This window comes from Hemitrygon akajei, unplaced genomic scaffold, assembly GCF_048418815.1.
Source record: "Hemitrygon akajei unplaced genomic scaffold, sHemAka1.3 Scf000207, whole genome shotgun sequence".
NCBI classification, from domain to species: domain Eukaryota; kingdom Metazoa; phylum Chordata; class Chondrichthyes; order Myliobatiformes; family Dasyatidae; genus Hemitrygon; species Hemitrygon akajei.
In genome coordinates this window covers 265216-409394 of record NW_027332092.1, presented here as the reverse complement: position 1 = coordinate 409394, position 144179 = coordinate 265216, and the positions used below count along the sequence as shown (strand labels likewise).

Here is a 144179-nt window from a genome sequence, read left to right as displayed (position 1 = left end):
GATACCACAGGAGGAAGGGGGACGTGGAAGAGCGATCCCACAGGAGTAAGGGGGATGGGGAAGAGATATCTCACAGGAGGAAGGGGGATTGGGGAAGAGAGATACCACAGGAAGAAGCGGGATGGGGAAGAGAGATCAAACAGGAGGAAGCGGGATGGTGAAGAGAGATACCACAGGAGGAAGGGGGATGGGAAAGATAGATCCCACAGGAGGAAGGGGGATGGGGAAGAGAGATCCCACTGGAGGAAGGGGGATGGGGAAGAAAGATCCCACAGGAGGAAGGGGGAATGGGGAAGAGAGATCCCACAGGAGGATGGGGGATGTGGAAGAGAGATCCCACAGGAGGATGGGGGATGTGGAAGAGAGATCCCACAGGAGGAAGCGGGATGGGGAAGAGACATCCCACAGGAAGAAGCGGGATGGGGAAGAGAGATCAAACAGGAGGAAGCGGGATGGGGAAGAGAGATACCACAGGAGGAAGGGGGACGTGGAAGAGCGATCCCACAGGAGGAAGTGGGATGGGGAAGAGAGATCTCACAGGAGGAAGGGGATGGGGAAGAGAGATCCCGCAGGAGGAAGGGGGGGCGGGAAGGGAGATCCCACAGGAGGAAGAGGGATAGTGAAGAGAGATCCCACAGGAGGAAGAGGGATGGTGAAGAGAAATCCCACAGGAGGAAGGGGGTTTGGGAAGAGTGATACCACAGGAAGAAGAGGGATGGTGAAGAGAGATCCAACAGGAGGAAGAGGGATAGGAAAGACAGATCCCACAGGAGGAAGGTGGATGGGAAAGAGTGATCCCACAGGAGGAAGAAGGATGGTGAAGAGAGATCCCACAGGAGGAAGTGGGATGGGGAAGTGAGATCCAAATGGAGGAATGGGGATGGGGAAGAGAGATCCCCCAGGAGGAAGGGGGATGGGGAAGAGAGATCCCACAGGAGGAAGGGGGATGGGGAAGAGAGTTACCACAGGAGGAAGGGGGATGTGGTAGAGCGATGCCACAGTAGAAAGGGGGATCGGGAAGAGAGATCCCACAGGAGGAAGGGGGATGGGGAAGAGAGATCACACAGGAGGAACGGGGATGGAGAATAGAGATCCCACAGGAGGAAGAGGTATGGGAAAGAGAGATCCCAGAGGAAGAAGGGGGAAGAGAGATCCCACAGGAGGAAGGGTGATGGGGAAGAGAGATCCCACAGGAGGAAGTGGGATGGGGAAGTGAGATCCAAATGGAGGAATGGGGATGGGGAAGAGAGATCCCCCAGGAGGAAGGGGGATGGGGAAGAGAGATCCCACAGGAGGAAGGGGGATGGGGAAGAGAGTTATCACAGGAGGAAGGGGGATGTGGTAGAGCGATGCCACAGTAGAAAGGGGGATCGGGAAGAGAGATCCCACAGGAGGAAGGGGGATGGGGAAGAGAGATCACACAGGAAGAAGCGGGATGGGGAAGAGAGATCAAACAGGAGGAAGCGGGATGGGGAAGAGAGATACCACAGGAGGAACGGGGATGGAGAATAGAGATCCCACAGGAGGAAGAGGTATGGGAAAGAGAGATCCCAGAGGAAGAAGGGGGAAGAGAGATCCCACAGGAGGAAGGGTGATGGGGAAGAGAGATCCCACAGGAGGATGGGGGATGTGGAAGAGAGATCCCACAGGAGGAAGGGGTATGGGGAAGAGCGATCTCACGGGAGGATTGGGGATGTGGAAGAGAGATCCCACAGGGGGAAGGGGGATGTGGAAGAGCAATGCCACAGGAGAAAGGGGGATGGGGAAGAGAGATCCCACAGGAGAATGGGGGTTGGGGAAGAGAGATCCCACAGGAGGAATGGGGATGGGGAAGAGAGATCACACAGGAGGAAGGGGATGCGGAAGAGAGATCCCACAAGAAAAGGGGGATTGGGAAGAGAGATCCCACAGGAGGAAGGGGGATGGGGAAGAGAGTTACCACAGGAGGAAGGGGGATGTGGTAGAGCGATGCCACAGTAGAAAGGGGGATCGGGAAGAGAGATCCCACAGGAGGAAGAGGGATGGGGAAGAGAGATCCCACAGGAGGAAGTGGGATGGAGAATAGAGATCCCACAGGAGGAAGAGGGATGTGAAAGAGAGATCCCACAGGAAGAAGGGGGATGGGGAAGAGAGATCCCACAGGAGAAAGGGGGATGGGGAAGAGAGATCCCACAGGAGAATGGGGGTTGAGGAAGAGAGATCCCACAGGAGGAAGAGGGATGGTGAATAGAGATCCCACAGGAGGAAGGGGGCGGGGAAGAGAGATCCAACAGGAGGAAGCGGGATGGGGAAGAGACATCCCACAGGAAGAAGCGGGATGGGGAAGAGAGATCAAACAGGAGGAAGCGGGATGGGGAAGAGAGATACCACAGGAGGAAGGGGGACGTGGAAGAGCGATCCCACAGGAGGAAGGGGGATGGGGAAGAGAGATCTCACAGGAGGAAGGGGATGGGGAAGAGAGATCCCGCAGGAGGAAGGGGGGGGCGGGAAGGGAGATCCCACAGGAGGAAGAGGGATAGTGAAGAGAGATCCCACAGGAGGAAGAGGGATGGTGAAGAGAAATCCCACAGGAGGAAGGGGGCGGGGAAGAGAGATCCCACAGGAGGTAGGGGGTTTGGGAAGAGTGATACCACAGGAAGAAGAGGGATGGTGAAGAGAGATCCAACAGGAGGAAGAGGGATAGGAAAGACAGATCCCACAGGAGGAAGGTGGATGGGAAAGAGTGATCCCACAGGAGGAAGAAGGATGGTGAAGAGAGATCCCACAGGAGGAAGTGGGATGGGGAAGTGAGATCCAAATGGAGGAATGGGGATGGGGAAGAGAGATCCCCCAGGAGGAAGGGGGATGGGGAAGAGAGATCCCACAGGAGGAAGGGGGATGGGGAAGAGAGTTACCACAGGAGGAAGGGGGATGTGGTAGAGCGATGCCACAGTAGAAAGGGGGATCGGGAAGAGAGATCCCACAGGAGGAAGGGGGATGGGGAAGAGAGATCACACAGGAGGAACGGGGATGGAGAATAGAGATCCCACAGGAGGAAGAGGTATGGGAAAGAGAGATCCCAGAGGAAGAAGGGGGAAGAGAGATCCCACAGGAGGAAGGGTGATGGGGAAGAGAGATCCCACAGGAGGATGGGGGATGTGGAAGAGAGATCCCACAGGAGGAAGGGGTATGGGGAAGAGCGATCTCACGGGAGGATTGGGGATGTGGAAGAGAGATCCCACAGGGGGAAGGGGGATGTGGAAGAGCAATGCCACAGGAGAAAGGGGGATGGGGAAGAGAGATCCCACAGGAGAATGGGGGTTGGGGAAGAGAGATCCCACAAGAGGAATGGGGATGGGGAAGAGAGATCTCACAGGAGGAAGGGGATGCGGAAGAGAGATCCCACAAGAAAAGGGGGATTGGGAAGAGAGATCCCACAGGAGGAAGGGGGATGGGGAAGAGAGTTACCACAGGAGGAAGGGGGATGTGGTAGAGCGATGCCACAGTAGAAAGGGGGATCGGGAAGAGAGATCCCACAGGAGGAAGAGGGATGGGGAAGAGAGATCCCACAGGAGGAAGGGGGATGGAGAATAGAGATCCCACAGGAGGAAGAGGGATGTGAAAGAGAGATCCCACAGGAAGAAGGGGGATGGGGAAGAGAGATCCCACAGGAGAAAGGGGGATGGGGAAGAGAGATCCCACAGGAGAATGGGGGTTGGGGAAGAGAGATCCCACAGGAGGAAGAGGGATGGTGAATAGAGATCCCACAGGAGGAAGGGGGCGGGGAAGAGAGATCCAACAGGAGGAAGCGGGATGGGGAAGAGACATCCCACAGGAAGAAGCGGGATGGGGAAGAGAGATCAAACAGGAGGAAGCGGGATGGGGAAGAGAGATACCACAGGAGGAAGGGGGACGTGGAAGAGCGATCCCACAGGAGTAAGGGGGATGGGGAAGAGATATCTCACAGGAGGAAGGGGGATTGGGGAAGAGAGATACCACAGGAAGAAGCGGGATGGGGAAGAGAGATCAAACAGGAGGAAGCGGGATGGTGAAGAGAGATACCACAGGAGGAAGGGGGATGGGAAAGATAGATCCCACAGGAGGAAGGGGGATGGGGAAGAGAGATCCCACTGGAGGAAGGGGGATGGGGAAGAAAGATCCCACAGGAGGAAGGGGGAATGGGGAAGAGAGATCCCACAGGAGGATGGGGGATGTGGAAGAGAGATCCCACAGGAGGAAGCGGGATGGGGAAGAGACATCCCACAGGAAGAAGCGGGATGGGGAAGAGAGATCAAACAGGAGGAAGCGGGATGGGGAAGAGAGATACCACAGGAGGAAGGGGGACGTGGAAGAGCGATCCCACAGGAGGAAGGGGGATGGGGAAGAGAGATCTCACAGGAGGAAGGGGATGGGGAAGAGAGATCCCGCAGGAGGAAGGGGGGGCGGGAAGGGAGATCCCACAGGAGGAAGAGGGATAGTGAAGAGAGATCCCACAGGAGGAAGAGGGATGGTGAAGAGAAATCCCACAGGAGGAAGGGGGGCGGGGAAGAGAGATCCCACAGGAGGTAGGGGGTTTGGGAAGAGTGATACCACAGGAAGAAGAGGGATGGTGAAGAGAGATCCAACAGGAGGAAGAGGGATAGGAAAGACAGATCCCACAGGAGGAAGGTGGATGGGAAAGAGTGATCCCACAGGAGGAAGAAGGATGGTGAAGAGAGATCCCACAGGAGGAAGTGGGATGGGGAAGTGAGATCCAAATGGAGGAATGGGGATGGGGAAGAGAGATCCCCCAGGAGGAAGGGGGATGGGGAAGAGAGATCCCACAGGAGGAAGGGGGATGGGGAAGAGAGTTACCACAGGAGGAAGGGGGATGTGGTAGAGCGATGCCACAGTAGAAAGGGGGATCGGGAAGAGAGATCCCACAGGAGGAAGGGGGATGGGGAAGAGAGATCACACAGGAGGAACGGGGATGGAGAATAGAGATCCCACAGGAGGAAGAGGTATGGGAAAGAGAGATCCCAGAGGAAGAAGGGGGAAGAGAGATCCCACAGGAGGAAGGGTGATGGGGAAGAGAGATCCCACAGGAGGATGGGGGATGTGGAAGAGAGATCCCACAGGAGGAAGGGGTATGGGGAAGAGCGATCTCACGGGAGGATTGGGGATGTGGAAGAGAGATCCCACAGGGGGAAGGGGGATGTGGAAGAGCAATGCCACAGGAGAAAGGGGGATGGGGAAGAGAGATCCCACAGGAGAATGGGGGTTGGGGAAGAGAGATCCCACAGGAGGAATGGGGATGGGGAAGAGAGATCTCACAGGAGGAAGGGGATGCGGAAGAGAGATCCCACAAGAAAAGGGGGATTGGGAAGAGAGATCCCACAGGAGGAAGGGGGATGGGGAAGAGAGTTACCACAGGAGGAAGGGGGATGTGGTAGAGCGATGCCACAGTAGAAAGGGGGATCGGGAAGAGAGATCCCACAGGAGGAAGAGGGATGGGGAAGAGAGATCCCACAGGAGGAAGGGGGATGGAGAATAGAGATCCCACAGGAGGAAGAGGGATGTGAAAGAGAGATCCCACAGGAAGAAGGGGGATGGGGAAGAGAGATCCCACAGGAGAAAGGGGGATGGGGAAGAGAGATCCCACAGGAGAATGGGGGTTGGGGAAGAGAGATCCCACAGGAGGAAGAGGGATGGTGAATAGAGATCCCACAGGAGGAAGGGGGCGGGGAAGAGAGATCCAACAGGAGGAAGCGGGATGGGGAAGAGACATCCCACAGGAAGAAGCGGGATGGGGAAGAGAGATCAAACAGGAGGAAGCGGGATGGGGAAGAGAGATACCACAGGAGGAAGGGGGACGTGGAAGAGCGATCCCACAGGAGTAAGGGGGATGGGGAAGAGATATCTCACAGGAGGAAGGGGGATTGGGGAAGAGAGATACCACAGGAAGAAGCGGGATGGGGAAGAGAGATCAAACAGGAGGAAGCGGGATGGTGAAGAGAGATACCACAGGAGGAAGGGGGATGGGAAAGATAGATCCCACAGGAGGAAGGGGGATGGGGAAGAGAGATCCCACTGGAGGAAGGGGGATGGGGAAGAAAGATCCCACAGGAGGAAGGGGGAATGGGGAAGAGAGATCCCACAGGAGGATGGGGGATGTGGAAGAGAGATCCCACAGGAGGAAGCGGGATGGGGAAGAGACATCCCACAGGAAGAAGCGGGATGGGGAAGAGAGATCAAACAGGAGGAAGCGGGATGGGGAAGAGAGATACCACAGGAGGAAGGGGGACGTGGAAGAGCGATCCCACAGGAGGAAGGGGGATGGGGAAGAGAGATCTCACAGGAGGAAGGGGATGGGGAAGAGAGATCCCGCAGGAGGAAGGGGGGGCGGGAAGGGAGATCCCACAGGAGGAAGAGGGATAGTGAAGAGAGATCCCACAGGAGGAAGAGGGATGGTGAAGAGAAATCCCACAGGAGGAAGGGGGGCGGGGAAGAGAGATCCCACAGGAGGTAGGGGGTTTGGGAAGAGTGATACCACAGGAAGAAGAGGGATGGTGAAGAGAGATCCAACAGGAGGAAGAGGGATAGGAAAGACAGATCCCACAGGAGGAAGGTGGATGGGAAAGAGTGATCCCACAGGAGGAAGAAGGATGGTGAAGAGAGATCCCACAGGAGGAAGTGGGATGGGGAAGTGAGATCCAAATGGAGGAATGGGGATGGGGAAGAGAGATCCCCCAGGAGGAAGGGGGATGGGGAAGAGAGATCCCACAGGAGGAAGGGGGATGGGGAAGAGAGTTACCACAGGAGGAAGGGGGATGTGGTAGAGCGATGCCACAGTAGAAAGGGGGATCGGGAAGAGAGATCCCACAGGAGGAAGGGGGATGGGGAAGAGAGATCACACAGGAGGAACGGGGATGGAGAATAGAGATCCCACAGGAGGAAGAGGTATGGGAAAGAGAGATCCCAGAGGAAGAAGGGGGAAGAGAGATCCCACAGGAGGAAGGGTGATGGGGAAGAGAGATCCCACAGGAGGAAGTGGGATGGGGAAGTGAGATCCAAATGGAGGAATGGGGATGGGGAAGAGAGATCCCCCAGGAGGAAGGGGGATGGGGAAGAGAGATCCCACAGGAGGAAGGGGGATGGGGAAGAGAGTTATCACAGGAGGAAGGGGGATGTGGTAGAGCGATGCCACAGTAGAAAGGGGGATCGGGAAGAGAGATCCCACAGGAGGAAGGGGGATGGGGAAGAGAGATCACACAGGAAGAAGCGGGATGGGGAAGAGAGATCAAACAGGAGGAAGCGGGATGGGGAAGAGAGATACCACAGGAGGAACGGGGATGGAGAATAGAGATCCCACAGGAGGAAGAGGTATGGGAAAGAGAGATCCCAGAGGAAGAAGGGGGAAGAGAGATCCCACAGGAGGAAGGGTGATGGGGAAGAGAGATCCCACAGGAGGATGGGGGATGTGGAAGAGAGATCCCACAGGAGGAAGGGGTATGGGGAAGAGCGATCTCACGGGAGGATTGGGGATGTGGAAGAGAGATCCCACAGGGGGAAGGGGGATGTGGAAGAGCAATGCCACAGGAGAAAGGGGGATGGGGAAGAGAGATCCCACAGGAGAATGGGGGTTGGGGAAGAGAGATCCCACAGGAGGAATGGGGATGGGGAAGAGAGATCACACAGGAGGAAGGGGATGCGGAAGAGAGATCCCACAAGAAAAGGGGGATTGGGAAGAGAGATCCCACAGGAGGAAGGGGGATGGGGAAGAGAGTTACCACAGGAGGAAGGGGGATGTGGTAGAGCGATGCCACAGTAGAAAGGGGGATCGGGAAGAGAGATCCCACAGGAGGAAGAGGGATGGGGAAGAGAGATCCCACAGGAGGAAGGGGGATGGAGAATAGAGATCCCACAGGAGGAAGAGGGATGTGAAAGAGAGATCCCACAGGAAGAAGGGGGATGGGGAAGAGAGATCCCACAGGAGAAAGGGGGATGGGGAAGAGAGATCCCACAGGAGAATGGGGGTTGAGGAAGAGAGATCCCACAGGAGGAAGAGGGATGGTGAATAGAGATCCCACAGGAGGAAGGGGGCGGGGAAGAGAGATCCAACAGGAGGAAGCGGGATGGGGAAGAGACATCCCACAGGAAGAAGCGGGATGGGGAAGAGAGATCAAACAGGAGGAAGCGGGATGGGGAAGAGAGATACCACAGGAGGAAGGGGGACGTGGAAGAGCGATCCCACAGGAGGAAGGGGGATGGGGAAGAGAGATCTCACAGGAGGAAGGGGATGGGGAAGAGAGATCCCGCAGGAGGAAGGGGGGGGCGGGAAGGGAGATCCCACAGGAGGAAGAGGGATAGTGAAGAGAGATCCCACAGGAGGAAGAGGGATGGTGAAGAGAAATCCCACAGGAGGAAGGGGGGCGGGGAAGAGAGATCCCACAGGAGGTAGGGGGTTTGGGAAGAGTGATACCACAGGAAGAAGAGGGATGGTGAAGAGAGATCCAACAGGAGGAAGAGGGATAGGAAAGACAGATCCCACAGGAGGAAGGTGGATGGGAAAGAGTGATCCCACAGGAGGAAGAAGGATGGTGAAGAGAGATCCCACAGGAGGAAGTGGGATGGGGAAGTGAGATCCAAATGGAGGAATGGGGATGGGGAAGAGAGATCCCCCAGGAGGAAGGGGGATGGGGAAGAGAGATCCCACAGGAGGAAGGGGGATGGGGAAGAGAGTTACCACAGGAGGAAGGGGGATGTGGTAGAGCGATGCCACAGTAGAAAGGGGGATCGGGAAGAGAGATCCCACAGGAGGAAGGGGGATGGGGAAGAGAGATCACACAGGAGGAACGGGGATGGAGAATAGAGATCCCACAGGAGGAAGAGGTATGGGAAAGAGAGATCCCAGAGGAAGAAGGGGGAAGAGAGATCCCACAGGAGGAAGGGTGATGGGGAAGAGAGATCCCACAGGAGGATGGGGGATGTGGAAGAGAGATCCCACAGGAGGAAGGGGTATGGGGAAGAGCGATCTCACGGGAGGATTGGGGATGTGGAAGAGAGATCCCACAGGGGGAAGGGGGATGTGGAAGAGCAATGCCACAGGAGAAAGGGGGATGGGGAAGAGAGATCCCACAGGAGAATGGGGGTTGGGGAAGAGAGATCCCACAGGAGGAATGGGGATGGGGAAGAGAGATCTCACAGGAGGAAGGGGATGCGGAAGAGAGATCCCACAAGAAAAGGGGGATTGGGAAGAGAGATCCCACAGGAGGAAGGGGGATGGGGAAGAGAGTTACCACAGGAGGAAGGGGGATGTGGTAGAGCGATGCCACAGTAGAAAGGGGGATCGGGAAGAGAGATCCCACAGGAGGAAGAGGGATGGGGAAGAGAGATCCCACAGGAGGAAGGGGGATGGAGAATAGAGATCCCACAGGAGGAAGAGGGATGTGAAAGAGAGATCCCACAGGAAGAAGGGGGATGGGGAAGAGAGATCCCACAGGAGAAAGGGGGATGGGGAAGAGAGATCCCACAGGAGAATGGGGGTTGGGGAAGAGAGATCCCACAGGAGGAAGAGGGATGGTGAATAGAGATCCCACAGGAGGAAGGGGGCGGGGAAGAGAGATCCAACAGGAAGAAGCGGGATGGGGAAGAGACATCCCACAGGAAGAAGCGGGATGGGGAAGAGAGATCAAACAGGAGGAAGCGGGATGGGGAAGAGAGATACCACAGGAGGAAGGGGGACGTGGAAGAGCGATCCCACAGGAGTAAGGGGGATGGGGAAGAGATATCTCACAGGAGGAAGGGGGATTGGGGAAGAGAGATACCACAGGAAGAAGCGGGATGGGGAAGAGAGATCAAACAGGAGGAAGCGGGATGGTGAAGAGAGATACCACAGGAGGAAGGGGGATGGGAAAGATAGATCCCACAGGAGGAAGGGGGATGGGGAAGAGAGATCCCACTGGAGGAAGGGGGATGGGGAAGAAAGATCCCACAGGAGGAAGGGGGAATGGGGAAGAGAGATCCCACAGGAGGATGGGGGATGTGGAAGAGAGATCCCACAGGAGGAAGCGGGATGGGGAAGAGACATCCCACAGGAAGAAGCGGGATGGGGAAGAGAGATCAAACAGGAGGAAGCGGGATGGGGAAGAGAGATACCACAGGAGGAAGGGGGACGTGGAAGAGCGATCCCACAGGAGGAAGGGGGATGGGGAAGAGAGATCTCACAGGAGGAAGGGGATGGGGAAGAGAGATCCCGCAGGAGGAAGGGGGGCGGGAAGGGAGATCCCACAGGAGGAAGAGGGATAGTGAAGAGAGATCCCACAGGAGGAAGAGGGATGGTGAAGAGAAATCCCACAGGAGGAAGGGGGGCGGGGAAGAGAGATCCCACAGGAGGTAGGGGGTTTGGGAAGAGTGATACCACAGGAAGAAGAGGGATGGTGAAGAGAGATCCAACAGGAGGAAGAGGGATAGGAAAGACAGATCCCACAGGAGGAAGGTGGATGGGAAAGAGTGATCCCACAGGAGGAAGAAGGATGGTGAAGAGAGATCCCACAGGAGGAAGTGGGATGGGGAAGTGAGATCCAAATGGAGGAATGGGGATGGGGAAGAGAGATCCCCCAGGAGGAAGGGGGATGGGGAAGAGAGATCCCACAGGAGGAAGGGGGATGGGGAAGAGAGTTACCACAGGAGGAAGGGGGATGTGGTAGAGCGATGCCACAGTAGAAAGGGGGATCGGGAAGAGAGATCCCACAGGAGGAAGGGGGATGGGGAAGAGAGATCACACAGGAGGAACGGGGATGGAGAATAGAGATCCCACAGGAGGAAGAGGTATGGGAAAGAGAGATCCCAGAGGAAGAAGGGGGAAGAGAGATCCCACAGGAGGAAGGGTGATGGGGAAGAGAGATCCCACAGGAGGATGGGGGATGTGGAAGAGAGATCCCACAGGAGGAAGGGGTATGGGGAAGAGCGATCTCACGGGAGGATTGGGGATGTGGAAGAGAGATCCCACAGGGGGAAGGGGGATGTGGAAGAGCAATGCCACAGGAGAAAGGGGGATGGGGAAGAGAGATCCCACAGGAGAATGGGGGTTGGGGAAGAGAGATCCCACAGGAGGAATGGGGATGGGGAAGAGAGATCTCACAGGAGGAAGGGGATGCGGAAGAGAGATCCCACAAGAAAAGGGGGATTGGGAAGAGAGATCCCACAGGAGGAAGGGGGATGGGGAAGAGAGTTACCACAGGAGGAAGGGGGATGTGGTAGAGCGATGCCACAGTAGAAAGGGGGATCGGGAAGAGAGATCCCACAGGAGGAAGAGGGATGGGGAAGAGAGATCCCACAGGAGGAAGGGGGATGGAGAATAGAGATCCCACAGGAGGAAGAGGGATGTGAAAGAGAGATCCCACAGGAAGAAGGGGGATGGGGAAGAGAGATCCCACAGGAGAAAGGGGGATGGGGAAGAGAGATCCCACAGGAGAATGGGGGTTGGGGAAGAGAGATCCCACAGGAGGAAGAGGGATGGTGAATAGAGATCCCACAGGAGGAAGGGGGCGGGGAAGAGAGATCCAACAGGAGGAAGCGGGATGGGGAAGAGACATCCCACAGGAAGAAGCGGGATGGGGAAGAGAGATCAAACAGGAGGAAGCGGGATGGGGAAGAGAGATACCACAGGAGGAAGGGGGACGTGGAAGAGCGATCCCACAGGAGGAAGGGGGATGGGGAAGAGAGATCTCACAGGAGGAAGGGGATGGGGAAGAGAGATCCCGCAGGAGGAAGGGGGGGGCGGGAAGGGAGATCCCACAGGAGGAAGAGGGATAGTGAAGAGAGATCCCACAGGAGGAAGAGGGATGGTGAAGAGAAATCCCACAGGAGGAAGGGGGGCGGGGAAGAGAGATCCCACAGGAGGTAGGGGGTTTGGGAAGAGTGATACCACAGGAAGAAGAGGGATGGTGAAGAGAGATCCAACAGGAGGAAGAGGGATAGGAAAGACAGATCCCACAGGAGGAAGGTGGATGGGAAAGAGTGATCCCACAGGAGGAAGAAGGATGGTGAAGAGAGATCCCACAGGAGGAAGTGGGATGGGGAAGTGAGATCCAAATGGAGGAATGGGGATGGGGAAGAGAGATCCCCCAGGAGGAAGGGGGATGGGGAAGAGAGATCCCACAGGAGGAAGGGGGATGGGGAAGAGAGTTACCACAGGAGGAAGGGGGATGTGGTAGAGCGATGCCACAGTAGAAAGGGGGATCGGGAAGAGAGATCCCACAGGAGGAAGGGGGATGGGGAAGAGAGATCACACAGGAGGAACGGGGATGGAGAATAGAGATCCCACAGGAGGAAGAGGTATGGGAAAGAGAGATCCCAGAGGAAGAAGGGGGAAGAGAGATCCCACAGGAGGAAGGGTGATGGGGAAGAGAGATCCCACAGGAGGATGGGGGATGTGGAAGAGAGATCCCACAGGAGGAAGGGGTATGGGGAAGAGCGATCTCACGGGAGGATTGGGGATGTGGAAGAGAGATCCCACAGGGGGAAGGGGGATGTGGAAGAGCAATGCCACAGGAGAAAGGGGGATGGGGAAGAGAGATCCCACAGGAGAATGGGGGTTGGGGAAGAGAGATCCCACAGGAGGAATGGGGATGGGGAAGAGAGATCTCACAGGAGGAAGGGGATGCGGAAGAGAGATCCCACAAGAAAAGGGGGATTGGGAAGAGAGATCCCACAGGAGGAAGGGGGATGGGGAAGAGAGTTACCACAGGAGGAAGGGGGATGTGGTAGAGCGATGCCACAGTAGAAAGGGGGATCGGGAAGAGAGATCCCACAGGAGGAAGAGGGATGGGGAAGAGAGATCCCACAGGAGGAAGGGGGATGGAGAATAGAGATCCCACAGGAGGAAGAGGGATGTGAAAGAGAGATCCCACAGGAAGAAGGGGGATGGGGAAGAGAGATCCCACAGGAGAAAGGGGGATGGGGAAGAGAGATCCCACAGGAGAATGGGGGTTGGGGAAGAGAGATCCCACAGGAGGAAGAGGGATGGTGAATAGAGATCCCACAGGAGGAAGGGGGCGGGGAAGAGAGATCCAACAGGAGGAAGCGGGATGGGGAAGAGACATCCCACAGGAAGAAGCGGGATGGGGAAGAGAGATCCCCCAGGAGGAAGGGGGATGGGGAAGAGAGATCCCACAGGAGGAAGGGGGATGGGGAAGAGAGTTACCACAGGAGGAAGGGGGATGTGGTAGAGCGATGCCACAGTAGAAAGGGGGATCGGGAAGAGAGATCCCACAGGAGGAAGGGGGATGGGGAAGAGAGATCACACAGGAGGAACGGGGATGGAGAATAGAGATCCCACAGGAGGAAGTATGGGAAAGAGAGATCCCAGAGGAAGAAGGGGGAAGAGAGATCCCACAGGAGGAAGGGTGATGGGGAAGAGAGATCCCACAGGAGGATGGGGGATGTGGAAGAGAGATCCCACAGGAGGAAGGGGTATGGGGAAGAGCGATCTCACGGGAGGATTGGGGATGTGGAAGAGAGATCCCACAGGGGGAAGGGGGATGTGGAAGAGCAATGCCACAGGAGAAAGGGGGATGGGGAAGAGAGATCCCACAGGAGAATGGGGGTTGGGGAAGAGAGATCCCACAGGAGGAATGGGGATGGGGAAGAGAGATCTCACAGGAGGAAGGGGATGCGGAAGAGAGATCCCACAAGAAAAGGGGGATTGGGAAGAGAGATCCCACAGGAGGAAGGGGGATGGGGAAGAGAGTTACCACAGGAGGAAGGGGGATGTGGTAGAGCGATGCCACAGTAGAAAGGGGGATCGGGAAGAGAGATCCCACAGGAGGAAGAGGGATGGGGAAGAGAGATCCCACAGGAGGAAGGGGGATGGAGAATAGAGATCCCACAGGAGGAAGAGGGATGTGAAAGAGAGATCCCACAGGAAGAAGGGGGATGGGGAAGAGAGATCCCACAGGAGAAAGGGGGATGGGGAAGAGAGATCCCACAGGAGAATGGGGGTTGGGGAAGAGAGATCCCACAGGAGGAAGAGGGATGGTGAATAGAGATCCCACAGGAGGAAGGGGGCGGGGAAGAGAGATCCAACAGGAGGAAGCGGGATGGGGAAGAGACATCCCACAGGAAGAAGCGGGATGGGGAAGAGAGATCAAACAGGAGGAAGCGGGATGGGGAAGAGAGATACCACAGGAGGAAGGGGGACGTGGAAGAGCGATCGCACAGGAGTAAGGGGGATGGGGAAGAGATATCTCACAGGAGGAAGGGGGATTGGGGAAGAGAGATACCACAGGAAGAAGCGGGATGGGGAAGAGAGATCAAACAGGAGGAAGCGGGATGGTGAAGAGAGATACCACAGGAGGAAGGGGGATGGGAAAGATAGATCCCACAGGAGGAAGGGGGATGGGGAAGAGAGATCCCACTGGAGGAAGGGGGATGGGGAAGAAAGATCCCACAGGAGGAAGGGGGAATGGGGAAGAGAGATCCCACAGGAGGATGGGGGATGTGGAAGAGAGATCCCACAGGAGGAAGCGGGATGGGGAAGAGAGATACCACAGGAGGAAGGGGGACGTGGAAGAGCGATCCCACAGGAGCAAGGGGGATGGGGAAGAGAGATACCACAGGAGGAAGGGGGACGTGGAAGAGCGATCCCACAGGAGGAAGGGGGATGGGGAAGAGAGATCTCACAGGAGGAAGGGGATGGGGAAGAGAGATCCCGCAGGAGGAAGGGGGGGGCGGGAAGGGAGATCCCACAGGAGGAAGAGGGATAGTGAAGAGAGATCCCACAGGAGGAAGAGGGATGGTGAAGAGAAATCCCACAGGAGGAAGGAGGGCGGGGAAGAGAGATCCCACAGGAGGTAGGGGGTTTGGGAAGAGTGATACCACAGGAAGAAGAGGGATGGTGAAGAGAGATCCAACAGGAGGAAGAGGGATAGGAAAGACAGATCCCACAGGAGGAAGGTGGATGGGAAAGAGTGATCCCACAGGAGGAAGAAGGATGGTGAAGAGAGATCCCACAGGAGGAAGTGGGATGGGGAAGTGAGATCCAAATGGAGGAATGGGGATGGGGAAGAGAGATCCCCCAGGAGGAAGGGGGATGGGGAAGAGAGATCCCACAGGAGGAAGGGGGATGGGGAAGAGAGTTACCACAGGAGGAAGGGGGATGTGGTAGAGCGATGCCACAGTAGAAAGGGGGATCGGGAAGAGAGATCCCACAGGAGGAAGGGGGATGGGGAAGACAGATCACACAGGAGGAACGGGGATGGAGAATAGAGATCCCACAGGAGGAAGAGGTATGGGAAAGAGAGATCCCAGAGGAAGAAGGGGGAAGAGAGATCCCACAGGAGGAAGGGTGATGGGGAAGAGAGATCCCACAGGAGGATGGGGGATGTGGAAGAGAGATCCCACAGGAGGAAGGGGTATGGAGAAGAGCGATCTCACGGGAGGATTGGGGATGTGGAAGAGAGATCCCACAGGGGGAAGGGGGATGTGGAAGAGCAATGCCACAGGAGAAAGGGGGATGGGGAAGAGAGATCCCACAGGAGAATGGGGGTTGGGGAAGAGAGATCCCACAGGAGGAATGGGGATGGGGAAGAGAGATCTCACAGGAGGAAGGGGATGCGGAAGAGAGATCCCACAAGAAAAGGGGGATTGGGAAGAGAGATCCCACAGGAGGAAGGGGGATGGGGAAGAGAGTTACCACAGGAGGAAGGGGGATGTGGTAGAGCGATGCCACAGTAGAAAGGGGGATCGGGAAGAGAGATCCCACAGGAGGAAGAGGGATGGGGAAGAGAGATCCCACAGGAGGAAGGGGGATGGAGAATAGAGATCCCACAGGAGGAAGAGGGATGTGAAAGAGAGATCCCACAGGAAGAAGGGGGATGGGGAAGAGAGATCCCACAGGAGGAAGGGGGATGGGGAAGAGCGATCCCACAGGAGGATGGGGGATGGGGAAGAGAGATCCCACAGGAGGATGGGGGATGGGGAAGAGAGATCCCACAGGAGGATGGGGGTTGGGGAAGAGAGATCCCACAGGAGGAATAGGGATGGGGCAGGGAGATCTCACAGGAGGAAGGGGGATGGGGAAGAGAGATCCCACCTGAGGAAGTTGGATGTGGAAGAGCGATGCCACAGGAGAAAGGGGGATGGGGAAGAGAGATCCCACAGGAGGATGGGGGTTGGGGAAGAGAGATCCCACAGGAGGAAGGGGGATGGGGCAGAGAGATCTCACAGGAGGAAGGGGGATGGGGAAGAGAGATCCCACAGGAGGAAGGGGGATGGGGAAGGGAGATCCCACAGGAGGAAGGGGGATGGGGAAGGGAGTTCCCACGGGAGGAAGGGGGATGTGGAAGAGAGATCCCACAGGGGGATGGGGGATGGGGAAGAGAGATCCCACAGGAGGAAGGGGGATGGGGAAAAGAGATCCCACAGGAGGAAGGGGGATGGGGAAGAGAGATCCCACGGGGGGATGGGGGATGGGGAAGAGAGATCCCACAGGAGTAAGTGGGATGGGGAAAAGAGATCCCACAGGAGGAAGGGGGATGGGGAAGAGAGATCCCACAGGAGGAAGGGGGATGGGGAAGAGAGATCCCGCAGGAGGAAGGGGGAATGGGGAAGAGAGATCCCACAGGAGGATGGGGGATGTGGAAGAGAGATCCCACAGGCGGAAGCGTGATGGGGAAGAGAGATACCACAGGAGGAAGGGGGACGTGGAAGAGCGATCCCACAGGAGCAAGGGGGATGGGGAAGAGATATCTCACAGGAGGAAGGGGGTTGGGGAAGAGAGATCTCACAGGAGTAAGGGGATGGGGAAGAGAGATCCCGCAGGAGGAAGGGGGTTGGGGGCAGGAAGAGAGATCCCACAGGAGGAAGAGGGATGGTGAAGAGAGATCCCACAGGAGGAAGGGGGCGGGGAAGAGAGATCCAACAGGAGGAAGCGGGATGGGGAAGAGAGATCCCACAGGAAGAAGCGGGATGGGGAAGAGAGATCAAACAGGAGGAAGCGGGATGGGGAAGAGAGATACCACAGGAGGAAGGGGGAATGGGGAAGAGAGATCCCACAGGAGGATGGGGGATGTGGAAGAGAGATCCCACAGGAGGAAGCGGGATGGGGAAGAGAGATACCACAGGAGGAACGGGGACGTGGAAGCGCGATCCCACAGGAGCAAGGGGGATGGGGAAGAGATATCTCACAGGAGGAAGGGGGATGGGGAAGAGAGATCTCACAGGAGGAAGGGGATGGGGAAGAGAGATCTCACAGGAAAGGGGGGGGGGGCGGGAAGTGAGATCCCACAGGAGGGAGAGCGATAGTGAAGAGAGATCCCACAGGAGGAAGAGGGATGGTGAAGAGAGATCCCACAGGAGGAAGAGGGATGGGAAGAGAGATCCCACAGGAGGAAGGGGGGCGGGGAAGAGAGATCCCACAGGAGGAAGGGGATGGGGAAGAGAGATCTCACAGGAGGAAGGGGATGGGGAAGAGAGATCCCGCAGGAGGAAGGGGGGGCGGGAAGTGAGATCCCACAGGAGGAAGAGGGATGGTGAAGAGAGATCCCACAGGAGGAAGAGGGATGGGAAGAGAGATCCCACAGGAGGAAGGGGGGCGGGGAAGAGAGATCCCACAGGAGGAAGAGGGATAGTGAAGAGAGATCCCACAGGAGGAAGAGGGATGGTGAAGAGAGATCCCACAGGAGGAAGGGGGGTGGGGAAGAGAGATCCCATAGGAGGTTGGGGGTTTGGGAAGAGTGATACCACAGGAAGAAGAGGGATGGTGAAGAGTGATCCCACAGGAGGAAGAGGGATAGGAAAGACAGATCCCACAGGAGGAAGTTGGATAGGAAAGAGTGATCCCACAGGAGGAAGAAGGATGGTGAAGAGAGATCCCACAGGAGGAAGTGGGATGGGGAAGTGAGATCCAAATGGAGGAATGGGGATGGGGAAGAGAGATTCCCCAGGAGGAAGGGGGATTGGGAAGAGAGATCCCACAGTAGGAAGGGGGATGGGGAAGTGAGATCCAAATGGAGGAAGGGGGATGGGGCAGAGAGATCCCCCAGGAGGAAGGGGGATTGGGAAGAGAGATCCCACAGGAGGAAGGGGGATGGGGAAGAGAGTTACCACAGGAGGAAGGGGGATGTGGTAGAGCGATGCCACAGTAGAAAGGGGGATCGGGAAGAGAGATCCTACAGGAGGAAGGGGGATGGAGAAGAGAGATCCCTCAGGACGAAGGGGGATGGGGAAGAGAGATCCCACCGGAGGAAGCGGTGTGGGGAAGAGAGATCCCACAGGAGGAAGGGGGATGGGGAAGAGAGATCCCACAGGAGGAAGAGGGATCGGGAAGAGAGATCCCACAGGAGAAAGTGGGTTGGGGAAGAGAGATCCCACAGGAGGAAGGGGTATGGGGAAGAGAGATCCCACGTGAGGAAGTTGCATGTGGAAGAGCGATGCCACAGGAGAAAGGGGGATGGGGAAGAGAGATCCCACAGGAGGATGGGGGTTGGGGAAGAGAGATCCCACAGGAGGAAGGGGGATGGGGCAGAGAGATCTCACAGGAGGAAGAGGGATGGTGAAGAGAGATCCCACAGGAGGAAGGGGGCGTGGAAGAGAGATCCAACAGGAGGAAGCGGGATGGGGAAGAGAGATCCCACAGGAAGAAGCGGGATGGGGAAGAGAGATCAAACAGGAGGAAGCGGGATGGGGAAGAGAGATACCACAGGAGGAAGGGGGACGTGGAAGAGCGATACCACAGGAGTAAGGGGGATGGGGAAGAGATATCTCACAGGAGGAAGGGGGATTGGGGAAGAGAGATACCACAGGAAGAAGCGGGATGTGGAAGAGAGATCCCACAGGAGGAAGCGGGATGTGGAAGAGAGATCCCACAGGAGGAAGCGGGATGGGGAAGAGAGATACCACAGGAGGAAGGGGGACGTGGAAGAGCGATCCCACAGGAGCAAGGGGGATGGGGAAGAGAGATCTCACAGGAGGAAGGGGGGTGGGGAAGAGAGATCCCACAGGAGGAAGGGGGATGGGGAAGGGAGATCCCACAGGAGGAAGGGGGATGGGGAAGGGAGATCCCACAGGAGGATGGGGGTTGGGGAAGAGAGATCCCACAGGAGGAAGGGGGATAGTGAAGAGAGATCCCACAGGAGGAAGAGGGATGGTGAAGAGAGATCCCACAGGAGGAAGAGGGATGGTGAACAGAGATCCCACAGGAGGATGGGGGTTGGGGAAGAGAGATCCCACAGGAGGAAGGGGGATGGGGCAGAGAGATCTCACAGGAGGAAGGGGGATGGGGAAGAGAGATCCCACAGGAGGAAGGGGGATGGGGAAGGGAGATCCCACAGGAGGAAGGGGGATGGGGAAGGGAGATCCCACGGGAGGAAGGGGGATGTGGAAGAGAGATCCCACAGGGGGATGGGGGATGGGGAAGAGAGATCCCACAGGAGGAAGGGGGATGGGGAAAAGAGATCCCACAGGAGGAAGGGGGATGGGGAAGAGAGATCCCACGGGGGGATGGGGGATGGGGAAGAGAGATCCCACAGGAGTAAGGGGGATGGGGAAAAGAGATCCCACAGGAGGAAGGGGGATGGGGAAGAGAGATACCACAGGAGGAAGGGGGATGGGGAAGAGAGATCCCGCAGGAGGAAGGGGGAATGGGGAAGAGAGATCCCACAGGAGGATGGGGGATGTGGAAGAGAGATCCCACAGGAGGAAGCGGGATGGGGAAGAGAGATACCACAGGAGGAAGGGGGACGTGGAAGAGCGATCCCACAGGAGCAAGGGGGATGGGGAAGAGATATCTCACAGGAGGAAGGGGGTTGGGGAAGAGAGATCTCACAGGAGTAAGGGGATGGGGAAGAGAGATCCCGCAGGAGGAAGGGGGTTGGGGGCAGGAAGAGAGATCCCACAGGAGGAAGAGGGATGGTGAAGAGAGATCCCACAGGAGGAAGGGGGCGGGGAAGAGAGATCCAACAGGAGGAAGCGGGATGGGGAAGAGAGATCCCACAGGAAGAAGCGGGATGGGGAAGAGAGATCAAACAGGAGGAAGCGGGATGGGGAAGAGAGATACCACAGGAGGAAGGGGGAATGGGGAAGAGAGATCCCACAGGAGGATGGGGGATGTGGAAGAGAGATCCCACAGGAGGAAGCGGGATGGGGAAGAGAGATACCACAGGAGGAAGGGGGACGTGGAAGCGCGATCCCACAGGAGCAAGGGGGATGGGGAAGAGATATCTCACAGGAGGAAGGGGGATGGGGAAGAGAGATCTCACAGGAGGAAGGGGATGGGGAAGAGAGATCTCACAGGAGGAAGGGGGGGGGCGGGAAGTGAGATCCCACAGGAGGGAGAGGGATAGTGAAGAGAGATCCCACAGGAGGAAGAGGGATGGGGAAGAGAGATCCCACAGGAGGAAGGGGGGCGGGGAAGAGAGATCCCACAGGAGGAAGGGGGGCGGGGAAGAGAGATCCCACAGGAGGAAGGGGATGGGGAAGAGAGATCCCGCAGGAGGAAGGGGGGGGGCGGGAAGTGAGATCCCACAGGAGGAAGAGGGATGGGAAGAGAGATCCCACAGGAGGAAGGGGGGCGGGGAAGCGAGATACCACAGGAGGAAGGGGGACGTGGAAGAGCGATCCCACAGGAGCAAGGGGGATGGGGAAGAGATATCTCACAGGAGGAAGGGTGTTGGGGAAGAGAGATCTCACAGGAGTAAGGGGATGGGGGAGAGAGATCCCGCAGGAGGAAGGGGGGTGGGGGCAGGAAGAGAGATCCCACAGGAGGAAGAGGGATGCAGCCTTTTGTTGGAGTCAAGAGAGACAGATGTTTTAAACTTGCCTGCTTTCCTTTTTATGTCAATCCTTCGAGAGTTCTGTTTTTGTAGTCGGTCCTTTAGCTAAGCCGTTCCGTGGAAAACTCGTCATCCGAGCAAGGATGGACACACACACGAGTCACCACCGGCAGTTGCTATTAAACGCTGCCACGGGATTTCTATCATTTCTCCTGGTGCGTCTAAAGGGGTTGTTCCCCAGACCCTCTTTTATCCTTACTCACGGGTTCTCAGATGTCAATCAGGTTGGGATGATGCAATCCCTCAGCCAGCCGCCTCGGCTCATTCCCTGAGGGCTTCAAATAAATAGTACAGTACTCAATACACAATTCCGTCTCCAAGAGACAATGGCCATTTCCCGTGGCTTTGTATCGCTGAGGGGCCAGGACATTCCTTTCTTTCTTTTCAAATCTTTTTATTAATTTTTTAAGAAAAACATAAGAAAAATATAAGTACAAAACATTTGAGAGTACATAATAGATTAATTAACAATCAAATATGTATTAATCAATACATAAAGTCTCCCAAACTCATAGTATAATGTAAAGGAATTAAGAAAAAAAAAGAAACCCCCCCCCAAAAAAAAACAACTAAAAAAAAACTAAAAAAAAACTAACCAACATGGGCAATTGCATAATGTTAAATACATACAGTAGTGCCAATGACTCCCAACCTCCATCCACACAATTCAGGATAGTAACAATAAGGTTCAGGATCAGACCATTTAATTCATATGAAAATGTTGAATAAATGGTCTCCAAGTTTCCTCAAATTTAACTGAAGAATCAAAAACCACACTTCTAATTTTTTCTAAACTCAAACAGGAAATAGTTTGAGAAAATGTTGGAGGGTTAATTTCTTTCCAATTCAGTAAAATAGATCTTCTAGCCATTAGTGTAACAAATGCAATCATTCGTTGGGATGAAGCGGATAAACGCTTCTTATCTATCATTGGTAGACCAAAAATTGCGGTAAAAGGATGTGGTTGGAGATTAATATTTAAGACTCTTGAAATAATATTAAAAATATCCTTCCAATAGTTTTGTAAACAAGGACAAGACCAAAACATATGGGTCAATGAAGCAACATCAGATTGACATCTATCACAGGTTGGATTAACATAAGAATAAAATCGAGCAAGTTTATCTTTAGACATGTGAGCTCTATGTACAACCTTAAATTGTATTAGAGCATGTTTAACACAGATAGAGGATGAGTTTACCAATGATAAAAATTTTTCCCATTGCTCAGTAGCTATAGGGCAATGCAATTCTTCCTGCCATTCCTTCTTAATTTTTTCTGATATATCTGGTTGTACATTCATAATCATATTATAAATGATAGCTACTAAGCCCTTTTGACAAGGATTAAGAGCTAAAATTCTTTCTGTAATGTCCAATGGACATTCTTTCGAAAAAGACTTTAGCTCATTATATAAAAAATTTCTAACTTGTAAATATCTAAAAAAATGGGTTTTAGATAAATTATACTTATTAGATAACTGTTCAAAGGACATAATGTTATCATCCAAAAACAGATCACGAAAACATGTTATACCTTTTGTTTTCCATAAAAGAAAAGCTTGATCTATAGATGATGGTCGGAAAAAGTAGTTAGATATTATAGGACTTGACAGCATAAACTTATTCAAACCAAAAAATTTACGAAATTGAAACCAGATTCGTAATGTATACTTGACTATAGGATTAGTTATCTGTTTATTCGTTTTGAATAATGAAAAAGGAAGTGAAGATCCTAAGATTGAGATCAATGAGAAATCTTGCACAGATTTGCATTCCAAATTTACCCATTGTGGGCCAGCAACTGTAGTCGATTCTTGTGTCCAAAATATCAAATACCGTATATTAACTGCCCAATAGTAAAATCTTAAATTTGGTAGAGTCAAGCCGCCCTCCTTCTTAGGCTTCTGTAAATATTTTTTACCTAGCCTAGAATTTTTATTCTGCCACAAATACGAAGATATTTTAGAGTCAACTATATCAAAAAAAGATTTAGGAATAAAAATTGGTAATGCTTGAAATAGATATAGAAATTTAGGTAGTATCATCATCTTAATGGCATTAATTCTACCTACCAAAGACAAAGATAGTGGGGACCACCTATTAGCAAGTTGCTTAATTTGATCTATTAAAGGCAAAAAATTAGCTTTAAATAAATCTTTATGTTTTTTAGTAATTTTAATACCTAAATAAGTAAAATAGTCTGTAACAATTCTATATGGTACCTGATTACAAATTGAAGTATGCATATTTAATGGAAAAAGTTCACTCTTATTAAAATTCAATTTATATCCAGAAAAATTACTAAATTGAGCAAGCAAAGAAGAAATAGCAGGAATAGATCTTTCAGGGTCAGATATATATAATAACAAATCATCCGCATATAATGATACCTTATACATCGTCTCCCCACGGGTAATACCTAAAATATTGGGTGATTCACGAATAGCTATAGCCAAGGGTTCTAAAGCAATGTCAAATAATAAAGGGCTTAAAGGACAACCTTGCCTTGTGCCTCGAAATAACTGAAAAAAAGGGGATCTTTGATTATTGGTGAAGACCGAAGCTAAAGGTTTCTGATATATTAATTTAATCCATGATATAAATTTTGAACTAAAATTAAAATGTTGCAAAGTATTAAATAAATATGACCATTCGACTCTATCAAATGCTTTTTCGGCATCTAAAGTAATGTCACATTCTGGGATTTTAGATGTAGAGGTATAAACAATATTAATTAATTTTCTAATGTTAAAAGATGAATAGCAATTTTTAATAAATCCAGTCTGATCCTCAGAAATAATCCGAGGCAATATATTTTCTAATCTAATAGCCAAAATTTTACTAAAAATCTTAAAATCCGTATTCAGCAAAGATATAGGCCGATAGGATGCACATTCAGTGGGGTCTTTATCTTTTTTAAGAATTAAGGAAATAGAAGCTTCATAAAAAGATTGTGGTAGTTTACCTATACTTAATGCATCTTTAAAAATTTTACAAAGCCAAGGAGAAAGTATAAAAGAAAAGGATTTAAAAAATTCTGCAGAAAAAGCATCTGGACCCAAAGCTTTACCCGAGTTCATTGAGAAAATAGCCTTTTCTATTTCAGACTCCGTAATAGGTGTGTCCAAAAATACACTATCCTCAACAGTTACTTTTGGAATATTCAATTTCCTTAAGAATTCATTCATTATAGAAGAGTCCTTAGTACATTCTGATTGATATAAAGAATTATAAAAATCTTGGAAGGCTTTATTTATCTCTTTATGATCAATCGTCAAAGTACCATCTTGTTTGCGAATCTTAGTAATTTGTCACTTATCCGAAACAATTTTCAATTGGTTAGCTAGTAGTTTACCAGACTTATCTCCATATGTATAGAATTGAGCTTTCGATTTAATTAACTGACTTTCAATCGAGGAGGTTAATAATAAACTATGCTCCATTTGAAGTTCCACCCTTTCTTTATAAAGTTCTTTACTAGGGGTCAATGAGTAGATCTTGTCAATTGCCTTAATTTTATCAAGTAATGTTAATATTTTAGAATTAGTTCGTTTCCTAACTCCGGCAGAATATGAAATAATCTGTCCACGAATATATGCCTTAAAAGTATCCCACAAAATTCCACTAGAGATCTCTGCTGTAGAATTTATTGAGAAAAACAAATCAATTTGCTGTTTAATAAAGTTAACAAAGTTAGAGTCCTGCAGTAAAACAGGATTAAACCTCCAACCTTTAGTACTAATATATGAATCCGTCACTTTAATAGATAACTTCAAAGGTGCATGATCAGATATAGCAAGAGTCATATTTGCAATCCATAACATCTATAAGTAAATGCTGATCAATGAAAAAGTAATCAATTCTTGAGTAATTATGATGCACATGGGAAAAGTATGAGAACTCTTTGTCATTAGGGTGTAGAAAACGCCAAATTTCACAAATAGCTGAATCAATCATAAAAGAATTAATAAGAGAAGCCGATTTGTTCGGAAAAGTTTGAGTGGGCTTGGATCTATCCATCAAAGGGTTTAGACAACAATTAAAATCCCCGCCCATTATCAATCTATATTGATTCAGATTAGGAAAGGATGTAAATAAGCATTTAAAAAATTCAGGGCAGTCAGTATTTGGAGCATAAACATTAACTAAAACAACTTTTTGATTAAAAAGTAAACCAGTAATAAGCAAAAATCTACCTTGCGGATCTGAAATTGTTTCATGATGTATAAAAGCAGTTGATGAGTCTATAAAAATAGAAACACCTCTCACTTTGGCTTGCGAATTTGAGTGATACTGTTGACCTTCCAAAACCTAAACAACCGCTGACTATCCACCTTCCTTACATGAGTCTCTTGTACAAAAATAACATTAGCATTCATTCTATGGAATACTTTGAATACTTTTTTCCGTTTGATCAGATGATTTAAACCATTAGTATTCCAAGAAACAAAGTTAATAGTCTTATCCATATTGACAATATATATTACAGTTAACATATAGGTTTGAAAGAAAAGTGAACTCATGAACCCGGAAGAAGGAAGTAAGTTCAAAGGGAAACCGGAAGTCACAGCACTGCAGCCATTTTTGTAGTTTCATATAAGCCCATGAAATAAAACTAAGCAAAAAGCAAGCGAAAAAAAGAAGAAAAGAAAAATCCCCCTCCCACCACCCTCAAAACCCCAGGAAAAAAGCCAAAAAGAGGCAAGCGAGCGATCTAATACTAAAATTACCCCCTTGTCTCAAGACGGCAACTCGAACGTAACAAAGTTAAAAAAAAATACAAACAACCCACATTATAAAAAAGGGTTGATATAACAAAAGTTAAAATATAAAATTAGTGTTATAAATGTATATAAACAAAAGGGTTTAAAAAAATTAAAACAATAAATGAAAGTTTAAAACTTTCAAACACATCAAAACAGTTATGACGCTGCAAACACTGGAGTCTGTCGGGAAGAAGAAACGCCATTTTATTTTTTCCCAATCTTAATATTCAAATGTTAAAAGTGTAAAAAAGAGCGTATATTGATTTAAAAAAAAAGAAAAACAAAAAAGAAGAAAAAAACCCTAATAGGTCATTTTCAACGCTAATAGATTAATAATATAAAAAAATATAAAGTCAGAATAAGCCCAGCAAAAAAAAAAGAGCTTTAACCGTATGTAAGAAATACATGTAAACCGTATCAAAAAAAAACCCAAACGTCAATCTATAACAGATCCAAATCTATAGGCTAAATTACATTGGTCAGCCCGATAAAATGTCATTGTTCCAGGAAACCTTGAGCATCCGCTGGCGATTTAAACAGCCAAATAGTTCCATCTTGGAGGGTGACTCTCAGGTGTGCTGGAAATAGCAACGCTTGCTTGTAGCCTTTCTGGTGAAAATTTGACATAACCGATCTAAAAGCCAGCCTAGCCCGTAATACCTCCGGGCTATAGTCCTCCAGAATGTGAAAATTGAAGTTTTGATAGGTTATCATACCTTTTTTATGAGCCGCACGAATCAGACGTTCTTTGATATGAGGATAATGGATTCTGAGGATTACGTGTTGTGGTTTCAGACTTGAATCTGCCTGAAATCGTGATACCCGGTGTGCCCGATCGATTATCGGGGGTTATCCAGGACCTCTGCGCCCAGGACATCCACTAGAAATTTAGAGAAGGAAACGGTCAGATCACCGCTTTCAAATTTTTCCGGGATCCCAATTAACCGAAGATTTTGTCTTCGAGAGCGATTTTCCAAATCAGTAATTTTAACTTTGTAACGATCCATCTGTTGGAACGTCGAAGTTTGCTCTTCTTGTATTTTTTCGATTATACGATCCTTCTTACGAGCGGCTTCTTCAAGAACCAAAATGCTTGCTTGTTGTTTTTGTGATTCCAGTGAAAGGGTCAGGAACTTTTCTTCGAGTGATTTCAAACGTTCGTCATACTGTGAAAATCTTGCGAATAATTTTTTCTCCAGATCTTCAAATTTAGCTTCTATAAACTTCACAACTACTTCTAAAGTTATCGGTTCTTTCGTCTGTTTCGGTTCTTTTGCTTTAGACATTTCAGCAAGTTGAGAATAATTCAAATAGTTTAAAAAGAAAAATTCTATATGTTTAGACCCCTTTAGAATAAGTTTAAGGGGTGTTTGTAGGTTAAAAAACGTAAAAGGTTTGGAGCAAAGCCTAGATGCGGTTTACTCCATGAGCGCCATCTTGAGACCCAGGACATTCCAAACCCCATGTGGATTCTGCGTGTCTTTCTCTCATTTCCTGCGTCTCCTGACCTGAATTAATAGCGATCTTGCGATTCTCAAAAAGGTGGGGGCTACTTTGTACCCTTCTGCCCCTCAGAGTTGGGTCACAGGCGTAACAAAATATAACTCCCAAACTATTGAGCTCGGGGGAAACAAGGCTTAGAGTCTTGAGATGGTAAAGTATGGAAGTTCAGTTCATCCACGGAATAGGTGATGAGAGAGAGATATTTGTAATCCAGGGTAAATGTCGAGAGAAGGCAATTACGTCGATTTCCAAAGGTTCCATTGTGGTGAAACGAGAGAACAGTTGCTGTAGATTTTATGCTTCATCGTTTCAAATCCACATACGAATTATCACCGAAAGTGACTTGTCACAAGGGGTATCGCCTTCAAGTGAATTATCACACCACACCCAGCCAAGCGTTAACACATAAGTAGTCTTCACAGGATACCCCAAATCCTATCCACACCTATGGATCAAATGAGGTGATAACCACACATTCGATGTATGGTGAATCAACACTTAACCCACCCTTGTGGGCATAGGAAAGCTCTAAACAGTGACCCTTGGCCACTAGTTCCCTGGTTTCGATCCTTCCATTTTTCCTCCGTCTTCTCAGCCTGACTCTGAGTGTGAGTCCTCGGTTAAAACTAAACAAGCTGTGAGCGATGTAAACAAGCTGCAAGCCCGACTGATTTGCCTTCTTAATCACTCGCTCTCTTAAAATGAATGTCCTCAGCAAGCAAAAGTAAGGAATTAATAAGAATGTGAACTGACTGGTGTGCCAGTAGTTGGGATGACTGAATGAATCCTTTCCAACATTCTGAGCAGGTGAATAGTTCAGAATGTGTGAACTGACTGGTGTTTCAGTAGGCTGGATGACAGAGTGAATCCCTTCCCACAGACTGAGCAGGTGAATGGTTTCTCCCCAGTGTGAACTCGCTGATGTACCTTCAGTTTAGATGGCCGAGTGAATGCCTTTCCACAGACTGAGCAGGTGAACGGTTTCTCCCCAGTGTGAACTGACTGATGACTCAGCAGGTTGGATGACGAAGTGAGTCCCTTCCCACAGACTGAGCAGGTGAACGGCTTCTCCCCAGTGTGAACTCGCTGGTGACTCCGTAGGTTGGATGACCGACTGAATCCCTTCCCACAGTCTAAGCAGGTGAATGGCTTCTCCCCAGTGTGAACTCGCTGATGACTCCGTAGGTCGGATGACCGACTGAATCCCTTCCCACAGTCTGAGCAGGTGAATGGCTTCTCCCCAGTGTGAACTCGCTGGTGTGTCAGTAGTTGGGATGACACAGTGAATCCCTTCCCACATTCTGAGCAGGTGAACGGCTTCTCCCCAGTGTGAACTGACTGGTGACTCTGTAGGCTGGATGACCGACTGAATCCCTTCCCACAGTCTGAGCAGGTGAATGGCTTCTCTCCAGTGTGAAGTTGCTGATGACTCTGTAGGTGGGATGAGCAAGTGAATCCCTTCCCACAGACTGAGCAGATGAATGGCTTCTCCCCAGTGTGAACTTTCTGGTGTCTCTGTAGGTCGGATGAATCAGTGAATCCCTTCCCACATTCTGAGCAGGTGAATGGCTTCTCCCCAGTGTGAACTCGCTGATGTCTCAGTAGGTGGGATGACACAGTGAATGCCTTCCCACATTCTGAGCAGGTGAATGGCTTCTCCCCAGTGTGAACTCGCTGATGACTATGCAGGTTGGATAGCCGAGTGAATCCCTTCCAACAGACTGAACAGATGAATGGCTTCTCCCCAGTGTGAACTCGCTGATGACTATGCAGGTTGGATAGCCAAGTGAATCCCTTCCCACATTCTGAGCAGGTGAATGGCTTCTCCCCAGTGTGAACTCGCTGGTGTGTCAGTAGTTCAGATGACCGAGTGAATGCCCTCCCACATTCTGAGCAGGTGAAGGGCTTCTCCCCAGTGTGAACTCGCTGGTGTATCAGTAGTTCAGATGACCGAGTGAATGCCCTCCCACATTCTGAGCAGGTGAATGGCTTCTCCCCAGTGTGAACTTGCTGATGACGCTGTAGGTGGGATGACTGAGTGAATCCCTGCCCACATTCTGAGCAGGTGAATGGCTTCTCCCCAGTGTGAACTCGCTGATGACTCTGTAGGCTGGATGACCGAGTGAATCTCATCCCACAGACTGAGCAGGTGAACGGCCTCTCTCCAGTGTGAACTCGCTGATGTACCTTCAGTTGAGATGACCGAGTGAATCCCTTCCCACAGTCCGAGCAGGTGAATGGGCGCACCCCGGTCTGAACTCGCTGGTGTGCCATGAGGTCAGATGTCCGAGTGAATCCTTTCCCAGAAATTCAGCAGATGACCAGCTTCTGACTGATGTGTCCACAGGTGGGATGACAGACTAAGTGCTTTCTTACACACAGAACAGGTGAATGACCTTGCCCAGTGTGAACTTGCTGATGTACCTTCAGTTGAGATGACTGACTGAATCCATTCCCAATGTCTGAGCAGAAGAATGGGCTCTCCCCTGTGTAAAATGACGGGCATGCCAGTTGGTCAAATGACTGAGTGAATCCTGCCCCGTAGTCTCATCAGGTAGGATGGTCGATTGAATCCCTTGCTTCACTTCTTAAATATCTAGACAGAGACAGGAAAACTGGTGTGCCATGTTTGAGCTTCCGGGAGACAAATTCCTTCTCGTTTTTAACCTGTAAAAAGATTTACAAAATCCATCACTGGGTGTAGGACAACACTTCGGATGAGATTACTTGAGTTGCCAAGGTTTGATACAGCATCACACTGTTACAGTGAGGTTCCACCCAAGTTGCACAGAGAAATCATCTTCTAACTGGGCACAGTGCTGGTATCTGAAATAACCATCAATTCCCTGATGCTCTTCTTGTTTCTATAGGAATGGGGCATTTCTGTGGTCTCCAGTTTGTGCCTTGGCTCAGTTTGGCTCCCTCCATTTGTATTATTCCCTGTTCCTGCTGAGCTGCATGGGTGCCTGGCCACACAGTAACTGAAAAATTCTCACACAAATAGTCTTTTTTGACGTGCAGCTGGGATTTTCTTATATGTATTATTAACTTAAAGTGCCACAGTTTTAATGCCTTATAAAAATTTCTTGCTGAGATGAATGGTTGGACCGCACAGCTGTTAAAGGCTCTTGCAGAAAAGTACCAACAAAGAAACAGGCCCTTTGGGCTATCTAGCTTGTGCTAAACTATTTAAACTCCCCACTCCCACACCCCTACCATTCAGGTACCTACACAAAACTCCTTAAATGTTGAAATCCAGCTCGCATTCACCATTTGTGTTGGCTGCTCATTCCACACCCAGATGACCATCTGTGTGAAGAAGTTTCCCCTCATGTTCCCCTTAACATTTCAACTTTCACCCTTAACCCATGGCCTCTGGTTGTAGTTCCACACCATCTCCGTGGTAAAAGCCAGCTTGCATTTTATCTATGCCCCTCTATCACAATCAAATCTCCCCTCAATCTTCTACATTCCAAGGAATAAAGTCCTAACCTGTTCAATCTTTCCTCGTAACCCAAGTCCTCCAGACCTGGCAAAATCCTTGTAAATTTTCTCTGAACTCTCGGAACCTCTTTTACAACTTTCATCTATCTACTGTTGTCAGTGCTTTGGTTCATGAAGGCCAATGGGATGAAATCTTTCTTTCCGTCTCTATCTAACTGTGATACCACTTTCAGTGAATTACGGACATGTATTCCCAGGTCCCTTTCCTCTAAAACACTCCTCAGTGCCCAACCAGTCACTGTGTAAGACCTACACTGGTAGGTCCTACCAAAGTGCAACACCTCACACTTGTCTGCATTAAATTTCATTTTCCATTTCTCAAACCATTTTTCCAGCTGGTCCAGATCGCACTGTAAGTCATGATAGTCTTCCTCGCTGTCCACTACACCCCAATCTTGGTGTCATCCACAGATTTACTGATCCAGTTAACCACACTATCATCCAGATTACTGATATAGATGACAAACAACAACAGGTCAAGCACTGATCCCTATGGCACACAACATCTGACTTCCAATATAACTCGGAGTCCTGCCATGTGCAGAAGTTCGCTGATGACACGGCCATAGTGGGGTGTGTCAGGAATGGACAGGAGGAGGAGTATAGGAAACTGATACAGGACTTTGTGATATGGTGCAACTCAAACTACCTGCGTCTCAATGTCACCAAGACCAAGGAGATGGTGGTGGACTTTAGGAGATCTAGGCCTCATATGGAGCCAGTGATCATTAATGGAGAATGTGTGGAGCAGGTTAAGACCTACAAGTATCTGGGAGTACAGTTGGACGAGAAGCTAGACTGGACTGCCAACACAGATGCCTTGTGCAGGAAGGCACAGAGTCGACTGTACTTCCTTAGAAGGTTGGCGTCATTCAATGTCTGCAGTGAGATGCTGATGATGTTCTATAGGTCAGTTGTTGAGAGCGCCCTCTTCTTTGTGGTGGCGTGTTGGGGAGGAAGCATTAAGAAGAAGGACGCCTCACGTCTTAATAAGCTGATAAGGAAGGCGGGCTCTGTCGTGGGCAAAGTACTGGAGAGTTTAACATCGGTAGCTGAGCGAAGGGCGCTGAGTAGGCTACGGTCAATTATGGAAAACCCTGAACATCCTCTACATAGCACCATCCAGAGACAGAGAAGCAGTTTCAGCAACAGGTTACTGTCGATGCAATGCTCCTCAGACAGGATGAAGAGGTCAATACTCCCCAATGCCATTAGGCTTTACAATTCAACTGCCAGGACTTAAGAACTTTTTTTTAAAGCTATTATTAATGCTTTTTGAGTTAGTGATTTAGATGCATATCATATTATTACTGAGTTAAGTATTGTATGTACAACAAGTGTATGGGACATTGGAAAAAATGTTGAATTTCCCCATGGGGATGAATAAAGTATCTATCTATCTATCTATCTATCTATCTAGTCACAGGCCTCCAGTCAGAGAGGCAACCATATGCTACCACACTCTGGCTTCTCCCAAAGACAGTGTCTCGTCCAATTTACTATCTCATCTTGAATGCTGAGTGACTGAACCTTCTTGACCAACCTCCCATATGAGACTTTGTCAAGTGCCTTGCCGAAGTCCATGTAGACAACATCCACTGCCTTGCCTTCATCCACTTTCCTGATAACTTCCTCGAGAGACTCTATAAGATTGGTGAGCAATGAACTACCAAGCACAAAGCCATGTTGTCTATCCTTAATCAATTCACATCTATCCAAATACTTATATATCCGGTTCCTGCACATAAGTTCCAATAACTTTCTCCCTACTGATGTCAAGCACACCAATGTACAATTTCATAGTTTATTTTTAGAGCCTTTCTTGAACAGCGGAACAACATTGGTTGTCCTCCAATCCTCCAGTACCTCACCTGTCACTAAGGGTGATTTAAATATCTGTGCTTGGGCCCCGACAACTTCTGCACTTGTCTTCCAAAGGGTCCGAGGGAACAATTTGTCAGGCCCTGGGGATTTATCCATGGCAATTTGCCTTCAGACGGCAAACACCTCCACCTCTGTAATCTGTACAGTGTCCATGAAGTTGATGCTGCTTTGCCTCACTTCTATAGACTCTGTGTCCACCTCCTGAGTAAATACGAATGCAGAAAAAATCTCCCCCATCTATTTTGTCTCCTCATATGGATTACCATTCTGATTTTGTAAAGGATTAATTTTCATCCTTGCAATCTTTTTGCTCTTAACATATCTGCAGAATCCATGAGGATTCTCCTTCACCTTGTCTGCTGGGGCAACCTCATGCCTTCTTTCATCAGTGTTCACTTGAATTTCCTGTATCTCATAAGTAGCCCATTTGTTCCTATCTGCCTGTATGCACCTCCTTTTTATTGATCTGGGAGATGAAAACCAAAGGGGTGATAGAGCTGCATGGTGGGGGGTAGGGGTAAGGGGGGTTAAACTAATGTCTCAGGGGGAATGGATGCCTGAATAACAGAACAGATAGTGGAGGTGTTGTGGAGACAGGTGTTGTTCAGACCTCAGACAAGGTCAGGAATGAAAAACGTTGAGCATGGTGCAGTGAATATGCTGAACCCTGTATATCTCAATGCAAGGAGCATGATAGGAAAGGTGGATGTGTTCAGGGAATGGATCAACGCCTGGAATTAAGATACTAGGATCTGGCAACTGTGGACTGGGACAGGCTGCTTTATGGCAAAGGTGTGCTTGGTAAGTGGGAGGCCTTCAAAGCGAAATTTTGAAAGTACAAAGCGGGTATGTGCTTGTCAGAATTAAAGGTAAAGATAGAAACTGCAGGGAACCTCAGATTTCAAGAGATATTGAGACCCTGGTGAAGCACAAAATGGAGTTTCTTAACAGGGATAGGCAGGCAGGTTCTTATGAAGTATAAAAAATACAAGAGAACACATAAGAGATAAATCAGGATGGCTAAAAGCAGGCATGAGGTTGCCATTGCAGAAAAGATTAATCATCAGGGATTCCAGAGATAGATTAAGAGCAAAAGGATTTTAAGGCACAAAGTTGGTTCTCTGTAAGACCAGAATGGCAATCCATGTGTGGAACCAAAGCAGATGGGGGAGATCTTAAATATGTTTTCATCTCTATTTACTCAGGAGATGGACAAAGGTTCTATTGGAGTGTGAAAAAGCCACATTAAAATCGTGGACCCTGTACAGATTAAAGAAGAGATGTTATTTCACTGTTCAACATAGAACATTGAGCATAGAAATCTACATCATATTCCAGGCCATTCAGCCTATAATGTTGTGCCAACCACGTAACTTACTCTAGAAACTGCCTAGAATTTCCCTAGCACAGAGCCCTCTATTTCTCTAAGCTCCATGTGCCTATGTAAGAGGCTGTTAAAAAATCCTATTGTATCTGCCTCAACCACCACTGCTGGCAGTGGACTGCACACACACACTATTTTCTAGGTAAAAAACTTACCCTTGCCATCCCCTCGGTAACTATTTCCAAGCACCTTAAAACTATGCCCCCTCGTGTTAGCCATTTCAACCCTGGGGGTAAAACCTCTGGCTATCCACACGATCACTTTATAGCCCTAAAAAAGGGTCTAAACATCAGAAAGTAAATTATACATTGCTTTCAGGAGCTGCTAGAATTATGAGGGTATAGATAGGGTAAATGCAAGCAGCTTTTTCCACTGAGGTTGGGTAGGATGACAACCAGAGGTCATGGGTAAGTGGGGAAGGTGAAAATTTAACGGGAACATTTGGGAAAGCTTTTTAATGAAATGGTCGTGAGAGTGTGGAATGAGATGCCAGCAAAAGTGGTGAATATAAGCCCAGTTTCAACAATAAGAGAAGTTTGATAGATACCTGAATGGTAGGGGCATGAAGGGTGATTGACCAAGTGCAAGTAGTTGCATTAGACAGCTTAAATGTGTTCTCAGCATTGACTAGGTGGGCCAAATAGCCTGTTTCTGTACTGAACTTCTCCATGTTTCTATGACAGAGAAGCTGGCCAAACTTGTAAGGGGAAAGGTAGGAGTGACAACGGAGCAGCAATGGCTGGAGTTTCTGGGAGCAATTCGGGAGCTGAGTGATCGACACATCCCAAAGAAGCGGAAGCATTGGAAAGGCAGAATGACACAACCATGGCTGAAATGAGAAGCCAAAACCAACATAAAAACCAAAGAGAGAGCAAACAAAAGAGCAAAAACTATTGGGAAGCTTTTAGAAACCAACAGAAGATGACAAAAAAAAAGTCAGATGAGCTTGCATGGATTTATGATTTGTAGTCATTAATGAGTCTTGGTAGCACCCAACTGTCTGAGGCATCCAGAAGAATAAAATATCCGGGGCCTCAATATCTCTTGAAAACCAAGGTTCCCTGCACCATTTACCTTTCAACTTTTATTTTGACAGGCACATACAAACTCAATACCCTCAAAATTTCACTTCTGAAGGCCTCCCACTTACCAAGTACTCCTTTGCCAGAAAACAGCCTGTCGCAAACCATACTTATCAGATCCTTTCTGATACCATCAAAATTGACCTTTCTCCAATTTAGAATCTCAACCCATGGTCCAGACCTCTCTTTTTCCATATTTACTTTTGAATCTCATGACATTATGATCACTAATTTCAGTCATCAGCCCTGGATCATTTCCTAACAGCTTATTGCACACTTCTATGTCGGGATTCCTACGTACTGATTAAGGGCACATTTGACAAACTTTACCCCATTTAGTCCTTTTACATTATGGGAGTCCTAGTCAATATATGGAAAGTTAAAATCACTTACTGCATCAAGCTTTGTTTCTTGGCATGGTCTGCGATCTCTCTACAAATTTGTTCCTCTAAATCCCTCAGACTATTGGGTGCAACCAAGTCCCAATCATGGCTACAATATCGTAATTCCCTGCCCTGAGCTCATCTGGCTTTCCTACGATGCTTCTTGCATTGTGATATACACAGCTCAGCACATTCATCGCACCATGCTGACTCCATCTGAGGTCTGAACAACTTCAGACCAAGCCTGTAAAGATGGGAATCTGCCTCCCCAGTTTAACTCCCTACTGCTCCAATACTTACCAACTAAATTAGCCAACATGATTAAAACAAATAATATGGATTGGCCTAACAATGACCAAAATCGAATGTGACAAGCTTTGACATATTGTTGGGACCTGACTTTCAAATCCCAATCAACCCTGAAGGGAACTAATATTAAAGATGAAGATGTTCAGTGGGAAGAAGGATGCGAGAGGGCGATATCTGGGGATCAGAAATGGGAACAAAAACCTACCAAGGGACAGGTGGGGACAACAACCCGTTTTCAAATTAACAAGCAAGGATGCTTCCTGCCGTGAGTACCACCCCTCAGGAAGAGCCCGACGGAACATTGCAAGTTGCTGGAATTCCAATTCCGTTTGTGATTGATATGCCGGCAACCACAACCACTCTCAATCAGGAAATTATATCGGAAAATGGATTCCAGCTATCAAACACTACAATCACTCTGTCTGGGTTCGAAGGCACGGAACGCACGTATTCACATACACAGCCACTACAGGTGCAATTCCAGGGGGATTGAGAAAAGCCAGTATTATGCACCCCTCTAGGGACAAAGTTCCCAGTCACATTATAGAGGTTAAAGGAAGAGAGAACAGTGCATTACTGGCCGAAGTTCCGGATTTCCTCTGGCGACAGACAGGACAGGTGGTTCCCCATACCACCGTGAGGGTTTGCCTTGGGTTCAAGCCAAAGAGCCTGGGGTTCCTTGCCTACACCCTGATGAAACAAGCCTCCAGCACCAAGGGAGGCTGGCCAGACTTGGCCGCATGCCAACTCTGATACTGGAAGGACTCAGGTGAAGACAGGACATCTGGTAAGACACTCTTTTAATATTGACCGAACCCAAGAGGCTGTACCCCATCTCTGGGCAATTTCAGGCCATGAAATTGGCCTTGCTTGTTAATTTCTAAAACTGCTCCCCGCCTGGATCACCATGAAAGAAGGACAGACATTCCCATCCACTCTGCAATATCCCCTCAAGCCCGAGGCAATGTTTTATGAGAATGGAAGCCCTTTTGTGGATCCAGCAGGGAAACAATATTCTGGCGATGCGATAGTAACGGACAGTGAAGTAATTGAGCAGGCCTCTTTTGAAGCAGCTGTCTCGTCCAGAAGGCTGAGCTGTTTGCTCTGACTTGTGCCTGTATCCTAGCAACAGACTAAAATGCGGACGTTTACACAGACTCCCGTTATGCATTTGGAGTTGTACATGACTACCGGGCTCTCTGGGAACATGGGGATTCCTGACTTGCTCTGGCCACCCCATTAGTAATGCCTCCTTTGTAAACAACTTACTCACCGCTCAACAGCTACCTCGAGTTTTGGCTATTATTAAATGTGCGGCCCACACCCGCATGGCCAACCAGGTCACTAAACTCAATGCTTCAGCAGATTAGACAGCGAAAAGTGCTGCACAATCCTCGATAGTTGTAGTCTCCTCGGGTTCCCATCAAGCAATCCTCCATGACTCAAGCAGAACGAGTTTGCCAGACATGTGGGAGGTACGTACTTTTCAGGGGGACGCCTCTGAGGAGGAGTGCAAGCTGTAGTTCCAGGTGGGGTGCCAGAAAGACCCCGACCTAGGTTTTTGGATCACCCCAGCGGGACAGGTTTGTGTTCCTACACAGTTTTTACCTATATTGGTCAATTATGCACACACCTGGAAAAGGAGGGAATGGTTGTTAACCTGCACCCTGCACACCGGGTACGACTCCCTTGACCATTTTCGTGTCTACAAGTTGATGTTACTGAATTGCATAGAGTACATTGCTATAGATACTGCTTAGTTATTATAGATGCATTTAATAGATGGATTGAAGCTATTCCAACTACCAATAATACTGTTATGACTGTTGTGAAGGTATTATTACGGGATATAATTCCCAGGTACAGCCTGCCAGAGATGCTGAGCTCTGACAATGGCCCACACTTTGTGGCAAAAGCAAGCGAAGGGGTGTGTAACAAACTAGCTATCAAGCAACAATTCCATTGTGTACACCACCCACGGGCCGCTGGCTTAGTGGAAAGAGTCAATGGCACTCTGAAGAGTAAATTGGCCAAACTAACAGCGGAGACTGGACTCACTCGGTTGAAGGTCGTATTGCTAGCCTATTCTACATGAGGGTCACCCCACAGGGGAAAAGAGGGCTGTCACCAGCTGAAATCATGTATGGATGGCACATGAGGACACCCTGGGGACTTGTGTACCATTGCTCCCAGAAAGTCTACCAGCAAAATTGGATTTGCATACCCTAGGGGAAGTGATGGGGAAATATATATGCCAGCCAACCAAAATTCTCCAAGCATTACATTCACAGGTACGACAGGCTTACAAGGAAGAGAACCACCCCACAGAGAGGAGTGACTATCCCACCCTAGAACCTGGGAATTTTGTCCTGACCAAGAACTGGGATTGAGGGAAACTCAGACCTTGGTGGAGAGGACCATATTAGGTGTTAATGACCACTCCCACGGCTCTGAGACTGAAGGGGCAATCTCGGTGGATACATCGAACAGACTACAAACGTGTTACTGAAGTAACTGAGTAGAAGGACTCTCTCAAACGAAAGGAAAAAGTATTGGTTGATAGTGGTGTGACAAACCTCTAGGTTTCTTGCCATGGACTGTCATTTTAAGAGAGAGTGCCTGAGTGACGTCAGCCGCTGGCTTTCTCGGCTCCTGTTTGATTCTTACTGAGAGAGAGGGAGGGGTGGAACTATTTGCTTACACTTGCTCACAGCTTGTGTTTACATAGCTCACAGTTTGCTTTATTTAAGCAAGGACAGTCAGAGACAGACAGTCAGATGGAGAGAAAGAAAGAAGATGGAATGTTCGAAACAAAGGACCTAGTGGCCGAAGTTCGGTGTTTGAACTCTCCTGTGCCCACAAGGGTGGGTTGATTATTGATCCAGCAAATACCTGGAAAATACCTGAGGAGGAAGGTAAAGTTGCGCGAGCGCGGGCTTTAAAAAGCGACCCACTTTCAGAAGCGGGCAGCGGAGTGCGCAGGAGCAGAGTGCTGGGCTTTGGCTCAGCGGGCTTCGGCACAAGAGGACTTTGGCAAGAAGCCTGCTCTTCATTTATTCTGACTAATCTGGGATCAGGTAATGGGGGAGACGGTTCGAGCAGTGGTGTGCTCCGTATGCAGTATGTGGGAGGTCAGGGTCAACACAGTTGTCCCTGATGACCACACCTGCAATAGGTACATCCAGCTGCAGCTCCTATCAGATCGAGTTAGGGAATTGGAGCAGGAGCTGGATGAACTACGGATCATTCGGGAGGCAGAGGCAGAGATAGATAAGAGTTATCGGGAGGCAGTCACACCAAAAGGACAGGAGGTAGGCAAATGGGTGACAGTCAAGAGAGGCAGGGGGAGCAGACAGAGAGTGAAGAGCACCCCAGTGGCCATTCCCATCAGAAATAAGTATACCGTTTTGGATACTGTTGGTGGGGATGTCCTACCAGGAACAAGCTGCAGTGGTCCTGTCTCTGGCACTGAGGTTGGACCCGCGACTAGGAAGGGGAGGAGGGAAGAGAAGAGAGCAGTAATGATAGGGGATTCTATAGTCAGGGGGGTGGACAGGAGATTTTGTGGGGAAGATCGGGAGTCTCGGATGGTATGTTGCTTCCCTGGTGCCGGTGCCCGAGACATCTCAGATCGGGTACAGGTTATTCAGTGGATTTCTGTTACTTGGGCCTTTGTTTCTGTCAGGGCCCCTGCAGTATTGTGGCCAGCTCCTCAAGTGCTGTAGCCAAATTGATTATCTCTGGTGGATTCCTGGCTACTCCATAGGAGAGAAATGCTGTACACGGTTGCTTTCAAAAATTACTGCTTTGTTGATCATGTAATGATCAAAAGGAGGGAGTGGTAAAGTATGTAAAAGGGTTAACACTTCCTTAAACAATAGCCGCCTGTTCTTCTGAAAGAAATTGCTGATGATCAGCCAATGTACTAAGCCATGCTGAGGCATATTTCTTCTTGAGGGTAGCTAGCTAGGGTTTCTGGATGTTTATCTGAATTGTGCTCTCATGCGTAGAGATAGGACAGCTTCAGTCTGTTCTTTGTGTGTAAGCCATTATGACTATTTTGTAATTTATCTTAAGGGGCTGTAATATAGCAAATAACTTTGGCTCCAGCCTGCCTTGTGTGGTGGGTATCTGGACAGATATATCTGTGGTGTAAGGGGAATTGTTAATCAGTTAGTGGATTGGGCGGGAACAGTCATAGACTGTTCCTGTTTGAGCGACTAACTGAGTAAGCCCCGGGCGCTTGGAATAAAGAGTTTGTATTTATATGGTCTCTGAGTGACTTTTTCCAGATTCGACTTCCACAGAATGGGAGAGGTTTTAAAGGGCTGGGCTGCTGGAAGCACATTACCAGACCTGGAGTGATTGCAACTGGATCTGACAGAGGCATAACTGGTTCCTCTGGGCACATTCAGTCTCACTCCAACTATTTCCTACCTTCCTTTTACAGGTATGTAATGTCTAAAGGACCAGTGTTTCAGTAAATGAGACTCACCAAACTTTCTCCTGACTGAATCACTGGATTCTCTGAGTCAGATGGGTTCTCTCCAGTTGATGCTCTCAATCCTCGGGCAGGTTCACTTGTTGATGTTCCACTGTCTTCAGTTGTGGTTTGCTTCCAGTTGGGTTTTTCTTCCAATAAATCTCTCACCGCAGGTCGAACTTTAACATGAAAGATAATGAAGCACATTGACAATAGAAAGGAGAACCAAACATTTCTGCTTAATGTTACTAAGAGCAAAACTCACTGAAATTTAAATGTTAGAGGCAGATATAATGATCTCAGTGAACAATCTTTTATTGTCCCTCACACATCACAAAACGATATGGGATACGAAGGAGCCATCATTCAGTATGGTAAGACATAAGACACAGGAACAGAATTAGGTGATTCGATCAATCTGGTCTGCCCCACCACTCAACCATGGCTGATTTTTTATTCCAACACCATATTCCTGCCTTCCTCCAGTAACCCTGAAGCGATTTAGCAATCATCAATATATTAATCTGCCATAAACATACTCAAATGGCAGCCTCAACCACCCTCTGCGGCAACAAATTCCACAGATCAGACATCCTTTGGCTGAAGAAATTTTCTCACCTCAATTTTAAAGGGAAGCATCTTTATTCTGAGACAGTGCTGTCAGATCACAGACTCTCTGTCTAATGGAAACATCCTCTCCATGTCCACTGTATCCAGGCTTTTCAGCATTCGGTAGGTTTACTTAACCATACATCCCTCCACCACCCCCCACTCTGAACTCCATTGAGCACAGGTCCAGAACCATCAAATACTTTTCATACATAAAGCCGATCATTCCTGAGATTATTCTTGTAAACATTGTTAGCAACACACCACGTGATCGTGCGTCACAAAGCAGATCTGCGGCGCACAGCCTCACGTGACCTGTTGGTGGGACGTCCGTTTCAATTCTGAGGAAATAGGCAGCCTGGGCTCCTGGTTTGGATCGCTCAATGCATATTCAGTGAAGTCAACACATTTCTGACGAGCCCAGATAACTGGGTACTAAATGAGTAACTGGCCCTCAGTTCGGGGCTCAAGGCCAATATCGGATCTCCCCACCCAGGCTCGGTCTCAATACTCACCGATGGGAAAATGATATCTTCGGCCCGCAGACAGTGATCCCGAATCCGCGGAACGGCGCCAGCCTGGAGACTGTGAGCATGCGCAAAATGATTGGTGCATCATCCGGAGGGCGGGGCCTCGGCAGCGACGCAGAGATGCTGCCCATCTGTGGTTAAATGGGAGGGGAAAATGAGATCACGTGACTCCTCCTTCCCGCCCCCGGGCAGTGACTCCAGCTAGCCATTACTCTGTGGAAAGAAGCAAACTTGCCACTCACATCTCCTCTCACCCTAAATGTATTAGCCATTTCACCCCCAGGAAAAATATATCGTCTGTCCACAATTTATTCCTCTCGTAATCTTATAAATGTCCATCCAGTCTCACCCCAGTCTGCGCCGCTCTGGAGTAAACAACACAAGTTTGTTCATTCTCTCGTTACAGCTCATGCCCTCTAATCCAGGCAATATCCTGGTAAACCTCTTCTGCGCCTCCTCCAAAGCCCCGACATCCTTGTAAGAATGGGGGCGAATAGAACTGTATGAAATACTTCAGATGTGGTCTAACTAGTTTTATAAAACTGTGTTACGAACTGTAACGTTTTAGAAACGAACCAGCAGCAATAGAGTTCATACTGGAGTCTGGTTTTGATGTTAAAACCACTCTCTTTATTAGTATCTACTTACAGTAACTTAACGAAATAAAGGAAAGGTAACAGTGTTATGTGTAAATATAACTCCCAAACTATCGAGCCTGAGGGAACAAAGCTTAGAGTCTTGAGATGGTAAAGTAGGAAAGTTCAGTAATCCCCGGAATAAATGATGGGAGAGAGATATTTGTAATCCAGGGTGAAACGTAGAGAAAAGGCCGTTACTTCGAAATAACCGTCGTCGAAATTTTTATCCGTTGAACCTGTACACATCTGACTTCCAATATAACTCAGAGTCCTGCCATGTGCAGAAGTTCGCTGATGACACGGCCATAGTGGGGTGTGTCAGGAATGGACAGGAGGAGGAGTATAGGAAACTGATACAGGACTTTGTGATATGGTGCAACTCAAACTACCTGCGTCTCAATGTCACCAAGACCAAGGAGATGGTGGTGGACTTTAGGAGATCTAGGCCTCATATGGAGCCAGTGATCATTAATGGAGAATGTGTGGAGCAGGTTAAGACCTACAAGTATCTGGGAGTACAGTTGGACGAGAAGCTAGACTGGACTGCCAACACAGATGCCTTGTGCAGGAAGGCACAGAGTCGACTGTACTTCCTTAGAAGGTTGGCGTCATTCAATGTCTGCAGTGAGATGCTGAAGATGTTCTATAGGTCAGTTGTTGAGAGCGCCCTCTTCTTTGTGGTGGCGTGTTGGGGAGGAAGCATTAAGAAGAAGGACGCCTCACGTCTTAATAAGCTGATAAGGAAGGCGGGCTCTGTCGTGGGCAAAGTACTGGAGAGTTTAACATCGGTAGCTGAGCGAAGGGCGCTGAGTAGGCTACGGTCAATTATGGAAAACCCTGAACATCCTCTACATAGCACCATCCAGAGACAGAGAAGCAGTTTCAGCGACAGGTTACTGTCGATGCAATGCTCCTCAGACAGGATGAAGAGGTCAATACTCCCCAATGCCATTAGGCTTTACAATTCAACTGCCAGGACTTAAGAAATTTTTTTTAAAGCTATTATTAAAGCCTTTGAGTTAGTGATTTAGATGCATATCATATTATTACTGAGTTAAGTATTGTATGTAATGAGTTTTTGCTACAACAAGTGTATGGGACATTGGAAAAATGTTGAATTTCCCCATGGGGATGAATAAAGTATCTATCTATCTATATACGAGTTATCAGCGAAAGTGACCTGTCACAGGAATACCGTCTACCAGGGATTACCACACAACATACCCAGGCAAGGGTTAACACAAGTGACAACCATACACATTCGTTGTGGTTCTGTGCACCGATGATCAACCCACTCTTGTGGGCCGAGGAGAGTTCCAAGCCTCAGCTGCGACTAACTGAAGCTATCAGCTTTTCTCTCTCTCTCTCTCTCTCTCTCTCTCTCTCTCTCTCTCTCTCTCTCTCTCTCTCTCTCTCTCTCTCTCTCTCTCTCTCTCTCTCATGGTTAATCCACAGTTCGCGCTGTCAGCCTGTGACTGACGTCATAGTCCCGCCTCCTCCCGCCGGCGCTCTTAAAGAAACAGTCACAGTACGACCGCAGGCTCGTAACAGCTGCAACACAACTTCCCGACTTTTGAACTCAATGCTTCAACTAATAAAGACAACCATGCCATTTGCCTTCTTAACCACCCGATCAATCTGTACAGTCTCTTTCAGGGAGCGATGAACTTTGAGTCTGAGATCCCTCTGATCATCAACACTGTTCAGGGTTTTGCTTTTAACAGTGTACTGTCTCGTACATTCGACCTACCGAGCTGCCAAGATGATCATCACTGATCAAATCTCACTGAGATTTCTCAGATCCTGTTGAATTTATTGCCAAGTGCACAAGTACGGGAAGGTACAGGTACAGAGAAACACTGACTTGTGGCAGCATCACAGGCAAGTACATTTAGATAACACGCGGATCTCCAATTATATGATTCTCTGTCAGTAACAATCTATAATCTATAAACATGCCATTAACCGTATATAAAATACAGCACATTCTGTCATGATCTACATTAAAATGTGCAATAACAGACTTGGAAATGTTGAATTTGGTCCCTGTTTCCATTCCTCCTGTAATCCACAACCAGCTCCTTTGTTTTTGTCACAATGAGGGAGACGTTGTTTTCTTGACAACTGTGTCGGGGTGATGACTGCTTCTCTGTCGGCTGCCTCGTTATTATTTGAGATTAGGCCAGTCAGTGCAGTGTCGTCAGCAAATTTAATTAGCAGATTGGAGCTGTGGGTGGCGACACAAGTCATGGATATACAGAGAGTAAAGGAGGGGGCAAGGAGACGCCCCTGTAGGGTATGTGTGCTGGGGGTCAGAGAAACAGAGGTGAGGGAGCCCACTCGCGCGGTCTGACAGGAAGTCCAGGATCCAGCTACACAAGACACGGTGAAGGCCGAGGTCTCTGAGCTTCTTGTCGATACTTCACGCCTTCGTATGGCTACTGCTCTGCCCATGACTGCAAGGAACTGCAGAGAACTTTGGAGAGCGGAGAACATCAGAGAAACAAGCCTCCCCTCCATGGACTCTTCCTACACTTCCCCTGCCTCGGAAAAGCAGGCCATGTACTCAGATACTCACAACCTGGATATTCTTGCTGCAAACCCGCTCCACCATCGGGGAAGAGATACAAAAGCCTTAAAGCGCGAACCACCAGGCTCAAGGTCGGCTTCCTGTCTGCGGTTATAAGCCAAATGAATGATAAAATGGACTCGACCTCACAATGTAACTCGACGTGACCCTGCACCATATGTCTATCTACACTGCACTTTCTCTGCAGCCATAATGCTTTGTTACAGTTATTGTCGTGTCGTATATCAGCTCAATGTACTGTCGTAATGTATTGATCTGTGTGGCTGGTACGTCAGGCAAGCTATTCACTGTAGCTCAGTACGTGATAAGAATAAACAATATCCCCATTTTAATTGTGTGGAAATATTAGACAGACTGAGCTTCTGCTTTGGAAACTCAGAAGGACACTTAACTGACCGTTGTAATTTCTGAGGAATGCAAATAATTAGAAAAGGCTTCAATCTCGCATTACCATCCGCGGTAACTGGGATCAGGTGACCGGTGGTGGTTCTCCCATATCAATATCAGGATCAGGTTTAATAGCACCGGCATATGTCATGAAATCTGTTGTCTCTGCGGCAACAGGAGAACCTAATTCATAACAATAGATTTTAACAACTATGAAATACAATAATATACATATTAAATCGTTAAAATATATAAGTAGTGCAAAAATAAACATAAAAACTGAACTAAACTCTTTTAATTGTGTGCAAATTCTGGAGCAAAGCTTAACTGAACTGTCCACATTGATGAGAAGCTCAGAAAAATAGTAAAGGCTAAATTCTCATATGAATGGGTCAGGCATCCAGAAATATTGGCTGCACTTTGGCAGGGAGAAACAGTGGAATAGACCATAAGACCATAAAATATTGGAGCAGTAGTTTGCCATTCGGCCCAACAATTCTGCTCCGCCATTCAATCATGGGCTGATCCAATTCTTCCAGTCAACCCCACTCCCCTGCCATCACCCCATACCCTTTGATGCGCTGGCTAAACAATAACCTATTTATCTCTACCTTAAATACACCCAATGACTTGGCTCCACAGCCACTCATGGCAACAAATTCCACAGATTTACCACCCTCTGACTGAAGTAATTTATCCGCATCTCTAATCCAAATGGACGTCCTTCAATTCTGAAGACATGCCCTCTTGTCCTAGTATCCCCTACCATTGGAAATTTACTTTGCCATATCTAATCTGTAAAGGCCTTTTAACATTCAGAATGTTTCTATGAGGTCCCTATTATTCTCCTGAACTCCAGGGCACACAGCCCATGAGCTGTCAGACCCTCCTCATATGGTAAACCTTTCATTGCTAGAATAATGCTAGTGAATCTTCTCTGAACCCTCTCCAATGACAGTATATCATTTCTGAAATAAGGATCAAAAAACTGCGCACAATAGTCTGTGTGATCTCACGAGTGCCTGACAGAGTCGCACCATTGCATCCCTGCTCTTAATTCAACCCATAGAGACTCTACAGCTGATAATACAGAATCTGAGGCCACAAAACCAGGCACGCCCAGGATCCTCTTCAGTTTGCGTATAAGGAGAAGGTGGGAGTGGAGGATGCTATCACGTATTTGCTGCACAAATCACTCTCTCACCTAGAGGGGGTCAGTTGTGCTGTGAGGATTACATTCCTTGACTTCTCTAGTGCCTTTAACACCATCCAGCCCAAGATCTTAAGGCACAAACTAACGGAGATGGGAGTAGACTCTCACATGGTGGATTGGATTGTGGACTACTTGACAGATAGACCTCAGTATGTGCGGTTGGGAGACTGTAGGTCTGACACGGTGCTCAGCAGCACAGGGGCGCCGCAGGGAACCGTACTCTCTCCGGTCCTGTTCACCCTGTACACATCAGACTTCCAATATAACTCGGAGTCCTGCCATGTGCAGAAGTTCGCTGATGACACGGCCATAGTGGGGTGTGTCAGGAATGGACAGGAGGAGGAGTATAGGAAACTGATACAGGACTTTGTGATATGGTGCAACTCAAACTACCTGCGTCTCAATATCACCAAGACCAAGGAGATGGTGGTGAACTTTAGGAGATCTAGGCCTCATATGGAGCCAGTGATCATTAATGGAGAATGCGTGGAGCAGGTTAAGACCTACAAGTATCTGGGAGTACAGTTAAACGAAAAGCTAGACTGGACTGCCAACACAGATGCCTTGTGCAGGAAGGCACAGAGTCGACTGTACTTCCTAAGAAGGTTGGCGTCATTCAATGTCTGTAGTGAGATGCTGAAGATGTTCTATAGTCAGTTGTGGAGAGCGCCCTCTTCTTTGTGGTGGCGTGTTGGGGAGGAAGCATTAAGAAGAGGGACGCCTCACGTCTTAATAAGCTGGTAAGGAAGGCGGGCTCTGTCGTGGGCAAAGTACTGGAGAGTTTAGCATCGGTAGCTGAGCGAAGGGCGCTGAGTAGGCTACGGTCAATTATGGATAACTCTGAACATCCTCTACATGGCACCATCCAGAGACAGAGAAGCAGTTTCAGCGACAGGTTACTATCGATGCAATGCTCCTCAGACAGGATGAAGAGGTCAATACTCCCCAATGCCATTAGGCTTTACAATTCTACCGCCAGGACTTAAGAACTTTTTAAAAGCTATTATTAATGCTTTTTGAGATAGTGATTTAGATGCATATCATATTTTTACTGAGTTAAGTATTGTATGTAATTAGTTTTGCTACAACAAGTGTATGGGACATTGGAAAAAAGTTGAATTTCCCCATGGGGATGAATAAAGTATCTATCTATCTATCTATCTATCTATCTATCTATTTATCTATCTATCTATCAATCATATGTCATCTCCTTCCAATGATTTAATATTGTACACAGCGCCACACCACTTCCTGTGCCTACTCACCTCTCTTTCAGATACACCGTACATCGTTGGACTTTCAGCTCCCAATGGCAACCACTCTTTAGGACTAGATAAAGAGTTTGTGGAGGGCTATAGTATCTGGTTATCACAATGCCATAAATACAATATAAATGTACAAGCGGTAGGCTTGTTCCACGGCTTGAGATTCTAAATTGGAGAATGGCGCTTTATTCACAAAATCCTCATAGCCCACAGTGACTGTGCACTGATCCCAGCAATGGAACCCGCCACTGCATCCCCACAGTGCACTACGTACTGATTGCAAAGCTACGAAATTGCATGTGAATAGCCTCCCCTACCCCAACTCCCACTCTTTCTGCGTCACCAGCAGACTGGGACATCTCACATCTCGCTGCCTCCGCCAGGACATTAAACTGTGAACAACTGTGGTCAGGGACTGATCTCTGGGGAACTCCAAACGCTACCTCCTCCCAGTCTGAAAATGAACCACTCATCCAGACACACACTACCGGCAGTTTATCGATCTCCAACGAAAAAGCCTAATCACCTACTCTTGAGGTTCAATACCATTGCTGACTCTGACTTTACCACTGACAGATACCAGGAGGGACATAATAATCTGAAAGTCTCTAGTCACAGCCGTGTAAATAAAATGTGATCTCAGTAGGTGTGTGGTGCATGCTCAGAATGCGATGGAGATAGACAAACTGAGCCAGGTCACAGACTGACGAAGGGGAGCAATGATCCATTTTGATACAGAGGGAAGCAGACAGTTTAATATTGTGCCTGATGTCGGAACTGTGGCCAGTTAGAAGATAAAGTCTTGTTCCTCCAAACTGTTTTGAGCTGTGACAGTGTTTTTTTTTATCAGAAGGCACCATGGGGCCTAAAATTACCTCAGTTGAAATGTTGCCCTTCACCCACTGACATGCTTTTGTAAACTTTTAGCAGTGTAGAAAAGTCAAAGGATTTGTGATTGGGAACACAACAGGAATTAATTCTTACTCTGAATAATTTCTCCTTTGGCTCCTCCCACTTCCTCCAAACCAAAGGCGTAGCCATGGGCACCGGCATGGGTCCCAGTTTTGCCTACCTTTTTGTTGGCTTTGTGGAACAGTTCATTTTCCAAGCCTATATGGGCATCCGTCCCCTTGTTTTCCTTCGCTTCATAGACGACTGCATTGGCACTGCCTCCTGCACGCATGCTGAGCCCGTTGACTTCATTAACATTGCCTCCAATTTTCACCCTGCCCTCAAATTTACCTGGTCCATTTCTGACACCTCCCTCCCCTTTCTTGATCTTTTTGTCTCCATCTCTAGAGACGGCCTATCTACTGATATCTACTATAAGCCTACAGACTCTCACAGCTACCTGGACTGTATCTTCCCATCTTCCCACCCTGTCTCTTACAAAAATGTATCTTACAAAAAAGTCTATCCCCTTCTAACAATTCCTCCGTCTCCGCCGCATCTGCTCTCAGGATGAGGCTTTTCGTTCCAGGACGAAGGAGATGTCTTCCTTTTTTGAACAAAGGGGCTTCCCTTCCTCCACCATAAACTTGGGAAACAATGCTTAAAGTCTTAAACTGGTAAAGTAGAAAAGTTCAGTAATCCACGGAATAAGCGAGTGAGAGGAGAGATTTGTAAATCCACACGAACATGTAGAGAGAAGGCAGTTACGCAGAATTCCACACACATTCCACGCTGGGTCAACGAAATAACTGTCGCCGAAGATCTCATCCGTTGATTCGTTCCGAAATCCACTTCGAAATATCACCAGGTGACAGTGACAGGAATATCGTCTTCAAGTGGTTACCACAGAACACCCCGATTCCAGGTAATGGCCAACAGAAGTGATACCACGGGATACTCCAACAAATCCACACGTATGAATTATACGAAGTGACAGTCACACATCCGTTGTACACTGCGTGCCGATGATCAACCCGACCTTCTGGGCATGGAAGAGTTCCAACCCATAGCAGTGACAAGCTGAAGTTCCAACAGTCTCACTCTCTCTCTCTCTCTCTCTCTCTCTCTCTCTCCCCCCTCTCTCCCCTCCCCCTCCGTCCCTCGCAGCTTGTCTCTGACGTCATAGTCCCGCCTCTCACAGTGAACGAACCTCAAACAACACACACAAAATGCTGGTGGAACACAGCAGGCCAGGCAGCATCTATAGGGTGAAGCACTGTCGACGTTTCGGGCCGAGACCCTTCGTCAGGACTCTGATCAGCCTCTGTCTTTAAACGAGCCAGCGGTCTTGTAACACAATGCACCTCTAAAGTCTGCCAGAAGACCAGCTTCGATGGAGCAGAGTCAGAAACCAAAGAGTTGCCAGACTGAGTCAGGGCTTTGGGGCTCCAGAGAGAGATGGGGTCTGGAGTTTACGAGGAGGAGGAGGAATCAGACCAGCAGGATGTGGCTAAAAATGAAAGATTAGAAACATTTGGAAACTGGTTGACCGAAAAAACGTGGTTAATTTCTGCAAAATACTGGTGGAAATCAACAGATCAGGCAGCAAATGTGGAGAGGAATAAATGGACAACGTTTAGGCCGACTCACTTCAGCATGCCGAGTCTGTGTCCTCCTCTGCTTAGTTGCTGCCTGAACTGCAGAGCTCCTCCAGCATTGTGTGTGTGTGTGTCTCTGTATTTCCAGCAACTGCAGAATGTCTTGTCTGCATTTCTGCATTTGTAAGAGGATTTTACTTTGCCATTAGATACACGTTGATATTGATTATCTTCTTATGGGAGCCGCTTTCTGCATTAAAACAGCTGCTGAGTTTTCTATACACACAGAAAAAAACTGAGGTATGGACATTGAACCAGTACATGCAGAAACTGTTAACTGCAGCGTGATAACCCGTGAAGCACCGATCAAATGCGCAGGCGTCAGGGCTGCAGCGGTCTCCGGATATCACGCATGCGCGCAGTGCACAAAAAGCCTCGGAAAATGTCGGAAGCAGGTAAGAGCGATTCTTCGTGATATAATCTTAAACTCCGACCTCGGGACAATTGCTCTGAGTTCCGAACATTACACCCCGCAATCCCGGGACAGTCCTGCCCTCTTCCATCTCTCCAGCCCCACGACCCGTACACCAGCCCCGGGGAACTTCCGTCTGATGAGGGAGTGGGAGCCGATGGATCTCTCAGACAGAGCTGAGCTCCAGCTATCTGAATGCAAGGATTGGGAACTCGGAGAAAGGGAACAAAATCGTTTCCATCACCAGCTGAGAAAATCACCTTTGTTCTACCTGCAATTACAAACACTTATCCACTTGGCGCGTGGCCAAGTGATCTGAAGGTCACTAGTTCGAGCCTCAGCTGAGGCAACGCGTTGTGTCCTTGAGCAATGCACTTAACAACACATTGCTCTGCGACGACACCGGTGCCAAGCTATATGGGTCCTAATGCCCTTGCCTTGGACAACATCGGGGGCGTGGAGAGGGGAGACTTGCAGCATGGGCAGCTGCTGGTCTCCCATACAACCCTGCCCAGGCCTGCACCCTGGAAACCTTCCAAGGCAGAAATCCATGGTCTCATGAGACTAGCGGATGCCTATATAATCAAAAACAAGAGAAAATCTGCAGATGCTGGAAATCACAAAATGCCAGAGGAACTCAGCATTAGTACTCTTTTACATAGATTTAGCCTGGCCTGCTGAGTTCCTCCAGCATTTTGTGTGTGTTGCTTGTTCTATTTCCTCTTGCTCTGGACTTTTCTACCTGTGAGAACATGTTTTGTCCCATTTCCTCTTGGTACATAATGATATCAAACACCTTTGCCCTGGGCATCATGTAGCTTTCACATCACAAATGTGCCAGACTCCAGTGAGACAGACTATTGCCCTTCCCTTCACATTCATTGGCATTGCCATCAATGAATTCACCACCATCTATCACCTGGGGGAAGGTTCAGAGGGAATATTTATGTACAATACAAAAACTGGTGTTACCTGCATGTATTGTAGTGATGCAAAAGTTGCTGGAAAATTTTGCATGTGGGAAGAAGTGGAGTGATATTTGGAAATTTGACTGTTTAAAGCGTTGCTTTGCAAGCAAATCCCATATGGATGGTGTCCAAATGCTCTGACGAGAAAATCCTTAATTATCCACTATAGGCCTGCTACATAGGTTGTGTGAGAGTGCAGATGAACTCGATCAAACCCACAGGAGATAGAAGTTCTTATTGACATTGTTAAAATGAATATCTCTCTATATAAAATTCAGTGTGCACATGCTGCTGTCACTGGGTCAAAATTGCACAGCATAAGATTTTTGCACACATTGGTCTTCACAAATCAGAAGGGACTGGTGGGAAGGTGAAGTGACCTCCAGTGTCCCTGACACCCTCACCTACGAGATGTGCACCCAGCTGCAGCTTGTAAACCTGCACTTTAAGGAGTTGGAACTGGAAATGGATGAATTCCAGATCATCTGGGATTCAGAGGGGGTGATAGGTATGACATGAAGAGAGGTGTTACACCCAGGTTGCAGGACACAGGAAACTGGGTGAAAGTCAGGAAGGGGAACGATGTTAAATAGCCATCGTAGAGTACTTTTGTGGCCATCCCCCACAACAATAGATGGACCACTTTAGAAAGTGTTGGAGGGAATTAGCTGGCAGTGGAATGTCAAAGTGATGATACACGATTTGTTAGTGAGGGGAACACAGAACTAGAAGGGGACTAATAGCCTAGGGGTGAGGCTTGCTACTGCTAGTGGGGTGTGGGGGGGGGGGGGGGGTTAGGGGTTAAACTAAAGTTTAAAGGGGTATGGGCCAGAATGCCAGAACAGATACTGGAGAGGGTGAATTGAATTGATTTTCTTACTTATATCCTTCATATACATGAGGAGTACAAATCTTTATGTTGCATCTCCATCTAAATGTGCAATGTCCAATTTATAGTAATTTACAATGAATTGTATGTACAACAGCACAGTCAATATTACACAGAAATACAATTCTTTCATCATTGAATTAAAGTCTGGTAGACTGGTGGAAGAAGCTGTCCCAGAGAGTTTGTTTTGACACCGGACAGATGTTGTTCAGACCTCAGACAAAGTCATCAATCAAGAGGTTGAGCATGGTGTGAAGACTGACCTGAGCTGTGTATCTCACAATGCAAGAATTATCATAGGAAAGCCTGATGAGCTCAGGACAGGGAATTATGGTATTGTAGCCATTACTGGGACTTGGTTGCACCCAACAGTCTGAGGGATTGAGAGGAACAAATTTGTAGTGAAATCACCGACTATGCCAAGAAACAAAGGTTGATTCAGTAAGTCATTTTAACTTTCCAAATATTGACTGAGACTTCCATAATGTAAAAGGACTAAATGGGGTAGAGTTTATCAAATATGCCCTTAATCAGCACATAGAATTCCAGACATAGAAGTATGCAAAAAGCTATTAGGAAATGATCCAGGGCTAGTGACAGAAATTAGTGTATGAGAACACTTTGTCTCTGGTGATCATAAGGCCATGAGGTTAAAAGTAAATATGGAAAAAGAGAGGTCTGGATCATGGGTTGAGATTCTAAGTTGGAGAAAGGTCAATTTTGATGGTATCAGAAAGGATCTGACAAGTGTGGTTTGGGACAGGCTGTTTTCTGGCAAAGGAGTACTTGGTAAGTGGCAGTTGTTCAGGTGAAGTTTTGGGAATGTAGAGTGTGTATGTGCTTGTTGAAATAAATGTTGAAGTGTAATTGGTACAGGCAACATTGGTTTCCAAGAGATATTGTGTTCCTCTAAATGCCTCAGACTGTTGGGTGCTACCAAGACTCATTGATGACTATAATATCATAATTTCATGCCCTGAGTTCATTTGACTTATTTTTTAGTCGTCTTCTATTGGTTTCTAAAAGCTTCCCAATAGTTTTTACTCTTTTGTTTGCCCTCTCGTTGGCTTTTATGTTGGCTTTGGCTTCTTATTTTAGCCACTGTTGTGTCATCCTGCATTTCCAATGCTTCCACTTCTTTGAGATGTATCGATCACTCAGTTCCTGCATTGCTCCCAGAAACTCCAGCCGTTGCTGATCCATTGTCAGTCCTAACTTTTCTCTTCCAAACAAGTTTGGCCAGCTTCTCTGTCATAGAATCATGGAGAAGTTCAGTTTGGAAACAGGCTATTTGGCCCATTGTGCCAATGCTGAAAAAAGATTTAAGCTGCCTGATGCAACTACCTGCACCGGGACCATCACCCTCCATACCCCTACCATCCAGGCTCCCATCCAAACTTCTTTTAAATGGTGAAACTGAGCTCATTTTCACCACATGCTGGCATCTCATACCACTCTCTCATGACCATTTCAGTAAAGATCTTTTCCAAAGGTTTCCATTAAATTTTCACCTTCCCTCTTACCCATGATCCTCTGGTTCTCATCCCACCCAACCTCAGTGGAAAACCTGTTTGCATTTACCCTCATACCCTCATAATTTTGTATACTTCCAACAAAACCTCAAAACAATGTATAATTTCCTTGTTTATGTTTAGAGTTTTTTTAGGTGTATAAGCTGTTGAGGGGCATTGATCATGTGGATAGCCAGAGTATTATTCCCAGAGTGTTTCAGTTACTGTGGGGCCAGGCACCCATGCAGCTCAGTGGGAACAGGGAATACCAATGGACAGAGACAAACTGAGCCAGGTCACATACTGGAGATGGCAGAAATGCCCCATTCTTACAGAGACAGGAAGAGCATCAGAGATACCAGCATTGTGCCAAGTTAGAAGATGACTTCTCACTCCAACCTGGGTTGAAACTCACTGTAACAGTGTGATGCCAGATCACACCTTAGCAAATCAAGTGATTTTATCTGAAATGTTGTCCTACACCCATTGATGGATTTTATAAATCTTTTTACAGGTTAAAAATGAAAAGGAATGCAGGAATCTGCAGGAATCTTGAACACGACACACCAGTTTTGATGCCTCTGTCCAGATATTTAAGAAGTGGAGCAAGGGATTCAATCGATCATCCTTCCTACTCAGAATATGTGGAGCGATATACTCCATCATCTGACCGACTGACATACCAGTCATTTTACACAGGGGGAACCCGTTCATCTGCTCAGACAGTGTGGAGGGATACACTTGGTCATCTCAATTTAAGGTACATCAGCGAATTCACACTGGGCAAAGCTATTCAGCTATTCTGTGTGTGAGAAGGGACTCAGTCGGTCATCCCACCTGTGGACACACCAGTCAGTTCACACTGCACACAGGCTGGTCATCTGCTGAATTTGTGGGGAAGGATTGACTCAGTCATCTGACTAATGGCTCACCAGCGAGTTCACACTGGAGAGAGGCCGTACACCTGCTCAGAATGTGGGAAGGGATTCATTCGGTCATCTAAACTGAAGGTACATCAGCGAGTTCACACTGGCGAGAGGCCGTTCACCTGCTCGGACTGTGGGAAGGGATTCAATGAATCATCTCAACTGAAGGTGCATCAGAGAGTTCACACTGGGGAGCGGCCATTCACCTGCTCAGTCTGTTGGAAGGGATTCACTTGTTCATCTAAACTGATGGTACATCAGCGAGTTCACACTGGGGAGAGGCCGTTCACCTGCTTGGACTGTGGGAAGACATTCACTTGCTCATCCCAACTGAAGGTACACCAGCGAGTTCACACTGGGGAGTGGCCGTTCACCTGCTCAGACTGTGGGAAGGGATTCACTCAGTCATCTAAACTGAAGGTACATCAGCGAGTTCACACTGGGGAGAGGCCATTCACCTGCTCGGACTGTGGGAAGGGATACACTTGCTCATCCCAACTGAAGGTACATCAGAGAGCTCACACTGGAGAAAGGCCGTTCACCTGCTCCGTCTGTGGGAAAGGATTCACTCGGTCATCCGAACTACTGGTACACCAGCGAGTTCACACTGGGGAGAGGCCATTCACCTGCTCAGATTGTGGGAAGGGATTCACTCGGTCATCCGAACTTCTGGTACATCAACGAGTTCACACCGGGGAGTGGCCTTTCACCTGCTTGGACTGTGGGAAAGGATTCACTTGCTCATCCCAACTGAAGGTACATCAACGAGTTCACACCGGGGAGAGACCATTCACCTGCTTGGACTGTGGGAAAGGATTCACTTGCTCATCCCAACTGAAGGTACATCAGAGAGTTCACACTGGGGAGCAGCCGTTCAATTGCTCAGTCTGTGGGAAAGGATTCACTTGCTCATTTAAACTGATGGTACATCAGCGAGTTCACACTGGAGAGAGGCCATTCACCTGCTCAGACTGTGGGAAGGGATTCACTTGCTCATCCCAATTGAAGGTACATCAGAGAGTTCACACTGGGGAGAGGCCGTTCACCTGCTCAGACTGTGGGAAGGGATTCACTTTGTCATCGCAGCTACTGAGGCACCAGTCAGTTCACACTGGGGAGAGGCCTTTCACCTGCTCAAACTGTGGGAAGGGATTCACTCAGTCATACACACTAAAGGCACACCAGTCAGTTCACACTGGGGAGAGGCCATTCACCTGCTTGGACTGTGGGAAGGGATTCACTTGCTCATCTAAACTGAAGTTACATCAGCGAGTTCACACTGGAGAAAGGCCATTCACCTGCTCAGACTGTGGAAAGGGATTCACTTGTTCATCTAAGCTGAAGGTACATCAGCGAGTTCATACTGGGGAGAGGCCATTCATATGCTGAGACTGTGGGAAAGGATTCAGTCGGTCATCTTAACTACGGAGACACCAGCAATTTCACACTGGGTAGATGCCGATCACCAGCTCAGACTTTCAGAAGAGATTCTTTCAATCAAATCAACCAAATGTGCATCATTGAGTTCACACTGGTGAGAGGCCGTTCACCTGCTGTGAATGTGGGAAGCAATTTACTCAGTTATTAAACCTCATGTAACTCTTGCTTTGGCTAGCAGATTTATATACGGGGTGATAGACCCCTTGCCCAGCCAAATATAAGGAATCTTGTTTGGGTGGGTGCTATGTGATGACCCCTGTTACAAATCAGTACCCCGAAATAACAAATGGTACACAATAGTGATTAAACAATTGAGCTTTATAATTCTTACTTTGACTATATAGTTAGTGAAATAAATCAAAAGACCACGAAAATCTCTCTTTCAGACTCACAAGAAAGAACATTGCTGTCATTGGATAGCCTTGCACTCCAAACCCTTTTATCTCTAGTTGTAACCTAAACAATGCTGCTACATAGAAACCTTTACCTCAGCAGTGAAAAATTACATAGAGGCCATTACATTAGCAGTAATGTAACTGTAGCAGTAGTGAAACCTTACAGCATGTTACACTTGTGACACACTACCGGGTTCACACTGGGAAGAAAGTTTCAATGAGCTGCATGCTGGATATTTGTCCGTCACCGTTGCTGAATGCAATTTCAAGAGTGACTGTTGGTGCTGAACTCTGCAATTATTGCTGCTGCTCACCACACCCAGTTCTGCACCCTGGTCACTGGGCATGGGAGGAGTTTCTTCTGCTGCACATTCACTTTTAATGGGACTGGAATTTAATGTTCTGGATCTGAGACAAATAAATCAGTTTATTTTAAACTCTGTCTCCAGTACTTGGTGAATTTATAACACACCTAGTGTGAGTCAACTCCGTCCGGCTGGACACTGCCAGGGATTCTGTTCCACGACAGTCCTTTTAAATCCTCCCCTGATGTTCCCCTCTCGCTCTCCCTGTTGTGATGGGTTCCAAACAGTCACCACTCTGTGGGTGAAGAGGTTTCCCTTGAATTTTCTGCAGACTGAAGAAGTCGAGCTGACTGCAGTTCTGTCTGACATGTCCCTTGGCCCTCTAATTTCTGGACTGAGGAAGAATGCCATTCGTAGTTAATCTCCTTATTCAGGGCTCATTTCCACATTATGTGCAATTTTCCCTGCTTCTTAAGATAACACCACTGTCCATGGGAAACGAAGCAGGGTCAGAAGCCAGAGGCAGGTCTGCGCAGGGCAGAGTTTGGGGCTCTGGATGATGGTTGGTGTAAGAATGTATGATCAGGAGAAGGGATTCAGCAGGACATGGCAACAAATGACACAGTAGCAACATTTGGAAGCTGATTGGCAGAGAAAATCTTTTGGTTGTCTGATAATACAAACAATAGCTGTGGTGAGGTGCTTCACTGGTCAAGGAACATTTGTGTGTTGGGAATGGTTTTATCTATTGAGCGAGTTGTTCCTGCTTATTTATCCTGTAATATTATATCCAGATAATTATTATGAATTGTCCTATCTGACATAATGTATTGATTATCATATAATGTTAGATTTTAACTCTAAAACTGGATCAGGCTTGAATTTATGGTGCCTTGATGAAGTGATGGAGGTCATTGATGAGTTTGTATTTTAAAGCAAGATGTTGGTGAATGATATTTAGAACATTGTACCTGCACAAGTGATCAGATTGAGTTCAACTACTGCAGAATCCTGGAATGTGTTGGATTGTGTCTGGTTTCTCTTGGCATTTTCTGCACTTACTGCTTTGTTTTTTATTTGTATTTCATGTATTTTTGATTTTTTTTTTCATTTTGTTGACGACCTTGTCCTGTATTTCTGCAAGGAACCCCTCTGTTTGTGGGAAGAAGTCTCGAACTCTCAGTGGAGTGCTCGATGCTTCTTTGTCAACATCTGATCTGCTCAGATTGTTGGGATGTCTCCCATGGAGGGTCATACTCATTCCAATGGTTAATGCTTTCTTCCATAGTGGTAATTCATTTTTCTGAGTTGGTCTTTCATTTAAGTTTTCTGGTCTGTATTGCTTATCACGATTGCATATACACACATGGAGGGCTGAATCCTGTTCATTTTTGATGAAAATATATACTTAGTTTTATCTGACTGTTGTGTGATTTTTTATCATGTGTGTTATATCTCTTCCTCGTTCTGTCCAAGCTGGTGTTAATCTAAGTGGGTTTGGGTGTAAATAGTCTTTTCTAAAGTTTTCTAAAGTTCTTATTTATCTTTGTAAATTCTACTGATTGAAATGGGACCAAGATATTTTTATTAAAAAATAATTCAATGTCAGTGTTGATGGAAGTGTTTATTGCCTTTGTTGTGTTTGTTAACTATTGAGCTCTGACAGGTTTTTTTAAAGCCTTGAACTAAATTTTTCAAAGGTTTTCCTATTTTGCACTACTTCCTATTTTCTTTGCTTCTTGATATTCCAGATACGTGGGTATCAAGAGTCCTGATAAGGGGTCTTGGCCCAAAAATTTGATTCCCATCATTAGATGCTGCCTGACATGCTGAGCCCCTCCAGCACATTGTGTGTATTACTCTAGATTTCTAGCATCTTCAGGTCCTCTTGTTTCCCAGATACTTACATGTTTCTTGAAAGAACAAGCCAGGAACAAGCTGGCCATGGGGTTGTGTGGCCCTGTTGTTAAAATATTCAATAAAATCATTAGAAAGAGATGGCATAGTGTTGGGAGTTGTAGAATCTGTGGGTAGAATTAAGAAACTGCAAATGTAAAAAAAAAATCCCTGATGGGAATTGTATAGAGACCTCCAAACAGTAGTAAGTATGTGGTCCACAAATCAGAATGGGAGATAGAAAATGCGTGTCAAAAGGGCAATGTTATGGGGGATTGTCATGTAGGTGATTCGGAAAATTAGGATGGTGTTGGTCTCAAGAGGAAGTACTCCTAGAATGCCTATGAGATGCTTTTTGGAGCAGCTCGTGTTTGAGGCCACTTGGGGATCAGCTATTCTGGATTGGGTGTTGTAATGAACTGGAATTAATTAGGTTACTCAGGTTCAAAGAACCCTCAGGGGCAAGGGATCTTAATGTGATCAAATTTCCCCGACATTAGAGAAGGAGAAGCTAAAGTCAGATGTGGAATACAGAGAATTAGAGAGGCATGAGAGAAAAATTGGTCAAAATTGATTTGAAAAGAACACAGGCAAGGTTGAAAACAGAGCAGCAATGGCTGGAATTTCTGGAAGCAATTCGGAAGGCAAGGATATACACATCACAAAGAGGAAGTAGTATTCTAAAGGTAAGGTGACAAAACTGTGGCTGATAAGAGAAACCAAAGACAACATAAAAACCAAGGAGATGGCTTAGAGCAAAAATTACTAGGAAGCTACATGATTGGGAAGCTTTTAAGAACAAACAGAATGCAACTAAAATAATTAAGAAGGAAAAGATGGAATACATCGATGAGCTAGGCAGCAATATTAAAGGGGATAACAATTTTTTCTTCAGGTAATAGTGTAAACGAGAGGCTGAAGTGGATATCAAACCTCTGAAAAATGATGCTGGAGAGGTAGTAATGGGGTGGGGGTGGAAGGTGATGGCAGATGAACTGAATAAGAATTGTGCATCACTCTTATCTGTCGAAGACACTTGCAGGAATATGGAAGTCCCAAATGTTAGTGGTCAGAATGTTTAAAGTTATGTTACCTGGGAGATGGTTCTTGGGAAACAGATGGTCTGAAGGTAAATAGGTCACCTGGACCAGGTGGTACTCCAACCAGAGATGGCTGAAGAGATATGAATGCATTAGCAATGATCTTTCGAGAATCGTTAAGGAAATTTTCAGAAGTTTTCTGATGACTCTGCCATAGCTGGATGCATCAGCACCGCAGATGAGGCTGAGTACAGGGCTACGGTGGGAAACTTTGTCACATGGTGTGAACAGAATCATGTACAGCTTAAAGTGAAAAAGACTAAGGAGCTGGTGGTGGACCTGAGGAGAGCTAAGGCACCGGTGACCCCTGTTTCCATTCAAGGGGTCAGTGTGGACATGGTGGAGGATTACAAATACCTGGGGATATGAATTGAAAATAAACTGGACTGGTCAAAGAACACTGAGGCTGTCTACAAGAAGGGTCAGAGCCGTCTCTATATCATGAGGAGACTGAGGTCCTTTAACATCTGCCGAACGATGCCGAGGATGTTCTACGAGTCTGTAGTGGCCAGTGCTATCCTGTTTGCTGTTGTGTGCTGGGGCAGCAGGCTGAGGGTAGCAGACACCAACAAAATTAACAAACTCATTCGTAAAGCCAGTTATGTTGTGGGGATGGAACTGGACTCTCTGATAGTGCTGTCTGAAAAGAGGATGCTGTCCAAGTTGCATGCCATCTTGGACAATGTCTCCCATCCACTCCATAATGTACTGATTAGGCACAGGAGTACATTCAGCCAGAGACTCATTCCACCGAGATGCAACACTGAGTTTCATAGGAAGTCATTCCTACCTGTGCCTATCAAACTTTACAACACCTCCCTCGGAGTGTCAGACACCCTGAGCCAATAGGCTGGTGTTGGACTAATTTCCACTTGGCATAATTTACTTATTATTATTTAAATATTTATGATTTTATATTGCTATATTTCTACACTATTCTTGGTTGGTGCGACTGTAACAAAACCAAATTTCCCTCAGGATCAATAAAGTATGTCTGTCTGTTTGTCATTATATCCCAAGAAGTTTCTTCCTTCACTACTCCCCCTCTCTCAGTTTTTGCCCATTCTTCAAATTTGTCTGTCCTGCTGCAGTCGCATTGCTTCCCCAGCACTAATAGCGCCTCCATCTATCTTTGAATCATCCGCATACCTTGACACAAAGCCAGCAATTCCATTATCCAAATCATTGACAAATAATTTGAAAAGCAGCGGACAGACTACTGCCCCATGAAGACCACTAGTCACTGCTAGCCAACCAGAAAAGTCTCCTTTAATTCCCATTCGCTCCCTCTTGGCTGTTAGCCATTCCTCCCATCCATGCCAGTATATCTACTGATTTTTATCCTGTTAAACAGTCTCATGTGTGACACCTTATCAGATGCCTTCTGAAAACCCAAGTAAATGATATCCACTGCCTCTCGGTTGTCCATCATGCTTATGACTTCCTCGAAGAACTCTAACAGATTTGTCAGGCAAGATTTCCCTGTACAGAAGCTATGCTGGCTTTGACTTATTTTATCATTAGTCTCCTAGTACCCCAAAACCTCATCTCTAATAATAGACTCAAACACTTCCCCAGCATGAGGTGAGGCTAACTGGACTATGATTTGCTTTCCTTTGCCTTCCTCCCTTCTCAAATAGTCGATTGTCATTTGCAATCTTCCTGTCCTCCGGGACCATGCCAGAAGCAAGTGATTCATGAACTCATCATCTGAAAATCCAAGCAAAATACATCCACTGCTTCTGCTTTATCTATCTTGCCTGTTGCTTCCTCAAAGTATTGCAAGTGATTTGTCAGACACAATTTCCTTTAAAGGTATCCTGCTGACTTTGGCCTACTTCATTATGCGTCCCCAATTACAGTACCCAAAAACACACACCCTTAATACACTCCAACATATTCCTGACCACTGAGGTCAGACTAACTGTCCTATAATTTTCTTCTGCCCTCTCTCACTTCTTAAAGAGTGGAGTGTGGTTTGCAACTTTCCAGTTTGCCAGAACCGTTCCAAAATCTAGTGATTCGTGATAGATCATTACTCATTACTTTAAGAGAAAACTTAGGGGGAGCTTCTTCATTCAGAGTCGTTGGAGAGTGTGCAACGAGCTGCCAGAGCAAGTGGCAGGGACGATTTCAACCTTTAAGAGAAGTTTGCCTATGTCCATGGATGAGAAGTATATGGAGGGCTATGGTCCAGGTGGAAGTTGTTTGAATTCGGCAGATTAATGCTTTAGCACAGACAAGATTTTTCTGTGCTGTAGTATTCTATGACTATAATGCCTTCATAATCTCTTCAGCTACCTCTTTCCGCACCCTGGTGTGTTCACTTTCAGGCTTTTCAGCTTCCAAAACACGTTCTCTCCTTTGTAAAAACAGTGGGTGGCTTCAATCTGCAGGAGAATTGGGAAAGTCAGATTGGTGTGAGATCACAACAGAGGGAATGTATTGAATGCTTACGAAATGGATTTTTAGAGCAACTGATTGTTGAGCCTACTCGTGGAACTGCTATCTTAGATTGGGTGTTGTGCAATATCTCAGCTCTTATTAGGGAGGTTAATGTAAAGGAACCATCAGAAGGCAGTGACCATACTGATTGAATTCCTACTGCAATCTGGGAGGGAGAAGCATAGGTGATGCACCATCAATAACTCACGCTGAGACTTAGGAAACGAGATATCGCCTTTATTGACTGGAAGAATAAACAACACTACATCCTGGGGAAAATGAGGGAGAGCAGCAGCCCACCGTCGCCTTTATACAGCGGTCTATGGGAGGAGCCACAGGAGCAGTCAGACAGGTATATCTAGTTCACCACAATAGGTCACATGCATAGTATCACAATGGAATGAAGGGAATTACAGAGGCATGAGAGAGGTGATTCCCCAGGTGGATTTGAGAAGGATACTGGTGGGGATGACGTCAAAGCAGAAGTGGCTGACGTTTCTGGGAATAGTTCATAATGTATAGAATAGGTCATAATGTCCCACAGTAGTAGTTCACAAATGGCGGGGCAAGGCTACCGTGGCTGACAAAGGAAGTTATGGACTTCAGGTAGCAATAGTGAGTAGGAAGTTAGATAATTGGGTAGCTTTGAAAATCCAACAACAGGCAACTGCAAAAAGCTATATGAAGGGGAAAGGTGAAATATCAGAGCAAACTAGACAATAATATGCACCATTATAACAATGCGAAAGGGAGGCGATAGTTTATTTCGGACCTCTGGAAAATGATGCTCATGAGGTAGAAATGGGGAAGAGATGGTAGATGAACTTGATAGGTACTTTGCATCTGTCTTCTCTGTGGAAGACACAGCAGTGTGCCAGAGATCCGTGAGAGTCAGGGAGCAGGAGTGAATGTCATTGTTATTACAAAGGAAAACGTGCGAGGCAAACTCAGGTTCTTTAAGTGGATAAGTCACCTGAACTAGATGGAGCATATCCCAGAGTCCTATGTAACGTTTTAGAAACAAACCAGCAGCAATACAGTTCACACCGGAGTCCGGTTTTGATGTTAAAACCATTATCTTTATTAGTAACTACTTATAATATTTTAAGTTAAACAAATTAAACAAACGTTAACAGTGTTACGCGTATAAACATGGGTAAATATAACTCCTAAACTATCGAGCCTGGGGGATCAAGGCTTAGAGTCTGGAGATGGTAACGTAGGAAAGTTCAGTAATCGGAGGAATAAATGATCAGAGAGAGATACTTGTAGTCCAGGGTAATTGTAGAGAGAAGGCAATTATGTCGAATTCCACAGGTAAACGCAAACCGTCGTCCAAGATCTTGTCCGTTGAATCGATTCAAAATCCAGTTCGATATATCAGACGAATGTCGTCTTCAAGTGAGTACCACATAACATATCCAGGTAAGGGTTAACTTCAAGTGGTCCCACATTACATTCCTAAATCTACTCCTTTGGATTATACGAAGTGACAGACACACATTCTGGAGCAAACCTTGCCCAGAATAAAAGTCTTAGACTACGAGAGTGGCTGTTCTGTCTCCCTCGTTCCGACTGTGTGTGTGTGTGTGTGTGTGTGTGTGTGTGTGTGTGTGTGTGTGTGTGTGTGTGTGTGTGTGTGTGTGTGTGTGTGTGTGTGTGTGTGTGTGTGTGTGTGTGTGTGTGTGTGTGTGATATCTATCTATATATATCGCTCTCTCTAAATCTCTATCTCGCTCTCTCTCCGAGCTGAGAAAGCTGCCGGCTGACGTCACTGTTAGTCCCGCCTCACTCAGGAACTTTCTTAAAGTGACAGTCCACAGCAAACGAAACCGAGGGATTCGTATCACCTGAGAGAGGCTGCTGAAGAGATAACAGATGCAATGGTCACGACCTGTCAAAAATCACTTGACAAGGGGTCCCTTGCAGAAATACACATCAATGTGGTCAACAAAAGGAAAGAAAAATCGAAAGTACATGAAATACAAACAATAAGGCACCAATTTCTACACTATTCTTGGTTGGTGTGACTGTAACGAAACCCGATTTCCCTCGGGATCAATAAAATATGTCTGTCTGTCTGTCTGTGTAGAAAATGCCAAGAGAAATCAGACACAATCCAACACATTTCAGGACCCTACAGCAGTTTAACTCAATCTGATTACTTACAAAGGTACAATCAGTGGCAAATATGATTCACCAAAACCTTGCTTCAAAATACAAACGCATGAATGCCCTCCATCACTTCATCGAGGCACCGTAAGTTCAAGCCTGATCCACCTTTAGAGTCAAAATCTTACAAATTATATGATAATCAATACATAATATCAGATAGGACAATCTATAATAACCATCCGTATATAATATTACAGGATAAACAAGCAGGAACAACTCCCTCAATAGACAAAACCATTCCCAACACACACACGTTCCTCGGCCAGTGCAGCACCTCACAACAGGAATTGTTTGTGTCATCAGTCAGATAACTGAATTATCTTCTCTGTCATCTTCCAAATGTTACTAATCTGTCATTCGTTGCCACACCCTGTTGCTGATTCCCTTCTCCTCATCATACGTTCTTACCCCGACCATCGTTCAGAACCTCAAACAATGCCCTGTGTGGACCCGCCTCTGGTTTCTGACCCTGCTCCGTTGAACATCAAACTAATGGTTTCCCATTCTGCTTTCAGTGTTTAGAGGACAGTGGTGTTTTCTAACAACCCTTTAGAAGCAGAGAAAATGACCCATAATGTGGAAATGAGCCCTGAATAGGGAGGTTAACAACCAATGCCATTCTTCCTCAGCCCAGAGATCTGAGGGGCGAAGAACATCTCAGACAGAACTGCAGTCAGCTCGACTTCTTCAGTCTGCAGAAAATTCAAGGGAAACCTCTTCACCCACAGAGTGAGTGGAGAGTGAGGGAGATGAGAATGGAGTGAATGGAGAGTGAGAGATGAACAACAGGGGAGGATTTAAAAGGACTGTTGCAAACAGTATCACTGGCAGGGTCCAGCCGGCATGAGTTAACTCTCTACTGTACACTAGGTGTGTTATAAATTCACTAAATACCAGAGAGTTTAAAATAGAACTGATTTATTTGTCACAGATCCAGTCCCATTAAAGGTGAATATGCAGCAGAAGGAACTCCTACCATGCCCAGTGACCAGGGTGCAGAACTGGGTGTGGTGAGCAGCAGCAATAATTGCAGAGTTCAGCACTGACAGTCACTCTCGAAATTGCATTCAGCAACGGTGATGGACAAATATCCAGCATGCAGCTTATTGAAACTTTCTACCCAGTGTGAACCCGGTAGTGTGTCACAAGTGTAACATGCTGCAATGTTTCACTGCTAATGTAATGGCCTCTCTGTAATGTTTCACTGCTGAGGTAATGGTTTCTCTGTAGCAGAGATAACAGGGTTTTGGAGTGCGGTGCTATCCAATGAGAGAAATGTTCTTTCATTGAGTCTGGAATAGAGATTTTCACAGTCACTTGCCGGGACAGATGAGAAAACACAAATGGAGAAAATGGGCCCTTATTTTTTCTTTACTAACCCTATAGTGAAAGTAAGAATTATAGAGCCCAGTCCTTTAATAACATATTGTGTATTGTTTGTTATTTCGGGGTACTGATCTGTAACAGGGGACACATCACGCAGCATCCACCCAAACAAGATTTCTTAAGTCTGGCCATGCTGGGGGTGGGGGCGAACACCCCCTATATTAAGCTGCTAGGCGAAGTGAGAGTTACATATGGTTACATGACTGAGTGAATCCCTTTCCACATTCACAGCAGGAGAAAGGACTCTACCCAGTGTGAACTCGCTGGTGTCTCTGTAGTTGAGATGACGAAGCGAATCCCTTCCCACAGTCTAAGCAGGTGTACGGTCTCTCCCCAGTGTGAACTGACCGGTGCGCTTGCAGGTGGGATGACTGAGTGAATCCTTTCCCACACTCTGAGCAGGTGAATGGCTTCTCCCCAGTGTGAACTCGATGATGTTCCTTCAGTTGAGATGACGAAGTGAATCCCTTCCCACAGTCCGTGCAGGTGAATGGTCTCTCCCCAGTGTGAACTCGTTGGTGTTCTATTAGGGTGGATGACTGAATGAATCCCTTCCCACAGTCAGAGCAGGTGAACGGCCTCTCTCCAGTGTGAACTCGCTGATGTACCTTCAGTTTATATGACCGAGTGAATCCCTTCCCACACACTGAGCAGGTGAATGGCCTCTCCCCTGTGTGAACTGACTTGTGTGCTTGTAGGTTGGATGACTGACTGAATCCTTTCCCACACTCTGAGCAGGTGAATGGCCTCTCCCCAGTGTGAACTCGCTGATGTACCTTCAGTTGAGATGATGAAGTGAATCCCTTCCCACAGTCCGAGCAGGTGAACAGCCACTCCCTGTTGTGAACTCGCTGGTGAGCAATTAAGGTGGATGACTGTGTGAATCCCTTCCCACACTCTGAGCAAGTGAATGGCCTTTCTCCAGTGTGAACTCTCTGATGTACCTTCACTTGAGATGACCGAGCGAATCCCTTCCCACAGTCTGAGCAGGTGAATGGCCTCTCTCCAGTGTGAACTCTCTGATGTATCTTCAGTTTAGATGACTGAGTGAATCCCTTCCCACAATCTGAGCAGGTAAACGGTCTCTCTCTCGTGTGAACAGACTGGTGTACCTTCAGATTAGTTGAGCAAGTGAATCCCATCCCACAGTTTGAGCAGGTGAACGGCCTCTCTCCAGTGTGAAGTCTCTGATGTACCTTCAGTTTAGATGACAGAGTGAATCCCTTCCCGCAGTCTGAGCAGGTGAATGGTCTCTCCCCAGTGTGGACTCGTTGATGCACCTTCAGTTGAGATGAGCAACTGAATTTCTTCCCACAGTCTGAGCAGGTGAACGGCCTCTCTCCAGTGTGAACTCTCTGATGTACCTTCAGTTGAGATGAGCAAGTGAATCCCTTCCCACAGTCTGAGCAGGTAAACGGCCTCTCTCCAGTGTGAACTCGCTGATGTACCTTAAGTTTAGATGCTTTAGTGAATCCCTTCCCACAGTCTGAGCAGGTGAATGGCCGCTCCCTGGTGTGAATTCGCTGGTGAGCCATTAGGTCAGATGACCAAGTGAATTCTTCCCTATAACTTCAGCAGATGACCAGCCTCTGCCCAGTGTGAACTGACTGGTGCGTCCACAGGTGGGAAAACTGTCTGAATCCCTTCTCACACACAGAACAGGTGAATGGACTTGTCCGAGTGTGAACTTGCTGATGCACCTTCAGTTGTGATGACCAAGTGACTCCATTCCCACAGTCTGAGCTGATGAATGAGTTCCCCCCGTGTAAGATGATGGGCATGACAGTCAGTCAGATGATTGAGCAAATCCCTCCCCACAGTCTGAGCAGGAAAGATGATCGAGTGAATCCCTTGCTCCACTTCTTAAATATCTGTACAGAGACAACAAAACTGGTGTGTTGTGTTCGAGATTCCCGTAGACAAGTTCCTTGTCATTTTTAACCTGTAAAAAAATTTACAAATCCATCAATGGGTGAAGGGCATCATTGTAGTGAGAACACTTGGGTTATCAAGGTGTCATCTGGCATTAAACTGTTACAATGAAGTTCAACCCAAGCTGGAGACAGAAATCATCTTCTAACTGGGCACAGAGCTGGTATCTGGAATGACCCTCAAATTCCCTGATCCTCTTCCTTCCTCTATAAGAACGGGGCATTTCTGCCATTTACAATCTGTGACCTGGTTCAGTTTGACTGTCTCCATTCCCTGTTCCCACTGAGTTGCATGGATTCCTGGCCCCACAGTCACTGAAACACTCTCACACAAATAGCCGGTACTCAGTGCATTCCACACACCCACCACTCTCTGTGTAAAAAGCTTACCTCTGACATCCCCTCGGAATCTATTTCAAAACACCTTAAAACTATGGTCCCTCGCATTAGCCATTTCAGCCTTGGGAATAAAACTCTGGATATCCACATCATCAATGCCCTTCATCATCTTATACATTTAAAAAAAAAGGATCTGAATATAATCTAATTATAAGGAAAGTATACATTGTTTTGAGGATTTGTTGGAAGTATACAAAATTACGAGGGTATAGTTAGGGTAAATGCAAGCAGCTTTTTCCACTGAGGTTGGGTGCGATGACAACCAGAGGATCATGGGTAAGTGGGAAAGGTGAAAATTTAACAGAAACATGTGGAAAAACTCTTTACTGAAATGGTTGTGAGACTGTGGAATGAGATGTCAGCACAAGAGGTGAATATGAGCTCGGTTTCACCATTTAAAAGAAGTTTGGAGGGAAGCCTAGATGGTAGGGTTATGGAGGGTGTTGGTCCCAGTGCAGGTAGTTGCATTAGACAGCTTAAATGTTTTTTCAGCATTGACTAGATGGGACAAATAGCCTGTTTCCATACTAAACTTCTCCATGTTTCTATGCTATCGTAGGGACAGAAATGTGGGTAGAGGGGGTGGGGTGGCCCTGTTGGTGAGGAATGTGATTCAGTCCTTTTCAAGGGGGGACATAGGGTCAGGAGAAGTAGAGTCTGTGTTGATAGAACTGAGGAACAGTAAGGGCAAAAGGACCCAAACGGGTGTTGTCTACAGGCCACCAAACAGTAGCATGCATATTGGGTGCAAGTTGAATAGGGAGTTAACATTGGCATGTGGCAAAGGTAACGTTGCAGTAGTTATGGAGGATTTCAACATGCAGGTGAACTGGGAGAATCAGGTTGGTGCTGGACCTCAGGATAGGGAGTTTGTAGAGTGCCTACTGGATGCATTCTTGGAACAACTTGTACGAGAGCTGACCAAGGACAATACTATTCTGGATTTAGTGTTATGTAATGAACAAGATTTGATAAGCAAAGGAGTAAACACAGTAAAGGAGCCATTAGGAGGTAGTGATCACAATATGATAAGCTTTTATCTGTAATTTGAGAACGATAAGGGCAGCTCGGAGGTGTCAGTGTTGCAGATGAACAGGGGAAACGATGGAGCCATGAGGGAGGAGCTGGCCAAAGTTGACTGGACGGATAGCCTAGCAGAAGAGACAGTGGAACAGCAATGGCAGGTATTCTTGGGAATAATGCACAAGGTGAAAAATCAGTTCATCCCCCAGAGAAGGAAGGATTCAAAGGGGGGAAAGGGGCCTCAGTGGTTGACAAAGGAAGTCAGAGACTGCATAGCATTAAAAAAAAGGAAATATGACGGAGCTAAGGTGAGTGGGAGGACAGATGATTGGGAAGTTTTTAAGGAACAAAAGAACTTAACTAAAAAGACAATACGGGGAGAAAAAATGAGGTACGAACGCAAGCTAGCCAGGAATATAAAGGAAGATAGCAAAAGCTTTTTTAAGTATGTGAAGAGAAAGAAGATAGTTAAGAACAATGTTGGGCCCTTGAAGAATGAATTGGGTGAAATTGTTATGGGAAACAGAGAAATGGCACAAGAATTTAATGAGTACTTTAGATCTGTTTTCACTAAGGAAGACACAAGCAATCTCCCAGATGTATGGATGGGCCAAGGACATAGGGTAACAGAGGAAATGAAACAGATTGACATTCGGAAGGAAACGGTGATGAGAAGACTGATGGGACTGAAGGCTGACAAATCCCCAGGTCCAGATGGTCTGCACCCTAGGGTACTAAAGGAGGTGGCCCTGGAAATTGCGGATGCATTGGTAATCATTTTCCAATGTTCCTTAGATTCAGGATCAGTTCCTGAAGATTGGAGAATGGCTAATGTTATCCCACTTTTTAAGAAAGGAGGGAGGGAGAAAACAGAGAACTATCGACCTGTCAGCCTGACATCGGTGGTGGGAAAGATGCTAGAGTCCAATATTAAGGATGAAATAGTGGCATATCTAGATAGCAGTGATAGAATTGGGCCGAGCCAGCATGGATTTACTAAGGGTAAATCATGCTTGACTAATCTGTTGGAGTTTTTCGAGGATGTAACCAGGAAGTTACACGGGGGAGATCCAGTGGATGTAGTGTACCTCGATTTGCAGAAGGCATTTGATAAGGTCCCACATAGAAGATTAGTGGGTAAAATCAAAGCTCAGGGCATCGGGGGGAAGGCATTGACATGGATAGAAAACTGGTTGGCAGATAGAAAGCAAAGGGTAGCGGTGAATGGGTGTTTCTCGGAATGGCAGGTGGTGACTAGTGGGGTGCCACAGGGCTCGGTATTGGGACCTCAGCTGTTTACCATTTACGTTAACAATTTGGATGAAGGCATAGAGAATAAGATCAGCAAATTTGCTGATGATACTGAGCTGGGTGGCAGTGTGACATGTGATGAGGATGTTAGGAGAATTCAGGGTGACTTGGATAGGCTGGGTGAGTGGGCAGATACTTGGCAGATGGTGTTTAATGTGAATAAGTGTGAGGTTATCCACTTTGGGAGTAAGAACAGGAAGGCAGATTATTATCTGAATGGTATAGAGTTGGGTAAGGAAGTAATACAAAGAGATCTCGGAGTCCTTCTTCATCAGTCACTGAAGGTGAATGAGCAAGTGCAGCAGGCAGTGAAGAAGGCTAATGGAATGTTGGCCTTTATTACAAAGGGAATTGAGTACAAGAGCAAGGAAATCCTCTTGCATTTGTACAGAGCCCTGGTGAGTCCACACCTGGAGTATTGTGTACAGTTTTGGTCTCCAGGGTTAAGGAAGGACATCCTGGCTGTAGAGGAAGTGCAGCGTAGATTCACGAGGTTAATTACTGGGATGTCTGGACTGTCTTACACAGAGAGGTTAGAGAGACTGGGCTTGTACATGCTGGAATTAAGGAGATTGAGAGGGGATCTGATCGAAACATATAAGATTATTAAGGGATTGGACAAGATAGAGGCAGGAAATATGTTCCAGATGCTGGGAGAGTCCAGTACCAGAGGGCACGGTTTGAGAATAAGGGGTAGGTCATTTAGGACAGAGTAAAGGAAAAACTTCTCCCAGAGAGTTGTGGGGGTCTGGAATGCACTGCCTCGGAAGGTAGTGGAAGCCAATTCTATGGATGCTTTCAAGAAGGAGCTAGATAGGTATCTTATGGATAGGGGTATCAAGGGATATGGGGACAAGGCAGGAACCTGGTATTGATAGGAATTGATCAGCCATGATCTCAAAATGGCGGTGCAGGCTCGAAGGGCCGAAAGGTCTACTTCTGCACCTATTGTCTATTGTGTATTGTCAGAGAAGCTGGCCAAACTTGTTTGGAAGGGAAAGGTAGGAGTGACAACAGAGCCGCAAAGACTGGAGTTTCTGGGAGCAATTCGGGAGCTGAGTGATCCATACATCCCAATGAAATGGAAGCATTAGACAGGTAGGAGGACAAAACCGTAGCTAAACTGAGAAGCCAAAGCCAACATAAAAGCTAAAGAGAGGGCAAAATATAGAAGAAAATCTATTTGGAAGTTTTTAGAAACCAATAGAAGATGACTAATAAAAAAAAAGCCAGATGAGCTCAGGGCATGGGATTATGATATGGTTGTCATTAATGAGTCTTGGTAGCACCCAAAAGTCTGTGGCTTTTAGAGGACCAGAATATCCAGGGCCTCAGTATCTCCTGAAAACCAAGGTTCTCTGAACCAGTTACCTTTCAACTTCTATTTTGGCAGTCACATACAAACTCTACACCCTCAAAATTTCACTTCTGAAGGCCTCCCACTTACCAAGTACTCCTTTGCCAGAAAACATTCTGTCCCAAACCACACTTGTCAAATCCCTTCTGATACAATCAAAATTGACCTTTTTCCAATTCAGAATCTCAACCCGTGGTCCAGACCTCTCTTTTTCCACCTTTACTTTGAATTTCATGGATTATGATCACTAATTTCGGTCACCCTGGATCACTTCTTAACGGTTTATTGCACACTTCTACACCGGGAATTCTACGTACTGATTAAGGACACATTTGACAAACTCTATCCCATCTGGTCCTTTTACAGTATGGGAGTCCCAGTCAATATATGTAAAGTTAAAATCACTTACTGCATCAAGCTTTGTTTCTTGGCATGGTCTGTCATCTCTCTACAAGTTTGTTCCTCTAAATCTCTCAGACTGTTGGGTGTAAGCAAGTCCCAGTAATGGCTACAATATCATAATTCCCTGCCCTGAGCTCATCTGGCTTTCCTACGATGCTTCTTGCATTGTGATATACACAGCTCAGCACATTCATCGCACCATGCTCAGCCACTTGATTGCTGACTCTGGCTGAAGTCTGAACAACATCTGACTGGTGTCAAGAAAATAACATCTCCCTTATTGTCAGAAAGACAAAGGAGCTGATTGTGGATGCCAGGAGGATTGGAGACAGGCTAACCCATATTGATATCAAGATATCAATGGATCTGGGGTTGAGAGGGTGAACAGCTTTAAGTTCCTTGGCAGAAACATTACCAAAAGTATCACATGGTCTGTAAATACCGCTGTGATGTGAAAAAAAGCACAACAGCAATTCTTTCACCTGAGACGGTCGAAGAATTTTGGGATGCAGCCCCAAATCCTCAGAACATTCTGCAGGGACACAATTGAGAGTATCCTGACTGACCGCATCAATGCCTGGTATGGGAACTGTACTTCCCTTAATCGCAGGAACCTGCAGAGAGTGGTGCGGATAGCACAGCCCATCTGTAGATGTGAACTTCCCACTATTCAGGATATTTACAGAGACTGCTGTATAAAATGGGACTAAAGGATATTGGGGAGTCAACTAACTACAACGTCAAATTGTTCCTGCTGTTACCATCCAGGCAACGGTAACACAGCAAAAGGACCAACAGGCTCCGTGACTTCATCTTCTACCAGGCCATCAGACTGATTAATTGATTTCGATGTTACATTGACAGTTCTAAGTACAAGCTATTTATTATAAATTACACATTGCGCATTTAGACAGACGTAACATAAAGATTTCTACTCCTCATCTAATGAAAGATGTATGTAATAAAGGGAATTCAATTCAAATCACCCTCTCCACTATCTGTTCTGTCATTTGGTTCCCATTCCCCCTACAACTTATTTTAACCCCATCACAACCCCCCCCCCCCACACACACACTAGCCTAGCAAGCCTTACCACAAGGATATTAGTCCCCTCTTGTACCGTTCCCCTAACTAACAAATCCCCTATCAGCCCTTTGACTTTCCTCTGCCAGGTAGTACAGACCAACCGTTTCTGAAGTGGTCCACCTGCTGTTGTGTTTGATTTCCACAAGAGTACTCTGCAATAGCTATTTCACCTCTATTCCCTTCCTGACTCTCACTTACTTTCCTGTGTGCTGCACCTTGGGTGTAACTCACCTCTGTTCATGTCATATCTATCATCCCCTCCAAATCCTGGATGATCTGGAATTCATCCATTTGAAGTTTCAACTCCTTGAAGTGCAGGGTTACAAGCTGCAGCTGGATGCACATCTTGTAGGTGAGGGCATCAGGGACACTGGAGGTCTCCCCACCTTCCCACCAATGTCCCCTCTAATTTGTAATGACCAGTGTGCACATAAATCATGTAATGTCCATATTTTACCCAGTGACAACATGTGCACAGTGAATTTTCTATAGAGAGGAATTCATTTTAACAGCTAGCAAATCACTGTTTATAGGAACTTTGATCTCCTTTTGGTTCAGTCCAGTTCATCTGCACTCTCACACAACCTATGTACCAGGCTTATAACGGGTAATGAAGGATTTTCTCACCAGAGCTTTTGCACATTGTCCGTATGTGATTTGCTTGCTAAATTACACTTTAAAGAGTCAGATTTCCCAATATCACTCTGCTTATTCCTACCTGCAAATTCTCCAGCAAATTTTCTACACACAGGTAACACCACTTTCAATATGGTACATAAATATTTCCCCTGAACTCCCCCCCAATGACTGACGGTGGTTAACTCCTGATGGTAATGCCAATGAATATGATAAGGGAAGGGCAGTAGTCTGTCTCACTAGAGTCTGGCACATCTGTGATGTGAAAGCTACTTGATGCCCAGGAACAAGGTGTTTGATATCATTATGTACCCAGAGAGAATGGATCAAAACATGTCCTTACTGGCAGAAAAGTCCAGAACAAGTGGAGGTAGAACAAGCAACACACACAAAATGCTGGAGGAACTCAGCAGGCCAGGCAGCATCTATGGAAATTAGTACTAATGCTGAGTTCCTCCAGCATTTTGTGTGCGCTTCTTGCATTTCCAGCATCTGCAGATTTTCTCTTGTTTGTGATTGGAGGTAGAACAAAGGTGATTTTCTCAACAGCTGATGGAAACGATTTTGTTCCCTTTCTCCGAGTTCCCAATCCTCGCATTTAGATAGCTGGAGCTCAGGTCTGTCTGAGAGATCCATTCCCTCAGCAGCCGGAAGCCCCCCCCCCCCACCCCCCGGGGCTCGTGTACGGAACACGGGGCTGTGAGAGAGAGAAGAGAGCAGGACAATCCCGTGATTGTGGGTCATGATGTGCTGAGTTCACAGAAATAGCCCCTCAGTCGGTAGTGCAAATGCCAACCCGGCGAAACACTTACCTTTTCATCGATCCTCCCAAGGCCTTTTGTGTACTGCGCGCATGCGCGATATTCAGGACATCCGCAACCCTGACGCCTGCGCATTCGGTCGGTGCATCAGCGACAGTGAGAATTGTTCAGCAGAGCTTTCAGGGTAATCACGGTGCCATTAAAAGTCTCTGCAAGCACCGGTTCCATATCCAGATCTCAGTTTTGTTTTTGTGTAGAAAACTCAGCAGTTCTTTTAACGCAGGAAGCAGCTTCTAAGAAACAATGCTCTTAAAATCAGCAAACGTTCCGCGTTTCTAATGCCAAAGTAGAACCTTGTTACAAATGCAGATATTAAACACAAGAGGTTATGCTGTTGCTAGAAATATAGACACATACACACAAAACTGCAGTTCAGGTGGCAACTAAGCAGAGGAGTGCATAGTCTAGGCATGCTGAACGGGCTCGGACTAAACGTTGTCTATTTGTTCCTCTCCTCATTTGCTGCCTGATCTGCTGATTTCTACCAGTATTTTGCAGAAATTAACCACTTTTTTTCGATCAAACAGTTTCCAAATGTTGCTGATCATTCATTTGTAGCCAGATTCTACTGGTCTGATTCCTCTTCCTCCTCCTCGTAAACTCCAGACCCCATCCCTTTCAGGAGCCCCAAAGCCCTGACTCAGGCGGGCAACTCTTTGGTTTCTGACTCTGCTCCATCGAAGATTCACTCGCTAGTCTGCTGTCAGACTTTAGAGGTGCATTGCAGCAACTCAGCTGTCTGTGGCACAGTCCTTTGAAATGAGTGAAAATGACTCAAAAAGTTGAAAAGAGCAGGGAAGAAGGAGTTTAACCACCTCAGTTCGGAGCCCTGGAGAATTTCGAAACCATAGTGTGTTTATTGTCTTATTCATCCTGAAGAAAATCATGCGGGAAATTCATGCAGGTGTATAAGACGAGGAGAAGCAATGGTTGTGAGAATATCCAGAGGCTTTTCCCAAAGACTGAAACGGTGGACACGAAGGGGCAAAAGTTTAATCTGCTTGGGAGTAGATACGGAGGAGATGTCAGGACTACGTTTATTGAACAATGTGTGTGGAATGCACTGCCAGCGACGGTGGTAGAGGCGGATACAATAGGTTCTTTTAAGAGACTCTTAGATAGGTACATGGAACTTAGGAAAATAGAGGGCAATTGAACGATCGAGGGAAATAATAGAGGAAAAAATAGTGGGAAATTGGCAGAGTATTGTGTGCAGTTTTGGGATCCTTATTTTAGAAATGATATACTGATATTGGAGAGGGTTTAGAGAAGATTCAGAGAATGATTCCAGGAATGAAAGGTTTACCGTATGAAGATCTTCTGACATCTCTTGGGCTGTATTCCATGGAGTTCAGGAGAATGAGGGACATCGCATATTGAATGTTAAAAGGCCAGAACAGATTAGATATGGCAAAGTTAATTTCCCATGGTAGGGGATTCTAGGACAAGATGGCACGACCTCGGACTTGAAGAACGTCCATTTAGAACTCAGATGTGGGGAAATCACTGTAATCAGAGGGTGGTAAATCTGTGTAATTTGTTGCTACGAGCATCCGTGGAGGCCAAGTTATTTGGTGTATTTAAGACCGAGATAGATAGGTTCTTGATTAGGCAGGTCATCAACGGGTATGGGGTGAAAGCAGGGGAGTTCAGATGTCTGGAATAATTAGATCAGCCCATGATTCATTGGCGGAGCAGACCCGTTGGGACGAATAGCTTACTTCTGCTCGTATATCTGATGGTTTTATGGATTCACTTCTCCGTGCGTCTCCATCCATCTGAAATTTTCAAAAAATATTTTCATTTCTGCTGCCACTACAGTCGCTGGCGCATTGGCATCAGCGCTGGACTTCGAGGCGAGAGGTCCTGAGTTCGAATCCAGCCTGATGCTGGATTCCGGATGCGACATACCTGAAAAAAATGTTCATCTCAATATGCTAAACACGTGGATTTCAGCAGATGCTGTAAACCCAAAGCAACACACACAAATACTGAAGGAACTCAGCAGGTCGGGTAGCATTTATGAAGACAGTGGAGCAATAGTGACAGAGTTCCTCTTGTCCTACCCTACCACACATTGACTCTCTGCAATCAACATATTCTGCTCATGCAAGCGGGCAGTTCGCTCCACTTTGTCCATGGAGTTTCACAGCATCGATGTGTGTAGTGAGGTCGACGATGTCCATGCCGGCGTTCCTGCCCACGCCGATCTCTTTGATTCTGTTACAGCAAAACAATTTACCTGCGATGGGGACATCTCTCTCTCTCTCTATCTGCGCTTCTGTCCATCTATTTTTCTATCTACCATCTATTTTTCTGTTCATTTCTCCCTCACAAAAATACACACACAGACACACACACAATGGAATTTCATTTTTTCGGTCTTTTTCAATTTTATGTATTCTGCACTTATCTTTTCACTGTTCACTACACTTAAGGTATTCGGGAGTATTTATTAAAATTCACGAACAAGCGCCAAATGGATTTTAGTGAGAATTTTAACAACGTTCCTGAAATTAGGCCGGGTCAGGGTGGCAGGAAGCATAGATCCAGGGGAACTTGGCTTTGTGGATACCGAAATGACTTGGCCACAGGAGGCAGAGGTTGGTGGCAGAGTGAGCGTATTCTCTCTGGAAGTCGGTACACAGGAGTGTTCTGAACCGATCTTTTCCAACAACCCTGTTCGTTGTGATGTTTACTTCTCTCAGAAGGTGATGCGAACGTGGATGCGGGTTCAATTGCAGCATTGAAGAGAAGTTTGTGGGGTACGTGGATGAGGGAGGTATTGACATCTAGAGTCTGGGTGCACGTGGATGGATCCAGGCAGAAAATGGCACAGGCTAGATGGGCCAAAAAACCTGTTTCTGTGCTGTAAGAGAGTGAATTACATTGTACGTCCGACACAAGTCCATTTCCTAGGAGACTTAAATCATTCCAACGAAATGTTCTAAAAAACTGCAAATTCAAGTAACACTTAACAGACAAAGAATATCTGTTGTGGGGAACAAAGTTAGTGTTTCAGCTCCAACACCCTGTGTCGGAATGGCTTCAAACAATTTCTGATGTGGTTTCACGTCTCCAGCATCTTGAGTGTTTCTTTAACTTCCAGCTGCTCACAGACAGACGACAGTGAATGGGAATTTCCAAACACGGTGAGGATACTGAACCCGAGGTAGATAACCAACGATGCAAACACTGATCAGCTTAATCCAGGTACTCACTGCCTCTGTGTATTGAGATTACCCCGCAGGTCTATTCGATCTGTCTGCTCTTTTCTATCTGTGGCCATTCAGCCCCTCTAACCATCAACAAGATGATGGCTGCTCTCCCATCTCAGCCACATGTTTCTGCCCGATCCTCATTTCCTCGATCCCTTCGGTCTCCACACATCTGCCGGCCTCTGTTTTATGTGAGGACGATCACTGAGTCTTCACCGCCCTCTGTGGTGGGGACTTACAGACCCCACCACTCCAGGGATCAGTCTGGTGAATCTTCATTGCACTCTCGATAACAAATACTCTCTAACCTCTTTGTAAGTCCTCTATGGCATATATGTCAAACTCAAGGCCCGCGGTGGAATTATCTTTGGCCCGCGAGATAATATCTAATTACTATTAAAGCTGGTCCCAGTAATCGAAGCGCCTATGGCGTATGATATGGCTAATGCTGAGTTTATTCAGGTACCAGGTTTTCAGGGTTTTTAGTGTTTATTCGGCAGTCTTGCTTGGCAGTCTTCTTCATAAGAAACGGAATTTGTAAAGTGTAACACTTTGTAGTTATAGCAGAGACTGAGACACATGAGAGCAGGCTGAAAAAACGGAGGCAACGAAAGCTGCGTTCGCACGCGTCCGACTGATCCGGCCCGCATGAAGCTGCATTTTGCTCAATCCGGCCCGGGACCTAAAATGAGTTTGACACCCCTGCTCTATGGAATTGATTTACATCTTCTGCAGCCCCGTGTTGCCTCAAACACTCACCTCCCACCCCTGTCACTATTTCCACCTTCCCACCTCCCCCCTCACCCGGATCCACCTCTCACTCCCCAGTTCTTGCCCCATCCCCACCCCTCACCTCTTTTCTCTGACTATTTCCCGTCCACTCTCAGTCCAGAGGGAGGGTCCCGGCCCGAAATGTTGTCGGTCCGTTTCCCTCCACAGATGCTGCCCGACCCACTGAGTTCCTCCGGCAGTTTGTTCTTTGGTCTGTATAACCCGTGTTAGTATGGGGAGCGGGATTTTACACCATATTCCAGGGACAGTCTTAACAAATCTCAAATAATTGTCACTTTGCCGGACCATTGGCCCCGCTTGCAGGGCAACAGTCTGCCGGTGTTTGCCCCCTAATGTGATGAATCCCTCTGCTCGACACCACCGTGGTCTCAGACATTTCCACAGATGAGCCCCTCCTGTCCCCACCGGGACAAACATCCTGTCCGACCCGTCTCTCACCATCTTCATCCTTTCAGTAAAATACCCCTCCCCAAACCTCACCACGGGGTACCGGCATCAAAACGACGGGCCGAACGGTCTCCTCCTACCTCTCAGCGATACATCAGTCTTCGGCCGCAAGAGACGCTTCACAAACGCCCCAGCTTCCCTCGGAGGGAAATGGAAATAAATCAGAAAGCGGCCATTTACTTTGAGGTTTTCACAGCTCTGATGAGGCGGTCGGCGCTTCAGCGGGAGACGAACGAAGCGGTGGTAACGCCCACTCCGCTTGTCCGCCTCCGAGACTTGGTTTAACCAGTGATTGACATCGCCTCGCACCAATAGGAATAGCGCAGCTCCCGAATCCTCCGTTGACAGCGGTGGGGGAGGGGATGGTCACGTGGTTAGTATCCCAGCCTTTAAACCGATAAAGCTCGAGCTCTCTAGCTCGTGGGTGACGTAAGACACTGCTCACGCGAGGGCAGTTCCAGGTGTGTGGAGCCCATGTGTGACGTCAGGCGCGTGGGGGGGTCTGACGTCACCTGTGGGAGAGCGCTCACATATAAAAACACTTTAATTGACGTTTCTGATGATTTCAGTGGGCCAACAACTTTAATCACGGGTTTCATCACTGAATCCAGTGTTGTGAGATGTAAAGTCCCCTGTTATGTGTCCGGCTGTGCCGTGTTGATGGTGGAGTGGGCAGCGTGGTGTTTGTCTCGATTTGCGTCTGTCTCCTGGTAAACTTAACACCCTGACAATGTGAACCATAGTTACCCCTTCCTCACCCGCCCCGTTTTTATTCCGATACGTTTCCCCTTCCTTCTCAGTCCTGAAGAAGGGTCTCAACGGGAAACGTCAACTGTTGACTCTTTACGATAGATTCTGCCCGGCCTGCTGTGTTCCGCCAGCATTTTGTTTGTGTTGCTCTGCACTTCCAGCATCTGCAGACTTCGTCGTGTTTGTGATTTACCTCTCCGTTGTCCCTCCGGCCTCCGGTACTGTAGGAGGTCTGTAGGGATCTCCGGTTCCGTGACCCGGGTCAAATACAGTTGTAAACAGGGGAGGATCTGCTCCGTTGTATTGGACGCTCGGGTATCCTTTCAGGAAGCAACAATACTCTCTTCAAATTAATTACTGTCTAATCTTGATGTTAACATTGTGTTTGTTACAAAGCCCCAGAGTCTGGGAACAGCTGTTACCGTCATGGGCTGCGAGTCAGAATGGGAAGGGGGGAGGGGTGTCAGTGACCTTGCATCAGAGAAAGACACGGGTTTGTACAGCCTCTTGTGAGATGTAAATGTCCCTGCAGTGGATTCGGATCTGCTGGCATATCTGGGGCTGAGGAAAGAGTGTTTTAACCAGCGAGCCATCGTCTGGGGCGGAGGGGGTACAGGAGCTGCCTGATAGATGGTTTTAATTGCTTTTTTTATATATATAATCTCACAGACGGTGACTGAGGAGGAAGCTTGTTGAGGGAGGATACCCGGAGGTGAGCATGTCATGCACAGTATCACGAGAGTGACAGTGATGTGATTTCCTGTGTCACGGGTACAGACTGTCGTCTCAAGTGAGGAGTTTGTGTGGAGATGCAGCTTCCCTGGAGGTGGAGGAAAGAGGACACACCAACAGGAGGACCAGCTGTGGGAAGACATGGTTTGTCAGGTCTGACGACGGGCTGAAAGTACCATCACCTTCAGAGTGAATCAGAAAACCATTCTGAGGGCATTTGAAATGTCAGAAGCAGGGGAGATGTGATCGCATGTGCAGAGGGCAGGAGTTGTGTCTCCATCAGACCCTCAGTGAGATGGTTCAAGTTACAATGTGCAGGGATGAAAGCACAGTGTTTGGGGCCGGATTTAGTCACTGATTCTGACACAGTGAGAGGGTTAGTTTTGTTGTAAGGAAGCAACATTAATGGAAGAAGACACAGGAACTTCATCAATTGCCAGTTGTTTAGTAGAAGTGACCAATTTGTATGTTATCTTAACGGAAACAGATATTCGCAGTGGAGACAAAGGGATGCCGGTTGGGGAAGGGTGTGCAGTTTTGAAATCAATGCCTTGAGGTGCCACCATAGTTAATTTAGCATGTCCGGAGTGGTGGATCACACAGCACGGAAACAGGCCTTTGGCCGGCCATACCTGTTGTGACCATCCACTCACTGTCTACACTGGTCCCATTTATCAGCACTGGGTTCATAGCCGACTGCATCTTGGCAGTTTCAATGCTCATCCACTTTGTAAATGTTGTGAAGGGACCTGCCTCCACCACCACATCAGGCAGTGTGTTGCAGATTTCAACTATCTTCTGAGTGAAAAATCTCTTCCTCAGATCCCCTAAACCCCTTTGCCCTCTGCTTCAATCTCTGCCTTCTACTTGTAATATTTGACACTGTTCCACACTGGGAGATCCCACACTCCGCCATGTCCTGATAAACTGTGAGACCACACACACACCGAAGGTTCCTGAGACACAGTGAGACCCACATTCCCCTGGTAGTGTCTTGACACACCGAGAGACCCCACGGATCCCTGGAAGGGGACTAACGCACTATGAGACTTCAGACACCCCTGGAAGGATCCTGATATACTGTGAGACCACAAACACCCTGGGAGGGTCCTGACACACTGAAACACCACAAACCCCAGGCACCGTCCTGAAAAACTGTGACACCATACAAACCTGTTTCAGTACTCACTACGGAAAAGGACCTTGGCGACTGGAGGGATGACTTACAGCGGACTGAAAAGCTTGAGCATATAGACGTTAAGAAAGAGGATGTGCTGGAGCTTTTCAAAAGCATCAAGTTAATTAAGTCACTGGAACCAGACAAGATACACCCCAGGTTACTGTGGGAAGCGAGGGAGGAGATTGTTGCGCCTCTGGCAATGATCTCTGCATCATCAATGGGGATGGGAGAGGTTCCAGAGGATTGCAGGTTTGCAGATGTTGTTTCCTTATTCCAAAAAAGGGAGCTAAGATAGCACAGGAAATTATAGACCAGTGAGTCTTACTTCAGTGGTTGGTAAGTTGATGGAGAATATCCTGTGAGGCAGGATTTATGACCGTTTCAGGGGGTAGAATATGATAATGAATAGTCACAATGGCTTTGTCAAAGGCAGGTCGTGCCTTACGAGCCTGATTGTATGTTTTGAGGATGTGAATAAACACACCGATGAAGGTAGAGCCATAGCTGTAGTGTATATGGATTTTAGAAAATCGTTTGATAAGGAACCCCATGCAAGACTTATTGAGAAAGTGAGGAGGCATGGGATCCAAGGGGACATTGCTTTGTGGATCGGGATTTGGCTTGCAAAGTGTGGTTGTAGACGGGTCATATTCTGAATGGAGGTTGGTGACCAGTAGTGTACCTCAGGGATCTGTTCTGGGATCCCTTCTCTTCATGATTTTTATGAAAGACCTGGATGAGGAAGGGGAGGTATGGGTTAGTAAGTTTGCTGATGACACAAAGGTTGGAGGTGTTGTGGATAGTGTGGAGGGCTGTCAGAGGTTACATCAGGACATCAATAGGATGCAAAACTGGGCTGAGAGATGGCAGATGGAGTTCAACGAAGATAAGTGTGAGGTGGTTGACTTTCGCAGGTCAAATATGATGGCAGAATATAGGATTAATAGTAACACTTTTGGCAGCGTGGAGGATCAGAGGGATCTTGGGGACGAGTGCATTGGACACTCAAAGCTTCTATGCAAGTTGGATGTGTGGTTAAGAATACATACCGTGCATTGGCCTTCATCAACTGTGGGACTGGGTTCAAGAGCCAAGAGATAATATTACAGCTATAAAGGACCCTGCTCAGACCCTACTTGGAGTATTCTGCTCAGTTCTGGTCACCTCACTGCAGGAAGGATGTGGAAACTATAGAAAGGGTGCAGAGGAGATTTACAAGGATGTTGCCACATGACCTCGTGGCTCCTGAACTCAATCCCCTACCTAATGCAGCTGACACCCAATTCGTCTTCTTAAACTGCCTGTCAAAGCGTGAAGAAACTTTGCAGAATCTGTGGATGTGGACCCTAACATCCCTCTGTTCCACGAGACTGCTAACAATCATGTCAAAACGTGGAGGGGCAAGGCTGCTGGAGGAGGACCCAAATGCAGGACACAAACACGTTTCGTAAGGTTAACTAAATAGAGTTTATTACTATTTACAAGGAGAGCCGTGACGCAAGGATAGAACTGAGAGAAATCAAGGAGAGCAAAGAGGAAGCGGGAATAGGCGTTATGGCCGAGGACTCAGGCCTGGGACTAGGCTGGGACTCAGCGTCTGGGGTTAGGACTAGGAGCTCGGGGGTAAGAGCCAGGACTTGATTCTTGGAGCGTCAGAGCCAGGACTTGATACTTGGAACGCCAGAGCCAGGACTTGATCCTTGGAGCGCCAGAGCCAGGACTTGATACGTGAAACGCCAGAGCCAGGACTTGATCCTTGGAACGCCAGAGCCAGGACTTGATCCTTGGAACACCAGAGCCAGGACTTGATCCTTGGAACGACAGAGTCAGGACTTGATACTTGAAACGCCAGAGCCGGGACTTGATCCTTGGAACGCCAGAGCCAGGACTTGATCCTTGGAACGCCAGAGCCAGGACTTGATCCTTGGAACGCCAGAGCCAGGACTTGATACTTGAAACGCCAGAGCCAGGACTTGATCCTTGGAACGCCAGAGTCAGGACTTGATACTTGGAACGCCAGAGCCAGGACTTGATACTTGAAACGCCAGAGCCAGGACTTGATCCTTGGAACGCCAGAGTCAGGACTTGATCCTTGGAACGACAGAGCCAGGACTTGATCCTTGGAACGCCAGAGCCAGGACTTGATACTTGGAACGCCAGAGCCTTGGTCGAGGGAGAGACAGGAACGCAGAACACTGAGCCTGAGTCGAGGGAGGATAGGAACATGGAACACCGAGCCGGGAAACCTCCTTGGGTACAGGACGTAGGGCCGGGAGTCATCACACAGAATGCGGACACGATGAGACAGTTCCCAACGCTAAGTAGCGGCAAAATGGCCGGACCTGCCTATCGAAGACGCGGACACGGACGTACAGTTGCAAACAGGGCGAGACTCAGACACAGGCAAGGCGAGGCAAGGCAAGGCAAAGCTCCAGGCAGAGGCAGGGCGAGGCAAGGATCCTGCTAGATGACTTTTGCTGTCGGTGACTTCGGTGAAACCTATCAAATGTTTTATTAAAATCCATTTTCCCATATCAGCGTCTCTACCTTTATCAATGTGCTTTGTCATACCCTCACAAAATACAACACGGCTTCTGAGACAAGAGCTGCTCCTCTGAAAGCAGTAATGACTATTTCAATTCCCGTCTCCAATTTCTCTTAAATTATCTCTCTAACAATCTTTTCCAATAGTTTGCACACAAACGTAAGACTCACTAGACTATAATTTTCAGAGTTATCTCCACTTCTCTTTTTAAACAAAGGAATAATATTTTGCACATTCCAAAGCTCTGACACGACTTCTCTGGCCTGTGATAAAGCCAAGGGTGCAGCAGTCTCCAAGGTATCAAATCCGTCATCCATATCATTCAGATATAACATGAAAAGATCCGGTCTCAATACCGACCCCCTACGGAACACTATTAGTCACCGACAGCAGTACAGAATTGCCACATTACTCTGACTCTTTCTCCCCTGTCAGTCAGAAAATCATCGATCCATACAAGTATCTTTCCTGTAATTCCGTGAGCTGTGATCTTGTTAAGCAGCCTCACGTGCAGCACCTTAGAAACATAGAAAACCTGCAACAAAATACAGGCACTTCTGCCCACAAAGCTGTGCAGAAAATGCCCTTACCCTAGAACTACCTAGGCTTACCAAGAATCCTCTAAATTTCTAATCTCCATATACCTATCCAGGAGACTCTTAAAAGACCCTATCATTTCTGCCTCGACCACCGTCGCTGGCTGCCTAATCCATGCACTCACTACTCTCTGCATAAAAAACTGACCCCTGATATCTCCTCTGTACCTACTTCCAAGCACCTTAAAACTGTGCCCTCTCGTGTTAACCATTTCAGCCCTGGGAAAAAGCCTCTGACTCACCACAAGATCGATGCCTCTCATCATGATATACACCTCTATCAGGTCACCTCTCATCCTCCGTCACTCCAAGGAGAAAAGGCCGAGTTCACTGAACCTTCTCTCATAAGGCATGCTGCCCAATCCAGGAAACATTCTTCTATATCCCATCTGCACCCGTTCTATGGTTTCCACATCCTATGCTCTCGGATCTCAAAATCCCTCCAATCATCCACACTGCCAAGAGTCATACCATCAATGCTATATTCTGCCATCATATTTGACCTACTAAAATGAACCACCTCACACTTGTCTGGGTTGAACTCCATCTGCCAATTCTCAGCCCAGTTTTGCATTCTATCAATATCCTGCTGTAACCTCTGACAGCCCTCCACACTATCCACAACGCACCCAACATTTGTGTCATCAGCAAACTTAGTAATCCCTCCGCTTCCTCATCCAGGTCATTTACAAAAATCACGAAGAGTAGGAGACCCAGAACAGATCACTGAGGCACACCACTGGTCACTGACCTCCATTCAGAATATGACCCGTCTACAACCACTCATTGCCTTCTGTGGCAAGCCAGTTCTGGATTCACAAAGCAATGTCCTCTTGGATTCCATGCCTCCTTACTTTCTCAATCAGCCTTGCATGGCGTACCTTGTTAAAATCATCTGAAAATCAAAGCAAACAACATCCATTGCCTCTGCTTTATCTATCCTGTCTGTTATTTCCTCAAAATATTCCAAGGTATTTATGAGGCACTATTTCCTGTAAAGGAATCCTGCTAACTTTGTCCTACTTCATCATGCCTCCCCAATTACAGTACCCAAAAAACTCACCCTTAATACACTCGAACATCTTCCTGACCACTGAGGTCAGACTAACTGTCCTGTAATTTCACTGGACAACAATCTTTTTCAAAAGTGTTGCTTCTTCAATTTTTTTTTTGTTTATGTTAGACTGCTTGAAGATTAACACAAATAGAATTTCAGACTACATGTATCACGTAGGAATTTGGAAAAACGACAAATTAACTTTTATTGAATATAATGTGTTTAATTGCATAATGGTGCTAATGCTTTGCAATAGCTCAACTAAGTTAAAAATATTTTGTTAATGATTTTCCTTTGTACTCCGTATCTGAGGTTGCTCGCTTAAGTGCCCAACAATAAATTGCAGCATTGCTGGATTCAGTTGCCCTTGTATATTTTCTCCTTGACCACAACATCTTAGTGAAACCTTTCACCATGCTCGTCACTAACAGCACCAAGATTTCCAGGGAAGAAGTCTAAATATGAATGCAGAAAATGAATCTTTAGTGACACCTTCTCTCCTTGGTAGAAGCATTTATCCTCAATTCTGCCCCAGATACTTCTGAATGTTTGGCATTTATGTAATAAATGTAATGACACAATTGTAGTGGGTGACCTCAATCTGCAGGAGAATTGGGAAAGTCAGATGTGTGTCCGATCACAAGAGAGTGAATGCTTACGAAACAGATTTTTTAGAGCAGCTGATGGTTGAGCCTAATCGGGGAACTGCTATCTCAGTTCTGGTGTTGTGTAACAACGCAGATCTTATTAGGGAGGTTAATGTAAAGGAACCAATAGAAGGTAGGGAGCATAAAATGATTGAATTCCTACTGCAATTTGTGAGGGAGAACCATAGGTCACATGCGTAGTATCGCAATGGAATAAAGGGAATTACAGAGGCATGGGAGAGGTGATTCCCCAGGTGAGAATTCCCCATTTCTGAGAATAGTTCATAATGTACAGGATAGTTATGTCCCGCAGAAGCAGTTCTGAAACAGCGGGGCTAGGCTACCGTGGCTGACAAAGGAAGTTATGGACTGCATAAAAGCCAAGAAAAGTGCATATAAGAAAGCAAAAGTGAGAAGGAAGTTAGATAATTGGGTATCCTTTAAAATTCAACACCAGGCAATTAAAACAAATTATAGTCCAGTTAGCCTAACCTCAATGGCTGGGAAAGCGTTTGAGTCTATTATAACAGATGAGGTTTTGAGGTACCAGGAGACTAATGAGAAAAAAAGTCAATGCCAGCATAGCTTCTGTACAGGGCAATCTTGCCTGTTAGAGTTCTTCGAGGAAGTCATAAGCAGGATGGAGAAACGAGCGGCAGTGGATATAATTTAATTAAACTTTCAGAAGGCTTCTGAGAAGGTGTCACACATGAGAATGCTTAACAGGATGAAAATCAGAAGAAATACTGGCATGGATAGAGGAATGGCTAACAGCCAAGAGGCAGCAAGTGGGAATAAAAGGAGCCTTTTCTGTTTGGCTAGCAGTGACTTGTGGTCTACAAGGGTCAGTATTCCGTCCGGTACTATTCACATTGCTTGTCAATGAGTTGGATAATGGAACTGATGGCTTTGTGGCAAGGTTTACGGATGATTCAAAGATAGGTGGAGGTGTTGGTCCGGCTGAGGAAGCAATACGATTGCAGCAGGACACAGACAAATTTGAAGACCGGGCAAAAAAGTGGCAGATAGAATACAATATTAGGAAATGTATGATAATGCATTTTGGTAAAAGGAACAATAGTGAACTATTATCTGATTGGGGAGAAGTTTCAAACATGTACAATACAAAAACTGGTGTTACCTGCATGTATTGTAGTGATGCAAAAGTTGCTGGAAATTTTGCATGTGGGAAGAAGTGGAGTGATATTTGGAAATTTGACTGTTTAAAGCGTTGCTTTGCAAGCAAATCCCATATGGATGGTGTCCAAATGCTCTGACGAGAAAATCCTTAATTATCCACTATAGGCCTGCTACATAGGTTGTGTGAGAGTGCAGATGAACTCGATCAAACCCAGAGGAGATAGAAGTTCTTATTGACATTGTTAAAATGAATACCTCTCTATATAAAATTCAGTGTGCATATGCTGCTGTCACTGGGTCAAAATTGCACAGCATAAGATTTTTGCACACACTGGTCTTCACAAATCAGAAGGGACTGGTGGGAAGGTGAAGTGACCTCCAGTGTCCCTGACACCCTCACCTACAAGATGTGCACCCAGCTGCAGCTTGTAAACCTGCACTTTAAGGAGTTGGAACTGGAAATGGATGAATTTCAGATCATCCGGGATTCAGAGGGCGTGATAGGTATGACATGAAGAGAGGTGTTACACCCAGGTTGCAGGACACAGGAAACTGGGTGAAAGTCAGGAAGGGGAACGATGTTAAATAGCCATTGTAGAGTACTTTTGTGGCCATCCCCCACAACAATAGATGGACCACTTTAGAAAGTGTTGGAAGGAATTAGCTGGCAGTGGAATGTCAAAGTGGTGATACACGATTTGTTACTGAGGGGAACAGAACTAGAAGGGGACTAATAGCCTAGGGGTGAGGCTTGCTACTGCTAGTGGGGGGGGGGGTTAGAGGTTAAACTAAAGTTTCAAGGGGTATGGGCCAGAATGCCAGAACAGATACTGGAGAGGGTGAATTGAATTGATTTTCTTACTTATATCCTTCACATACATGAGGAGTACAAATCTTTATGTTGCATCTACATCTAAATGTGCAATGTGCAATTTATAGTAATTTACAATAAATTGTATGTACAACAACACAGTCAATATTACACAGAAATACAATTCTTTCAGTATTGAATTAAAGTCTGGTAGACTGGTGGAAGAAGCTGTCCCAGAGAGTTTGTTTTGACACCGGACAGATGTTGTTCAGACCTCAGACAAAGTCATCAATCAAGAGGTTGAGCATGGTGTGAAGACTGTCCTGAGCTGTGTATATCACAATGCAAGACTTATCATAGGAAAGCCTGATGAGCTCAGGGCAGGGAATTATGATATTGTAGCCATTACTGGGACTTGGTTGCACCCAACAGTCTGAGGGATTGAGAGGAACAAATTTGTAGAGAAATCACCGACTATGCCAAGAAACAAAGGTTGATTCAGTAAGTGATTTTAACTTTCCAAATATTGACTGGGAGTCCCATAATGTAAAAGGACTAAATGGGGTAGAGTTTATCAAATATGCCCTTAATCAGCACATATAGAATTCCAGACATAGAAGTATGCAAAAAGGTATTAGGAAATGATCCAGGACTAGTGACAGAAATTAGTGTATGAGAACACTTTGTATCTAGTGATCATAAGGCCATGAGGTTAAAAGTAAATATGGAAAAAGAGAGGTCTGGATCATGGGTTGAGATTCTAAGTTGGAGAAAGGTCAATTTTGATGGTATCAGAAAGGATCTGACAAGTGTGGCTTGGGACAGGCTGTTTTCTGGCAAAGGAGTACTTGGTAAGTGGCAGTTGTTCAGGTGAAGTTTTGGGAATGTAGAGTGTGTATGTGCTTGTTGAAATAAATGTTGAAGTATAACTGGTGCAGGCAACATTGGTTTCCAAGAGATATTGTGTTCCTCTAAATGCCTCAGACTGTTGGGTGCTACCAAGACTCATTGATGACTATAATATCATAATTCCATGCCCTGAGTTCATTTGACTTATTTTTTAGTCGTCTTCTATTGGTTTCTAAAAGCTTCCCAATAGTTTTTACTCTTTTGTTTGCCCTCTCGTTGGCTTTTATGTTGGCTTTGGCTTCTTATTTTAGCCACTGTTGTGTCATCCTGCATTTCCAATGCTTCCACTTCTTTGGGATGTATCGATCACTCAGTTCCTGCATTGCTCCCAGAAACTCCAGCCATTGCTGATCCAATGTCAGTCCTAACTTTTCCCTTCCAAACAAGTTTGGCCAGCTTCTCTGTCATAGAATCATGGAGAAGTTCGGTTTGAAAACAGGCTATTTGGCCCATTGTGCCAATGCTGAAAAAGCTGCCTTATGCAACTACCTGCACCGGGACCATCATGCTCCATACCCCTACCATCCAGGCTCCCATCCAAACCTCTTTTAAATGGTGAAATTAAGCTCATTTTCACCACTTGTGCTGGCATCTCATACCACTCTCTCATGACCATTTCAGTAAAGAGCTTTTCCAAATGTTTCCATTAAATTTTCACCTTCCCTCTTACCCATGATCCTCTGTTTCTCATCCCACCCAACCTCAGTGGAAAACCTGCTTGCATTTACCCTCATACCCTCTTAATTTTGTATACTTCCAACAAATCCTCACAACAATGTATAATTTCCTTGTTTATGTTTAGAGTTTTTTTAGGTGTATAAGCTGTTGAGGGGCATTGATCATGTGGATAGCCAGAGTATTATTCCCAGAGTGTTTCAGTTACTGTGGGGCCAGGCACCCATGCAGCTCAGTGGGAACAGCGAATACCAATGGACAGAGACAAACTGAGCCAGGTCACATATTGGAGATGGCAGAAATGCCCCATTCTTACACAGACAGGAAGAGCATCAGAGATACCAGCACTGTGCCAAGTTAGAAGATGACTTCTCACTCCAACTTGGGTTGAAACTCACTGTAACAGTGTGATGCCAGATCACACCTTAGCAAATCAAGTGATTTTATCTGAAATGTTGTCCTACACCCATTGATGGATTTTATAAATCTTTTTACAGGTTAAAAATGAAAAGGAATTTGTCTGCAGGAATCTTGAACACAACACACCAGTTTTGCTGTCTCTGTCCAGATATTTAAGAAGTGGAGCAAGGGATTCAATCGATCATCCTTCCTGCTCAGACTATGTGGAGCGATATACTCCATCATCTGACCGACTGACATACCAGTCATTTTACACAGGGGGAACCCGTTCATCTGCTCAGACAGTGTGGAGGGATTCACTTGGTCATCTCAACTGAAGGTACATCAGCGAGTTCACACTGGGCAAAGCTATTCAGCTATTCTGTGTGTGAGAAAGGATTCAGTCGGTCATCCCACCTGTGGACACACCAGTCAGTTTACACTGCACAGAGGCTGGTCACCTGCTGAATTTGTGGGGAAGGATTCACTCAGTCATCTGACTAATGGCTCACCAGCGAGTTCACACAGCGGAGCGGCCGTTCACCTGCTCAGACTGTGGGAAGGGATTCATTCGGTCATCTAAACTGAAGGTACATCAGCGAGTTCACACTGGAGAGAGACCATTCTCCTGCTCGGACTGTGGGAAGGGATTCAATGAATCATCTCAACTGAAGGTGCATCAGAGAGTTCACACTGGGGAGCGGCCATTCACCTGCTCAGTCTGTGGGAAGGGATTCACTTGTTCATCTAAACTGAAGGTACATCAGCGAGTTCACACTGGGGAGAGGCCATTCACCTGCTTGGACTGTGGGAAGACATTCACTTGCTCATCCCAACTGAAGGTACACCAGCGGGTTCACACTGGGGAGTGGCCGTTCACCTGCTCAGACTGTGGGAAGGGATTCACTCAGTCATCTAAACTGAAGGTACATCAGCGAGTTCACACTGGGGAGAGGCCATTCACCTGCTCGGACTGTGGGAAGGGATACACTTGCTCATCCCAACTGAAGGTACATCAGAGAGCTCACACTGGAGAAAGGCCGTTCACCTGCTCCGTCTGTGGGAAAGGATTCACTCGGTCATCCGAACTACTGGTACACCAGCGAGTTCACACTGGGGAGAGGCCATTCACCTGCTCAGATTGTGGGAAGGGATTCACTCGGTCATCCGAACTACTGGTACATCAACGAGTTCACACCGGGGAGTGGCCTTTCACCTGCTTGGACTGTGGGAAAGGATTCACTTGCTCATCCCAACTGAAGGTACATCAACGAGTTCACACCGGGGAGAGACCATTCACCTGCTTGGACTGTGGGAAAGGATTCACTTGCTCATCCCAACTGAAGGTACATCAGAGAGTTCACACTGGGGAGCAGCCGTTCAATTGCTCGGACTGTGGGAAAGGATTCACTTGCTCATTTAAACTGATGGTACATCAGCGAGTTCACACTGGAGAGAGGCCATTCACCTGCTCAGACTGTGGGAAGGGATTCACTTGCTCATCCCAATTGAAGGTACATCAGAGAGTTCACACTGGGGAGAGGCCGTTCACCTGCTCAGACTGTGGGAAGGGATTCACTTTGTCATCGCAGCTACTGAGGCACCAGTCAGTTCACACTGGGGAGAGGCCTTTCACCTGCTCAAACTGTGGGAAGGGATTCACTCAGTCATACACACTAAAGGCACACCAGTCAGTTCACACTGGGGAGAGGCCGTTCACCTGCTTGGACTGTGGGAAGGGATTCACTTGCTCATCTAAACTGAAGTTACATCAGCGAGTTCACACTGGAGAAAGGCCATTCACCTGCTCAGACTGTGGAAAGGGATTCACTTGTTCATCTAAGCTGAAGGTACATCAGCGAGTTCACACTGGGGAGAGGCCATTCATATGCTGAGACTGTGGGAAAGGATTCAGTCGGTCATCTTAACCACGGAGACACCAGCAATTTCACACTGGGTAGATGCCGATCACCAGCTCAGACTTTCAGAAGAGATTCTTTCAATCAAATCAACCAAATGTGCATCATTGAGTTCACACTGGTGAGAGGCCGTTCACCTGCTGTGAATGTGGGAAGCAATTTACTCAGTCATTAAACCGCATGTAACTCTCGCTTTGGCTAGCAGATTTATATAGGGGGTGATAGACCCCTGGCCCAGCCAAATGTAAGGAATCTCGTTTGGGTGGGTGCTATGTGATGACCCCTGTTACAAATCAGTATCCCGAAATAACAAATGGTACACAATATGCGATTAAACAATTGAGCTTTATAATTCTTACTTTGACTATATAGTTAGTGAAATAAACCAAAAGAAAAGAGAAAGGGCTCACTCTCACCATTCGAGTTTTCTCATCTCTCCCCATCAAAAGACCACTAAAATCTCTCTTTCAGACTCACAAGAAAGAACATTGCTGTCATTGGATAGCCTTGCACTCCAAACCCTTTTATCGCCCGTTGTAACCTAAACAATGCTGCTACATATAAACCTTTACCTCAGCAGTGAAAAATTACATAGAGGCCATTACATTAGCAGTGAAACCTTACAGCATGTTACACTTATGACACACTACCGAGTTCACACTGGGGAGAAAGTTTCAATAAGCTTCATGCTGGATATTTGTCCATCACCGTTGCTGAATGCAATTTCGAGAGTGACTGTCGGTGCTGAACTCTGCAATTATTGCTGCTGCTCACCACACCCAGTTCTGCACCCTGGTCACTGGGCATGGGAGGAGTTTCTTCTGCTGCACATTCACTTTTAATGGGACTGGAGTTTAATGTTCTGGATCTGAGACAAATAAATCAGTTTATTTTAAACTCTGTCTCCAGTACTTAGTGAATTTATAACACACCTAGTGTGAGTCAACTCCGGCCGGCTGGACAATGCCAGGGATTCTGTTCCACGACAGTCCTTTTAAATCCTCCCCTGTTGTTCCCCTCTCACTCTCCCTGTTGTGATGGGTTCCAAACAGTCACCACTCTGTAGGTGAAGAGGTTTCCCTTGAATTTTCTGCAGACTGAAGAAGTCGAGCTGACTGCAGTTCTGTCTGACATGTCCCTTGGCCCTCTAATTTCTGGACTGAGGAAGAATGCCATTTGTAGTTAATCTCCTTATTCAGGGCTCATTTCCACATTATGTGCAATTTTCCCTGCTTCTTAAGATAACACCACTGTCCTCCAAAGACTGAAAGCAGAAAGGGAAACGAAGCAGGGTCAGAAGCCAGAGGCGGGTCTGCACAGGGCAGAGTTTGGGGCTCTGGATGATGGTTGGTGTAAGAATGTATGATCAGGAGAAGGGATTCAGCAGGACATGGCAACAAATGACACAGTAGCAACATTTGGAAGTTGATTGGCAGAGAAAATCTTTTGGTTGTCTGATAATACAAACAATAGCTGTGGTGAGGTGCTTCACTGGTCAAGGAACATTTGTGTGTTGGGAATGGTTTTATCTATTGAGCGAGTTGTTCCTGCTTATTTATCCTGTAATATTATATCCGGATAATTATTATGAATTGTCCTATCTGACATAATGTATTGATTATCATATAATTTGTTAGATTTTAACTCTAAAACTGGATCAGGCTTGAATTTATGGTGCCTTGATGAAGTGATGGAGGTCATTCATGAGTTTGTATTTTAAAGCAAGATGTTGGTGAATGATATTTAGAACTTCATTGTACCTGCACAAGTGATCAGATTGAGTTCAACTACTGCAGAATCCTGGAATGTGTTGGATTGTGTCTGGTTTCTCTTGGCATTTTCTGCACTTACTGCTTTGTTTTTTATTTGTATTTCATATATTTTTGATTTTTTTTTTCATTTTGTTAACCACCTTGTCCTGTATTTCTGCAAGGAACCCCTCTGTTTGTGGGAAGAAGTCTCGAACTCTCAGTGGAGTGCTCGATGCTTCTTTGTCAACATCTCATCTGCTCAGATTGTTGGGATGTCTCCCATGGAGGGTCATACTCATTCCACTGGTTAATGCTTTCTTCCATAGTGGTAATTCATTTTTCTGAGTTGGTCTTTCATTTAAGTTTTCTGGTCTGTATTGCTTATCACGATTGCATATACACACATGGAGTGCTGAATCCTGTTCATTTTTGATGAAAATATATACTTAGTTTTATCTGACTGTTGTGTGATTTTTTATCATGTGTGTTATATCTCTTCCTCGTTCTGTCCAAGCTGGTGTTAATCTAAGTGGGTTTGGGTGTAAATAGTCTTTTCTAAAGTTTTCTAAAGTTCTTATTTATCTTTGTAAATTCTACTGATTGAAATGGGACCAAGATATCTTTGTAAAAAATAATTCAATGTCAGTGTTGATGGAAGTGTTTATTGCCTTTGTTGTGTTTGTTAACTATTGAGCTCTGCCAGGTTTTTTTAAAGCCTTGAACTAAATTTTTCGAAGGTTTTCCTATTTTGCACTACTTCCTATTTTCTTTGCTTCTTGATATTCCAGATACGTGGGTATCAAGAGTCCCGATAAAGGGTCTTGGCCCAAAAATTTGATTCCCATCCTTAGATGCTGCCTGACATGCTGAGCCCCTCCAGCACTTTGTGTGTAGTTCTCTAGATTTCTAGCATCTGCAGGTCCTCTTGTTTCCCAGATACTTACATGTTTCTTGAAAGAACAAGCCAGGAACAAGCTGGCCATGGGGTTGTGTGGCCCTGTTGTTAAAATATTCAATAAAATCATTAGAAAGAGATGGCATAGTGTTGGGAGTTGTAGAATCTGTGGGTAGAATTAAGAAACAGCAAATGTAAAAAAAAAATCCCTGATGGGAATTGTATAGAGACCTCCAAACAGTAGTAAGTATGTGGTCCACAAATCAGAATGGGAGATAGAAAATGCGTGTCAAAAGGGCAATGTTATGGGGGATTGTCATGTAGGTGATTCGGAAAATTAGGATGGTGTTGGTCTCAAGAGGAAGTACTCCTAGAATGCCTACGAGATGCTTTTTGGAGCAGCCCATGGTTGAACCCACTTGGGGATCAGCTATTCTGGATTGGGTGTTGTAATGAACTGGAATTAATTAGGTCACTCAGGTTCAAAGAACCCTCAGGGGCAAGGGATCTTAATGTGATCAAATTTCCCCGACATTAGAGAAGGAGAAGCTAAAGTCAGATGTGGAATACAGAGAATTAGAGAGGCATGAGAGAAAAATTGGTCAAAATTGATTTGAAAAGAACACAGGCAGGGTTGAAAACAGAGCAGCAGTGGCTGGAATTTCTGGAAGCAATTCGGAAGGCACTGGATATACACATCACAAAGAGGAAGTAGTATTCTAAAGGTAAGGTGACAAAACTGTGGCTGATAAGAGAAACCAAAGACAACATAAAAACCAAAGAGATGGCTTAGAGCAAAAATTACTAGGAAGCTAGATGATTGGGAAGCTTTTAAGAACAAACAGAATGCAACTAAAATAATTAAGAAGGAAAAGATGGAATACATCGATGAGCTAGGCAGCAATATTAAAGGGGATAACAATTTTTTCTTCAGGTAATAGTGTAAACGAGAGGCTCAAGTGGATATCAAACCTGAAAAATGATGCTGGAGAGGTAGTAATGGGGTGGGGGTGGAAGGTGATGGCAGATGAACTGAATAAGTATTGTGCATCACTCTTATCTGTCGAAGACACTTGCAGGAATATGGAAGTCCCAAATGTTAGTGGTCAGAATGTTTAAAGTTATGTTACCTGGGAGATGGTTCTTGGGAAACAGATGGTCTGAAGGTAAATAGGTCACCTGGACCAGGTGGTACTCCAACCAGAGATGGCTGAAGAGATATGAATGCATTAGCAATGATCTTTCGAGAATCGTTAAGGAAATTTTCAGAAGTTTTCTGATGACTCTGCCATAGTTGGATGCATCAGCACCGCAGATGAGGCTGAGTACAGGGCTACGGTGGGAAACTTTGTCACATGGTGTGAACAGAATCATCTACAGCTTAAAGTGAAAAAGACTAAGGAGCTGGTGGTGGACCTGAGGAGGGCTAAGGCACCGGTGACCCTTGTTTCCATTCAAGGGGTCAGTGTGGACATGGTGGAGGGTTACAAATACCTGGGGATATGAATTGAAAATAAACTGGACTGGTCAAAGAACACTGAGGCTGTCTACAAGAAGGGTCAGAGCCGTCTCTATATCATGAGGAGACTGAGGTCCTTTAACATCTGCCGGACAATGCAGAGGATGTTCTACGAGTCTGTAGTGGCCAGTGCTATCCTGTTTGCTGTTGTGTGCTGGGGCAGCAGGCTGAGGGTAGCAGACACCAACAAAATTAACAAACTCATTCGTAAAGCCAGTTATGTTGTGGGGATGGAACTGGACTCTCTGATAGTGGAGTCTGAAAGGAGGATGCTGTCCAAGTTGCATGCCATCTTGGACAATGTCTCCCATCCACTCCATAATGTACTGGTTAAGCACAGGAGTACATTTAGCCAGAGACTCATTCCACCGAGATGCAACACTGAGTGTCATAGGAAGTCATTCCTACCTGTGCCTATCAAACTTTACAACACCTCCCTCGGAGTGTCAGACACCCTGAGCCAATAGGCTGGTGTTGGACTAATTTCCACTTGGCATAATTTACTTATTATTATTTAAATATTTATGATTTTATATTGCTATATTTCTACACTATTCTTGGTTGGTGCGACTGTAACAAAACCAAATTTCCCTCAGGATCAATAAAGTATGTCTGTCTGTCTGTCTGTCATTGTATCCCAAGAAGTTTCTTCCTTCACTACTCCCCCTCTCTCAGTTTTTGCCCATTCTTCAAATTTGTCTGTCCTGCTGCAGTCGCATTGCTTCCCCAGCACTAATAGCGCCTCCATCTATCTTTGAATCATCCGCATACCTTGACACAAAGCCAGCAATTCCATTATCCAAATCATTGACAAATAATTTGAAAAGCAGCGGACAGACTACTGCCCCATGAAGACCACTAGTCACTGCTAGCCAACCAGAAAAGGCTCCTTTAATTCCCACTCGCTCCCTCTTGGCTGTTAGCCATTCCTCCCATCCATGCCAGTATATCTACTGATTTTTATCCTGTTAAACAGTCTCATGTGTGACACCTTATCAGATGCCTTCTGAAAACCCAAGTAAATTATATCCACTGCCTCTCGGTTGTCCATCCTGTTTATGACTTCCTCGAAGAACTCTAACAGATTTGTCAGGCAAGATTTCCCTGTACAGAAGCTATGCTGGCTTTGACTTATTTTATCATTAGTCTCCGAGTACCCCAAAACCTCATCTCTAATAATAGACTCAAACACTTCCCCAGCATGAGGTGAGGCTAACTGGACTATAATTTGCTTTCCTTTGCCTTCCTCCCTTCTCAAATAGTCGATTGTCATTTGCAATCTTCCTGTCCTCTGGGACCATGCCAGAAGCAAGTGATTCATGAACTCATCATCCGAAAATCCAAGCAAAATACATCCACTGCTTCTGCTTTATCTATCTTGCCTGTTGCTTCCTCAAAGTATTGCAAGTGATTTGTCAGATACAATTTCCTTTAAAGGTATCCTGCTGACTTTGGCCTACTTCATCATGCGTCCCCAATTACAGTACCCAAAAACACACACCCTTAATACACTCCAACATATTCCTGACCACTGAGGTCAGACTAACTGTCCTATAATTTTCTTCTGCCCTCTCTCACTTCTTAAAGTGTGGAGTGTGGTTTGCAACTTTCCAGTTTGCCAGAACCGTTCCAAAATCTAGTGATTCGTGATAGATCATTACTCATTACTTTAAGAGAAAACTTAGGGGGATCTTCTTCATTCAGAGTCGGGGAGAGTGTGCAACGAGCTGCCAGAGCAAGTGGCAGGGACGATTTCAACCTTTAAGAGAAGTTTGCCTATGTCCATGGATGAGAAGTATATGGAGGGCTATGGTCCAGTTGGAAGTTGTTGGAACTCGGCAGATTAATGCTTTAGCATGGACAAGATTTTTCTGTGCTGTAGTATTCTATGACTCTAATGCCTTCACAATCTCTTCAGCTTCCTCTTTCCGCACCCTGGTGTGTTCACTTTCAGGCTTTTCAGCTTCCAAAACACGTTCTCTCCTTTGTAAAAGCAGTGGGTGGCTTCCATCTGCAGGAGAATTGGGAATGTCAGATTGGTGTGAGATCACAAGAGAGGGAATGTATTGAATGCTTACGAAATGGATTTTTAGAGCAACTGATTGTTGAGCCTACTCGGGGAACTGCTATCTTAGATTTGGTGTTGTGCAATAACTCAGTTCTTATTAGGGAGGTTAATGTAAAGGAACCATCAGAAGGCAGTGACCATAATGATTGAATTCCTACTGCAATCTGTGAGGGAGAAGCATAGGTCACATGCATAGTATCACAATGGAATGAAGGGAAATACAGAGGCATGGGAGAGGTGATTCCCCAGGTGGATTTGAGAAGGATACTGGTGGGGATGACGTCAAAGCAGAAGTGGCTGACGTTTCTGGGAATAGTTCATAATGTACAGAATAGGTCATAATGTCCCACAGTAGTAGTTCACAAATGGCGGGGCTAGGCTACCGTGGCTGACAAAGGAAGTTATGGACTTCAGGTAGCAATAGTGAGTAGGAAGTTAGATAATTGGGTAGCTTTGAAAATCCAACAACAGGCAACTGCAAAAATCTATATGAAGGGGAAAGGTGAAATATCAGAGCAAACTAGACAATTATATGCACCATTATAAAAATGTGAAAGGGAGGCGATAGTTTATTTCGGACCTCTGGAAAATGATGCTCATGAGGTAGAAATGGGGAAGAGATGGTAGATGAACTTGATAGGTACTTTGCATCTGTCTTCTCTGTGGAAGACACATCAGTGTGCCAGAGATCCGTGAGAGTCAGGGAGCAGGAGTGAATGTCATTGTTATTACAAAGGAAAACGTGCGAGGCAAACTCAGGTTCTTTAAGTGGATAAGTCACCTGAACTAGATGGAGCATATCCCAGAGTCATATGTAACGTTTTAGAACCAAACCAGCAGCAATACAGATCACACCGGAGTCCGGTTTTGATGTTAAAACCATTATCTTTATTAGTAACTACTTATAATATTGTAAGTTAAACAAATTAAGCAAAAGTTAACAGTGTTATGCGTATAAATATGGGTAAATATAACTCCTAAACTATCGAGCCTGGGGGATCAAGGCTTAGAGTCTGGAGACGGTAACGTAGGAAACTTCAGTAATCGGAGGAATAAATGATCAGAGAAAGATACTTGTAGTCCAGGGTAATTGTAGAGAGAAGGCAATTATGTCGAATTCCACAGGTAAACGCAAACCGTCGTCCAAGATCTTGTCCGTTGAATCGATTCAAAATCCAGTTCGATATATCAGACGAATGCCGTCTTCAAGTGAGTACCACATAACATATCCAGGTAAGGGTTGACTTCAAGTGGTCCCACATTACATTCCTAAATCTACTCCTTTGGATTATACGAAGTGACAGACACACATTCTGGAGCAAACCTTGCCCTGGCAGTTCTTAAATAAAAGTCTTAGACTACGAGAGTGGCTGTTCTGTCTCCCTCGTTCCGACTGTGTGTGTGTGTGTGTGTGTGTGTGTGTGTGTGTGTGTGTGTGTGTGTGTGTGTGTGTGTGTGCGTGCGTCTCATATCTATCCATATATATCGCTCTCTCTAAATCTCTATCTCGCTCTCTTTCTCTCTCTCTGAGCTGAGAAAGCTGCCGGCTGACGTCACTGTTAGTCCCGCCTCACTCAGGAACTTTCTTAAAGTGACAGTCCACAGCAAACGAAACCGAGGGATTCGTAACACCTGAGAGAGGTTGCTGAAGAGATAACAGATGCAATGGTCATGACCTGTCAAAAATCACTTGACAAGGGGTCCCTTGCAGAAATACACATCAATGTGGTCAACAAAAGGAAAGAAAAATCGAAAGTACATGAAATACAAACAATAAGGCACCAATTTCTACACTATTCTTGGTTGGTGTGACTGTAACGAAACCCGATTTCCCTCGGATCAATAAAGTATGTCTGTCTGTCTGTCTGTGTAGAAAATGCCAAGAGAAATCAGACACAATCCAACACATTTCAGGACCCTACAGCAGTTTAATTCAATCTGATTAATTACAAAGGTACAATCAGTGGCAAATATGATTCACCAAAACCTTGCTTTAAAATACAAACGCATGAATGCCCTCCATCACTTCATCGAGGCACCGTAAGTTCAAGCCTGATCCACCTTTAGAGTCAAAATCTTACAAATTATATGATAATCAATACATAATATCAGATAGGACAATCTATAATAACCATCCGTATATAATATTACAGGATAAACAAGCAGGAACAACTCCCTCAATAGACAAAACCATTCCCAACACGCACACGTACCTCGGCCAGTGCAACAGCTCACAACAGGCATTGTTTGTGTCATCAGTCAGATAACTGAATTATCTTCTCTGTCATCTTCCAAATGTTACTAATCTGTCATTCGTTGCCACACCCTGTTGCTGATTCCCTTCTCCTCATCATACGTTCTTACCCCGACCATCGTTCAGAACCTCAAACAATGCCCTGTGTGGACCCGCCTCTGGTTTCTGACCCTGCTCCGTTGAACATCAAACTAATGGTTTCCCATTCTGCTTTCAGTGTTTAGAGGACAGTGGTGTTTTCTAACAACCCTTTAGAAGCAGAGAAAATGACCCATAATGTGGAAATGAGCCCTGAATAGGGAGGTTAACAACCAATGCCATTCTTCCTCAGCCCAGAGATCTGAGGGGCGAAGAACATCTCAGACAGAACTGCAGTCAGCTCGACTTCTTCAGTCTGCAGAAAATTCAAGGGAAACCTCTTCACCCACAGAGTGAGTGGAGAGTGAGGGAGATGAGAATGGAGTGAATGGAGAGTGAGAGATGAACAACAGGGGAGGATTTAAAAGGACTGTTGCAAACAGTATCACTGGCAGGGTCCAGCCGGCATGAGTTAACTCTCTACTGTACACTAGGTGTGTTATAAATTCACTAAATACCAGAGAGTTTAAAATAGAACTGATTTATTTGTCACAGATCCAGTCCCATTAAAGGTGAATATGCAGCAGAAGGAACTCCTACCATGCCCAGTGACCAGGGTGCAGAACTGGGTGTGGTGAGCAGCAGCAATAATTGCAGAGTTCAGCACTGACAGTCACTCTCGAAATTGCATTCAGCAACGGTGATGGACAAATATCCAGCATGCAGCTTATTGAAACTTTCTACCCAGTGTGAACCCGGTAGTGTGTCACAAGTGTAACATGCTGCAATGTTTCACTGCTAATGTAATGGCCTCTCTGTAATGTTTCACTGCTGAGGTAATGGTTTCTCTGTAGCAGAGATAACAGGGTTTTGGAGTGCGGTGCTATCCAATGAGAGAAATGTTCTTTCATTGAGTCTGGAATAGAGATTTTCACAGTCACTTGCCGGGACAGATGAGAAAACACAAATGGAGAAAATGGGCCCTTATTTTTTCTTTACTAACCCTATAGTGAAAGTAAGAATTATAGAGCCCAGTCCTTTAATAACATATTGTGTATTGTTTGTTATTTCGGGGTACTGATCTGTAACAGGGGACACATCACGCAGCATCCACCCAAACAAGATTTCTTAAGTCTGGCCATGCTGGGGGTGGGGGCGAACACCCCCTATATTAAGCTGCTAGGCGAAGTGAGAGTTACATATGATTACATGACTGAGTGAATCCCTTTCCACATTCACAGCAGGAGAAAGGACTCTACCCAGTGTGAACTCGCTGGTGTCTCTGTAGTTGAGATGACGAAGCGAATCCCTTCCCACAGTCTAAGCAGGTGTACGGTCTCTCCCCAGTGTGAACTGACCGGTGCGCTTGCAGGTGGGATGACTGAGTGAATCCTTTCCCACACTCTGAGCAGGTGAATGGCTTCTCCCCAGTGTGAACTCGATGATGTTCCTTCAGTTGAGATGACGAAGTGAATCCCTTCCCACAGTCCGTGCAGGTGAATGGTCTCTCCCCAGTGTGAACTCGTTGGTGTTCTATTAGGGTGGATGACTGAATGAATCCCTTCCCACAGTCAGAGCAGGTGAACGGCCTCTCTCCAGTGTGAACTCGCTGATGTACCTTCAGTTTATATGACCGAGTGAATCCCTTCCCACACACTGAGCAGGTGAATGGCCTCTCCCCTGTGTGAACTGACTTGTGTGCTTGTAGGTTGGATGACTGACTGAATCCTTTCCCACACTCTGAGCAGGTGAATGGCCTCTCCCCAGTGTGAACTCGCTGATGTACCTTCAGTTGAGATGATGAAGTGAATCCCTTCCCACAGTCCGAGCAGGTGAACAGCCACTCCCTGTTGTGAACTCGCTGGTGAGCAATTAAGGTGGATGACTGAGTGAATCCCTTCCCACACTCTGAGCAAGTGAATGGCCTTTCTCCAGTGTGAACTCTCTGATGTACCTTCACTTGAGATGACCGAGCGAATCCCTTCCCACAGTCTGAGCAGGTGAATGGCCTCTCTCCAGTGTGAACTCTCTGATGTATCTTCAGTTTAGATGACTGAGTGAATCCCTTCCCACAATCTGAGCAGGTAAACGGTCTCTCTCTCGTGTGAACAGACTGGTGTACCTTCATATTAGTTGAGCAAGTGAATCCCATCCCACAGTTTGAGCAGGTGAACGGCCTCTCTCCAGTGTGAAGTCTCTGATGTACCTTCAGTTTAGATGACAGAGTGAATCCCTTCCCGCAGTCTGAGCAGGTGAATGGTCTCTCCCCAGTGTGGACTCGTTGATGCACCTTCAGTTGAGATGAGCAACTGAATTTCTTCCCACAGTCTGAGCAGGTGAACGGCCTCTCTCCAGTGTGAACTCTCTGATGTACCTTCAGTTGAGATGAGCAAGTGAATCCCTTCCCACAGTCTGAGCAGGTAAACGGCCTCTCTCCAGTGTGAACTCGCTGATGTACCTTAAGTTTAGATGCTTTAGTGAATCCCTTCCCACAGTCTGAGCAGGTGAATGGCCGCTCCCTGGTGTGAATTCGCTGGTGAGCCATTAGGTCAGATGACCAAGTGAATTCTTCCCTATAACTTCAGCAGATGACCAGCCTCTGCCCAGTGTGAACTGACTGGTGCGTCCACAGGTGGGAAAACTGTCTGAATCCCTTCTCACACACAGAACAGGTGAATGGACTTGTCCGAGTGTGAACTTGCTGATGCACCTTCAGTTGTGATGACCAAGTGACTCCATTCCCACAGTCTGAGCTGATGAATGAGTTCCCCCCGTGTAAGATGATGGGCATGACAGTCAGTCAGATGATTGAGCAAATCCCTCCCCACAGTCTGAGCAGGAAAGATGATCGAGTGAATCCCTTGCTCCACTTCTTAAATATCTGTACAGAGACAACAAAACTGGTGTGTTGTGTTCGAGATTCCCGTAGACAAGTTCCTTGTCATTTTTAACCTGTAAAAAAATTTACAAATCCATCAATGGGTGAAGGGCATCATTGTAGTGAGAACACTTGGGTTATCAAGGTGTCATCTGGCATTAAACTGTTACAATGAAGTTCAACCCAAGCTGGAGACAGAAATCATCTTCTAACTGGGCACAGAGCTGGTATCTGGAATGACCCTCAAATTCCCTGATCCTCTTCCTTCCTCTATAAGAACGGGGCATTTCTGCCATTTACAATCTGTGACCTGGTTCAGTTTGACTGTCTCCATTCCCTGTTCCCACTGAGTTGCATGGATTCCTGGCCCCACAGTCACTGAAACACTCTCACACAAATAGCCGGTACTCAGTGCATTCCACACACCCACCACTCTCTGTGTAAAAAGCTTACCTCTGACATCCCCTCGGAATCTATTTCAAAACACCTTAAAACTATGGTCCCTCGCATTAGCCATTTCAGCCTTGGGAATAAAACTCTGGATATCCACATCATCAATGCCCTTCATCATCTTATACATTTAAAAAAAAAGGATCTGAATATAATCTAATTATAAGGAAAGTATACATTGTTTTGAGGATTTGTTGGAAGTATACAAAATTACGAGGGTATAGTTAGGGTAAATGCAAGCAGCTTTTTCCACTGAGGTTGGGTGCGATGACAACCAGAGGATCATGGGTAAGTGGGAAAGGTGAAAATTTAACAGAAACATGTGGAAAAACTCTTTACTGAAATGGTTGTGAGACTGTGGAATGAGATGTCAGCACAAGAGGTGAATATGAGCTCGGTTTCACCATTTAAAAGAAGTTTGGAGGGAAGCCTAGATGGTAGGGTTATGGAGGGTGTTGGTCCCAGTGCAGGTAGTTGCATTAGACAGCTTAAATGTTTTTTCAGCATTGACTAGATGGGACAAATAGCCTGTTTCCATACTAAACTTCTCCATGTTTCTATGCTATCGTAGGGACAGAAATGTGGGTAGAGGGGGTGGGGTGGCCCTGTTGGTGAGGAATGTGATTCAGTCCTTTTCAAGGGGGGACATAGGGTCAGGAGAAGTAGAGTCTGTGTTGATAGAACTGAGGAACAGTAAGGGCAAAAGGACCCAAACGGGTGTTGTCTACAGGCCACCAAACAGTAGCATGCATATTGGGTGCAAGTTGAATAGGGAGTTAACATTGGCATGTGGCAAAGGTAACGTTGCAGTAGTTATGGAGGATTTCAACATGCAGGTGAACTGGGAGAATCAGGTTGGTGCTGGACCTCAGGATAGGGAGTTTGTAGAGTGCCTACTGGATGCATTCTTGGAACAACTTGTACGAGAGCTGACCAAGGACAATACTATTCTGGATTTAGTGTTATGTAATGAACAAGATTTGATAAGCAAAGGAGTAAACACAGTAAAGGAGCCATTAGGAGGTAGTGATCACAATATGATAAGCTTTTATCTGTAATTTGAGAACGATAAGGGCAGCTCGGAGGTGTCAGTGTTGCAGATGAACAGGGGAAACGATGGAGCCATGAGGGAGGAGCTGGCCAAAGTTGACTGGACGGATAGCCTAGCAGAAGAGACAGTGGAACAGCAATGGCAGGTATTCTTGGGAATAATGCACAAGGTGAAAAATCAGTTCATCCCCCAGAGAAGGAAGGATTCAAAGGGGGGAAAGGGGCCTCAGTGGTTGACAAAGGAAGTCAGAGACTGCATAGCATTAAAAAAAAGGAAATATGACGGAGCTAAGGTGAGTGGGAGGACAGATGATTGGGAAGTTTTTAAGGAACAAAAGAACTTAACTAAAAAGACAATACGGGGAGAAAAAATGAGGTACGAACGCAAGCTAGCCAGGAATATAAAGGAAGATAGCAAAAGCTTTTTTAAGTATGTGAAGAGAAAGAAGATAGTTAAGAACAATGTTGGGCCCTTGAAGAATGAATTGGGTGAAATTGTTATGGGAAACAGAGAAATGGCACAAGAATTTAATGAGTACTTTAGATCTGTTTTCACTAAGGAAGACACAAGCAATCTCCCAGATGTATGGATGGGCCAAGGACATAGGGTAACAGAGGAAATGAAACAGATTGACATTCGGAAGGAAACGGTGATGAGAAGACTGATGGGACTGAAGGCTGACAAATCCCCAGGTCCAGATGGTCTGCACCCTAGGGTACTAAAGGAGGTGGCCCTGGAAATTGCGGATGCATTGGTAATCATTTTCCAATGTTCCTTAGATTCAGGATCAGTTCCTGAAGATTGGAGAATGGCTAATGTTATCCCACTTTTTAAGAAAGGAGGGAGGGAGAAAACAGAGAACTATCGACCTGTCAGCCTGACATCGGTGGTGGGAAAGATGCTAGAGTCCAATATTAAGGATGAAATAGTGGCATATCTAGATAGCAGTGATAGAATTGGGCCGAGCCAGCATGGATTTACTAAGGGTAAATCATGCTTGACTAATCTGTTGGAGTTTTTCGAGGATGTAACCAGGAAGTTACACGGGGGAGATCCAGTGGATGTAGTGTACCTCGATTTGCAGAAGGCATTTGATAAGGTCCCACATAGAAGATTAGTGGGTAAAATCAAAGCTCAGGGCATCGGGGGGAAGGCATTGACATGGATAGAAAACTGGTTGGCAGATAGAAAGCAAAGGGTAGCGGTGAATGGGTGTTTCTCGGAATGGCAGGTGGTGACTAGTGGGGTGCCACAGGGCTCGGTATTGGGACCTCAGCTGTTTACCATTTACGTTAACAATTTGGATGAAGGCATAGAGAATAAGATCAGCAAATTTGCTGATGATACTGAGCTGGGTGGCAGTGTGACATGTGATGAGGATGTTAGGAGAATTCAGGGTGACTTGGATAGGCTGGGTGAGTGGGCAGATACTTGGCAGATGGTGTTTAATGTGAATAAGTGTGAGGTTATCCACTTTGGGAGTAAGAACAGGAAGGCAGATTATTATCTGAATGGTATAGAGTTGGGTAAGGAAGTAATACAAAGAGATCTCGGAGTCCTTCTTCATCAGTCACTGAAGGTGAATGAGCAAGTGCAGCAGGCAGTGAAGAAGGCTAATGGAATGTTGGCCTTTATTACAAAGGGAATTGAGTACAAGAGCAAGGAAATCCTCTTGCATTTGTACAGAGCCCTGGTGAGTCCACACCTGGAGTATTGTGTACAGTTTTGGTCTCCAGGGTTAAGGAAGGACATCCTGGCTGTAGAGGAAGTGCAGCGTAGATTCACGAGGTTAATTACTGGGATGTCTGGACTGTCTTACACAGAGAGGTTAGAGAGACTGGGCTTGTACATGCTGGAATTAAGGAGATTGAGAGGGGATCTGATCGAAACATATAAGATTATTAAGGGATTGGACAAGATAGAGGCAGGAAATATGTTCCAGATGCTGGGAGAGTCCAGTACCAGAGGGCACGGTTTGAGAATAAGGGGTAGGTCATTTAGGACAGAGTAAAGGAAAAACTTCTCCCAGAGAGTTGTGGGGGTCTGGAATGCACTGCCTCGGAAGGTAGTGGAAGCCAATTCTATGGATGCTTTCAAGAAGGAGCTAGATAGGTATCTTATGGATAGGGGTATCAAGGGATATGGGGACAAGGCAGGAACCTGGTATTGATAGGAATTGATCAGCCATGATCTCAAAATGGCGGTGCAGGCTCGAAGGGCCGAAATGTCTACTTCTGCACCTATTGTCTATTGTGTATTGTCAGAGAAGCTGGCCAAACTTGTTTGGAAGGGAAAGGTAGGAGTGACAACAGAGCCGCAAAGACTGGAGTTTCTGGGAGCAATTCGGGAGCTGAGTGATCCATACATCCCAATGAAATGGAAGCATTAGACAGGTAGGAGGACAAAACCGTAGCTAAACTGAGAAGCCAAAGCCAACATAAAAGCTAAAGAGAGGGCAAAATATAGAAGAAAATCTATTTGGAAGTTTTTAGAAACCAATAGAAGATGACTAATAAAAAAAAAGCCAGATGAGCTCAGGGCATGGGATTATGATATGGTTGTCATTAATGAGTCTTGGTAGCACCCAAAAGTCTGTGGCTTTTAGAGGACCAGAATATCCAGGGCCTCAATATCTCTTGAGAACCAAGGTTCCCTGCACCAGTTACCTTTCAACTTCTATTTTGGCAGTCACATACAAACTCTACACCCTCAAAATTTCACTTCTGAAGGCCTCCCACTTACCAAGTACTCCTTTGCCAGAAAACATTCTGTCCCAAACCACACTTGTCAAATCCCTTCTGATACAATCAAAATTGACCTTTTCCCAATTCAGAATCTCAACCCGTGGTCCAGACCTCTCTTTTTCCACCTTTACTTTGAATTTCATGGATTATGATCACTAATTTCGGTCACCCTGGATCACTTCTTAACGGTTTATTGCACACTTCTACATCGGGAATTCTACGTACTGATTAAGGACACATTTGACAAACTCTACTCCATCTAGTCCTTTTACAGTATGGGAGTCCCAGTCAATATATGTAAAGTTAAAATCACTTACTAAATCAACCTTTGTTTCTTGGCATGGTCTGTCATCTCTCTACAAGTTTGTTCCTCTAAATCTCTCAGACTGTTGGGTGTAAGCAAGTCCCAGTAATGGCTACAATATCATAATTCCCTGTCCTAAGCACATCTGGCTTTCCTATGATGCTTCTTGCATTGTGATATACACAGCTCAGCACATTCATCGCACCATGCTCAGCCACTTGATTGCTGACTCTGGCTGAAGTCTGAACAACATCTGACTGGTGTCAAGAAAATAACATCTCCCTTATTGTCAGAAAGACAAAGGAGCTGATTGTGGATGCCAGGAGGATTGGAGACAGGCTAACCCATATTGATATCAAGATATCAATGGATCTGGGGTTGAGAGGGTGAACAGCTTTAAGTTCCTTGGCAGAAACATTACCAAAAGTATCACATGGTCTGTAAATACCGCTGTGATGTGAAAAAAAGCACAACAGCAATTCTTTCACCTGAGACGGTCGAAGAATTTTGGGATGCAGCCCCAAATCCTCAGAACATTCTGCAGGGACACAATTGAGAGTATCCTGACTGACTGCATCAATGCCTGGTATGGGAACTGTAAATCCCTTAATCGCAGGAACATGCAGAGATTGGTGCGGATAGCACAGCCCATCTGTAGATGTGGACTTCCCACTATTCAGGATATTTACAGAGACTGGTGTATAAAAGGGGACTAAAGGATATTGGGGAGTCACCTAACTACAACCTCAAATTGTTCCTGCTGTTACCATCCAGGAAATGGTAACACAGCAAAAGGACCAACAGGCTCCTTGACTTCATCTTCTACCAGGCCATCAGACTGATTAATTGATTTCGATGTTACATTGACAGTTCTAAGTACAAGCTATTTATTATAAATTACCATAAATTACACATTGCACATTTAGACAGACGTAACATAAAGATTTCTACTCCTCATCTATATGAAAGATGTATGTAATAAAGGGAATTCAATTCAAATCACCCTCTCCACTATCTGTTCTGTCATTTGGTTCCCATTCCCCCTACAACTTATTTTAACCCCATCACACCCCCCCCTACACACACTAGCCTAGCAAGCCTTACCACTAGGATATTAGTCCCCTTTTGTACTGTTCACCTAACTAACGAATCCCCTATCAGCCCTTTGACTTTCCTCTGCCAGGTAGTACAGCCCAACCGTTTCTGAAGTGGTCCACCTGCTGTTGTGTTTGATTTCCGCAAGAGTACTCTGCAATGGCTATTTCACCTCTATTCCCTTCCTGACTCTCACTTACTTTCCTGTGTGCTACACCTTGGGTGTAACTCACCTCTCTTCATGTCATATCTATCACCCCCTCCAACTCCTGGATGATCTGGAATTCATCCATTTGAAGTTCCAACTCCTTAAAGTGCAGGGTTACAAGCTGCAGCTGGATGCACATCTTGTAGGTGAGGGCATCAGGGACACTGGAGGTCTCCCCACCGCCCCACCAATGTCCCCTCTAATTTGTAATGACCAGTGTGCACATAAATCATGTACTGTCCATATTTTACCCAGTGACAACCTGTGCACAGTGAATTTTATATAGAGAGGAATTCATTTTAACAGCTAGCAAATCACTGTTTATAGGAACTTTGATCTCCTTTTGGTTCAGTCCAGTTCATCTGCACTCTCACACAACCTATGTAACAGGCTTATAACGGGTAATGAAGGATTTTCTCACCAGAGCTTTTGCACATTGTCCATATGTGATTTGCTTGCTAAATTACACTTTAAAGAGTCAGATTTCCCAATATCACTCTGCTTATTCCTACCTGCAAATTCTCCAGCAAATTTTCTACACACAGGTAACACCACTTTCAATATGGTACATAAATATTTCCCCTGAACTCCCCCCCAATGACTGACGGTGGTTAACTCCTGATGGTAATGCCAATGAATATGATAAGGGAAGGGCAGTAGTCTGTCTCACTAGAGTCTGGCACATCTGTGATGTGAAAGCTACTTGATGCCCAGGAACAAGGTGTTTGATATCATTATGTACCCAGAGAGAATGGATCAAAACATGTCCTTACTGGCAGAAAAGTCCAGAACAAGTGGAGGTAGAACAAGCAACACACACAAAATGCTGGAGGAACTCAGCAGGCCAGGCAGCATCTATGGAAATTAGTACTAATGCTGAGTTCCTCCAGCATTTTGTGTGCGCTTCTTGCATTTCCAGCATCTGCAGATTTTCTCTTGTTTGTGATTGGAGGTAGAACAAAGGTGATTTTCTCAACAGCTGATGGAAACGATTTTGTTCCCTTTCTCCGAGTTCCCAGTGCTCGCATTTAGATAGCTGGAGCTCAGTTCTGTCTGACAGATCCATTCCCTCATCAGCCGGAAGCCCCCCAGGGGCTCGTTTACAGAACACGGGGCTGTGAGAGAGGGAAGAGAGCAGGACAATCCCGTGATTGTGGGTCACGATGTGCTGAGTTCACAGAAATAGCCCCTCAGTCGGTAGTGCAAATGCCAACCCGGCGAAACACTTACCTTTTCCTCGATCCTTCCAAGGCCTTTTGTGTACTGCGCGCATGCGCGATATTCGGGACATCCGTAACCCTGACGCCTGCGCATTCGATCGGTGCATCAGCGACAGTGAGAATTGTTCCGCAGAGCTTTCAGGGTAATCACGGTGCCATTAAAAGTCTCTGCAAGCATCGGTTCCATATCCAGACCTCAGTTTTGTTTTTGTGTAGAAAACTCAGCAGCTCTTTTAACGCAGGAAGCAGCTTCTAAGAAACAATGCTCTTAATATCAGCAAACGTTCCGCGTTTCTAATGCCAAAGTAGAACCTTCTTACAAATGCAGATATTAAACACAAGAGGTTATGCTGTTGCTAGAAATGTAGACACATACACACAAAACTGCAGTTCAGGTGGCAACTAAGCAGAGGAGTGCACAGTCTAGGCATGCTGAACCGGCTCGGACTAAACGTTGTCTATTTGTTCCTCTCATTTGCTGCCTGATCTGTTGATTTCTACCAGTATTTTGCAGAAATTAACCACTTTTTTTTCGATCAAACAGTTTCCAAATGTTGCTGATCATTCATTTGTAGCCGCATTCTACTGGTCTGATTCCTCTTCCTCCTCCTCGTAAACTCTAGACCCCATCCCTTTCTGGAGCCCCAAAGCCCTGACTCAGGCGGGCAACTCTCTGGTTTCTGAGTCTGCTCTATGGAAGATTCACTCGCTAGTCTGCTGTCAGACTTTAGAGGTGCAATGCAGCAACTCAGCTGTCTGTGGCACAGTCCTTTGAAATGAGTGAAAATGACTCAAAAAGTTGAAAAGAGCAGGGAAGAAGGAGTTTAACCACCTCAGTTCGGAGCCCTGGAGAATTTCGAAACCATAGTGTGTTTATTGTCTTATTCATCCTGAAGAAAATCATGCGGAAAATTCATGCAGGTTTATAAGAGGAGGAGAAGCAATGGTTGTGTGGATATGCAGAGGCTTTTCCCAAAGATTGAAACGGATAACACGAAGGGGCAAAAGTTTAATCTGCTTGGGAGTAGGTACGGAGGAGATGTCAGGGCTACGTTTATTGAATAATGTGTGTGGAATGCACTGCCAGCGACGGTGGTAGAGGCGGATACAATAGGTTCTTTTAAGAGACTCTTAGATAGGTACATGGAGCTTAGGAAAATAGAGGGCAATTGAACGATCGAGGGAAATAATAGAGGAAAAAATAGTGGGAAATTGGCAGAGTATTGTGTGCAGTTTTGGTATCCTTATTTTAGAAATGATATACTGATATTGGAGAGGGTTTAGACAAGATTCAGAGAATGATTCCAGGAATGAAAGGTTTACCGTATGAGGATCGTCTGACATCTCTTGGGCTGTATTCCATGGAGTTCAGGAGAATGAGGGAGATCGCATATTGAATGTTAAAAGGCCAGAACAGATTAGATATGGCAAAGTTAATTTCCCATGGTAGGGGATTCTAGGACAAGATGGCACGACTTCGGACTTGAAGGACGTCCATTTAGAACTCAGATGTGGGGAAATCACTGTAGTCAGAGGGTGGTAAATCTGTGTAATTTGTTGCTACGAGCATCCGTGGAGGACAAGTTATTTTGTGTATTTAAGACCGAGATAGATAGGTTCTTGATTAGGCAGGTCATCAACGGGTATGGGGTGAAAGCAGGGGTGTTCAGATGTCTGGAATAATTAGATCAGCCCATGATTCATTGGCGGAGCAGACCCGTTGGGACGAATAGCTTACTTCTGCTCGTATATCTGATGGTTTTATGGATTCACTTCTCCGTGCGTCTCCATCCATCTGAAATTTTCAAAAAATATGTTCATTTCTGCTGCCACTACGGCTGCTGGCGCATTGGCATCAGCGCCGGACTTCGAGGCGAGAGGTCCTGAGTTCGAATCCAGCCTGATGCTGGATTCCGGATGCGACATACCTGAAAAAAATGTTCATCTCAGTATGTTAAACAGGTGGATTTCAGCAGATGCTGTAAACCCAAAGCAACACACACAAAGTACTGAAGGAACTCAGCCGGTCGGGTAGCATTTATGAAGACAATGGAGCAATAGCGACAGAGTTCCTCTTGTCCTGCCCTACCATACATTGACTCTCTGCAATCAACATATTCCGCTCATGCAAGCGGGCAGTTCGCTCCACTTTGTCCATGGAGTTTCACAGCATTGATGTGTGTAGTGAGGTCTACGATGTCCATGCCGGCGTTCCTGCCCACGCCGATCTCTTTGATTCTGTTACAGCAAAACAATTTACCTGCGATGGGGACATCTATCTCTCTCTCTCTATCTGCGCTTCTGTCCATCTATTTTTCTATCTTCCACCTATTTTTCTGTTCATTTCTCCCTCACAAAAATGCACACTTTCACAGGATAATACACACACAGACACACACACAATGGAACTTCATTTTTTCGGTCTTTTTCAATTTTATGTATTCTGCCCTTATCTTTTCACTGTTCACTACACTTAAGGTATTCGGGAGTATTTATTAAAATTCACGAAGAAGCGCCAAATGGAATTTAGTGAGAATTTTAACAACGTTCCCGAAATTAGGCCGGGTCAGGGTGGTAGGAAGCATAGATCCAGGGGAACTTGGCTTTGTGGATACCGAAATGACTTGGCCACAGGAGGCAGAGGTTGGTGGCAGAGTGAGCGTATTCTCTCTGGAAGTCGGTACACAGGAGTGTTCTGAACCGATCTGTTCCGACAACCCTGTTCGTTGTGATGTTTACTTCTCTCAGATGGTGATGCAAACGTGGATGCAGGTTCAATTGCAGCATTGAAGAGAAGTTTGTCTGGGTACACGGATGAGGGATGTATTGACATCTAGAGTCTGGGTGCACGTGGATGGATCCAGGCAGAAAATGGCACAGGCTAGATGGGCCAAAAAACCTGTTTCTGTGCTGTAAGAGAGTGAATTACATTGTACGTCCGACACAAATCCATTTCCTAGGAGACTTAAATCATTCCAACGAAATGTTCTAAAAAACTGCAAATTCAAGTAACACTTAACAGACAAAGAATATCTGTTGTGGGGAACAAAGTTAGTGTTTCAGCTCCAACACCCTGTGTCGGAATGGCTTCAAACAATTTCTGATGTGATTTCACGTCTCCAGCATCTTGAGTGTTTCTTTAACTTCCAGCTGCTCACAGACAGACGACAGTGAATGGGAATTTCCAAACACGGTGAGGATACTGAACCCGAGGTAGATAACCAACGATGCAAACATTGATCAGCTTAATCCAGGTACTCACTGCCTCTGTGTATTGAGATTACCCCGCAGGTCTATTCGATCTGTCTGCTCTTTTCTATCTGTGGCCATTCAGCCCCTCTAACCATCAACAAGATGATGGCTGCTCTCCCATCTCAGCCACATGTTTCTGCACGATCCTCATTTCCTCGATCCCTTCGGTCTCCACACATCTGCCGGCCTCTGTTTTATGTGAGGACGATCACTGAGTCTTCACCGCCCTCTGTGGTGGGGATTTACAGACCCCACCACTCCAGGGATCAGTCTGGTGAATCTTCATTGCACTCTCGATAACAAATACTCTCTAACCTCTTTGGAAGTCCTCTATGGCATATATGTCAAACTCAAGGCCCGCGGTGGAATTATCTTTGGCCCGCGAGATAATATCTAATTACTATTAAAGCTGGCCCCAGTAATCGAAGCGCCTATGGCGTATGATATGGCTAATGCTGAGTTTATTCAGGTACCAGGTTTTCAGGGTTTTTAGTGTTTATTCGGCAGTCTTCTTCATAAGAAACGGAATTTGTAAAGTGAAACACTTTGTAGTTATAGCAGAGACTGAGACACATGAGAGCAGGCTGAAAAAACGGAGGCAACGAAAGCTGCGTTCGCACGCGTCCGACTGATCCGGCCCGCATGAAGCTGCATTTGGCTCAATCCGGCCCGGGACCTAAAATGAGTTTGACACCCCTGCTCTATGGAATTAATTTACATCTTCTGCAGCCCCGTGTTGCCTCAAACACTCACCTCCCACCCCTGTCACTATTTCCACCTTCCCACCTCCCCCCTCACCTGGATCCACATCTTACTCCCCAGCTCTTGCCCCATCCCCACCCCTCACCTCTTTTCTCTGACTATTTCCCGTCCACTCTCAGTCCAGAGGGATTGGTCTATACCGTGTTAGTATGGGGAGCGGGATTTTACACCATATTCCAGGTACAATCTCAACAAATCTCAAATAATTGTCACTTTGCCGGACCATTGGCCCCGCTTGCAGGGCAACAGTCTGCCGGTGTTTGCCCCCCAATGTGATGAATCCCTCTGCTCGACACCACCGTGGGCTCAGACATTTCCACAGATGAGCCCCTCCTGTCCCCACCGGGACAAACATCCTGTCCGACCCCGTCTCACACCATTTTCATTCTTTCAATAAAATACCCCTCCCCAAACCTCACCACGGGGTACCGGCATCAAAACGACGGGCCGAACGGTCTCCTCCTACCTCTCAGCGACACATCAGTCTTCGGCCGCAAGAGACGCTTCACAAACGCCCCAACTTCCCTCGGAGGGAAATGGAAATAAATCAGAAAGCGGCCATTTACTTTGAGGTTTTCTCAGCTCTGATGAGGCGGTCGGCGCTTGAGCGGGAGACGAACGAAGCGGTGGTAACGCCCACTCCGCTTGTCCGCCTCCGAGACATGTTTTAACCAATGATTGACATCGCTTCGCACCAATAGGAATAGCGCAGCTCCCGAATCCTCCGTTGATAGCGCTGGGGGAGGGGATGGTCACGTGGTTAGTAGCCCAGCCATTAAACCGATAAAGCTCGACCTCTCCAGCTCGTGGGTGACGTAAGACACTGCTCACGCGAGGGCAGTTCCAGGTGTGTGGAGCCCATGTGTGACGTCAGGCGCGTGGGGGGTCTGACGTCACCTGTGGGAGAGGCTCACATATAAAAACACTTTAATTGACGTTTCTGATGATTTCAGTGGGCCAACAACTTTAATCACGGGTTTCATCACTGAATCCAGTGCTGTGAGATGTAATGTCCCCTGTTATGTGTCCGGCCGTGCCGTGTTTTTGGTGGAGTGGGCAGCGTGGTGTTTGTCTCGATTTGTGTCTGTCTCCTGGTAAACTTAACACCTTGACAATGTGAACCATAGTTACCCCTTCCTCACCCGCCCCGTTTTTATTCCGATACGTTTCCCCTTCCTTCTCAGTCCTGAAGAAGGATCTCAACGGGAAACGTCAACTGTTGACTCTTTAAGATAGATTCTGCCCGGCCTGCTGAGTTCCGCCAGCATTTTGTTTGTGTTGCTCTGGACTTCCAGCATCTGCAGACTTTGTCGTGTTTGTGATTTACCTCTCCGTTGTCCCTCCGGCCTCCGATACTGTAGGAGGTCTGTAGGGATCTCCGGTTCCGTGACCCGGGTCAAATACAGTTGTAAACGGGGGAGGATCTGCTCCGTTGTATTGGACGCTCGGGTATCCTTTAAGGAAGCAACAATACTCTCTTCAAATTAATTATTGTCTAATCGTGATGTTGACATTGTGTTTGTTACAAAGCCCCAGAGTCTGGGAACAGCTGTCACCGTCATGGGCTGCGAGTGCAGAATGGGAAAGGGGGAGGGGTGTCAGTGACCTTGCATCAGAGAAAGTCACGGGTTTGTACAGCCTCTTGTGAGATGTAAATGTCCCTACAGTGGATTCGGATCTGCTGGCATATCTGGGGCTGAGGAAAGAGAGTTTTAACCAGCGAGCCATCGTCTGGGGTGGAGGGGTACAGGAGCTGCCTGATAGATGGTTTTAATTGCTTTTTTTATATATATAATCTCACAGACGGTGACTGAGGAGGAAGCTTGTTGAGGGAGGATACCCGGAGGTGAGCAGGTCATGCACAGTATCAGGAGATTGACAGAGATGTGATTTCCTGTGTCACGGGTACAGACTGTCGTCTCAAGTGAGGAGTTTGTGTGGAGATGCAGCTTCCCTGGAGGTGGAGGAAAGAGGACACACCAACAGGTGGGACCAGCTGTGGGAAGACATGGTTTGTCAGGTCTGACGACGGGCTGAAAGTACCATCACCTTCAGAGTGAATCAGAAAACCATTCTGAGGGCATTTGCAATGTCAGAAGCAGGGGAAATGTGATCGCATGTGCAGAGGGCAGGAGTTGTGTCTCCATCAGACCCTCAGTGAGATGGTTCAAGTTACAATGTGCAGGGATGAAAGCACAGTGTTTGGGGCCGGATTTAGTCACTGATTCTGACACAGTGAGAGGGTTAGTTTTGTTGTAAGGAAGCAACATTAATGGAAGAAGACACAGGAACTTCATCAATTGCCAGTTGTTTAGTAGAAGTGACCAATTTATATGTTATCTTAACGGAAACAGATATTCGCAGTGGAGACAAAGGGATGCCGGTTGGGGAGGGGTGTGGAGTTTTGAAATCAACGCCTTGCGGTGCCACCATCGTTAATTTAGCATGTCCGGAGTGGCGGATCACACAGCACGGAAACGGGCCTTTGGCCGGCCATCCCTGTTGTGACCATCCACTCACTGTCTACACTGGTCCCATTTATCAGCACTTGGTTCATAGCCGACTGTATCTTGGCAGTTTCAATGCTCATCCACTTCGTTAATGTTGTGAAGGGACCTGCCTCCACCACCACATCAGGCAGTGTGATCCGGATTTCAACTATTTTCTGAGTGAAAAATCTCTTCCTCAGATCCCCTTTGCCCTCTGCTTCAATCTCTGCCTTCTACTTGTAATATTTGACACTGTTCCACACTGTGAGATCCCACACCCCGCCATGTCCTGATAAACTGTGAGACCACACACACACCGAAGTTTCCTGAGAGACAGTGAGACCCCTGGTAGTGTCCTGACACACCGAGAGACCCCACGGATCCCTGGAAGGGATCTAACGCACTATGAGACTTCAGACACCCCTGGAAGGATCCTGATATACTGTGAGACCACACACACCCTGGGAGGGTCCTGACACACTGAAACACCACAAACCCCAGGCACCGTCCTGAAAAACTGTGACACCACACAAACCTGTTTCAGTACTCACTACGGAAAAGGACCTTGGCGACTGGAGGGATGACTTACAGCGGACTGAAAAGCTTGAGCATATAGACGTTAAGAAAGAGGATGTGCTGGAGCTTTTCAAAAGCATCAAGTTAATTAAGTCACTGGAACCAGACAAGATACACCCCAGGTTACTGTGGGAAGCGAGGGAGGAGATTGTTGCGCCTCTGGCAATGATCTCTGCATCATCAATGGGGATGGGAGAGGTTCCAGAGGATTGCAGGTTTGCAGATGTTGTTTCCTTATTCCAAAAAAGGGAGCTAAGATAGCACAGGAAATTATAGACCAGTGAGTCTTACTTCAGTGGTTGGTAAGTTGATGGAGAATATCCTGTGAGGCAGGATTTATGACCGTTTCAGGGGGTAGAATATGATAATGAATAGTCACAATGGCTTTGTCAAAGGCAGGTCGTGCCTTACGAGCCTGATTGTATGTTTTGAGGATGTGAATAAACACACCGATGAAGGTAGAGCCATAGCTGTAGTGTATATGGATTTTAGAAAATCGTTTGATAAGGAACCCCATGCAAGACTTATAGAGAAAGTGAGGAGGCATGGGATCCAAGGGGACATTGCTTTGTGGATCGAGATTTGGCTTGCAAAGTGTGGTTGTAGACGGGTCATATTCTGAATGGAGGTTGGTGACCAGTAGTGTACCTCAGGGATCTGTTCTGGGATCCCTTCTCTTCATGATTTTTATGAAAGACCTGGATGAGGAAGGGGAGGTATGGGTTAGTAAGTTTGCTGATGACACAAAGGTTGGAGGTGTTGTGGATAGTGTGGAGGGCTGTCAGAGGTTACATCAGGACATCAATAGGATGCAAAACTGGGCTGAGAGATGGCAGATGGAGTTCAACGAAGATAAGTGTGAGGTGGTTGACTTTCGCAGGTCAAATATGATGGCAGAATATAGGATTAATAGTAACACTTTTGGCAGCGTGGAGGATCAGAGGGATCTTGGGGACGAGTGCATTGGACACTCAAAGCTTCTATGCAAGTTGGATGTGTGGTTAAGAATGCATACCGTGCATTGGCCTTCATCAACTGTGGGATTGGGTTCAAGAGCCAAGAGATAATATTACAGCTATAAAGGACCCTGCTCAGACCCTACTTGGAGTATTCTGCTCAGTTCTGGTCACCTCACTGCAGGAAGGATGTGGAAACTATAGAAAGGGTGCAGAGGAGATTTACAAGGATGTTGCCACATGACCTCGTGGCTCCTGAACTCAATCCCCTACCTAATGCAGCTGACACCCAATTCGTCTTCTTAAACTGCCTGTCAAAGCGTGAAGAAACATTGCAGAATCTGTGGATGTGGACGCTAACATCCCTCTGTTCCACGAGACCGCTAACAATCATGTCAAAACGTGGAGGGGCAAGGCTGCTGGAGGAGGACCCAAATGCAGGACACAAACACGTTTCGTAAGGTTAACTAAATAGAGTTTATTACTATTTACAAGGAGAGCCGTGACGCAAGGATAGAACTGAGAGAAATCAAGGAGAGCAAAGAGGAAGCGGGAATAGGCGCTATGGCCGAGGACTCAGGCCTGGGACTAGGCTGGGACTCAGCGTCTGGGGTTAGGACTAGGAGCTCGGGGGTAAGAGCCAGGACTTGATTCTTGGTGCGTCAGAGCCAGGACTTGATCCTTGGAGCGCCAGATCCGGGACTTGATACTTGGAACGCCAGAGCCAGGACTTGATCCTTGGAACGCCAGAGCCAGGACTTGATCCTTGGAACGACAGAGCCAGGACTTGATCCTTGGAACACCAGAGCCAGGACTTGATCCTTGGAACGACAGAGCCAGGACTTGATCCTTGGAACACCAGAGCCAGGACTTGATCCTTGGAACGACAGAGTCAGGACTTGATACTTGAAACGCCAGAGCCGGGACTTGATCCTTGGAACGCCAGAGCCAGGACTTGATCCTTGGAACGCCAGAGCCAGGACTTGATACTTGAAACGCCAGAGCCAGGACTTGATCCTTGGAACGCCAGAGTCAGGACTTGATACTTGGAACGCCAGAGCCAGGACTTGATACTTGAAACGCCAGAGCCAGGACTTGATCCTTGGAACGCCAGAGTCAGGACTTGATCCTTGGAACGACAGAGCCAGGACTTGATCCTTGGAACGCCAGAGCCAGGACTTGATACTTGGAACGCCAGAACCTTGGTCGAGGGAGAGACAGGAACGCAGAACACTGATCCTGAGTCGAGGGAGGATAGGAACATGGAACACCGAGCCGGGACCCCTCCTTGGGTACAGGACGTAGGGCCGGGAGTCATCACACAGAATGCGGACACGATGAGACAGTTCCCAACGCTAAGTAGCGGCAAAATGGCCGGACCTGCCTATCGAAGACGCGGACACGGACGTACAGTTGCAAACAGGGCGAGACTCAGACACAGGCAAGGCGAGGCAAGGCAAGGCAAAGCTCCAGGCAGAGGCAGGGCGAGGCAAGGATCCTGCTAGATGACTTTTGCTGTCGGTGACTTCGGTGAAACCTATCAAATGTTTTATTAAAATCCATTTTCCCATATCAGCGTCTCTACCTTTATCAATGTGCTTTGTCATACCCTCACAAAATACAACACGGCTTCTGAGACAAGAGCTGCTCCTCTGAAAGCAATAATGACTATTTCAATTCCCGTCTCCAATTTCTCTTAAATTATGTCTCTTACAATCTTTTCCAATAGTTTGCACACAAACGTAAGACTCACTAAACTATAATTTTCAGAGTTATCTCCACTTCTCTTTTTAAACAAAGGAATAATATTTTGCACATTCCAAAGCTCTGACACGACTTCTCTGGCCTGTGATAAAGCCAAGGGTGCAGCAGTCTCCAAGGTATCAAATCCGTCATCCATATCATTCAGATATAACATGAAAAGGTCCGGTCTCAATACCGACCCCCTACGGAACACTATTAGTTACCAACAGCAATACAGAATTGCAGATTCTCTGACTCTTTCTCCCTTGTCAGTCAGCCACTCTTCAATCCATACAAGTATCTTTACTGTAATTCCATGAGCTGTGATCTTATTAAGCAGCCTCACGTGCAGCACCTTAGAAACATCGAAAACCTGCAACAAAATACAGGCACTTCTGCCCACAAAGCTATGCAGAAAATGCCCTTACCCTAGAACTACCTAGGCTTACCAAGAATCCTCTAAATTTCTAATCTCCATATACCTATCCAGGAGACTCTTAAAAGACCCTATCATTTCTGCCTCGACCACCGTCGCTGGCTGCCCATTCCATGCACTCACTACTCTCTGCATAAAAAACTTACCCCTGATATCTCCTCTGTACCTACTTCCAAGCACCTTAAAACTGTGCCCTCTCGTGTTAACCATTTCAGCCCTGGGATAAAGCCTCTGACTCACCACAAGATCGATGCCTCTCATCATGATATACACCTCTATCAGGTCACTTCTCATCCTCCGTCACTCCAAGGAGAAAAGGCCGAGTTCACTGAACCTTCTCTCATAAGGCATGCTCCCCAATCCAGGCAACATTCTTCTATATCCCATCTGCACCCGTTCTATGGTTTCCACATCCTATGCTCTCGGACCTCAAAATCCCTCCAATCATCCACACTGCCAAGAGTCTTACCATCAATGCTATATTCTGCCATCATATTTGACCTACTAAAATGAACCACCTCACACTTGTCTGGGTTGAACTCCATCTGCCAATTCTCAGCCCAGTTTTGCATTCTATCAATATCCTGCTGTAACCTCTGACAGCCCTCCACACTATCCACAACGCACCCAACATTTGTGTCATCAGCAAACATAGTAATCCCTCCGCTTCCTCATCCAGGTCATTTATAAAAATCACGAAGAGTAGGAGACCCAGAACAGATCTGAGGCACACCACTGGTCACTGACCTCCATTCAGAATATGACCCGTCTACAACCACTTCTGTGCCACGTCTACAACCACGTCTACAACTTGCCTTCTGTGGCAAGCCAGTTCTGGATTCACAAAGCAATGTCCTCTTGGATTCCATGCCTCCTTACTTTCTCAATCAGCCTTGCATGGCGTACCTTGTTAAAATCATCTGAAAATCAAAGCAAACAACATCCATTGCCTCTGCTTTATCTATCCTGCCTGTTATTTCCTCAAAATATTCCAAGGTATTTATGAGGCACTATTTCCTGTAAAGGAATCCTGCTAACTTTGTCCTACTTCATCATGCCTCCCCAATTACAGTACCCAAAAAACTCACCCTTAATACACTCGAACATCTTCCTGACCACTGAAGTCAGACTAACTGTCCTGTAATTTCACTGGACAACAATCTTTTTCAAAAGTGTTGCTTCTTCAATTTTTTTTTGTTTATGATAGACTGCTTGAAGATTAACACAAATAGAATTTCAGACTACATGTATCACATAGGAATTTGGAAAAACGACAAATTAACTTTTATTGAATATGTGTTTAATTGCATAATGGTGCTAATGCTTTGCAATAGCTCAACTAAGTTAAAAATATTTTGTTAATGATTTTCCTTTGTACTCCGTATCTGAGGTTGCTCGCTTAAGTGTCCAACAATAAATTGCAGCATTGCTGGATTCAGTTGCCCTTGTATATTTTCTCCTTGACCACAACATCTTAGTGAAACCTTTCACCATGCTCGTCACTAACAGCACCAAGATTTGCAGGGAAGAAGTCTAAATATGAATGCAGAAAATGAATCTTTAGTGACACCTTCTCTCCTTGGTAGAAGCATTTATCCTCAATTCTGCCCCAGATACTTCTGAATGTTTGGCATTTATGTAATAAATTTAATGACACAATTGTAGTGGGTGACCTCAATCTGCAGGAGAATTGGGAAAGTCAGATGTGTGTCCGATCACAAGAGAGTGAATGCTTACGAAACAGATTTTTTAGAGCAGCTGATGGTTGAGCCTAATCGGGGAACTGCTATCTCAGTTCTGGTGTTGTGTAACAACTCAGATCTTATTAGGGAGGTTAATGTAAAGGAACCAATAGAAGGTAGGGATCATAAAATGATTGAATTCCTACTGCAATTTGTGAGGGAGAATCATAGGTCACATGCATAGTATCGCAATAGTATCGCCACTTTTCACATTGCTTGTCAATGAGTTGGATAATGGAACTGATGGCTTTGTGGCAAGGTTTACGGATGATTCAAAGATAGGTGGAGGTGTTGGTCCGGCTGAGGAAGCAATACGATTGCAGCAGGACACAGACAAATTTGAAGACCGGGCAAAAAAGTGGCAGATAGAATACAATATTAGGAAATGTATGATAATGCATTTTGGTAAAAGGAACAATAGTGAACTATTATCTGATTGGGGAGAAGTTTCAAACATCAGAAGTACAGCGGGAAATATGAGTCCTCGGGCGAGACTCCCAGAAGGTTAATTTACAGGTTGAGCCTGTGGAAAAGAAGGCAAATGCAATTCTGGCATTTATTTAAAGTGAATCAGAATATATAAACAAGGAGATAATGTAGATATTTTAGAAGACACTACTTAGGCTGCACTTAGAGGATGTGGGACCCATATCTCAAACAAGGAGTGTTGTCGTTGGAGAGAGTCCAGAGGATGTTCAAGAAGATGTTTCCGGGAATGAAGGGGTTAAGATATGAGGACCGTTTGCCAGCCTTGGGCCTGTACTCCTGCACTGACCTATGTTTAATAAATGCTGGTGGTGGGGGGTAAATCTCACTGAAACCTACCGAATGTGGAAAGCTCTAGATAGGGTGGATGAGGAGAGGACAGTTTGTATGGTGGGGGTAGCCATAACAGAGGGCACAGCCTCAAAACTGAGGAGTGACCTTTTAGAGCAGTTAAGGAGGATTTTAATTAGTCCGAGAGCGGTGAAGCTGTGGAATTCTCTGACACAGACAGCGGTGGGGGCCAAGTCTGTGGGTACATTTAAGGCAGAAGCTAATAGTTTGTTGATCAGTCAGGGCATTGCAGGATATGTCGAGGAGGAAGGTGCGTGGGGTTGAGTGAGAACCGGGATCAGCCATGATAGAACGCTGGAGCAGACTCGATGGGGCTGAATGGCCTAATTCTGCCCCAATGTCTTATGGTGTTATACTGCGAGTGTCTTACACAGTGAAGATTGGCACAAAATACTTATTACATTCGGCCGCTGGTTCTTTCCTTTATTACTAACTCGCCAGCATCATCTTCCAGTGGTACAATATCAACTCTTGCCTCTCTTGTACTCTTTATGTATCTGAAAAACTTTTGATACTTGATATTATTGGCTCACTTACCTCAATTTTTCATCTTGCCTCTCCTGTGTGTGTGTTTTAGTTGTCTTCTGTTGGTTATGTCAAAGCTTTCCAATCCTCTGACTTCCTACTATTTTCTTGCTATATTATATAACCCCGCTTTTGCTCTTTTCAAAAACAGGAGAAAATCAGTGGACTCTACATATCCAAGCAACACATACACAAAACGCTGGGGAACCTAGGAGGCCATTAATAATATTACAGGATAACAAGCAGGAACAACTCCCTGAATAGATAAAACCATTCCCAACACACACATCTTCCTCAACCAGTGGAGCACCTCACCACAGGTATTGTTTATGTTATCAGTCAGACAACCAAAAGATTTTCTCTGTCAATCAGCTTCCAAATGTTGCTACTCTGTCATTCGTTGCCACACCCAGCTGATGATTCCCTTCTCCTCATCATACGAACTTACCCCGACCATCGTTCGGAGCCCCAAACTCTGCCCTGTGCAGACCTGCCTCTGGTTTCTGTCCCTGCTTCGTTGGAACATCCAACTGATGGTTTCCCATTCTGCTTTCAGTCTTCAGAGGACAGGAGTGCTTTCTCAGGAGAAAATAACCCATAATATGGAAATGAGTCGAGATTAAGGAGGTTAACTACCAATGTCATTCTTCCTCAGCCCAGAGATTAGAGGGGCGAAGGACATCGCAGACAGAATTTCAGTCAGCTCGGCTTCTTCAGTCTGCAGAAGAAACGTAGCGCGCCAAAGGTATAAAAAGGAGAGGAAGTTTTCAATGGTTATTTAAATCACGGCATGAGGCGGAGAGGGAAGAGGTAAAAGAAGCTCGGAGAGAAGCTGTTTTTTTTAACTGATCGGGGCAAAGACGCTAGACTGCACAGGCGCGTCACGCAGCGCGCCAAAGTTTTAAAAAGAAAGACCGCCATATACAGTGGCCATCGTCGGAGTGGACTGAGGCAGAGTGGGACGGCTTTGGCTCAGTCAGGCTTTGGCGTGGTTTGAACGGGACACAACTGCGTAAGCGCATAAAACGTCGGCCCGTGTGGCAGCGGGAGAATTTAAATAGTGAGCAGAGGCTGAGAACGAGCTTCACTCCAAGTGAGGTAAGGCCGGGTAAGCACCTTTAACTGATCTAATTAGCTTAGGAGTAGGTAATGGAGGCAGCAGTTAGGGCAGTTGAGTGCTCCGATTGCAGCATGTGGGAAGTCAGGGCAAGCACTGTTGTCTGCAAAAGGTGCATCCAGCTGCAGCTCCTGACAAACCGTGTTAGGGAACTGGAGCTGGAGCTGGATGAACTTCGGATCATTTGGGAGGCAGATCCAGAAATAGACAGGAGTCTCAGGGAGATTGTCACCCCTAGGAGTCAGCAGACAGGTAGTTGGGTGACTATCAGGAGAGGGAAGGGGAATAGACAGGAAGAGCAAAGCACCCGTGGCTGTTCCCATTAGCAACAAGTATACCGTTTTGGATACTGTTGGTGGCAATGACCTACCAGGGACAAGTTGCAGTGATTGTGTCTCTGGCACCGAGACTGGACCCTCAGCTCAGAAGGGAAGGAAGGAAAAGAGGAGAACAGTAGTGATAGGGGATTCGATAGTTGGGGGGGGGGGCAGATAAGAGGTTCTGTGGAAGAGATCGAGAGTCCCGGATGGTCTGTTGCCTTCCTGGTGCCAGGGTCCATGATATCTCGGATCGAGTTCTCAGTATTCTCAAGAGGGTGGGAGAGCAGCCGGATGTCGTGGTCTATGTAGGGACCAATGACATGAGTAGAAAGAGTGAGGAGGTCCTGAAAGGTGAGTTAGGGAGCTAGGTGCTAAGTTAAAGGACAGGACCTCCAGGATAGCAATCTCAGGATTGCTACCAGTGCCACGTGCAGGTGGGTTTAGAAATAGTAAGATACTGCAGATCAACACGTGGCTGAAGACATGGTGCAGGAGGGAGGGCTTCAGAATTGTAGATAATTGGGCAGTTTTCCAGTGAAGGTGGGACCTGTTCCAGCGGAACTGGAGGGGGACAAATATTCTTGCAGGCAGGTTTGCTAGAGAGGCTCCAGTGGATTTAAGCTAGATACTGGGGAGGGGGGGGTGGAGGGGAACCAGAGATTAGGAACAGATGTATGGGAGAAGGAAGAAAAATAAGACTAAAGTTCTTTGTACTGTTAGAGATAAAAAGAGAGGAAGAAGTGGAGAATTTCTTTAATGCATTTATTTTAATGCTAGGGGCATTGTAAGAAAGGTGGATAAGCTTAGAGCATGGATTGATACCTGGAAATATGATGTTGTTGCTATCAGTGAAACATGGTTGCAGGAGGGGTGTGATTGAAAAGTAAATTTTCCTGGATTTCGTTGCTTCAGGTGTGATCGAATCAGAAGGACAAGAGGGGCTGGTGTTGCTTTGCTTGTCAGAGAAAATACTACAGCAGTGCTCTGGCAGGATAGATTAGAGGGCTCATCTAGAGAGTCTAGTTGGGTGGAATTGAGGAATGGGAAAGGTGTAGTAATACATAAGGGTGTATTATAGACCACCTAATGGGGAGCCAGAATTGGAGGAACAAATTTGCAAGGAGATAGCAGACATTTGTAGTAAGCACAGGGTTGTGATTGTGGGAGATTTTAATTCTCCACATAGACTGGGAAGCCCATACTGTAAAAGGGATGGATGGTTTAGGGTTTGTAAAATGTGTGCAGGATAGTTTTTTGCAGCAATACATAGAGGTACTGACTAGAGAAGGGGAAGTGTTGGATCTTCTGTTAGGGAATGAAATAGGCCTGGTGACAGAGGTATATGTTGGGGAGCACTTCGGGTCTAGTGACTACAATGCCATTAGTTTCAATATAATAATGGAGAAAGATAGGACTGGACCCAGGGTTGAGATTTTTGATTGGAGAAAGGCCCTACTTTCAGGAGATGTTAAAGGATTTAGAAAGAATGGATTGGGGCAATTTGTTTTATGGGAAGGATGTAATAGAGAAATGGAGGTCATTTAAAGGTGAAATTTTAAGGGTACAGAATCTTTATGTTCCTGTTAGGTTGAAAGTAAAGGTTAGAAATTTGAGAGAGCCATAGTTTTTAAAGGATTGTGGTGACCCAATTACTAGCTCACTCGAACCGGCTGACAATTAGCCAGAGTCAGAGACAAAGGGAGATAGCCTCAAGGGGTTTCAGTTACGTGCCTCTCGAAGTATCGAGTGGGGGAGACAGGCTTTAAAGCAAGACTGTGTTTTTGAAATAAACTTATTCTGTGGCTGCAGTTTATCGACTCCGTGTCGTAATTTCAGCGCTGCGCGTAGCACCCCGCTACAGGATATCGGAAACTTGGTTAGGAAAAAGAGAGATATCTACAATAAATATAGGCAGCATGGGGTAAATAAAGTGCTCGAGGAATATAAAGAATGTAAGAAAAAAATTAGAAAAGCTAAAAGAAGATACAAGGTTGCTTTGGCAAGTAAGGTGAAAATAAATCCAAAGGGTTTCTACAGTTATATTAATAGCAAAATGATAGTGAGGGATAAAATTGGTCCCTTACAGAATCAGAGTGGACAGCTATGTGTGGAGCCAAAAGAGATGGGGGAGATTTTGAACAATTTTTTTTCTTCGGTATTCACTAAGGAGAAAGATATTGAATTGTGTAAGGTAAGGGGAACAAGTAGGGAATTTATGGCAACTATGATGATTAAAGAGGAGGAAATACTGGCGCTTTTAAGGAATCTATAAGTGGATACATCTCCGGGTCCTGACAGGATATTCCCTAGGAACTTGAGGGAAGTTAGTGTAGAAATAGCAGGGGACAAAAATATTTCAAATGTCATTAGAAATAGGGATGGTGTCGGAGGATTGCCGTATCGCTCATGTGGTTCCGTTGTTTAAAAAGGGTTCTAAGAGTAAACCTAGCAATTATAGGCCTGTCAGTTTGATGTTAGTGGTGGGTAAATTAATGAAAAGTATTCTTAGATATGGTATATATATATATAATTATCTGGATAGACAGGGTCTAATTAGGAACAGTCAACATGGATTTGTGCATGGAAGGTTACGTTTGACAAATCTTATTGAATTTTTTGAAGAGGTTACGAGGAAAGTTGACGAGCGTAAAGCAGTTGATGTTGTCTATATGGACTTGAGTAAGGCCTTTGACAAGGTTCCACATGGAAGGTTGGTTAGGAAGGTTCAATTGTTAGGTATTATTATTGAAGTAGTAAAATGGGTTCAACAGTGGCTGGATGGGAGATGCCAGAGAGTAGTGGTGGATAACTGTTTGTCAGGTTGGAGGCCGGTGACTAGTGCTGTGCCTCAGGGATCTGTACTGTGTCTGATGTTGTTTGTCATATACATTAATGATCTGGATGATGGGGTGGTAAATTGGATTAGTATGTATGCAGATGATACTAAGGTAGGTGGCGTTGTGGATAATGAAGTAGGTTTTCAAAGCTTGCAGAGAGATCTAGGCCAGTTGGAAGAGTCGGCTGAACGATGGCAGATGGAGTTTAATGCTGAGAAGTGTGAAGTGCTACATTTTGGGAATGAATAATCCAAATAGGACATACAAGGTAAATGGTAGGGGATTGAAGAATGCAGTAGAATAGAGTGATCTGGGAATAATGGTGCATAGTTCCCTGAAGGTGGAATCTCATCTGGATAGGGTGGTGAAGAAAGCTTTTGGTATGTTGGGCTTTATAAATCAGAGCATTGGTATAGGAGTTGGGATGCAAAGTTAAAATTGAACAGGGCATCGGCAAGGCCGAATTTGGAGTATTGTGTGCAGTTCTGTTCACAGAATTATAGGAAAGATGTCAACAAAATAGAGAGAGTACAGAGAAGATTTACTATAATGTTACCTGGGTTTCAGCATCTAAGTTACAGGGAAAGGTTGAACAAGTTAGGTCTTTATTCTGTGGAGCGTAGAAGGTTGAGGCTGAACTTGATAGAGGTATTTAAAATTATGAGGGGGATAGATAAGAGTTGACGTGGATAAGCTATTGCCATTGAGAGCATGGGAGATTCAAACAAAAGTACATGAGTTGAGAGTTAGGGGGCAAAAATTTAAGGGTAACACGAGGGGGAATTTCTATACTCAGAGAGTGGTAGCTGTGTGGAACGAGCTTCCAGTAGAAGTGGTAGAACCAAGTTTGGTATTGTCATTTAAAGTAAAATTGGATAGGTATATGGACAGGATAGGAATGGAGGGTTATTGCCTGAGTGTGTGCCAGTGGGACTAGGTGAGAGTAAGTGTTCGGCACGGATTAGAAGGGCCAAGATGGCCTGTTTCTGTGCTGTAATTGTTATATGGTTATATGAAACTCCTCCCGTGCCCAGTGACCAGGGTGCAGAACTGGGTGTGGTGAGCAGCAGCAATAATTGCAGAGTTCAGCACCGACAGTCACTCTCGAAATTACATTCAGCAATGGTGCTGGACAAATATCCAGCATGCAGCTTATTGAAACTTTCTCCCCAGTGTGAACCCAGTAGTGTGTCACAAGGTTAGATAACTGAGTGAATCCCTTCCCACATTCACAGCAGGTGAACAGCCTCTCCCCAATGTGAATTCACTGATGCTCATTTGGTGGAGATGGCTGAGAGAATCTCTTTCCAATGTTTGAGCAGGTGATTGGCCGCTACCCAGAGTGAACTCGCTGGTGTTTCAGTAGATGAGATGACCGAGTGAATCCCTTCCCACATTCACAGCAGGTGAACGGCCACTCCCCAGTGTGAACTGACTGGTGTGCCAATAGGGTTGATGATCTAGTGAAATGCTTTCCACAGTCTGAGCAGGTGTACGGCTTCTCCCTAGTGTGAACTCGTTGGTGACTCTGTAGTTCGGATAAATGAGTGAATCCCTTCCCACAGTCTGAGCAGGAGAATGGCCTCTCCCCGGTGTGAACTCGTTGGTGACTCTGTAGGTGGGATGACTGAGTAAATGCCTTCCCACAGACTGAGCAGGTGAACGGCCTCTTTCCAGTGTGTACTAACTGGTGTCTCTGTAGGTGAGACAATAAAGTGAATCCTTTCCCACAGTCTGGGCAGGTGAATGGCTTCTCCCCAGTGTGAAATCGCTGGTGTCTCAGTAGATCAGATGACCAAGTGAATCTTTTCCCACAGTCTGAGCAGGTGAACGGCTTCTCCCCAGTGTGAACTCGCTGGTGACTCTGTAGGTGGGATGACTGAGTGAATGTCTTCCCACAGACTGAGCAAGTGAATGGCCTCTTTCCAGTGTGTACTGATTGGTGTCTCTGTAGGTGAGATAATAAAGTGAATCCCTTCCCACAGTCTGGGCAGGTGAATGGTTTCTCCCCAGTGTGAACCCGTTGATGACTCTGTAGGGTGGATGACTGAGTGAATCCCTTCCCACAGTCTGAGCAGGTGAATGGCTTCTCCCCAGTGTGAACTCGTTGGTGACTCTGTAGGGTGGATGACTGAGTGAATCCCTTCCCACAGTCCGAGCAGATGAACGGCCTCTCTCCAGTGTGAACTCGCTGATGTACCTTCAGCTTAGATGAGTAAGTGAATCCTTTCCCACAGTCCGAGCAGGTGAACGGCCGCTCCCCAGTGTGAACTCGCTGGTGAGCCATTAGGTCAGATGACCGAGTGAATCCTTCCCCACAAATTCAGATGAACAGCCTCTGCCCAGTGTGAACTGACTGGTGTGTCCACAGGTGGGATGACAGACTAAATGCTTTCTTACACACAGAACAGGTAAATGGCCTTGCCCAGTATGAACTTGCTGATGTACCTTCAGTTGAAATGACAGACTGAATTCATTCCCACTTTCTGAGCAGATGAATGGGATCCCCTGTGTAAAATGACAGACATGCCAGTTAGTCAGATGATCAAGTGAATCCCTCCCCACAGTCCGAGCAGGAAAGATGATCGAGTGAATCCCTTGCTCCACTTCTTAAATATCTGGACAGAGACAGCAAAACTGGTGTGTTTTGTTGGAATTCCCATGGACAAATTCCTTGTCATTTTTAACCTGTAAAAAGATTTACAAAATCCATCAACGAATGAAGGACAACATTTCAGATGAGATCACTATAGTTGTCAAGGTGTGATCTGTCATCACACTGTTACAGCGAGGTACAACCCAAGTTGGAGAGAGAAATTATCTTCTAACTGGGCACAGTGCTGGTATCTGAAATCAAACTCTCTGATGCTCTTCCTGTCTCTGTATGAATGGGGCATTTTTTCCATCTTCAAACTGTTACTTGGATCAGTTTGACTCTCTCCATTGGTATTATTCCCTGTTCCCATTGAGCTGCATGGGTGCCTGGCCCCACAGTAACTGAAACACTCTCATGAAAATAGGCTTTGTTGACATGCAGCTGGGATTTTCCTTTCGGTACTGTTAATTTAAAGTGCCAGTTTTAATGCCATGTAAATATCTCCTACTCAGATGTATGGTTGGTATGCACAGCTGTTAAAAGGAATTCAAGTGAATGTTAGTATTATTTAAGGTTCTTGTCAGTCATGGAAAAGTACAACACAGATGCAGGCCCTTTGGCCCATCTAGTTTGTGTTGAACTATTTAAATTGTCTACTCACATACCCCTACCATCCAGGTACATATACAAACCTTTTAGATGTTGAAAATGAGCTCGCATGCACCACTTGTGCTGGCTGCTCATTCCACACCCGGATGACCATCTGTGTGAAGAAGTTTCCCCTCATATTGCCCTTAAAGTTTCACCTTTCACCCTTAACACATGGACTCTGGTTGTAGTCCCACCCCATCTTAGTGGTAAAAGCCAGCTTGCATTTACCTCATCTATAGCCCTCACAATTGTGGTACACCTCCATCAAAATTTCCCCTTAATCTTCTACATTCCAAGGAATAAAGCCCAGACCTGTTCAATTTCTCCTTATAACCCATCCTCCAGACCTGACAACATCCTTGTGAATTTTCTCTGAACTCCTTCAAACTCTTTTACATCTTTCCTGCAGGTTGGTGTCTAAAACTACACACAATACTCCAAATTCTGCATCACCAATATCTTGTACAAAGTCTACATAACATCTATCTCCAGTACGCAGTACTTCGGTTCACGAAGGCCAATGTGCCAAAATCTTTCATTCCATCCCTATCGAACTGTGACACCACTTTCAGAGAAAACCTGTATTTCTAGATTCCTTTCTTCTACAACACTCCTCAGAGCCCGACCAGTCACTGTGTAAGACCTACCCTGGTAGGTCCTACCAAAGTGCAACACCTCACACTTGTCTGCATTAAATTCCATTTTCCATTTCTCAAGCCATTTTCCGAGCTGGTCCAGTTCACACTGTAAACCATGATAGTCTTCCTCACAGTCCACTACACCCCCAGTCTTGGTGTCATCCACAAATTTGCTGATCCAGCTAAACATGTTATCATCCAGATTACTGATACAGATGACAAACAACAACAGATCCATCACTGATCCCTCTGGCACACCAATAGTCACAGGCTTCCAGTCAGAGAGGCAACCATCTGCTACCACACTCTGGCTTCTCCCAAAGAAACTGTCTCATCCAATTTACTGTCTCATCTTGAATGCTGAGTAACTGAACCTTCTTGACCAACCTCCCATATGAGACTTTGCCAAGTGCCTTGCCAAAGTTCATGCAGACAACATCCACTGCCTTGCCTTCATCCAATTTCCTGATAACTTCCTCGGGAGACTCTGTAAGGTTGGTTAGACATGACCTACCATGCACAAAGCCATGCTGTCTATCCTTAATCAATCCACAACTATCCAAATACTTATATATCCGGTTCCTGCACATGTGCAAAAAATCACACCGATCTATTTTGTTACCTCATGTGGATTACCATTCTGATCTACCAGAGGTTTAATTTTTTCCCTTGCAATCTTTTTGCTCTTAACCTATCTGCAGAATCCCTGAGGATTCTCCTTCACCTTGTCTGCTGGGGCAACCTCATGCCTTCTTTCATCAGTGTTCACTTGAATTTCCTGTACTTCATAAGTACCCCATTTGTTCTTATCTGCCTGCACCTGGTATGCACCTCCTATTTATAGATTTGGGTGACGAAAGTCAAATGGGTGATAGAGCTGCATGGTGGGAGGAGGGCGTAGGTGGGGGGGGGGTTAAACTAAAGTTGCAGGGGCCCTGAATAATGGAACAGAGGGTGGAGGGGTTTTGGAGACAGTTGTTGTTCTGTCCTCAGACAAAGTCAGGAATAGCGCAGTGACTATGCTGACCCCTGTATATTTCAATACAAGGAGCAGTGTAGGACAGGTAGATGTGTTCAGGGATGGATCAACACCTGGAATTATGACACCAGGATCTGGCAACTGTGACAGGCTGCTTTATGGAAAAGGTGTGCTTGGTAAATGGGAGGCCTTCAAATCTAAATATTGATAGTACAAAGCGGGTATGTGCTTGTCAGAATAAAAGGAAAAGGTAGAAACTGTAGGGAACCTTGGTTTTTAAGAGATATTGAGACCCTGGTGAAGGACAAAATGGAGTTGCATAACAGGGATAGGCAGGCAGGTTCTTACAGAGTATAAGAAATGCAAGAGAACACATAAGAAATAAATCAGGATGACTAACAGATGGCATGAGGTTGCTGTCGCAGAAAAGATGAAGGATAATCCTCAGGGATTCTAGTGATAGATTAAGAGCAAAAGGATTGCAAGGCACTAAGTGGGTCCTCTGGAAGACCGGAATGGCAATCCACGTGTGGAACCAAAGCATATGGGGGAGATCTTAAATATTTTTTCATCTCTATTTACTCAGGAGATGGACACAGGGTCTATGGGGGTGTGGAAAAGAGGCATTAAAATCGTGGACCCTCTACAGTTTAAAGAAGAGAAGTTATTTTGCTGTTCAAAATAGAACATCGAAATCTACAGCGTATTCCATGCCATTCAGCCTAAAATGTTGCGCTAACAATGTAACTTACTCTAGTAACTGCCTAGATTTTTAAAAAATCATGGACCCTGTACAGACTAAAGAAGAGGAGCTGTTTGCTATTCTGTGGCAGATTAGGGTGGATACATCTCCAGGGCATGATAAGGTAGAAACTGCATAGCCCTCTAATTTTCTAAGTTCCATGTACCTATCTAAGAGTCTGTTAAAAGACCCCATTGTACCTGCCTGGACCACTGCTACTGGCAGTGCATTCCACCCACCCACCACTCTCTGTATAAAGAACTTACTCCATGACATCCCCTCGGTAACTATTTCAAAGCACCTTAAAACTATGCCCCCTCCTGTTAACCATTTCAACCCTGGAGAAAAATCTTCTGGCCACCCACACGCTCAATACCCCTCATCATTTTATACACCTAAAAAAGGCTCTAAATATAAACAAGGAAATTATACATTGTACAATCTACTTTCCACAATTCAGTAAACTTACACAGACAGGTGTGTAAAAAGGGCCCAAAGGATATCAGGGAACAACAGGCCAAATTCACCACCACCACAAACTGTTCCTGCTGTGACCATCGAGGTAAGAGTACCACAGCAAAAGGACCAACAGGCTCCGGGACATCATCTTCTACCAGGCCATCAGACTGATTAATTCATGCTGATATAATTGCATTTTCCTCATGTTTATGAAGTATGTATGTAATAAAGTCAACTCAATTCACCCTCTCCACTATCTGTTCTGTCATTCTGACTCCCATACCTTCTACAGCTTATTGTAACCACATCACCTCTCCCCCCCACCAGCAAGCCTTACCACTAGGATATTCATCCCCTGTTGTTCTGTTCCACTAACTAACAAATCCCCTATCAGCTATTTGACTTTCCTTTGCCAGGTAATTCCCCCCAATAAAGTGGTCTACTGTTATTGTGTGGGATATCAACAAGAGTACTCTGCTATTTAACCTCATTCCCCTTCCTGGCTCTCACCCAGTGTCCTGTGTCCTGAACCTTGAGTGTAACTTACCCATCTTCATGTCATATCTATCACCCCCTCCAACTGCTGGATGATCTGGAATTCACCCATTTCAAATTCCAGCTCCTTGAAGTGCAGGGTTACAAGCTGCAGCTGGATGCACAATTTGTAGGTGAGGGCATCAGGGACACTGGAGGTCTCCCCACCTTCCCACCAATGTCCCCTCTAATTTGTAATGACCCTTGTGCACATAAACCTTGTACTGTGCATTTTTTTACCCAGTGACAACATGCGCACAGTGAATTTTATATAGAGAGGAATTCATTTTCACAGCTGGCAAATCACTGTCGATAGGAAATTTGACCTCTTCTGGGTTTGATCCAGTTCATCTGCACTCTCACACAACCTATGTAGCAGGCCTGGAACGGGTAATGAAGGATTTTCTCACCAAAGCCTTTGCATATTGTCAATATCTGGTTGGCTTGCTAAATGATGCTTTAAAACAGGGGTGTCAAACTCATTTTAGGTCACGGGCCAGATTGAGCAAAATGCAGCTTCATACGGGCCGGATCAGTCGGACGCGTGCGAACGCAGCTTTCATTGCCTCCGTTTTTTCAGCCTGCTCTCGTGTCTCAGCCTCTGCTATAACTACAAAGTGTTTTTCTTTACAAGTTCGGTTTCTTATGAAGAAGACTGCCAAGCAAGACTGCCGAATAAACACTAAAAACCCTGAAAACCTGGTACCTGAATAAACTCAGCATTAGCCATATCATATGCCATAGGCACTTCAATTACTGGGGCCAGCTTTAATAGCAATTAGATATTATCTCGCGGGCCTTGAGTTTGACATGTATGCTTTAAAAAGTCAGATTTCCAAATATCAAGCCATTTCTTCTCACTTGCAAATTCTCCAGCAACTTTTGCATCACCACAATGCACACATGTATCACCAGTTTCTGTAGTGTACATAAATATTTCCCCCTGAATCCTCTCCCAGGTGACAGATGGTGGTGAACTCATTGATGGCAATGTAGTCCGTCTCATTGGAGTCTGGCACATTCGAGATGTGAAAGCTACTTGTTTGATATCATTATGTACCCAGAGAGAATGGGACAAAATATCTTCTCACCGGTAGAAAAGTCCAGAACAAGAGGAGTTTGAACAAGCAACACACACACAAAATGCAGGAGGAACTCAGCAGACCAGGCAGCGACCATCGAAAAGTGTACTAATGATGAATTCCGCCGGCATTTTGTGTTTGTTGTTTGGATTTCCAACATCTGTGGATTTTTTCTTATTAAGGATTGGAGGTAGAACAAAGGTGGCTTTCTCACAGCTGATGTAAAAAAAAGTTCCCTTTCTCCGATTTCCTAATCCTTGCATTCAGATAGCTGGAGCTCAGCTCTGTCTGAGAGATGCATTGGCTCCCATTCTCTCATCAGCCCTAAGCTCCCCGGGGCCCGTGCACGGATCGTGGGGATGACAGAGAGGGAAACAAAAGACAGGACTGTCCCGGGATTGCGGGCCATAATGGCCGCACCTCAAGGTCATTGTCCCGAAGTCGGAGTTTAAATTAGCTGAATGGAGAATAACTCTCACCTGCATTGAAATTTTCCAAGGCCTTTTCTGTACTGCGCGCATACGTGTACAGAGTGACGTTAACAGCCCTGACGCCTGCTCATTCGATCGGTGCTTCAGCGCCGGCCGAAAACTGTGACGCATGTCCTTATGGGTAATCACGACGCCATTAAACATTTCAGCAAGCACTGGTTCAATGTCCATACCTCATTTTTTTTCGTGTGTATAGAAAAATCAGCAGCTGTTTTAACGCAGAAAGAAACACGAGAGATTCTGCAGTTACTGGAAATACAGAGACGTACACACACAAAATGTTGAAGGAGCTCTGCAGTTCAGCAGCAACTAAGCAGAGGAGTACACAGTCTAGGCATACTGAAGGGGCTCGGCCTAAACGTTGACTGTTTATTCCTCTCCATATTTGCTGCCTCATCTGTTGATTTCCACCAGTATTTTGCAGAACTTAACCACCTTTTTTTTCGGTCAGCCAGTTTCCAAATGTTTCTGATCTTTCCTTTGTAGCCGCATGCTGCTGGTCTGATTCCTCCTCCTCCTCCTCCTCCTCGTAAACTCTGGACGGCATCCTTCTCCGGAGCCCCAAAGCCCTGACTCAGGCTGGCAACTCTCTGGTTTCTGACTCTGCTCCATCGAAGATTCATTCACTAGTCTGCTGTCAGACTTTAGAGGTGCATTGTTTTACGAAACCGCGGATTCGTTTACTTGAGTGTCGCTTTAAGTGCCAGAGTAAGGCGGGACTGTGACGTCAGAGAGAGCGAGAGAGAGAGAGAGAGAGAGAGAGCAGCTGTTGGAACTTCAGCTTCTCACTGCTACGAGTTGGAACTTCTCCATGCCCAAAAGACTGGGTTGATCATCAGCACGCAGTGCACAACGGATGTGTGACTGTCACTTCGTATAATCCATATGTGTGGTTTTGTTGGAGTATCCTGTACTATCACTTTTGTTGTCCCTTACCTGGAATCGGGGTGTTCTGTGGTAACCACTTGAAGACGATATTCCTGTCACTGTCACCTGGTGATATTTTGAAGTTAATTTCGAAACGAATCGACGGATAAGATCTTCGGCGACTGTTATTTCGTTTACCCAGCGTGAAATGTGTGTGGAATTCTTCGTAATTGCCTTCTCTCTACATTTTCATGTGGATTTACAAATCTCCCCTTTCACTCACTTATTCCGTGGATTGCTGAACATTTCTACTTTACCATCTTAAGACTTTAAACATTGTTTCCCAAGATTGATAGTTTAGGAGCTACATATACGCATTACACTGTTAACTTCTGTTTATTTCGCTTAATCTTTTATATTTGGAGTAGATACTAGTAAAGATAGTGGATTTAACATCGAAACCAGACTCCATTAGTGATCTGTTGCTCCTGGTACGTAACAATTGCAACAACCCAGCTGTCTGAGGCACAGTCCTTTAAAATTGGTGAAAATGACCCAAAACGTTGAAAAGAGCAGGGAAGAAGGAGTTTAACCAACTTCGTCCAGAGCCCTGAAGAACATCAAACCCACAGTGAGGTCATCGTCTTATTCAGCCTGGAGAAAATCATGCAGGGAATTCATGCAGGTGTATAAGATGATGAGAGGCATTGGTCGTGTGGATAGCCAGAGGCTGTTTCCCAGGGCAGAAACGGCTAATACGAGGGGCAGAGGTTTAAGCTGCTTGGAAGTACGCGCAGAAGAGGTGTCAGGGGTAAGTGTTTTAAAGCAAAGAGTGGTGTGTGTGCGTGTGGAATGGACTGCGAGCGACGGTTGTAGAGGCGGATAGAATAGGGTCTTTTAAGAGACTCTTAGATAAGTACATGGAGCTTAGGAAAATAGGTGGCTATGCGGTAGGGTAATTCCAGGCAGAGTTAGAGTAAGTTACATGGTCGGCACAACATTGTGGGCCAAAGCGTCTGTAATGTGCTGTAGATTTCTATGATTTTATGAAATTCAAGGGAAATCTCCTAGAGTGGCGACTAGCTGCAACCGGTAATCACAGGGAGATTGAATGGGGAGTGGCAGGGATATATTTCTAAATACTGATATGGAACAGAAACATGGGCCTCTCTAGTGTACATTCTGAGTCTGGCAGAGACAGTCAGTACCTGAGACACGGGATTTGAAACAGAACTGGTTTATCTTTCACAGATCCACAATATTAAACATCAGTCCAGTTTAAGGTTAACATCAGCAGAACAGACTCTTCCAATGCTCAGTGACCAGGGTTCAGTCCTGGGTGCGATGAGCAGCTGAAAGAACTGTAGAATCCGACAGTAACAGTCCCTCATGAACCTGCAGCTGCCTTCAGTCACCGTGATGGTTAAACATTTAACACGGAGCTGATTTGAACTTCCTCCCTGATGTAAAGTTGCTGCTGTTGCAGCATCTGGGATGATTGAGTAAAACTCTTTGCTCACTCAGGACAGAAATGTGGCCTCTATTTATTGTGAACTCACCGGAGCATCACAAGGTGGGTTAACTGAATGAGTCTCTTCGCACACACGGAGCAGGTAAACGGTCGCTTCCCAGTGCGAAGCTGTTGGTGTATCTGCGATGGCCGATTGAATCCCTTCCAAAATGAGAGCCAGTGAATGACATAAACACGTACAAACAAGCTGCATGAACTCAGCATCCGTTGAAACGAGCTGTCAATTTTTCCGGTCGAGACACTTCGTCAGTGAATGACATCACACTGCTATCAACGTCGTGGCAATGTATCCAATCAGATCACGAACATGGACACGTGATCGGGCTGTCTTGCAGCGAGTGGGGCGCTGTCTTCTCCCGTATCTCCGCCCCCACATTCAAGGATCGGCGACATTCAAGCGCTGGTGAACTGACAGATACAGCGGAAACAACGTTTGAGATTCCCATACACAAATCCCTGGATCTTTCTACACTGTTGAAAGTTTACAAAGCACGTCACTGGGAGAAGGACAACATTTCAACTCAGATAATTTTAGTCTCCATTGTGTCTTCTGATAAAAACACTGTCACAGCTCAAAACAATTTGGAGGAACAAGACTTCATCTTCTAACTGGCTACAGTTCCGGCATCAGGGACAATATCAAACTCTCTGCTTCCCTCTCTGTATCAAAATGGATCATTCCTCCCCTTCATCAGTCTGTGACTTGGCTCAGTTTGTCTGTCTCCTTCGCATTCTTAGAAGGATGAGAGGGGATCTGAATGAAACAGGTAAGATTATTAATGGATTGGACACGCTAGATCACATTTTATTTACACGGCTGCCACCAGAAACTTTCTTCTTCTTCTTCTTCTTCTTCTTCTTCTTCTTCTTCTTCTTCTTCTTCTTCTTCTTCTTCTTCTTCTTCTTCTTCTTCTTCTTCTTCTTCTTCTTCTTCTTCTTCTTCTTCTTCTTCTTCTTCTTCTTCTTCTTCTTCTTCTTCTTCTTCTTCTTTTATTATTATTATTATTATTATTATTATGTCCCTCCTGGCATTTGACGGTGGTAAACTCAGAGTCAGCAATGTTATTGAACCTCAGGAGTAGGTGACTGAGGAAGGAGGAAGAGCAGTCAGCAGAGGGGCGTGTCCAGACAGGTATACAAAGATGGGACCCGGAGTGATTGGGCTGAGGAAGGGGAAAACAGAAATAAATCAAAGATGGCGTGCAACGGAGATTATAGAAAGAACAGGCAGGAGATGAAGCTTAATCAAAACCAGTGGCATGAGTTACAGGGCAATAGAGTCATTGTGCAATTAAAACAGAAAGCAGCACATACTGGACTGAGAGTGCTGCATTTGAATGCACGCAGCATCAGGAATACAATGGACAATCTTGAAATCCAGCTACAGATTGGCAAACATGACGCTGTGGCTATCTGTGAAACTTGGCTAAAGAATGGCGGCCATTTGCAGCTGGAAGTCCAACGATGTACGGTGTATCTGAAAGAGAGGGGAGTAGGCACAGGAAGTGGTGTGGCCCTGTGTACAATATTAAATCATTGGATGGAGATGACATATGACTGGAAGGTGTAGAGTCTCTATGGGTTGAATTAAGAGCAGGGATGCGATGGTGAGTCTCTGTAAGGCACTCGTGAGATCACACAGAATATTGTGTGCAGTTTTGGGATCCTTATTTTAGAAATGATATACTGTCATTGTAGAGGGTTTAGAGAAGATTCACTAGAATTATTCCAGCAATGAAAGGTTTACCATATGAGGAAGGTCTGACAGCTCTTGGGCTGTGTCCCTTGGAGTTCTGGAGAATAATAGGGATCTCATAGAAACCTTCTGAATGTTAAAAGACCATTAAAGATTAGATATGGCAAAGTAAATTTCCAATGGTAGGGGATACTAGGACAAGAGGGGATGTCTTCAGAATTGAAGGACGTCCATTTTGGAATGGAGATGCGGATAAATTACTTCAGTCAGTGGGTGGTAAATCTGTGGAATTTGTTGTCATGAGTGGCTGTGAAGCCAAGTCATTGGGTGTATTTAAGGCAGAGATAGATAGCTTCTTGATTAGCCAGCGCATCAAAGGGTATGGGACCAAGTCAGGGGAGTGGAGATGACAGGAAGAATTGGAACAGCCCATTATTGAATGACGGAAAGACTCGGTGGGCCGAATGGCCAACTTCTGCTCCAATATTTTATGGACTTATGGTCTATTCCACTGTTTGTCCCTGCCAAAGTGCAGCCAATATTTCTGGATGCCTGACCCATTCATATGAGAATTTAGCCTTTACTATTTTTCTGAGCTTTTCATCAATGTGGACAGTTCAGTTAAGCTTTGCTCCAGAATTTGCACACAATTAAAAGAGTTTAGTTTTTATGTTTATTTTTGCACTACTTATATAATTTAACGATTTAATATGTATATTATTGTAATTCATAGTTGTTAAAATCTATTGTTATGAATTAGGTTCTCCTGTTGCCGCAGAGACAACAGATTTCAGGACATATGCCGGTGCTATTAAACCAGATTCTGATATTGATATGGGAGACACACCACCGGTCACCTGATCCCAGTTACCGCAGATCGTAATGCGAGATTGAAGCCTTTTCCATTTATTTGCATTCCTCAGAAATTACAACAGTCAGTTAAGTTTCCTTCTGAGTTTCCAAAGCAGAAGCTCAGTCTGTCTAATATTTCCATACAATTAAAATGGGGATATTGTTTATTATCATCATGTACTGAGCTACAGTGAATAGCTTGCCTGACGTACCATCCACACAGATCAATACGTTACGACAGTACATTGAGTTGATATATGACAAGACAATAACTGTAACAAAGCATTATGGCTGCAGAGAAAGTGCAGTGCAGATAGACATATGGTGCAGGGTCACGTCGAGTTACACTGTGAGGTCGATTACATTTTTTCATTCATTTGGCTTATAACCACAGACAGGAAGCCGACCTTGAGCCGGGTGGTTCGCGCTTTAAAGCTTTTGTATCTCTTCCCCGATGGGGGAGCGGGTTTGCAGCAAGAATGTCCAGGTTGTGAGGATCTTTGAGTACATGGCCTGCTTTTCCGAGGCAGGGGAAGTGTAGGAAGAGTCCATGGAGGGGAGGCTTGTTTCTCTGATGTTCTCTGTTCTCCAAAGTTCTCTGCAGTTGCTTGCAGTCATAGGCAGAGCTGTAGCCATACGAAGGCGTGAAGTATCGACAAGAAGCTCAGAGACCTCGGCCTTCACCCTGCCTTGTCTAGCTGGATCCTGGAATTCCTGTCAGATCGCGGCAGTTGGTAAGAGTGGGCTCCCTCACCTCTGTCTCTCTGACCCTCAGCACACATACCCCACAAGGTTGTCTCCTTGGCCCCCTCCTTTACTCTGTGCACCATGACTTGTGTCACCCCTCACAGCTCCAATCTGATAATTAAATTTGCTGACACTACATTGATTGACCTAATCTCAAATAATAACGAGACAGCCGACAGAGAAGAAGTCATCACCTCGACACTGTGGTGTCAAGAAAACAACCTCTCCCTCATTGTGACAAAAACAAAGGAGCTGGTTGTGGATTATAGGAGGAATGGAAACAGGAACCAATTTGAACATTTTCAAGTCTGTTATTGCACATTTTAATATTGATCATGACACAATGTATGTGATATACAGTTAATGACATAAAGCATATTTATAGATTGTTACTGACAGAGAATCGTATAACCTGTGTTCCATGTGTTATCCGAATGTACTTGCCTGCGATGCTGCCACAAGTCAGTGTTTCTCTGTCCCTGTACCTTCCCGTACTTGTGCACTTGGCAATAAATTCAACAGGACCTGAGAAATCTCAGTGAGATTTGATCAGTGATGATCATCTTGGCAGCTCGGTAGGTCGAATGTATGAGACAGTACACTGTTAAATGCAAAACCCCGAACAGTGTTGATGATCAGAGGGATCTCAGACTCCAAGTTCATCGCTCCCTGAAAGAGACTGCACAGATTGATCGGGTGGTTAAGAAGGCAAATGGCATGGTTGTCTTTATTAGTTGAAGCTTTGAGTTCAAAAGTCGGAAAGTTGTGTTGCAGCTGTTACGAGCCTGGGGTCGTACTGTGACTGTTTCTTTAAGAGCGCCGGCGTGAGGAGGCGGGACTATGACGTCAGTCACAGGCTGACAGCACTAACTGTGGATTATCCATAAGAGAGAGAGAGCGATCTGCAGAGAGGCGGTCGGTCGGGGGAGGGAGGGAGGGGGGGGGAAGAGAGAGAGAGAGAGAGAGAGAGAGAGAGAGAGAGAGAGAGAGAGGGAGAGAGGAGAGAGAGAGAGAGAGAGAGAGAGAGAGAGAGAGAGAGAGAGAGAGAGAGAGAGAGAGAGAGAGAGAGAGAGAGAGAGAGAGAGAGAGAATCACTTCAGTTTGTCGCAGCTGGGGCTTGGAACTCTCCTGTGCCACAAGAGTGGGTTGATTATCGGTACAGGGAACCACAACGAATGTGTGTGGCTGTCACTTCGTATAATCCATTGGAATGGATTGTGGAATATCTTGGGGGACCGCTTGTGTTAACCATTGCCAGGGTATGTTGTGTGGCAACCCCGGTAGACGGTATTCCTGTGACAGGTCACTTTCGCTGATAACTCGTATATGGACGGATTCAACGGATAAGATCTTCGTTGACGGTTATTTTGAAGTAACGGCCTTTTCTCTACGTTTCACCCTGGATCACAAATATCTCTCTCCCATCATTTATTCCGTGGATTACTGAACTTTCCTACTTTACCATCTCAAGACTCTGAGCTTTGTTGCCTCAGGCTCGATAGTTTGGGAGTTATATTTACACAAAACACTGTTACCTTTCCTTTATTTCGTTAAGTTACTGTAAGTAGATACTAAAAAGAAATGGTTTAACATTAAAACCAGACTCCAGTGTGAAGTCTATTGCTGCTGGTTCGTTTCTCAAACGTTACAGTTCGTGACACAGCTTTATAAAACTAGTTAGACCACATCTGGAGTATTTCATA

General features: G+C 46.1%; 2 protein-coding genes, 1 long non-coding RNA gene and 1 pseudogene across 3 annotated transcripts; 1 reads left to right on the top strand and 3 right to left on the bottom strand.

Annotated features, from left to right (window-relative positions):
* Window positions 1-21190: 21190 nt before the first annotated feature.
* On the bottom strand, window positions 21191-40913 carry LOC140724408 (uncharacterized). Its single transcript, XM_073038854.1, has 3 exons — window positions 40711-40913; window positions 40105-40271; window positions 21191-29730 (listed from the first exon to the last, which is right to left on the bottom strand). Exon 3 carries the CDS (start codon window positions 29335-29337, stop codon window positions 27880-27882), a length of 1458 nt encoding a protein of 485 aa, XP_072894955.1. The 5' UTR covers window positions 29338-29730; window positions 40105-40271; window positions 40711-40913; the 3' UTR covers window positions 21191-27879.
* A 9299-nt stretch (window positions 40914-50212) lies between these two features.
* LOC140724405 (uncharacterized) lies at window positions 50213-56154 on the top strand. The gene is made up of 2 exons (XM_073038853.1): window positions 50213-50268; window positions 54168-56154. Exon 2 carries the CDS (start codon window positions 54577-54579, stop codon window positions 55966-55968), a length of 1392 nt encoding a protein of 463 aa, XP_072894954.1. The 5' UTR covers window positions 50213-50268; window positions 54168-54576; the 3' UTR covers window positions 55969-56154.
* Window positions 56155-65906: 9752 nt separating this feature from the next.
* LOC140724410 (uncharacterized) lies at window positions 65907-111051 on the bottom strand (annotated as a pseudogene).
* An 11484-nt stretch (window positions 111052-122535) lies between these two features.
* LOC140724406 (uncharacterized) lies at window positions 122536-136816 on the bottom strand. The gene is made up of 3 exons (XR_012098125.1): window positions 136772-136816; window positions 131060-131299; window positions 122536-122766 (listed from the first exon to the last, which is right to left on the bottom strand). It is a non-coding gene; the product is annotated as an uncharacterized lncRNA (long non-coding RNA).
* Window positions 136817-144179: the final 7363 nt, after the last annotated feature.

Bases quoted from the DNA above. Each gene is read 5' to 3' on its own strand.
- LOC140724405 (XM_073038853.1), top strand. From the start codon at position 54,577: ATGGCTCACCAGCGAGTTCACACTGGAGAGAGGCCGTACACCTGCTCA.
- LOC140724408 (XM_073038854.1), bottom strand. From the start codon at position 29,337: ATGGCACACCAGCGAGTTCAGACCGGGGTGCGCCCATTCACCTGCTCG.